The sequence below is a fragment of the Bos grunniens genome, chromosome 11 (assembly GCF_055505025.1).
Source record: "Bos grunniens cultivar Pamir isolate PY7600 chromosome 11, Bosgru_T2T1.0, whole genome shotgun sequence".
Classification (NCBI taxonomy): domain Eukaryota; kingdom Metazoa; phylum Chordata; class Mammalia; order Artiodactyla; family Bovidae; genus Bos; species Bos grunniens.
Window position 1 is genome coordinate 5,330,940 of NC_141175.1, and position 110,283 is coordinate 5,441,222.

General features: G+C 41.6%; 1 protein-coding gene across 14 annotated transcripts; it reads left to right on the forward strand.

Annotated features, from left to right (window-relative positions):
- Positions 1-10,151: 10,151 nt before the first annotated feature.
- SETX (senataxin) lies at positions 10,152-100,802 on the forward strand. 14 transcript variants are annotated; one of them, XM_086324411.1, is made up of 28 exons: positions 10,152-10,277; positions 11,091-11,207; positions 14,243-14,358; positions 14,742-17,891; positions 18,506-18,689; positions 33,021-33,231; positions 35,427-35,536; positions 45,913-46,132; positions 47,279-47,398; positions 49,566-49,737; positions 49,867-49,954; positions 50,422-54,567; positions 61,354-61,453; positions 64,887-65,060; positions 67,106-67,338; positions 68,342-68,509; positions 71,818-71,974; positions 74,486-74,587; positions 74,776-74,891; positions 77,549-77,635; positions 79,476-79,625; positions 80,592-80,699; positions 83,861-84,048; positions 84,648-84,740; positions 85,690-85,854; positions 88,809-88,907; positions 89,515-89,602; positions 97,419-100,802. In XM_086324411.1, the coding sequence occupies exons 5-28, from the start codon at positions 18,513-18,515 to the stop codon at positions 98,148-98,150; spliced, it is 8,004 nt and encodes a 2,667-aa protein (XP_086180537.1). In that variant the 5' UTR covers positions 10,152-10,277; positions 11,091-11,207; positions 14,243-14,358; positions 14,742-17,891; positions 18,506-18,512; the 3' UTR covers positions 98,151-100,802. The 14 variants fall into 14 exon arrangements, with proteins under 14 accessions (XP_086180537.1, XP_086180536.1, XP_086180540.1 ...); XM_086324410.1 differs by having other exon boundaries at positions 17,731-17,891; XM_086324414.1 differs by having other exon boundaries at positions 17,731-17,891; positions 77,564-77,635.
- Positions 100,803-110,283: the final 9,481 nt, after the last annotated feature.

The window sequence follows — 110,283 nt, forward strand, 5'->3', positions numbered from 1 at the left end:
TTGACATACTCCTTTTCCTATTTGGACCAGTCTGTCGTTCCATGTCCAGTTCTAACTGTTGTTTCCTGACCTGCATACAGGTTTCTCAAGAGACAGGTCAGGTGGTCTGGTATTCCCATCTCTTTCAGAATTTTCCACAGTTGATTGTGATCCACACAGTCAAAGGCTTTGGCATAGTCAATAAAGCAGAAATAGAGGTTTTTCTGGAACTCTCTTGCTTTTTCGATGATCCAGCGGATGTTGGCAATTTGATCTCTGGTTCCTCTGCCTTTTCTAAAACCAGCTTGAACATCAGGAAGTTCACGGTTCACGTATTGCTGAAGCCTGGCTTGGAGACTTTTGAGCATTACTTTACTAGTGTGTGAGATGAGTGCAATTGTGTGGTAGTTTGAGCATTCTTTGGCATTACCTTTCTTTGGGATTGGAATGAAAATTGACCTTTTCCAGTCCTGTGGCCACTGCTGAGTTTTCCAAATTTGCTGGCATATTGAGTGCAGCACTTTCACAGCATCATCTTTCAGGATTTGAAATAGCTCAACTGGAATTCCATCACCTCCACTAGCTTTGGTCAATAATGTGTTAATATCCAAAAGTCAACTGCTTTCCTATACACAACCAATGAAAACATGGAATTTGAATTATAAATACAACAGCATTTACATTGTTCTTCTTTAGTCACTAAGTTGTGTCCAACTCTTTTGTGACCCTGTGGACTCTAGCCCACCAGGCTCCTCTGTCCATGGGATTATCCAGGCAAGAATGCTGAAGTGCATTGCTATTTCCTTCTCCAGGGGGTCTCTGTGACCCAGGGATCGAACCTGTGTCACCTGTGTTGCAGGCGGATTCTTTACCACTGAGCCACCAGGGAAGCTCAGCATTTACATAAGCACCCCCCAAATGAAATGCTTACATATAAATCTAACAAAATATGTACAAGATTGATATGAATACAACTATAAAACTTTGACAAGAGCTACCAAAGAAAAACAAAATAAATGGAGAGACATTCCATTTTCATGGACAGGAAGACTCATAATATCAAGGTATCTGTTCTTCTCAACTTAAGCTGTGGAATCCAGCCACAAAATAATTTTCTGGCTATTGACAAACTGACTGTAAAGTTTATATGGAGAAGGAAAAGACCCAGAGTAGCCAACTCAATATTGAAGGTGAAGAACAAAGTCAGAAGACTTATGTTACCCAACTTCAAGACTATTATAAAACTATTCAAGACAGTGTGGTATTGGTGAAAGAATAGACAAGTAGATTTATGGAACAGAATATAGAGCCCAGTTGCAGATCCCCATACATGATCTGACCCCAGTCTACTGATCACTGATAAAGTCAAAATAATCTCTTCAGCAAATGGTGCTGGACAACTGGACAACCACATTCATTAAAGAAACAATGAAGATAGACACACACCTTATACCCTTAACAAAAAGGAACCAAAAATGGATCAGAGATATAAATGTAAAATGCCAGAACTCTAAGACTCCTGGTGATAACAGAGGAGAAAACGTAGATGACCTGGGGTGTGCCTATACTTTATAGATACAACACCAAAGTCAGGATCCATGGAGAAAATAATTGATAAGCTAGACTTTATTAAAATGTAGAAACTTGTGCTTTGTGAAAGATAATTTCAAGATAATCAGAAGAGAAGCTACAGACTTGGAACAAATATTTGCAAAATAGATACCTTACAAAGGACTGTTATCCAAAACATACAAAGAACTCATAACACTCAACATTAAGAAAACAAACAACCCAACAACCCAAAACATACAAAGAACACTTAAAACTTAACATTAAGAAAACAAACTACACTTCACTGATATAGATATATGGACTGTAAATTAGTATATGAAGAAATGCTCCATATCATATCATCAAAAAAATACAAATTAAAACAATAATGAGATGCTCTTATACACCTTTAAGAGTGGCCAAAATCTGGAACACTGACAGCACCAAATGGTACTGCTACTTTGGAAAACCATTTGGTGGTTTCTCATAAAACTAAATATACTTTTACTGTCGGATCCAGCAATGGTGCCCTAGATATTTATCTAAATGAATTGAAAACTTATATTTACGTAAAAACCTGCACATGGATGTCTACAGCAGCTTTATTCATAATTGCCTAAACTTGCAAGCAACCAAGATGCCCTTCAGTGGGTGAATGGATAACTAAACTTTGGTACATGCAGACAACAGAATATTAATTAGTGCTAAAAAGAAATTAAAGTGAAAGTTGCTGAGTTGTGTCTGACTCTTTGGAACCCTATGGACTATACAGTCCATGGAATTCTCCAGGCCAGAATACTGGAGTGGGTAGCCTTTCCTTTCTCCAGGGGCTCTTCCCAACCCAGGAATCAAACCGAGGTCTCCCACATTACAGGCGGATTCTTTACCAGCTGAGCCACAAGAGAAGCTCTCAAAGAAGAAATGAGCTATGAAGCCATGAAATGGTGCCAAGGACCCTGAAATACACATTATTAAGTGAAAGAAGCCAATCAGAAAAGGCTACATACTGTGTGACTCCAATGCTGAAGGCAAAACTATGGAGACAGTAAAAGAATGAGTGGTTGCCAGGGGTGAGATTAGGGAGGGATGAACAGGCAGTGCACAGAGGATTCTTAGGGCAGTGAAAGTGCTCTTGACATGGTAAGGACTGATACATGTCATTATGCTGCTCAGTCGCTTCAGTCATGTCCAACTCTGTGCGACCCCAGAGATGACAGCCCACCAGGCTCCCCCGTCCCTGGGATTCTCCAGGCAAGAACACTGGAGTGGGTTGCCATTTCCTTCTCCAATGCATGAAAGTGAAAAGTGAAAGTGAAGTCGCTCAGTCGTGTCTGACTCTTAGCGACCCCATGGACTGCAGCCTACCAGGCGACTCCGTCCATGGGATTTTCCAGGCAAGAATACTGGAGTGGGGTGCCATTGCCTTCTCCAACATGTCATTATACATTTGTCTAAATCCATAGAATGTACATATCAGGAGTGAATCCTAATGTAAACAATGGACTCCGGGTGTCATGACATGTCAACATAGGCTCATCACTTGTAACAAATGTACTACATACACTGAGGGGGGATGTTAATAATGGGGGATGCTATGCATATGAGGGAGGGTTATGCGTGTGTCCTTAGTCACTAACTCATGTCTGATGCTTTGCGACCCCATGGACTGTATAGCCCACCAGGCTCCTCTGTCCATGGGACTTCCCAGGCAAGAATACTGGAGTAGTGGATTGCCGTTTCCACCTCCAGGGAATCTTCCTGACCCAGGGATTGAACCTGTGTCTTCTGCATCCTCTGCACTGGCAGGTGGATTCTTTACCATTAGCCATCTGAGAAGCCCCATGGCGGGTAGGGCAGCAAGGGGATATTTCAGAAATCTCTGTACCTTCCTCTGAATTTTGCTGTGAACCTAAAACTGGTGAAAAAATAAAGTCCCTTTTCACCTTATGGTCAAAGGGCTCATGCAGTCAATTTGAAAGAAGATACACTCATTCCCAATCTTTAGGTGAAAAGACATTCTGCATCATTAGTTTTTAGGGAAATACAAATGAGGCACACCTTTAACCCACTGGTATGACTGAAATTTTAAAGATTCACAATAGGAATAGTATTCACAAGATTGTGGAATAAATGGGAATCTTATACTTTGCTTATAGTAATTTAATATGGTAAAATCACCTTGGAAAATGGATTGTAATTTCTCAATATTAAAGACACACCTACTCTGTAATCCAGCAATTTCTCCCCTGCATATTTATCCAAGTTAAATGGGCTTCCCAGATTGCTCAGTGGTAAAGTATCCACCCGCCAAGGCATGAAACATGGGTTTGATCCCTGGGTCAGGGAGATCCCCTGGAAAAGGAAATGGCAACCCACTCCAGTATTCTTGCCTGGGAAACCCCATAGACAGCGGAGGCTGGTGGGTTACAGTCCATGGGGTCACAAAGCAGCTGGATACAACTTAGTAATTAAAAAACAACCACAGAAATGAAAACATACGTCAACTTAAAGACTTCTACAGTAATGTTCATAACAGCTTTATTAATAATAATGGAAAACATGAAGCTATCCAATATCCATCATTAGATGACTAAAAACAACCAAATTGTGGTGTATTCACTGAATGACATCCTTCTTTGCAATAAAAATGAATTCCTGATACATGCAACATTTGGGAACAGCACACACTTCATGTTGAACAAAAGCAGATGGTTAAAAGAGTACATTACTCCATCAACAGAGTTCTAGAATAGTCTAAAATGAATCTATGGTGACAGATATGTTAATAGAAATTAAATCAATCATTGGGTGAATGGGAAGATTTACTGCCAAACTGAAACCATACTCACAGAAAACTAGTCAATCTAATCACACTAGGACCACAGCCTTGTCTAACTCAATGAAACTAAGCCATGCCCGTGGGGCAACCCAAGATGGGCGGGTCACGGTGGAGAGATCTGACAGAATGTGGTCCACCGGAGAAGGGAATGGCAAACCACTTCAGTATTCTTGCCTTGAGAACCCCATGAACAGTATGAAAAGGCAAAATGATAGGATACTGAAAGAGAAACTCCCCAGGTCAGTAGGTGCCCAATATGCTACTGGAGATCAGTGGAGAAATAACTCCAGAAAGAATGAAGGGATGGAGCCAAAGCAAAAGGCAAATTGGAAGAGGTCAAACAAGAGACGGCAAGAGTGAATGTCGACATTCTAGGAAACAGTGAACTGAAATGGACTGGAATGGGTGACTTTAACTCAGATGACCATTATATCTACTACTGCGGGCAGGAATCCCTCAGAAGAAATGGAGTGGCCATCGTGGTCAACAAAAGAGTCAGAAATGCAGTACTTGGATGCAATCTCAAAAACGACAGAATGATCTCTGTTCGTTTCCAAGGCAAACCATTCAATATCACAGTAATCCAAGTCTATGCCCCAACCAGTAACGCTGAAGAAGCTGAAGTTGAACGGTTCTATGAAGACCGACAAGACCTTTTAGAACTAACACCCAAAAAAGATGTCCTTTTCATTATAAGGGACTGGAATGCAAAAGTAGGAAGTCAAGAAACACCTGGAGTAACAGGCAAATTTGGCCTTGGAATATGGAATGAAGCAGGGCAAAGACTAATAGAGTTTTGCCAAGAAAATGCACTGGTCATAACAAACACCCTCTTCCAACAACACAAGAGAAGACTCTATACATGGACATCACCAGATGGTCAACACCGAAATCAGATTGATTGTATTCTTTGCAGCCAAAGATGGAGAAGCTCTATACAGTCAGCAAAAACAAGACCAGGAGCTGACTGTGGCTCAGACCATGAAGTCCTTATTGCCAAATTCAGACTTAAATTGAAGAAAGTAGGGAAAACCACTAGACCATTCAGGTATGACCTAAATCAAATCCCTTATGATTATACAGTGGAAGTGAGAAATAGATTTAAGGGCCTAGATATGATAGATAAGAGTGCGTGATGAACTATGGAATGAGGTTCGTGACATTGTACAGGAGAAAGGGATCAAAACCAATCCCATAGAAAAGAAATGCAAAAAAGCAAAATGGCTGTCTGGGGAGGCCTTACAAATAGCTGTGAAAAGAAGAGAAACGAATAGCAAAGGAGAAAAGGAAAGATATAAACATCTGAATGCAGAGTTCCAAAGAATAGCAAGAAGAGATAAGAAAGCCTTCTTCAGCGATCAATGCGAAGAAATAGAGGAAAACAACAGAATGGGAAAGACTAGGGATCTCTTCAAGAAAATCAGAGATACCAAAGGAACATTTCATGCAAAGATGAGCTCAATAAAGGACAGAAATGGTATGGACCTAACAGAAGCAGAAGATATTAAGAAGAGGTGGCAAGAATACACAGAAGAACTGTACTGAAAAAAGATCTTCATGACCCAGATAATCACGATGGTGTGATCACTGACCTAGAGCCAGATATCCTGGAATGTGAAGTCAAGTGGGCCTTAGAAAGCATCACTACGAACAAAGCTAGTGGAGGTGATGGAATTCCAGTTGAGCTATTCCAAATCCTGAAAGATGATGCTGTGAAAGCGCTGCACTCAATATGCCAGCAAATTTGGAAAACTCAGCAGTGGCCACAGGACTGGAAAAGCTCAGTTTTCATTCCAATCCCAAAGAAAGGCAATGCCAAGGAATGCTCAAACTACCGCACAATTGCACTCATCTCACACACTAGTAAGGTAATGCTCAAAAGTCTCCAAGCCAGGCTTCAGCAATACGTGAACCATGAACTTCCTGATGTTCAAGCTGGTTTTAGAAAAGGCAGAGGAACCAGAGATCAAATTGCCAACATCCGCTGGATCATCGAAAAAGCAAGAGAGTTCCAGAAAAACCTCTATTTCTGCTTTATTGACTATGCCAAAGCCTTTGACTGTGTGGATCACAATAAACTGTGGAAAATTCTGAAAGAGATGGGAATACCAGACCACCTGATCTGCCTCTTGAGAAATTTGTATGCAGGTCAGGAAGCAACAGTTAGAACTGGACATGGAACAACAGACTGGTTCCAAATAGGAAAAGGAGTTCGTCAAGGCTGTATATTGTCACCCTGCTTATTTAACTTCTATGCAGAGTACATCATGAGAAACGCTGGACTGGAAGAAACACAAACTGGAATCAAGATAGCCAGAAGAAATATCAATAACCTCAGATATGCAGATGACACTACCCTTATGGCAGAAAGTGAAGAGGAACTCAAAAGCCTCTTGATGAAAGTGAAAGCGTAGAGTGAAAAAGTTGGCTTAAAGCTCAACATTCAGAAAACGAAGATCATGGCATCTGGTCCCATCACTTCATGGGAAATAGATGGGGAAACAGTGGAAACAGTGTCAGAATTTATTTTTCTGGGCTCCAAAATCACTGCAGATAGTGACTGCAGCCATGAAATTAAAAGACACTTTAGTCCTTGGAAGGAAAGTTATGACCAACCTAGATAACATATTCAAAAGCAGAGACATTACTTTGCCAACAAAGGTTCCTCTAGTCAAGTCTATGGTTTTTCCTGTAGTCATGTATGGATGTGAGAGTTGGACTGTGAAGAAGGCTGAGTGCCGAAGAATTGATGCTTTTGAACTGTGGTGTTGGAGAAGACTCTTGAGAGTCCCTTGGACTGCAAGGAGATCCAACCAGTCCATCCTTAAGCAGATCAGCCCTGGGATTTCTTTGGAAGGAATGATGCTAAAGCTGAAACTCCAGTACTTTGGCCACCTCATGCGAAGAGTTGACTCATTGGAAAAGACTCTGATGCTGGGAGGGATTGGGGGCAGGAGGAGAAAGGGACGACAGAGGATGAGATGGCTGGATGGCATCACCGACTCGATGGACGTGAGTCTCAGTGAACTCCGGGAGTTGGTGATGCACAGGGAGGCCCGGCATGCTGCGATTCAAGGGGTCGCAAAGAGTCGGACACGACTGACTCAACTGAACTGAATGATGAAATCAATAGACATTATTATGACAGCTTAGTAATTCATTAAGAACAGATCAATTTCAAACAGAAATAATGAGTAACATGTTGTTACTGGATTGCTGTTAATCTAAACGATGGGTAATGAGTCAAATGATCAAACTGGAAAAAGTACTGAAATTTTGACATAAAATACCGACATATAAAACTCACAATACATATCTAAAAATGAGAAAACCTGTAACAACCTAGTAGTAGTAATGCGTTATCTGTTCCAAGTATTTAGTATCAATCATTACACCAGAAACTTTTATGTGCTCTAAATTTTTATAGATTGTATATGAAAAAAGGCTTGATAGAAAATTTTTAAACTTGTTAATCCTAAAAATTGCACATTATCAAATGAAATATTAACTTGAAACTTTTATAAACTCAATAACATTTTATCAGCCTTACTAGAAAAAGGACTGAATTATCTTTGTGTTCTCTGTGTAATAGGAGAAGGCAATGGCACCCCACTCCAGTTCTTTCGCCTAGAAAAATCCCATGTACTAAGGAGCCTGGTAGGCTGCAGTCCATGGGGTCGCTAGGAGTCGAACACGACTGAGGGACTTCACTTTCACTTTTCACTTTCATGCATTGGAGAAGGAAATGGCAATCCACTCCAGTGTTCTTGCCTGGAGAATCCCAGGGACAGAGGAACCTAGTGGGCTGCCGTCTATGGGGTCGCACAAAGTCGGATACAACTACTTCAACCTCATTGTTGAAGTTAAAGGGTACGAAGTCCAAATATACAACTTTTAGTGAATTGTTTGCAGCTTACATGTTTGTCTTTCAGAATTTTTATTATCTGTGGGTTTTGTCCATTTAAAAAGTCTGTAGTTTGTGGCATTCATTTCACATAAACATAAGACACACCCTTCAAGTTGTCTAGACTTTGGGCTCCAACTCCTGAACATAGCTTGGACCAATGGGTCTCTGAGTGTAAAAAGCAATTTTGTGGGAGAGCGCCTTCAGTCTAATTTTATAAAGTTTAAAAACATTCAAAACTTAATATAGTTACAGATTAAAGACAACCGGTAAACTGATAAGGAAATGGCCACAGTGGGCTCAGAGGCAGGATGACTTTTCGACTTTAGTGGGCGGTGGCACTTTTTGCCTTCATGGGCACTTTTCTCCTTAAAAATACCAAAAATCGTATTTTAGGACTGTGTTGGTATAAAGACAGATGGTAACTATTTATAGATTTTCCTCAACCTAAAATTTCACTTGTTTTCTGATTCTACAAGAAGTTAAAACGCTTTCGTGTGTCCCTAGCCCAAGCTACAATGTGTAATGGAGAAGCCCTTCTGCTCAGTGTTCATTGTAATATTCCGGTTCTTACACCACGGTGAGCAATTTTAGCATTTTATACAACCATCCTTTCATGGCTAGTTTAATAACGTATGTAATGCATCGTGCAAGGATACAAATGAAAATGGTTATCTCAGTCACATAGAAATTCAAGTGATTTTTACTATCTTGTTTCTCTCTTTTTAAAAAAGGTTTTTTTTCAATAGCCAGCTGGATCCCTATTTTTTAGAAGTACTAATTTTACTTTGGTCAACACGGTCCAAGTGACAAGAGGAAAACCGAGAAACGAGAATTAACGGTCACCGCCTTGGGCCGGGACGGTTAAAATTTCCATAACGGGCACCGGGCTTTCTGATAAGCCACGCCCCCTTCTGGAATGTTCACCAGCACCTTCCCCCCTACTTGACCCACTGCCCCTTCTCATTCTGCAGATAGAGTTCTCCGGGGTAGGGTCGTCGCTGGCCCCCTTCTCCGGACTGGATCCGCGTAGGCCTCTGCTTTGCTTCTCCGGACTGGGCCCGCCTCGGCCTCTGCTTTCCTTTAGAGCCTTGATCAGAACTAATAATTATTTTTTGTCACCTTCACAGCTAGTGGTGGCGCCTCGTCGTCGTCGTCGTCAGTCAGTAGTAGCATCAAGAAAGAAAAGGGTAGGCTTTCCAGGGGGCTGTACTGTTTTCCTCTGTATTATTTCTTCTCTTTGCAGTCTTTTTTTTTTTTTTTTACTAAGTATATATCAGTTTCCCACCAATTACGTGTTGTTTACACACTATCCTATTTTAGGTCTTAAATCTAAAGAGAAAAAAAAAATTGCTTCGCAACTCATAACAGGCTCTGCTGAAGCTCGTGAGGCGTCGAAGAGAGAAGAAACAGAACCGAACGGAAAAGACAGGAGGGTAGGCGTACAGGGGCCCCAGGGTGGGCCTGTCAGGCGCGGCTGCTGCTGGCACAAATCCTGGGCCAGACCGCGCGGTCAACGCTAGGCCGCAAGCTTGCCTCAGGGGCCTCTGCCCCTCCCCCGGCTCCTGCCCCTACCTCACTCCCCCCACCGTCCTGCCCTTGCCTCTGTCTCCGCCTCCCTCCCTCCCCCTCCTGCCCCTCCCTCCAGTCCCGCTCCGCAAGACACTCCTGATTGGCCAGGCCCTAGCCCGGAAGTGGCGCCACGCCGGGCTTCCCGGCCTCTTGGCTGAGCCCCGCCCCTCGGGGGGCATCAAAACAAGAGAGCGGCGGCTGGGGCGGGCCTGCGGCCGGCCGACGCCGCGCAGGGGGCGGGGCCTGGGCTCGCGGCGCTCGCTAGTTGGCTGACGGGGGCACTTGGGGTTGCGCGGCCGCGCTTCCGCCCTCGGCCGACTGCTGAGCCGAGGCATGGAGGCAGGTTAGCCCTCGGCGCGAGGCCGAGCAGGGTTGAGGAGAACGGCGGGCTGGACGCTGCAGGCCCGGCGGGCCCGAGTGCGCGCGCGGCTGGTGAGTGCCGGGCCGCGTGGAGTAACCGTCGCGGCGCGTGAGGCAGGGGCGGGTGGGGGAGGGGCGGCGCGAGCTTGGCCGCGTCCTTCGGCAGAGTTGAGGAGCGCGAAGCGGGAGCATCCCCGCCGAGTCCGCTGGACCGCCCTCCTGTGCCTCTCGCGCCCCGGGGCCTCGGGCATTGGGACCCCCGTCCTCTCCTTTCACGTCGTCTACACTGCGGTCCTGTGTGAGCGGTTCTGGTTCTGGGCACTGTGTAGTTTCGGTGGGACTGATTGAGGGGGGGGGTCTCGCTGTGGAAGGTCTCTGCTCTCTCGACGCCCCCTCCTTTCTCCTGATGGGGTCCGTGGCTTTGGAGAGAGTGCCACTTCCGCGTGGCCACCTGAGTCCTCCTGCCCCACCTGAAGGCGATGTATCGCTGACAGCCAGCCACAAGGGGCTTTGCCGCCTTCCCCATCTCCCAGGAGCGACAGTGTACCAAGACCGTGAAGGAACCGTCACGAGGCTCGAAGGATCGGTTTGCCATTTAAAGCGACAGAGATGAATTAGTTACTGACGGTCCTAGGACTGAACTCACATTTGCTGATTGGGGTTTTTTTTGACAAAGTGGCTCGCTGTCCCCTATGTGGGGACGAGGTCTCCCGTGAAACTACTTTCCCCTGTGGAGTCAGAATGGCAGTAGACCCACAGGCAAGTTGTCTATAATGTGAGTCCGAGCTTTTTCATCAAATGGTTACATTCCGCTCTGTAAGTATTGATGTGAAACTCAGATGAAAGTATATAAACAATTTCCTCAGTTTTGTTTTGCCTTTTCAGAAATGTTCTTTGTGGAGCCAGAGTCTGGGTGTATATGAATGCAGATCCTCACCCATTCCCAAATAAATCCAGGCATCTCAACTGAGAGGATCACTTCTCTGTAGGCCATCACCTCAGGTAATTTTTTTTTTTAAGATATATGTATTTTTGACTGTGCTGGGTGTTAGTTGCTGTGGGCATTCTCTAGTTGCGGTGTGTGGGCTTCTCATTGAGGTGGCTTCTCTTGTGGAGCATGGTTTCTAGGGCAGAATTCAGTAGTTGCCCCAGGGCATGTGGGATTTTCCTGGACCAGGGATGGAACCTATGGCTCCTGCATTGGCAAGGTGATTTTTTAACCACTGGACCACCAGGAACTACCCCAGGTAATTGTTAAATTAACATTTAAGGTATTTTTTTTCAGTCATTTAATATGTGCCCAGCACTGAAGTAAAGTATATACAAAACAGAACCTTGCCCCTTGAAAGACTCAAAATTTTTGAAGATGGAGCATGTATGTGGGAAACATCTGACAGTAAGCACCTCAGTCTGACAAGGTGAATGTAGTGATAGAAACTGTATAGAGTCCTGAGAGGACTAAGAAGAAAGTCAAAGAAACTGGCAAGGGAGGGGCTGAGTTAGACTACTAGCCCCCAGGCATGATGATGCTCAGAGATGAATTGCACATAGGTAGATCTCAAATCTGTCCTTTTATTGGACTCACTGCTGGAATTGTTTTAGATTGAACCTGAATTTTATCAGTGGTACCTCAACCATCTGCTTTTTTCTCCCAAGTTCCTTTGGTGAGTCATGTGTATTCAGGTTTAAGATCCAGGTAGAGGTCTGCCAGGTTCCTTTGGTGAGTCATGTGTATTCAGGTTTAAGATCCAGGAGAAGGCAGTGGCACCCCACTCCAGTACTCTTGCCTGGAAAATCCCATGGACGGAGGAGCCTGCTAGGCTGCAGTCCTTGGGGTCACTAGGAGTCAGACACGACTGAGCGACTTCACTTTCACTTTTCACTTGCATGCATTGGAGGAGGAAATGGCAACCCACTCCAGTGTTCTTGCCTGGAGAATCCCACGGACAGAGGAGCTTGGTGGGCTGCCGTCTATGGGGTCGCACAGAGTCGGACACAACTGAAGTGACTTAGCAGCAGAGGTCTGAAGGGTAGGTGTTAAAGGCAGAAGAGCTCCCATAAATGCAGGTACTGCCAAATACCAGGAGGCATTTTAGGAAGAGCAAATGATGGGGAAATGGCAATAGATGATGCTGAAGCCAGCTCTTGCAGGGACTGGTGTGGTGAGCTCAAAAGTTATTGCCCAGATGAAGAGGACTCATTTGTGCTTTCAAAGTCCAGTTTTTGGTTTGGCCTTTGGCGGCATTTTGGGGAAGAATTGATTTTGGATCAAACAAGCTCAGTTCAGTCGCTCAGTCATGTCTGACTTTTTGTGACCCCATGAACCGCAGCACGCAAGGCTTCCCTGTCTATCACCAACTCCTGGAGTCCACCCAAACCCATGTCCATCGAGTCGGTGATGCCATCCAACCATCTCATCCTCTGTTGTCCCCTTCTCCTGCCCTCAATCTTTCCCAGCATCAGGGTCTTTTCAAATGAGTCAGCTCTTCACATCAGGTGGCCAAAGTATTGGAATTTCAGCTTCAACATCAGTCCTTCCAATGAACACCCAGGACTGATCTCCTTTAGGATCAAACAAGAGGCAGATCATTTATGTTTTCTTAGGGAATCTAGGCAAATAGTGAAAATGTATTAAGGCAGTGGCAGTCTCACTGACTGTTAAGTGCAGATGTAATTAAGGTGGTAGACACTGTGGAACTTGTAGAGATGGATCTAAGGGAAGAGAGAATACAATTAACAGGTTACTGGTTTGAAAACTGCATGGTAATACCATGGATATAGAGAATACAGGACAGATCACAGATTTAAGGGAAGGACTTTGTTCTGTTCTGGTCCTGTTTACTCTGATGCACCAGTCAGGTGAGTAGAGATTTTTTATACAGTTGGATATTAAGTAGAGTCGGCCTTCCATATCTTTAGATTTCACATATGTGAGTACAGAGAGCCAGTTGTGTTCTTTGTGCTACACTGTTTTATGTGGGGAGTTGAGCATCTGCAGATTTTGGTATCCATGGTGGGGGTTTAGCTTCTAGAACTAGTTGCTTGTAAGTACTGAGGGACAGCTGTATATCTTTCTGGAATTTTAGGCTAGGCTATCATTATTGAGTAGCTGAAACATAGGTAAGCATTGCACTGAGTTTAAATACATTTTTAGTCTTTGGGAAGCTTCAGTATAAGTAGTAGTTAATGGGTTGAATTAAGTCACCTAGAAAGAGGATACTGAATGAAGAGGAGGATGGAACCCTGAGGACAAACCTTTGGACGTTTTGATATTAGGTGGGGGAAAAGGAACCAGGTGGTTCAGAGATTGGGTAGAGGAAGTGAAAGGAGAATTGTATCTTAGCTGTGGATTAAATGTTGGCATTTTCACGTTTTGGAGTCCAGTAAAGACCCAACTGGATTTGATATTACAGAGATTATTAGGGACTTTTGTGAAAACATTCAGTGAAATGTAAGATAGAACCCAGAGTGCAAAGGAACCAAATAAATTATTTTTTCAAGGGTTAGCTTGCTGGTGCTGAAACGTTCTCTATGGACTCGGTGCTTTCACTGCCGCAGGCTGGGTTCAGTCCCTTAGTTCAGTTTCGGGGAACTAAGATCCCACAAGCCACTTAGCCCAGCTGAGGGGGGAAGAATAAATGAAAGCAATTGCAAAGAAGTTTTTAATAATTAAATTAAATTAAAAATTTTTTTTAATTTTAAATAAAAAATTTTTAAAAATTAAATTAAATAATTAAATTCTAAGAAGTGGGACTTGGTGGTCCAGTGGTTAGGACTCTGGCTTCTAATGCAGGGGGCACTGATTTGATACCTGGTGGGGGAGCTAGGTTCCCACATGCTGTTTGGTGCAGCCAATAAATAAAAAATTCCAAGAACTTTTAGCTAGGAAGGGTAGAAGAAAGTGATTATTATGTGAAGTGTCTGGCCAGCTGTTACTGAGAAATGGTAGCCCTGGCTAAGTCAGTGGAAAGTAACAATTACATCTCTGTTGAAGCATCCTTTGTGATCGTCAAATCAGCTCTCTCTTTAATGCACAGGAGCAGCTCTGATTTCTGCAGCTTGAGGATTCCCTGGACACCTGCATTTGTGGTTCAGTAATGGTTCCCAGCAGTAAAAACGCTGATGAAATTAACAAAACTGCCTTCCAGAAGAAGTGAGTTGTGCACAAACTTGCAAGGTTCATGGCCATCTACCAGCAGTTTTCCCTTTAAAGAAAAATCACAATGTACTTACTTTACCCTGTTCACATATTTTGGGCTTAACTATCAGGCCAATGATGGTTTTGTTTTAAGGACATAACAACACCCATTTATGACCTTTTGAGAGGAGCTATGGAAACAGATGTTTCTGTTGTTGATGGGCTCTATAGCACTGTTCTGTGTTCTGAATTCCCTTCTTACCTGTTGTATGGCAGTAACTTCCAACTACTTTGAGAAAATTTATAGTTTTGCTTTCTGGAATGTGGAAGTAGGCTAGCTCTTTGAATGAGTTGAATAAAAATCAAACTCCATAACTCTTTTTTTTTTCCTTTGGCAGCACATGTGGGATCTTACATGTACCTCCTGCCTTGGAAGTGTGGAGTCTTAACCACTGGACTTCTGGGGAGGTCCTTCCATAATTTTCTTAATAGAAGGTTTCTTTTGCTGACTAACCCTTAATATTTATTGGAAGGACTGATGCTGAAGCTGAAGCTCCGGTATTTTGGCCACCTGATGCGAAGAGCCGACTCATTGGAAAAGACCCTGATGCTGGGAAAGATTGAAGGCAAAAGGAGAAGGGGGTGACAGAGGATGAGATGCTTAGATAGCATCACTGACTCGTGGACATGAGTCTGAGCAAACTCTGGGAGATAGTGAGGGACAGGGAAGACTGGCATGCTGCAGTCTGAAGGGTTGCAAAGAGTCGGACACGACTTAGTGACTGAACAACTGTTTAATAGTTAAAGTATACAGCATTTTATTTGTATTTCAGTACGTTCATTTCTTCAAAGTTTCAGTTGACTGCAGTCCATTACTTGTTCAAATCAAGGTTGAAGCAATTGATGTTTGAGAAATCTCCCCTAAGTTTTGTTTTCTGTTTCCACACCCTGTAGACAGTGAAACTTAATAAATTAGATTTCATTAACAGGAAAAACCCAGCTTGTGCAGACTTTCTGGTATTATAGTACTGTGTTTTAAGGTATAAGAAGTTCTTTGAAATCTATATCCTGCAGAGACACAGTGACATCGTGTCCATTATATTACTCTGTATTCCCTTGTTTGCAGCACCCTTAAAAATGTTATTGAATTAGAAGTAGTGTCAAGAAAGGGCAAGACTCTCCAGTCTAACTCACATATTTTTTGCTTTTCAGAGGAGGACTGTGTAATTCATGTTATCTTTTTGTTCTGCTTTTCAGGAAGCTCCTAAATTAGGACTTAGTGAAATTTTTTCTAAATCAGTTTTGATTTCTCTCTCTAAATCTCCTTTTAAAATATCCTTTTCTATATGTACTTTAATGTTGAAAGCTGCCCTGAATTCTTTTCAGAAGCATGAAAAAAAATGCAGTTAATATTTAATTAATTTAAAAATTCAGTTCACAAGGCATGCATGTTTTTGATTATCCAGAAGTTATAAGATTTGTCAAGATGTGATTGATCTCCCATTAGCAGAGTTTGTTTATTCTGAATTTTAGGGTGATATGCGTTTAAAAATTTCACACATTGAAGTTTGTCCCCAAATAAGCAGTGACTTGAATCATATTTCTTAACCTTTTGTTGTCCCTTCTCCCTCTCTGAAAGGAAGCTTTTCAGGCATTTCTGTCTTACGAATTTCCCATAGATTTTAATAGCACCAATATATTACATACCTCTTTATGTATATCTGTGCTTTATACATAAAAGAGTGGGACTTTTTTTGTGTCCACTAGTTTTCATCTCCTTGAGAATGTTGTCCCTCCTGATGAGAATGAATGGTTTAAGTTCATCCGGTGAGGAAATGAATTTCATTGGGTTTACAGATGGGTTTGTAACTTTCCCATTAGGCTGATACTGTACATTCATTAGATAGTTAAGATCAAGGTTTCAAGATCAAGTTTGTTGGGTAATTTCCTGGCCCAGTTTGCAATAAAACATAAAACATTTTCATAGTATAAAACAGTTGGTTTGATTTCCCTTGGGTGTGGTTTTCTTTTTTGTCGTCAAAGACAGCTCATAGCTGTTTGGATAATGCCTTGTCTGATGTTTTTCTTGGGGATGGACTGGGGCTGTGGTTTTGGGCAGCATATTGCAGAGTTGAAGTTCCTGCCTCATCACACTGTGTCAGGGGTTACCAACATGGCTTAGCACCGGTGATATTAACCTTGATGACTTGGTTAAAGTTTTGTTTGCCAGGCGTCTCCATGTTCATGCATTGGAGAAGGAAATGGCAACCCACTCCGGTGTTCTTGCCTGGAGAATCCCAGGGATGGCTGAGCCTGGCGGGCTGCTGTCTATGGGGTCGCACGCAGTTGAACACGACTGAAACGACTTAGCAGCAGTAGCAGCAGCCACTCTATGTGTGATTTTCACTTTTCATTGAAAGTGTTTCACCAAGTCCAGCCTTGACTCAAGATGAGATTAAGCTCTACTTCCTGAAATAGGGAGTATATTATTTGCAGTTCTTTTATAAGAAAAATTTGTCTCTTTCTCCACATTTGTTTATTCATTTGTATCAGTATGGATTCATGTATATTTGTACTGTGGCTTATAATCCAATAGTACACTATTTTGTTACTCAAAATTCTTTCAGCTTTGGCCACAGGGATCTCTTTCAAGTTGGTGGCTAATATGTCCCTTTGACATGTTCCCATCCATCTGTGTTTTGAGCACTTTATTTCTGTTGCTACAAGATGCCTCAGACTCACTTATATTTTCCCTGCCCCAGCCTTTTGTTTCAGTGCAAAACACGTGCTTTCTGTTTAGCCATAGTATACTGCTTACTGACAGTAAACTTTCTCTTTGCTTTTATATGCATTTAGTGGCATCTTAGCTTGCTTTTATTACACCTCATTAGAATTGGAGATCTCTTTGGATTTGGCTTCCATCCTGTTTGCTAATCCTCTGCTTCATGCCATCTGTAGTTCTGATAAACTTGACTCTGTTTTCCTTCAAGCCTTTGACATATTTGGTTCTTGGGATTTCCTCTTGTTTCCAGGTACCATCTTGCTACTTTGTTCTCTTTGAGACTGCTAGGATTTGGGAAATTAATTTTATCTTAACTCTTTTTACTTGAGTTTGGATGGTGGAGGCTCTGATGGTATTATACAATCCAAAATTGGAAACTATCAAAAACTCAGTAGTATGAAAATATGAAACTCAGTAGTAATAGGCTTGTAGCTGTTGTACTTGTAGCCATTATGGTTTATACTAAATTGATGAGCAGTGAGTTATGGGCAGCAATTTATACACACACATGTAAATTCATATATGTACTTTCTAACCAGTAGAAAAAATTCTTCTCTGTATGAAGTTTTGTTATTGGTGTGGAGTAATATTTATGGATTTTTTAGGTTTCCAGGAATTTCTGGAAGATGGCCTCAGAGAATGTGAAAGGTTTCCTGACCTTTTGACTTGACTCCAGTACATGACTTAGAACACTCCAACGTCTGTACTTTATTTATTTTTGGCTGTGCTTGGTCTCAGTTGCTGCATGGGCTTTTTTCTAGTTGTGGTGAGTAGGGGCTATTCTTCATTGCAGTGCTCAAGCTTCTCATCGTGATGTCTTCTCTTGTTGCAGAGTATGGGTTGTAGGGCACTCGGGCACAGTAGTTGTGGCTCCCAGGTTCTAGAGCACAGGCTCAATAGTTATGGTACACGGGCTTAGTTGCTCCAAGGCATGTGGAATTTTCTTGGACCAGGGATCGAACCTCTGTCTTCTGCATTGGCAGGTGGATTCTTCACCATTGAACCACCAGGGAAGCCCTCCAAAGTCTGTACTTTGAGAACATTGATAATTCTGTTTCTGTATATTTTCTATCAGTACTAAGTAGTTTGGAGCCTCCTTTATAGCACAGCTGTATGTCACTTTATGATGTTTGTTACTAACTGCTTTCATTGCATTATTTTTCATATGTCACAGATAAAAGTTTTTACAAGTAGTCTCAGATTGAGTTTAGCCAGGGATTGGTAAGCTGGCCAGCAGAATGTTCTGGATGTGATGGAGGCACATTTTAAGTTGAAGACAGGATCATCAGTAGGAAGTGTACCTATTCTCTACCAGAATAGTCCTAAAGTGTTATGTGATATTTTCTTTTAATCTTTCAATGTTTTCTTTTCTGGGTACAGGTGCAGAATGAGTACATGTTGTTGGTGTACCCCAGGTGGTACTTCCACCACTGACTTCCTACAACGCTATGCATCCAGGACCCACTCCAGTGAATTTCAGACAGCTGATGAAGACCTCTGCTACTGCTTGGAGTGTGTGGCTGAATACCACAAAGCAAGGGACGAATTGCCGTTCTTACATGAGGTAATTTATATGAGATGGGTGGTTTTTTCCTGAGCTTGATAACTAGAAAGGGGATACATTTGAACTGTATTGGAAGCATTCAAGGACCTTGACAGTATGATTTAAACTGTGAAGGTTAAAGTATTGCTAGTACCTAACTCATTACTTGTAGAGAGTGGGTGCTGAGTAATTGCTTATTAACTAATGGAATTGACACTTAAAGCAGAATTTTATAATTCTCCTTTTATAGTCATTTTATGTAAAGCAGTTTTATGAAATGTGTATGGGTTTTTTTTTGGTTCCATGCTTTTATGTCATTGTGTTTGACAGTGTTACAGGCAGGTGTTTGAATGGCCAATAGTTACTTTTTTTTCTTCTTTTCATTTAAAAAAAAATTTAAATTATTTCTTTTAATTGGAGGCTAATTACTTTACACTATTGTGGCTTTTGCTGTACATCGACATGAGTCAGCCATGGGTGTACATGTATCCCCCCATCCTGAACCCCCCTCCCATCATCCTTGCCACCCTATCCTTCTGGGTTGTCCCAGAGCACTGGCTTTGAGTGCCCGTTACACTGGTCATCTGTTTTACACATGGTAATATACATGTTTCAATGCTATTCTCTCAAATTGTCCCACCCTTGCCTTCTTCCACGTAGTCCAAAAGCCTGTTCTTTACATCTGTGTCTCTTGTGCTATCTTGCATATAGGGTCATTGTTATTGTCTTTTCTAAATTCCATATACATGCGTTGATATACTGTATTGGTGTTTCTCTTTCTGACTTACTTCACTCCGTGTAATAGGCTCCACTTACATCCACCTCATTAGAACTGACTCAAATGCGTTCTTTTTTATAGCTAAATAATATTCCATTGTGTATATGTACCAAAACTTCCTTATCCATTTGTCTGCAATGGACATCTAGGTCCCATGTCCTAGCTGTTGTCACTGCAGTGCTGCAGTGAACATTGGGATACATGTGTCTCTTTCCATTCTGGTTTCCTCAGTGTCTATCCCCAGCAGCGGGATTGCTGGGTCGTATGGCAGTTTTATTTCCATTTTTTTTAAGGAATTGCCACATGGTTCTCCATAGTGACTGTGCCAATTTGCATTCCCACCAACAGTGTAAGAGGGTTCCCTTTTTTCCACACACACTCCCATATTTATTGTTCGTAGACTTTGATGGCAGCCATTCTGACTGACGTGAGATGGTACCTCATTGTGGTTTTGCTTTGAATTTCTCTGATAGTGAGTGATGTTGAGCATCTTTTCATGTGTTTGTTACCCATCTGTATATCTTTGGAGAAATGTCTGTTTAGTTTTTTGGCCCACTTTTTGATTGGGCTGTTTAGTTTTCTGGTATTGAGCTGCATGAGCTGCTTATATGTTTTGGAGATTAATTCTTTGTCAGTTGTTTTGTTTGCTGTTCTTTTCTGCTATTCTGAAGGCTGCCTTTTCACCTTGCTTATAGCTTCCTTCATTGTGTAAAGCTTTTAGGTTTAATTAGGTCCCATTTGTTTATTTTTGTTTTTGTTTCCATTACTCTGGGAGGTGGAATCATAGAGGATCTTGCTGTGATTTATGTCAGACAGTGTTCTGTGTTTTCCTCTAAGAGTTTTATAGTTTTTGGTCTTACATTTATATCTTTAATCCATTTTTAGTTTATTTTTGTGTATGGTGTTAGAAAATGCACTAGTTTCAATCTTTTACAGATGGTTGGCCAGTTTTCCCAGCACCACTTGTTAAAGAGATTTATTTTTTCTCCATTGTATATTTTTGCCTCCTTTGTTGAAGATAAGGTGTCCATAGGTGTGTGGGTTTATCTCTGGGCTTTCTATTTTGTTCCATTGATGTATATTTCTGTGTCGGTACCATACTGTCTTGATGACTAGCTTTGTAGTATAGTCTGAAGTCAGGCAGGTTGATTCCTCTAGTTCCATTTTTCTTTTTCAAGATTGCTTTGGCTATTTAAGGTTTTTTGTATTTCCATACAAATTTTGAAATTATTTGTTCTAGTTCTTTGAAAAATACTGTTGGTAGCTTGATACGAATTGCATTGACTATAGATTGTTTTGGGTAGTATACTCATTTTCATTATATTGATTCTTCCAGTTCATGAACATGGTATATTCCTTCATCTATTTGTGTCATCTTTGATTTCTTTCATCAGTGTTTTATAGTTTTCTATATATAAGTCTTCTGATTGTTTAGGTAAATTTATTCCTAAGTATTTTATTCTTTTTGTTGCAATGGTGAATGGGATTGTTTCCTTAATTTCTCTTTCTGTTTTCTGATTGTTAGTTTATAGGAATGCAAGGGATTCTTGTGTATTAATTTTATATCCTGCACCTTTACTGTATTCATTTATTAGCTCTAGTAATTTTCTGGTTGTGTCTTTTGGGTTTTCTATATAGATGATCATGTCATCTGCAAACTGAGAGTTTTACCTCCTTTCCAATCTGGATTCCCTTTATTTCTTTTTCTTCTCTGATTAGTGTGGCTAGGACTTTGAAAACTATGTTGAATAGTAGTGGTGAGAGTGGGTGTTCTTGTCTTGTTCCTGATTTTAGAGGAAATGCTTTCAGTTTTTCACCATTGAGGATTATGTTTGCTGTGAGTTTGTCATATATGGCTTTTATGTTGAGGTATGTTCCTTCTATGCCTGCTTTCTGGAGAGTTTTTAAATCATTAATGGGCGTTGAATTTTTCAAAGGCTTTCTCTGCATCTGTTGAGATATACCATATGGTTTTTATCTTTCAATTTGTTAATATATGGTGTATCACATTGATTTGCAAATATTGAAGAATCCTTGCATCCCTGGGATAAACCCCCTTGGTCGTATGATCTTTTTAATATGTTGTTGGATTCTGTTTGCTAGAATTTTGTTGAGGACATTTGCATCTATGTTCATCAGCGATACTAGGCTGTAGTATTCTTTTTTTGTGGCATCTATGTCTGATTTTGATATTTGGGTGATGCCAAATTCGGATTTAAATTGAAGAAAGTAGGGAAAACCACTAGACCATTCAGGTATGACCTAAATCAAATCCCTTATGATTATACAGTGGAAGTGAGAAATAGATTTAAGGGACTAGATCTGATAGATAGAGTGCCTGATGAACTATGGACGGAGGTTCGTGACATTGTACAAGAGACAGGGATGAAGACCACCCCCATGGAAAAGAAATGCAAAAAAGCAAAATAGTTGTCTAAGGAGGCCTTCAAATACCTGTGAAAAGAAGAGAAGTGAAAAGCCAAGGAGAAAAGGAAAGATAAAAGCATCTGAATGCAGAGTTCCAAAGAATAACAAGGAGAGATAAGAAAGCCTTCCTCAGCGATCAGTGCAAAGAAATAGAGGAAAACAACAGAATGGGAAAGACTAGAGATCTCTGCAAGAAAATTAGAGATACCAAGGGAACATTTCATGCAAAGATGGGCTTGATAAAGGACAGAAATGGTATGGACCTAACAGAAGCAGAAGATATTAAGAAGAGGTGGCAGGAATACACAGAAGAACTGTACAAAAAAGATATTCACGACTAAGATACTCACGATGGTATGATCACTTACCTAGAGCCAGACATCCTGGAATGTGAAGTCAAGTGGGCCTTAGAAAGCATCACTACAAACAAAGCTAGTGGAGGTGATGGCATTCCAGTTGAGCTATTTCAAATCCTGAAAGATGATGCTGTGAAAGTGCTGCACTCAATATGCCAGCAAATTTGGAAAACTCAGCAGTGGCCACAGGACTGGAAAAGGTCAGTGTTCACTCCAATCCCAAAGAAAGGTAATGCCAAAGAATGCTCAAACTACCGCACAATTGCACTCATCTCACACGCTAGTAAAGTAATGCTCAAAATTCTCCAAGCCACGCTTCAGCAATATGTGAACTGTGAAATTCCAGATGTTCAAGCTGGTTTTAGAAAAGGCAGAGGAACCAAAGATCCAATTGCCAACATCCGCTGGATCATCGAAAAAGCAAGACAGTTGCAAAAAAACATCTATTTCTGCTTTATTGACTATGCCAAAGCCTTTGACTGGATCACAATAAACAGTGGAAAATTCTTCAAGAGATGGGAATACCAGACCACCTGACCTGCCTCTTGAGAAACCTATATGCAGGTCAGGAAGCAACAGTTAGAACTGGACATTGAACAACAGACTGGTTCCAAATAGGAAAGTACGTCAAGTATGTCAAGGCTGTGTATTGTCACCCTGCTTATTTAACTTACATGCAGAGTACATCATGAGAAATGCTGGGCTGGAAGAAGCACAAGCTGGAATCAAGATTTCTGGGAGAAATATCAATAACCTCAGATATGCAGATGACACCACCCTTATGGCAGAAAGTGAAGAGGAACTAAAGAGCCTCTTGATGAAAGTCAAAGAGGAGAGTGAAAAAGTTGGCTTAAAGCTCAACATTCAGAAAACGAAGATCATGGCATCTGGTCCCATCACTTCATGGGAAATAGATGGGGAAACAGTGGAAACAGTGTCAGACTTTCTTTTTTGGGCTTCAGAATCACTGCAGATGGTGATTGCAGCCATGAAATTAAAAGATGCTTACTCCTTGGAAGGAAAGTTATGACCAACCTAGATAGCATATTCAAAAGCAGAGACGTTACTTTGCCAACAAAGGTCCGTCTATGGGGTCGCTGAGAGTCGAACAGTACTGAGTGACTTGACTTTCACTTTTCACTTTAATGCATTGGAGAGGGAAATGGCAACCCACTCCAGTGTTCTTTCTTGCCTGGAGAATCCCAGGGACAGGGGAGCCTGGTGGGCTGCCGTCTATGGGGTTGCACAGAGTCGGACACGACTGAAGCCACTTAGCAGCAGCAGCAGTCAAGGCTATGGTTTTTCCTGTGGTCATGTATGGATGTGAGAGTTGGCCTGTGAAGAAAGCTGAGCACTGAAGAATTGATGCTTTTGAACTGTGGTGTTGGAGAAGACTCTTGAGAGTCCCTTGGGCTGCAAGAAGATCCAACCAGTCCATCCTAAAGGAGATCAGTCCTGGGTGTTCTTTGGAAGGAATGATGCTAAAGCTGAAACTCCAGTACTTTGGCCACCTCATGCAAAGAGTTGACTCATTGGAAAAGACTCTGATGCTGGGAGGGATTGGGGGCAGGAGGAAAAGGGGACAAAGAGGATGAGATGGCTGGACGGCATCACTGACTCAATGGACGTGAGTTTGAGTGAACTCCGGGAGTTGGTGATGGACAGGAAGGCCTGGCGTGCTGCAATTCATGGGGTCTCAAAGAGTTGGACACAAGTGAGCAACTGAACTAAACTGATAGAATGAGTTTGGGAGTTTACCTTCCTCTGCAATTTTCTGGAAGAGTTTGAATGGGATGGGTGTTAGCACTTCTCTAAATTTTTTCTAAAATTTACCTGTGAAGCCAGATTCTGCGCTTTGGTATGTTGGAAGATTTTTTATTACAGTTTTGATTTCTGTGCTTGTGATGGGTCTGTTAAAGCTTTTCTGTTTATTCCTGGTTCAGTTTTGGAAGGTTATACTTTTCTAATAATTTGTCCATTTCTTCCAAGTTGTCCATTTTTTTGGTATATAATTGCTTATAGTAGTCTTTGATCTTTTGTATTTCTGTGTTGTCTGTTGTGATTTCTCCACTTTCATTTCTAATTTTATTGATTTGATTCTTTTTTTTCCTTGGTGAGTCTGGCCAAAGATTTGTCTATTTTATTTATCTTCTCAAAAAACCAGCTTTTACTTTTGTTGAGTTTTGATATAGTCTCCTTTGTTCTTTTTCACTTTATCTCTGCTCTAATTTTCATGATTTCTTTCCTTCTACTAACTTCAGGATTCTTTTCACTTTTTCTAGTTGCTTTAGGTGTAAAGTTAGGTTGTTTATTTGATGTTTCTCTTGTTTCTTGAGGTAGGCTTGTGTTGCCATGAGCCTCCCTCTTAGCACTGCTTTTACTGAACCCCATAGATTTTGGAAAATTATTGTAAATTTTAGATTTAAATGAAGAAAGTAGGGAAAACCACTGGACCATTCATGTATGACCTAAATCAAATCCCTTGTGATTATACAGTGGAAGTGACAAATAGATTCAAGGGATTAGATCTGATAGAGTGCCTGAAGAACTATGGATGGAGGTTTGTAACATTGTACAGGAGGCAGTGATCAAGACCATCTCCAAGAAAAAGAAATGCAAAAAGGCAAAACGGTTGTCTGAGAAGGCCTTACAAGTATCTGTGAAAAGAGAAGCTAAAGGCAAAGGAGAAAGGAAAGATATACCCATTTGAATGCAGAGTTCAAAGAAGAACAAGGAGAGACAAGAGAGCCTTCCTCAGTGATCAGTGCAAAGAAATAGAGGAAAACAATAGAACCGGAAAGACTAGAGATCTCTTCAAGAAAATTAGAGTTCCAAGGGAACATTTCGTGCAAAGATGGGCACAATAAAGGATAGAAATGGAATGGACCCAGCAGAAGCAGAAGATATTGAATAGAGGTGGCAACAATATACAGAAGAACTATACAAAAAAGATCTTAATGGCTCAGATAACCACGATGGTGTAATCACTCACCTAGAGCCAGACATCCTGGAATGCAAAGTCAAGTGGGCCTTAGGAAGCCTCACTACAAACAAAGCTAGTGGAGGTGATGGAATTCCAGTTGAGCTGTCTCGAATTCTAAATGATGATGCTGTGAAAGTGCTGTACTCAATATCCCAGCAAATTTGGAAAACTCAGCAGTGGCCACAGAACAGGCAAAGGTCAGTTTTCATTCCAATCCCAAAGAAAGGCAGTGCCAAAAAATGTTCAAAGTACTGCATAGTTGCACTCATCTCACATTCTAGCAAAGTAATGCTCAAAATTCTCCAAGCCAGGCTTCAACAGTACATGAACCATGAACTTCCAGATGTTCAGGCTGGTTTTAGAAAAGGCAGAGTGCCAACATCCGCTGGATCATGGAAAAAGGAAGAGTTCCAGAAAAACATCTATTTATGCCTTATTGACTATGCCAAAGCCTTTGACTGTGGATCACACAAACTGGAAAATTCTTCGAGATGGAAATACCAGACCACCTCACCTGCCTCCTGAGAAATATGTGTGCAAATCAGAAAGCAACAGAAATGGACATGGAACAATAGGCTGGTTCCAAATTGGGAAAGGCATCAAGGCTGTATATTGTTACCCTTCTTACTTAACTTGCAGAGTACATTATGCGAAATGCCAGGCTGGATGAAGCACAAGCTGGAATCAAGGTTGCTGGGAGAAATATCAATAACCTCAGATATGCAGATGACACCACCCTTATTGCAGAAAGTGGAGAACTAAAGAGCATCTTGATGAAAGTGAAAGAGGAAAGTGAAAATGCTAGCTTAAAAGTCAAAATTCAGAAAACTAAGATCATGGCATCTAGTCCCATCATTTCATGGCAAATACATGGGGAAACAATGGAAACAGTGGGAAACTTGCTTTTTTGGGTTCCAGAATCACTGCAGATGGTGACTGTAGCCATGACATTAAAAGATGCTTGCTCTTTTGAAGAAAACCTATAACCAACCTAGACAGCGTATTAGAAAGCCAGAGACATTACTTTGCGAACAAGGGTCCACCTAGTCAAAGCGATGGTTTTCCAGTAGTCATATATGGATGTGAGACCATAAAGAAAGCTGAGTGCCAAAGGATTGATGCTTTTGAACTGTGGTGTTGAAGAGTCTTGAGAGTCCCTTGGACTTCAAGAAGATCCAACCAGTCCTTTTAAAGGAAATCAGTCCTGAATACTCACTGGATGGACTGATGCTGAAGCTCTTGTACTTTGGCCACCTGATGAGAAGAACAGACTCATTAGAAGAGACCCTGATGCTAGGAAAGATTGAAGGCTGGAGGAGAAGGTGATGACAGAGAATGAGATGTTTGGATGGCATCACTAACTCGATGGACATGAGTTTGAGCAAGCTCCGGGAGTTGGTGATGGATGATAGGGAGGCCTGGCGTTCTGCAGTCCATGGGGTCGCAGAGAGTCAGACACAACTGAGCAACTGAACTAATAGGTTTGGGATTGTCTTGTTTGCATTTGTTTCTATGCATATTTTGATTTCCTTTTTGATTTCTTTCTTGATCTGGTTATTCAGAAGCATGTTGTTCAGCCTCCATGTTTGTATTTTTAATAATTATTTTTTTCATCTAAGCATATTGTGATCAGGAAAGATGCTTGAAATGATTTCAATTTTTAAAAATTTCAGTTCAGTTCAGTCGCTCAGTCATGTCCGACTCTTTGCGACCCCATGAATTGCAGCACTCCAGGCCTCCCTGTCCATCACCAACTCCTGGAGTTCGCTCAAACTCACGTCCATTGAGTCGGTGATGCCATCCAGCCATCTCATCCTCTGTCATCCCCTTTTCCTCCTGCCCCCAATCCCTCTCAGCATCAGAGTCTTTTCCAGTGAGTCAACTCTTCACATGAGGTGGCCAAAGTACTGGAGTTTCAGCTTTAGCATCATTCCTTCCAAAGAACACCCAGGACTGATCTCTTTTAGGATGGACTGGTTGGATCTTCTTGCAGCCCAAGGGACTCTGAACAGTCTTCTCCAACACCACAGTTCAAAAGCATCAATTCTTTGGTGCTCAGCTTTCTTCATAGGCCAACTTTCACATCCATACATGACCACTGGAAAAACCATAGCCTTGATTAGATGGACCTTTGTTGGCAAAGTAATGTCTCTGCTTTTGAATATACTATCTAGGTTGGTCATAACTTTCCTTCCAAGGAGTAAGCATCTTTTAATTTCATGGCTGCAATCACCATCTGCAGTGATTTTGAAGCCCAAAAAAGAAAGTCTGACACTGTTTCCACTGTTTCCCCATCTATTTCCCATGAAGTGATGGGACCAGATTCCATGATCTTCGTTTTCTGAATGTTGAGCTTTAAGCCAACTTTTTCACTCTCCTCTTTGACTTTCATCAAGAGGCTCTTTAGTTCCTCTTCACTTTCTGCCATAAGGGTGGTGTCATCTGCATATCTGAGGTTATTGATATTTCTCCCAGAAATCTTGATTCCAGCTTGTGCTTCTTCCAGCCCAGCATTTCTCATGATGTACTCTGCATGTAAGTTAAATAAGCAGGGTGACAATACACAGCCTTGACATACTTGACGTACTTTCCTATTTGGAACCAGTCTGTTGTTCAATGTCCAGTTCTAACTGTTGCTTCCTGACCTGCATATAGGTTTCTCAAGAGGCAGGTCAGGTGGTCTGGTATTCCCATCTCTTGAAGAATTTTCCACTGTTTATTGTGATCCAGTCAAAGGCTTTGGCATAGTCAATAAAGCAGAAATAGATGTTTTTTTGCAACTGTCTTGCTTTTTCGATGATCCAGCGGATGTTGGCAATTGGATCTTTGGTTCCTCTGCCTTTTCTAAAATTTACCAAGGCTAAATTCATGGCCCAGGATGTGATCTGTCCTGGAGAATGTTCCATGTGCACTCGAGAAAAAGGTGAAATCCATTATTTTCGGATGAAATGCCCTATAGATATCAATTAGGTCTGACTGTCGATTGTATCATTTAAAGTTTGTGTTTCCTTGGTAATTTCCTGTTTTTATTGATCTATCCATAGGTATGAGTGAGGTATTAAAGCCCCCCACTGCTACTTTGTTACTATTAATTTCCCCTTTCATACTTGTTATCATTTGCCTTACATATTGAGGTGCTTCTATGTTGGGTGCATATATATTTATAATTGGTATATCATCTTCTTGGATTGACCCTTTGATCACTATATAGTATGTCCTTTTTTGTCTCTTAAGCTCATTTTATCTGATATGAGTATTCCTAGTCCTGCTTTCTTTTAGTCTCCATTTGCATGAAATGTCTTTTCCAGCCCTTCGCTTTCAGTATATATGTGTTCCTAGGTTTGAGGTGGGTCCCTTGTAGATAGCATATATAGGGGTTGTTTTTGCATCCATTCAGCCAGTCTCTGTGTTTTGGTTGGAGCATTTAACCCATTTACATTTAAGGTAATTATTAGTAAGTATGATCCTGTTACCATTTATTTTGTTGCTTTGGGTTTTTTTGTTTTTTTGTTTTTTAATCTTTTCTGTGTTTCCTGTCTAGAGAAGATCCTTTAGCATTTGTTGAAGAGCTGGTTGGTGGTGCAGAATTCTCTCAGCTTTTGCTTGTCTGTAAAGCTTTTGATTTTTCCTTCATATCTGAATGAAATCTTTGCTGGGTAGAGTAATCTTTCTTGTAGGTTTTTCTCTTTCATCACTTTAAGTATGTCCTGCCATTCCCTTCTGGCCTGAAGAGTTTCTGTTGAAAGATCATGTATTATCCTTATGGGGATCCCCTTGTGTGTTATTTGTTGCTTTTCCCTTGGCTGCTTTTAATATTTGCTCTTTGTGTTTGATCTTTGTTAGTTTGATTAACAAACTAACAAAGTTTTGGGTTGTTTTGCCTTGGGTTTATCCTGTTTGGTATTCTGGATTTCTTGGACTGGGTGGCTATTTCCTTCCCTATTTTAGGGAGGTTTTTGACTATTAAGTATTTTCTCATGGCCTTTCTATTTGTCTTCTTTTGGGACACCTATGATTCGAATATTGGGGCATTTAGCATTGTCCCAGAGGTCTCTGTGATTGTCCTTATTTCAATTCTTTTTTCCTCTCTGCTTCATTTATTTCCACCATTCTATCTTCCACCTCACTTATTCTCTCTTCTACCTCTGTTATCCTCCTGTTGGTTCCCTCCAGAGTGCTTTTAATCTCAGTTATTGCGTTGTTCATTACTGATTGACTCTTCTTTATTTCTTCTAGGTCCTTGTTAAACATTTCTTGCATCTTCTCAATCTTTGTCTCTAGTCTTATTTATCTGTAACTCCCATTTTGTTTTCAAGATTTTGGATCATCTTTACTGTCATTATTCTGAATTCTTTCTCAGGTAGACTGTCTCCTATTTTGTTTGATTTAGTGGGTTTTTATCATGTTCCTTTATCTGCTGAATATTTATCTACGTTTTCATTTTGTTTAGATTGCTGTGTTCGGGGTGCCCTTTCTGCCAGCTGGAAGTTCATGGTTCCTCTTAATTGTGGAGTTTGCTCCCTGTGGATGTGTTTGGACTAGTGGCTTGTCAAGGTTTCCTGGTTGAGGGAGCTTGTGTCTGTGTTCTGGTGGGTGGAGCTGGAGCTCTTCTCTCAGGAGTGCATTGAAGTGTCCAATAGTGAGTTTTGGGGTGCCTGTGGGTTCATCATGGCTTTGGGAAGCCCATCTTTTAATGTTGAGGGTTGTGTTCCTGTTTTGCTGGAGAATTAGTGTGGTTTGTCTTGCACTGAATCTTTTTGTCTTTTGGGTGGAGCTTGGTTTTAGTGTAGGTATGGAGAATTTTGCGTGAGCTCTTGTCTATTAAAGTTCCCTGGAGTCAGGGGTTCTCTGATGTTTTAAAGTTTTAGAGTTAAGCCTACTGACTCTGGCTTTTGGTCCTTTTCTTACAGTAACCTCAAGACTTCATACAGCATACAGCACAGAAGATTAAACCCTTAGGTTAATGGTGAAACAATTCTCCATGGCCAGGAACACCCAGAGAGATACACAGAGTTATATAGAGAAGAGAATAGGGAGGAGGGAGGTAGAGGTTACTAGGAGGAGAAAGGGGAGTCAAAAGGACAGAGAGCATTCTAGCCAGTAATCAAATCCCTTAGTGAAAATGGATACTGAAGATGAGATTCTTAAAGGTACAAAATTGATAACAAAAAGAAGCAAAGAGTAGAGGTAGAGGTTAGACTTTCAGAAATGCAATATAAAAAATATAAAACAAAATCACAAAAATTTTAAAAACATATATATGGAATTTGATTTTTTAAAAAAGCTTTTTTTTGGGGGGAGTGTTAATAGTAGGCTGTGAAAATGAAAGTTAAAGGAGTAAATAACTCAAAGTTTTAAAAAACTTAAAAAGTGGTAATAGAAAAAATATATCTAGGAATTTCTCTGGTGCTCTTGTGGGCATTGTGGGGTCAGTTCAGTGTCAGATAGTCCTTTGTTCTGGCTTGTACTTGTTCCCGAGGTCTACAGGTGCCTCAAATGCACTGTCTCAGTATTAAGTGCAGGGTTTTAGTTTGTTGCACCTGTCACTTCCAGAATGGTTCCTCTTCCTTTGTTTATTTTGGCTTCCTCTGTTCTCAAGTCTCTTCAGTGTCTAATTTCTGCTCTGACACAAGGGGTGAAGGTGGCCACTTATTCAGGCTCACTTGTTCAGATGTGTTGTGGGAGGGAGGGATACTGCAACAGATCTGCTGGCACGTGTCGGGCGTGCCTGCAGTGGATGGACCACCCTGGGTTTGCCACAGCCCGAGGCTCAGGCTCCAGGGTGCTCTGCAAGGGCTCTGTCCCAGGTGGGCCCTGCATCTTGTGCACGTTCCATGTCTCAGCTGCTCAGGTTCTTGGGCGCTCCATAAGGGCACAGACCCAGATGGGCTGTGCGTTTTGTACCCTTCCCAAGTCTGAGCAGCTCAGGTGACCAGGTGCTTGGTGAGCTCACTGTCTCAGGCGGGCCGTGCATCTTACTCACCTCCCCGGTCCTGGCTGCTTGGTTTCCTGGGTGTGCTACAAGAGCAGAGTCCCAGGTGTGCTGTGTGTCTCCCATGGAGAGCTGATCAGGCTGTGACACTCCTGGTAGATGTCAACCATCCAGGATCCCAGGAAGACGTGGTTAGCAGTTGGGAGCCTGCTCACAGTTTGGTGGAAGATGCGGACCCTGGGGCCAAGATTGAAGCAGCACTTTGCCTTCTGGCTCTGGCTGTTGGATGCCTCCCTTCGGCCTCCGGAGATGGAGGGCCGTATATGGCAGCTGGCTTGCTCTCCTTTGGTATTTGCTCAATCCTTTGTTCTGTGAGCCTGCCAGGGGTCACTATGCAGTGTTAGAGCCTTTTGCGGGAAAGGTGTTTTTTTATTTTTTTGTCTCTGACCATCCCATGGTTTGGGTAGCTATCTCATATGAGCTCCTCAGATTGTCTTCAGGACATTGGGTCCCGGACCTTACCCTAAGGACCAGTGATGCAGCCTGCGCCTCCCTGCGTAGTCCCCACTCACTGGTGGCAGACGCAAGCAAGCATCTGTGCCACTTTTCCATCTCCACTTAGAGTTGCAGTTAGGCACGTGTTCTGTGGATTTTTTTTTTTTCTTGGCCTTCCAGTTACGTTGCCCTTTGAGATTCCAAAACTCCCCACAGACAGGCATGTGAGAGGGTTTCCTACTGTGTGGAAACTTCTTCATGACTCCCTCCTCAGGACGGTCTCTGTGCTTAAATCTTTTGTCTCTGATTTGTCTTTTATATTTTGTCCTACCTCCTTTCAAAGAGGTTGGGCTGCCTTTCTGGATGCCTGATGTCCTCTACCAGCGTTCAGAAGTTGTTTTGTGGAAGTTGCTTAACGTTCCGATAATCTTCTGATAAATTTGTGGGGGAGTAAGTGGTCTCCCTGTCCTATTCCTCTACCTTGTTGGGACCACTCCTCTCTCTTTTCATTTTTTTAACGGGTAGGTGGTATAAGTCAGTGAAGTGAAAGTGTTACTTGCTCAGTCATCTCATGACTCTTTGGATCCCATTGAACATGTAGCAGCTTCTCTGTCTATGGAATTCTCTAGGCAGGAATACTGGAGTGGGTAACCCTTCCTTTCTCCAGGGAATCTTCCTGACCCAGGGACTGAACCTCCTGCATTGCAGGTGGATTCTTTACCACGTGAACTACCAGGGAAGCCCCCAAAATCATTAAGGAGAAGCATATTTTTTATTGATAGTAACCAAAATGAAATACAATTTTAAATGTGTGGCTTTGAATATTTAGTTTATTACATATATCTGATGGAAAATGAAACACAGACCATAGAGATACGTATAATACCACGAAGAGGAGAGGGGATGCTTACGAACCTACTGAGAGAACTTTGACATGTACAGAATTCTCTAGCTATTAACCTAAGTAGTGTCTTAATGCTAAAACTGATGTTTCGAGATAGTTACCTCTGGCTGGAACATGAAAGGGGAGTCACAAAAGGCCCAGCTTGTGCCTTAACAAAGAAGCTCCACCTTCTCCTTTCCAACAGAGTGTAGTTGACAGAGATATTGATGTATTTATAGCAAAACTCCACAAAAGCAATGTTTTAAACATCTCATACTCTGTGTGCTCATGTTCCTGTATCGTAAAAGCCACATAAAAGTTGCAAAGCTATGTTTAGTGACTGGTTTCTTTAAATAAATCTAATATGTGGTGTTAGTACTTCTTTAAACTTATGAATTTTTATACTCAGGAAAAAGCTTTCTAGAAGGATCACTGCATGCAGTATATTTTGTTGATAATAAGATACAGAGCACATGGTTCATTTTTCTTTTCCTGTAGGTTTTATGGGAATTAGAAACCTTACGTCTCATAAATCACTTTGAAAGATCCATGAAGGCAGAAATTGGAGATGATGATGAGTTATATATAGTAGACAACAACGGAGAGGCACAGCTGTTCGATTTCACTGGCCAAGACTTTGAAAATAAGCTTCGAGTTCCTCTTCTTGAAATACTGAAATATCCATATCTGCTTTTACATGAGCATGTCAGTGAGTATCTTGGGTGTTTTCACAGTTGTATCAGTTTTATTTTAAGAATCGTAAGAATTTTGGTTATCTGTACTGAAAAATCTGTTCCTTAAATGTATAATTAGGGTACTTGGTATTTTTTCCAAACATAGTAAAGTGAATTACACAGTGAATACCATATATATACCACATAGATGATTCTGCACTTGCTAACATGTAACTCTACTTGCTTTATCTGTCCATTTATTCATCTGTTCATTCAGTTAATTTTCATTCTTGGAATCTGCTTATAGCAGGGTTTCTCAGACCTGGCACTGTTGACATTTTGAACTGGATAATTCTTGGTGGGTGGGCCTGTAGGATGTTACAGGAACATCCCTGACCTCTCTCCACTAGATGTCAGTAGTGGCTTTCTCTCCCTTCTGCCCTGGTTGTGACCACCAAAAATGTCTCTAAAGTAAAAGTAAATGCCTCTCAGTCATGTCTGACTCTTTGCGACCGCATGGACTGTAGCCTACCAGGTTCCTCCGTCCATGGGATTCTCCAGGCAAGAACACTGGAGTGGGTTGCCATTTCCTTCTCCAATGCATGAAAGTGAAAAGTAAAAGTGAAGTCGCTCAGTTTGTCTACTTGAAAGTTATACAGTCGTGTCCAACTCCTAGCGACTCCATGGACTGCAGTCTACCAGGCTTCTCCGTCCATGGGATTTTCCAGGCAAGAGTACTGGAGTGGGGTGCCATTGCCTTCTCCGAAAAATGTCTCTAGATAGTGCCAAATGTCCCGTGGGAGTTGAGGGGTGGGGCCAGAGAGAGGCAAAATTGCCAGATTCAGAACCACTGGTCTATAGTAGTTTTTAGTAATTACTCTGACATAGCATATTATAACTGCCTAGGTTTTGGTCCTTTGTATTTGCATTTCTTAATACAAATCTCTTGAAGATATTTTTCTGATCTGTCAAATCTAACAAAACAACAGTACCTTTAGGTACCTACTACTGTATCTAGGCCATGTTCAGATTTTTCCAGTAGTTGCAGAATTTTTTTGGCAGGTTTATTTAAATTAGAGTGCAGTCAAGGACTTTGCATTGGTTGCATTTAGTTCATGTTTCTTACGTCTTTTAATCCAGAATCATTTACTCTTACATACACGCACACGTATTTTTTTTCATTTGCTGTAACTTTTGCTGAGACCAAGAGGTTTACCCTGTAGAATAATGCACTCACTAGATATTTTTATTGCTGTCTTGTCATGTTATTTAACTTCTTTCTCTATTCTATTTCAGTATACTGAAAAGTAGATCTAAAGATTTACTAGAGAAATCAGTTATTTCTAAATAAATTCAAAATAGATTTTTAAACTCTTTAATAAGCCACTTTTCAAGCATTTATTAAACAGTACCATATCTAGAAAAGTATATAAGCTTATTAGTTTTTCATAAATACACTTGTGTAGCTGGCATGCAGGTCAAGAAACAAAAAAAAAAACATCAACACCCCAGGAGTTGTTCTCCTACTTTTCCAGTCATTATTCCTCTTCCCCAAAGCTAACCACTGTCACTGTGATATTCTTTTGAGGCTTGATGAGTTGACTCATCTTATAGGATGCATGTGTAAGTCTGTTCAGTAAACTTCTGGAAGTAATGAAGAAATTTCCATAAAGCAGTGGGGTTAGGATAGTGCTGGCACAGATAGACTGATGGGAACAGTATAGAGAGTCGAGAAGAAACCAAGTATATTTGGGGAATTTAGTGTTTGATGATGATAGTATTTCAACCACTGGAGGAAATGGGGTACTTGGTAACTGAGAGTAGGACAAAATAGCCATTTGTGGATAAAGTTGATACCACTCTGATACAAAATGAAGTCCATGTGGGGTCAACATGTAGAATGCTAATGGAATTGGACTATAACCCTACTTCCAAGAAGATGCCCTCTGGAGATAATTATGCCCTGTGTGAAAGAAGATGTTTGTACTAATAAAGTCAGTCATTCATAGGAATATATTATGAATTACATGATGACTACCATATATATACCACAGTCTTTCAGAAGATTGAATACTGTTCCTACATTTACACCATTTTTTGCCTCAGTTTACAAAAAAGAAAAATGAGAAACTTCATTTACTTAGAGGGTAACCGAAGAAGCCAGATTTAGGGAATCTTGTTAAGTTGATAAGTTTTGTCTTACATTTACTGCTTTATTTTTTCTGTTTAGATGAATTATGTGTTGAAGCACTTTGCCGGATGGAACAAGCTAATTGCTCCTTTCAAGTTTTTGACAAACATCCAGGGATCTATTTATTTTTGGTTCATCCCAATGAAATGGTAAGTGTCAGTGACAGGCAGTAGAAGAGGATATCTTCTTTTGTACCAATAGATGACTAACTATAATAGAAGTTTTGGTGTGTACTTTGTGTAAAATATTTGCCAAAATTATTCTTTCGTTGTAAAATTACTGCAGTTAAGGAGAGAGTGCTTTAGTGGGGGTGGGGGGGTCAAAGAAGAAGAGATTTAAGAGAGTAAGGAATCCTTCTGACAGGTGATGCTCCAATTTAAAAGCCAAGGGAATGATTCAGACTTCTTTTAATATGTTGACCTGAGCTAATGAAGGACTGTTCTCTGTTGCTTTTCTTGCCAGCCTGCCCTACTCCAAGCACATGGAAATACCGCTTAAAACATTTAAGATTATTTTGTTAGTGAACGAGGTTTTTAAAAGGTGATGAGGTATGGGGAGGACAAGAAGATTAGTTCCTAGGTGCTGGACAGAAGGAGGAACAGAAGGAGGACAGTAAGAATCAGAGCAGTAGGTAGAACAGAAGCAGAGAGCAACTCCAGAGTTTTGGAACCTGACGTTGAGCTGATGGCTGGGGTTTGCAGATTTATCACATGTGATGAGGCAGCATGTGCTGTGGGTCTGTGCACATTGGCCTCTTGAGTTACAGTGTTAAAAGTTGTGCAGGGCAGCTCTGCTGATGGAGGGCCAGTAAAGAGCCTTTAAGTGGCAAAGAAAGAACATGTTAATGGTGTTTCAAGAAAAATGGTGATGAATTTCAGTCTCTTCTGTGCCAAACCCTAACAATGATAGAAAAAAAATTCAAAAACAGATGAATTTGAAAAGCTGTAAAATCACACAGTTCAATTCCTTTGAACCAGTAAGGGAGCACAAGCACAAAGTGATGAGTGGTGGAAACTTGTAGTCCTGGCTGGCAGTAGGTAGCAGGGGATTGAGTTTGTGCAGGATAACAGGAATTACAAGTGTACTCGCTGCTAGGGTAGACCCAGAGTCAAGGGCTCTGCTTAAATGAGATGGGGCCTTCCTTCCTGTGAAAGAAGATTGACAGAAAGTACCACCAGCGGCTGTCTAGGACTGGCTTTCTTAAAGCTGCAAACCAGTAGAAGAAGCTGGTCCAGCTGAACAACCAGGTCCTGGTTCTGCCATTGCAGGCTTCGGGACTGAGTCTGCAGGGCCAGGAGTGACTGGATTCTTCACTATAGGCTTATTTTAGAGGTGAGGAAACTGAGTCAGGAGACTTATCCACGGTTATACATTCTAGTTTGTGGTGACTGGGATTTGTGTACAGGCAACCTGACTCCATAAAGTAGCCTGTGGGAGAGGCCTCGGGTTGGGCGGTCATAGACCCAGGTGTGCATTCTGGGTGGATGATTCGCCAACTGTGGGACTTTGGGCAAGCCCCTCACCTACTGGGATTCCCTGGTGGCTCAGCTGGTAAAAAATCTGCCTGCAATGTGGGAGACTTGGGTTTGATCCCTGATTGGGGAAGATCCCCTGGAGAAGGGAATGGCAACCCACCCCAGTATTCTTGCTTGGAGAATTCCAGAGACAGAGGAGTCTGGTGGGCTGCTGTCCATGGGGATGCAAGGAGTTGAACACGACTGAACGACTAACACGCAACCTGACTCCAGAGTCCTTATTATGCCTTTATTTTTTTAAAATTTTATTTGGAAATAATTTAAAATACAGAAAATTCTCAGGAATAAAAAAGGTAGCAAACAGACTGTATACTCTTTATCCATATTCACCAGGTATTAACATTTCACTCTTTGCTCTGTCTTTTGCTTTCAGTTAACTACAAAACTTTTTTGTTCTCTGAACTATTTGAGAGTAGGTTGCATATATCATGACTGTTTGCCTTTTAAGACTTTATTGTATATTTCATAAGAATAATTGTATTATCATAATATTATAAACTTCAGTGAACAGTGAATTTAATGTTGATACAGTAAGGTCTATTTTCCAGTTGTGTCAGGTAATCCATTGTACTTAGTAGCATTTTCCGCCATACTCTGAGATTATTTTGGTTAGCTTTCTGTGATTGTGGCTTTTCATTCTGGAATCTGATGGATTGTAATTCTTGTTTCTTCTGTCTGCCCTCTGATGGAAGAGGATAAGAGGTTTGTGCAAGCTTCCTGTTGGGAGGGATTGGCTGGACTGGCTGTGGGGAAAACTGCTCTGAGGGGTGGGACCATGCAGAGTAAATCTTTAATCCAATTGTCTGCTGATGGGTGGGGCTGTGCTCCCTCCCTGTTAATTGCTTGCCCTGAGGCAACCCAATCATGGAGTCTGTAGGCTCTATAGTGAGGCTATGGGCTCTATGGCAGGGCTATTGGCATTCTGCCTCCAAGAGGATTTAGGCCAAGGTGTGCCTCCCAGGTCTGCTGCTCCCAGTGCCCCTGCCTCTGCCAACCCATGCCTTCACTGGAGACCCTCAGACATGCAAGGCAGGTCTGGCTCAATCTCTTGTGGGGGTCACTGCTCCTTTCCCCTGGGTCCTGGTACACACAGCGTTTTTCTTGTGCTCTTCAAGAGTTCTGTTTCCCCCAAGTCCTTGCCGAATGCCAAGGTTGGGATGTCTGATGTGGGGCCTAGAACCTTTGCAGCAGTGAGAGAATTTTTTTGGTATTAATTGTTCTCCGGTTTGTGGGTTGCCACCTGGTGAGATTGGGATTTGATTTTAATGTGTCTGCAGCCCTCCTACCATATCCTTGCAGCTTCTCCTTTGTCCTAGAAGTTCCTATAAGACCTTCTAGAACTAACACCCAAAAAAGATAACCTTTTCATCATAGGGGACTGGAATGGAAAAGTAGGAAGTCACGAAATACCTGGACTAACAGGCAAGTTTGGTCTTGGAGTACAAAATGAAGCAGGGCAAAGGCTAGAGTTTGGCCAAGAGAACACACTGGTCATAGCAAACAGCATCTTTTAACATCACAAGAAACTACTCTACACGTGGGCATCACCAGATGGTCACTACCAAAATCATATTGATTATAAACATGTCAGCAAATTTGGAAAACTCAACAGTGGCCACAGGACTGGAAAAGCTCAGTTTTCATTCCAATCCCAAAGAAAGGTAATGCCAAAGAATGCTCAAACTACCGCACAATTGCACTCATCTCACACACTAGTAAAGTAATGCTCAAAATTCTTCAAACCAGGCTTCAGCAATACATGAACCGTGAACTTCCAGATGTTCAAGCTGGTTTTAGAAAAGGCAGAGGAACCAGACATCAAATTGCCAACATCTACTGGATCATCGAAAAAGCAAGAGAGTTCCAGAAAAACATCTATTTTTGCTTTATTGACTATGCCAAAGCCTTTGACTGTGTGGATCACAAGGAAAATTCTGAAAGAGATAGGAATACCAGACCACCTGACCTGCCTCTTGAGAAACGTACATGCAGGTCAGGAAGCAACAGTTAGAACTGGACATGGAACAACAGACTGGTTCCAAATAGGAAAAGAAGTACATGAAGGCTGTATATTGTCACCCTGCTTATATAACTTCTATGCAGAGTACATCATGAGAAACGCTGGGCTGGAGGAAGCACAAGCTAGAATCAAGATTGCCGGGAGAAATATCATTAACCTCCGATATGTAGATGACACCAACCTTATGGCAGAAAGTGAAGAAGAACTAAAGAGCCTCTTGATGAAAGTGAAAGAGGAGAGTGAAAAAGTTGGCTTAAAGTTCAACATTCAGAAAACGAAGATCATGGCATCTGGTCCCATCACTTCATGGCAAATAGATGGGGAAACAGTGTCAGACTTTATTTTGGGGGGCTCCAAAATCACTGCAGATGGTGATTGCAGCCATGAAATTAAAAGACGCTTGCTACTTGGAAGGAAAGTTATGACCAACCTAGACAGCATATTCAAAAACAGAGCATTATTTTGCCAACAAAGATCCATCTAGTCAAGGCTATGGTTTTCCTAGTAGTCGTATATGGATGTGAGAGTTGGAGTATAAAGAAAGCTGAGCACTGAGGAATTGATGCTTTTGAACTGTGGTGTTGGAGAAGACTCTTGAGAGTCCCTTGGACTGCAAGGAGATCCAACCAGTCCATCCTAAAGGACATCAGTCCTGGGTGTTCATTGGAGGGACTGATTTTGAAGCTGAAACTCCAGTACTTTGGCCACCTCATATGGAGAGCTGACTCATTTGAAAAGACCCTGATGCTGGGTAAAGTTTGAGAGCAGGAGGAGAAGGGGATGACAGAATGAGATGGTTGGATGGCATTACTAACACAATGAACATGGGTTTGGGTGGACTCCAGGAGTTGGTGATAGACAGGGAGGCCTGGCGTCCTGTGGTGCATGTGGTCACAAAGAGTCGGACACGACTGAGCGACTGAACTGAACTGATATATATTCCTTGCTGCCGAAGATGGAGAAGCTCTTTACAATCAGCAAAAACAAGACCTGGAGTTACTGTGGCTTAGATCATGACTCCTTATTCCAAAACTCAGGCTTAAATTGAAGAAAGTGGGGGAAACCACTTGGCCATTCAGATATAGTGGTTATGATGATACAGTAGAGGTGATGAATAGATTCAAGGGATTAGATCTGGTAGACTGAAAAACTATGGAAGAAGGTTTGTAACATTGTGTAGGAAGTAGTGACTAAAACCATCCTAAAGAAAAATGCAAGAAGGCAAAGTGGTTTTCCAGGGAGGCCTTTACAAATAGCTGAGAAAAGAGGTGAAAGGCAAAGGAGAAAAGGAAGGATAAACCCAGCTGAATGCAGAGTTTCAGAGAACATTCAGGAGATAAAGTCTTAAGTGAAAAGTGCAAGGAAATAGAGAAAAACAATAGAATGGGAAAGACTAGAGATCTTCAAGAAAATTGGAGATACCAAGGGAAAATTTGATGCAAGGATGGGCACAATAAAGGACAAAAACAGCAAGGACCTAACAGAAGCAGAAGAGATTAAGAAGAGGTGGCAAGAATATACAGAAGAACTATACAAAAAGGTCTTAATGAACCAGATAACCACGATGGTGTGATCACTCACTTAGAGCTAGACATCCTGGAGTATGAAATCAAGTGGGCTTTAGGAGGCATCACTATAAACAAAGCTAGTGAAGGTGATGGAATTCCAGCTGAACTATTTAAAATTGTAAAAGATGATTCTGTAAAAGTGCTGTACTGAATACGTCAGCAAATTTGGAAAACTCAGCAGTAGCCACAGAACTGGGAAAGGTCACTTGTTCATTGCAGTGCCAAAGAAGGGCAATGCCAAAGAATGTTCAAACTACTGTACAATTGAGCTTATTTCATATGTTAGCATGGTAAAGCTCAAAATGCTTCAAGTTAGGCTTCAGCAGTATGTGAACTTGAGAACTTCCAGGTAGATGAACAATCTGGTTTAGAAAAGGCAGAAACCAGAGGTCAAATTGCCAACTCAAAACATATACTACTGCTTCATTGACTACACTAAAGCCTTTGTGTGGATCACAACAAACTGGAAAATTCTTAAAACGGATGGGAATACTAGACCACCTTAATTGTCTTGTGAGAAACCTGTATGCAAGTCAAGAAACAGCAGTAGAACTGGACATGAAACAACAGACTGGTTCAAAATTGGGAAAGGAGTACATCAAGGCTGATATTATCACTCTGCTTATCTAACTTATATTCAGAGTACCTCATGCAAAATGCTGAGCTGGATGAATCAGAAACTGGAATTAAGGTTTCCTGAAGAAATATCAACAGCCTCAGATGTGCAGATGATACCGATCTAGTGGCAGAAAGCAAAGAGGCACTAAGAGCCTCTTGATGAAAGAGGAGAGTGCAAAAGCTGGCTCAAAACTCAGCATTCAGAAAACTAAGATCATGGCACCTGGTCTCATCACTTCATGGCAATTAGATGGAGGAAAATGTGGAAACAGTGACAGATTTCATTTTCTTAGACTCTAAAATGACTGTGGATGGTGACTGCAGCCATCAAATTAAAAGACACTTACCCCTTGCAAGAAAAGCTATAACAATCCTAGATAATGTTTTAAGAAGCAGAGACATCACTTTGCTGACAAAAGTCCGTACAATCAAAGCTATATTTTTCCAGTGTCATACGGGTGTGAATGTTAGACCATAAAGGCTGAGCACAGAAGAGTTGCTGCTTTCGAATTGTGCTGGAGAAGACTCTTGAGAGTCCCTTGGACAGCAAAGAGATCAAACCAGTCAGTCCTACAGGAAATCAGCCCTAAATATTTATTGGAAGGAGTGATGCTGAAACTGAAGCTTCAGTACTTTGGCCACCTGATACGAAGAGCCGACTGACTCATTGGAAAAGACCCTGATGCTGCAAAAGATTGAGGGCAGGAGAAGAGGGCAACAGAGAATGAGATGGTTGGATAGCATCATTGAGTCAGTAGACATGAGTTTGTGCAAACTCTGCAAGATAGTGAAGGACAGGGAAACCTGACATGCTGCAGTCCATGGGGTTGCAGAGTTGGACATTACTTAGTGACTGAACAACAGCATGGTGCATTAATCTCCTTTGATTTGGAACATTTCCTCAGCCTTGTGCTTTTTTGGCTGCTCTGGTCCAAAATCACTGCAGATGGTGATTGCAGCCATGAAATTAAAAGATGCTTACTCCTTGGAAGGAAAGTTATGACCAACCTAGATAGCATATTGAAAAGCAGAAGATATTACTTGGCCAACAAAGGTCCGTCTACTCAGTTCAGTTCAGTCGCTCAGTCATGTCTGACTCTTTGTGACCCCATGAATCACAGCACGCCAGGCCTCCCTGTCCATCACTAACTCCCGGAGTTCACTCAGACTCACGTCCATCGAGTCAGTGATGCCATCCAGCCATCTCATCCTGTCGGATATCCCCTTCTCCTGCCCCCAAATCCCTCCCAGCATCAGAGTCTTTTCCAATGAGTCGGCTCTTCACATGAGATGGCTCAAGTACTGGAGTTTCAGCCTTAGCATCATTCCTTCCAAATAAATCCCAGGGCTGATCTCCTTTAGAATGGACTGGTTGGATTTCCTTGCAGTCCAAGGGACTCTCAAGAATCTTCTCCAACACCACAGTTCAAAAGCATCAATTCTTCGGTACTCAGCTTTCTTCACAGTCCAACTCTCACATCCATACATGACCACTGGAAAAACCATAGCCTTGATTAGACAGACCTTTGTTGGCAAAGTAATGTCTCTGCTTTTGAATATGCTGTCTGCGTTGGTCCTAACTTTCCTTCCAAGGAGTAACTGTCTTTTTCATGGCTGCAGCCACCATCTGCAGTGATTTTGGAGCCCAAAAAGATAAAATGTGACATTGTTTCCACTGTTTCCCCATCTATTTTCCATGAAGTGATGGGACCAGATGCCATGATCTTCGTTTTCTGAATGTTGAGCTTTAAGCCAATTTTTTCACTCTCCCCTTTGACTTTCATCAAGAGGCTCTTTAGTTCCTCTTCCCTTTCTGCCATAGGGTGATGTCATCTGCATATCTGAGGTTATTGATATTTCTCCTGGCAATCTTGATTCCAGCTTATGCTTCTTCCAGTCCAGCGTTTCTCATGATGTACTCTGCATTGAAGTTAAATAAGCAGGGTGACAATATGCAGCCTTGACGTACTCCTTTTCCTTTTGGAACCAGTCTGTTGTTCCATGTCCAGTTCTAACTTGCTTCCTGACCTGCATGTAGGTTTCTCAAGAGGCAGATCAGGTGGTCTGGTATTCCCATCTCTTTCAGAATTTTCCACAGTTTATTGTGATCCACACAGTCAAAGGCTTTGGCATAGTCAATAAAGCAGAAATAGATGTTTTCTGAAACTCTCTTGCTTTTTCGATGATCCAGCGGATGTTGGCAATTTGATGTCTGGTTCCTCTGCCTTTTCTAAAACCAGCTTGAACATCTGGAAGTTCACGGTTCACGTACTCTTGAAGTCTGGCTTGGAGAATTTTGAGCGTTACTTTACTAGCGTGTGAGATGAGTGCAATTGTGCGGTAGTTTGAGCATTCTTTGGCATTACCTTTCTTTGGGATTGGAATGAAAACTGACCTTTTCCAGTCCTGTGGCCATTGCTGAGTTTTCCAAATTTGCTGGGATATTGAGTACAGCACTTTCACAGACTCATCTTTCAGGATTTGAAATAGCTCATTTGGAATTCCATCACCTCCACTAGCTTTGTTTGTAGTGATGCTTTCTAAGGCCCACTTGACTTCACATTCTAGGATGTCTGGCTCTAGGTGAGTGATCACACCATCGTGATTATCTGGGTCATGAAGATCTTTTTTGTACAGTTCTTCTGTGTATTCCTGCTACCTCTTCATAATCTGCTTCTGTTAGGTCTATAGCATTTCTGTCCTTTATCGAGCCCATCTTTGCATGAAATGTTTCCTTGGTATCTCTAATTTTCTTGAAGAGATCTCTAGTCTTTCCCATTCTGTTGTTTTCCTCTATTTCTTTGCATTGATCTTTGAGGAAGCCTTTCTTATCTCTTCTTGCTATTCTTTGGAACTCTGCATTCAGATGCTTATATCTTTCCTTTTCTCCTTTGCTGTTCGCTTCTCTTCTTTTCACAGCTATTTGTAAAGCCTCCCCAGACAGCCATTTTGCTTTTTTGCATTTCTTTTGCATGGGCGATAAGTATTGATAAAAATGTATTTCATGGAGTTAACACATATATATGCGTATGTGACATTTCACATATGCATAAACATATCAACATTTCACAAAATAATTTTACAATGAAGGATGCAGACGGTTTTATTTAGTTTTTAAGGTTGGTTATGGTCACTAAATTTGTATCTCAGAAGAATTTTAAAATCACTTTCCTATGCCATATTGCCATGTAGAGGTGACCTTTGATTTGTTCTCTTTGCATTGTTTCTTTCCTTTTTTAAACTTTATAATACGGAACATTATAAACATACAGAAGTAGATAATCAGAGCATTTAATCCATAAAATGTTAGTATGTGTCTCTAAAAGGTAAGGGTTTTAAAAAATATATCAACATACCAATAATAGTTACTTAATATCATGTTTCTAGTTAGTGTTTAAGTGAATGGAAATGGTTATCCTAAATGCTTTACTGGAGTTTGTTCAAATCAGGATTAAATACAGTTCACACATTGCATTACAATTTGACCCTTGAACAACATGTGTTTGAACTCTGAATTCACTTACATGCACATTGTTTTTAATGCATGGACTTGCCAGGTGGCTCATTAGTAAAGACCTGCCAAGCAGGAGGCATGGGTTTGATCTTTGGAACCAGAAGATCCCTGGAGGAGGAAATGGCAACCCACTTCAGTATCCTTGCCTAGGAAATCCCATGGATAGAGGAGACTGGCAGGCTACAATCCATGGGGTCACAAAAGGGTTGAACATGACTGAGTGACTCAGAAATAACAGTTTGCTGCTGCTGCTGCTAAGTCACTTCAGTCGTGTCCGACTCTGCAACCCCAGAGACGGCAGCCCAACAGGCTCCCCCGTCCCTGGGATTCTCCAGGCAAGAATACTGGAGTGGGTTGCCATTTCCTTCTCCAATGCATGAAAGTGAAAAGTGAAAGGGAAGTCGCTCAGTCGTGTCTGACTCCTAGCAACCCCATGGACTGCAGCCCACCAGGCTCCTCCGTCTGTGGGATTTTCCAGGCAAGAGTACTGGAGTGGAGTGCCATTGCCTTCTCCGCAGTAACAGTTTAGTAATATGCCGAGGTTAGTTGAATCCATGATGCAGAATCTTGGATATGGAAGGGCTGGTGACTAAGTTATATTCGAATTATATTGGTATATTCAACGGTGCAGAAAGCCGGTGCTCTAACCCCTGTGTGTTGTTCAGAATTTGATTATAATTAGTGTCTTGTGTTTTTTTTTCAGTCATCACCTTTTGGTTTAAAATGTCTTTGAAAATCATGTTTTTGCTGAAGTACTTTATTCTGTATGATGGTTTTTTCTTCCTCCAGTTTTATAGAGATATAATGGACATACAGCACTGTACAGTTTTAAGGTGTACAGCATGGTGATTTTTTTAAGATTTTGACATATAATTGGTATATCTTGTGTCTTTTAAAACCTGTAGAGAATTCCTCGCAGAAGGCAATGGCACCCCACTCCAGTACTCTTGCCTGGAAAATCCCATGGACGGCGGAGCCTGGTGGGCTGCAGTCCATGGGGTCGCTAAGAGTCGGATACAACTGAGTGACTTCACTTTAACTTTTCACTTTCATGCATTGGAGAAGGAAATGGCAACCCACTCCAGCATTCTTGCCTGGAGAATCCCAGGGACCGGGGAGCCTGGTGGGCTGCCATCTATGGGGTTGCACAGAGTCGGACATGACTGAAATGACTTAGCAGCAGCAGCAGAGAATTCCTATTTTAAACAGATTCTTGCTGTATATAGACAGTTGTTCACTGAATGAAGTAATGAATGTGTTGTGCTTTTAGGTTCGGCGTTGGGCTATCCTGACTGCAAGAAACTTGGGGAAAGTGGATAGAGATGATTACTATGACTTACAGGAGGTTTTGACTTGCCTTTTTAAAGTTATTGAGTTGGGACTTTTAGAAAACCCAGACATTTATACTTCTTCTGTCCTTGAGAAGGGTAAACTGGTTCTTCTGCCTTCACACATGTATGATACTGCCAACTACAAAAACTATTGGTTAGGTGAGTATTGTTGCTATACAAATAACAATTAGTATTTTGCAGTAGTGTTTTTTTTTTTAAAGCCTACAATAATCTGGCACTTTTATTTATTTTTTATTTGGCAGATAATTGCTTTATATTGTGTTAGTTTTTGCCATACATCAACATGATCCAGTAGTTCTTAACGATTATCCAGCAAAAGTCATCTCATTTGGTAATCTGATCAGAATTGCTAAATAATAGATTTCATAGTTTACAGTTCTTGTTCTGTCATTAAACTGACCATTACAACATCTCTTTTTAAATATCATAGAAATCATCTGTGTAACAAGTATCTTTTGAAGTATGGCAAGTAGATCTTTTATTTAAGGCATTATTAGATGTAACAAAATATTAGCATAACAGCTGACTTTAATAGAATTTGATCTGTTGAAAAAAGGAGGTTTAATACTTCTTTTCCTATCTGTAAAATATTTCCTGGCAGAAAGAGATTAACTTTGGCTTTCAACAAATTCTATATTGAACTTAAAATAGTTCAGTCCTATTCATTGATTTAGAGTCTTAGTCATGTGTATATTTGGCAGTGATGGGTACTTGAAATATGATGATCTTAAAACTTATGGGATCTTCAATTATATGAGATTAAATTGTGTGTAGTTATTTTGGAAATTGCTTTTTAACAAAGTTCATAGTATTTTCCCTTTTATTCATTCTAAAGTCGGAGAAGGCAAGGGCACCCCACTCCAGTACTCTTGCTTGGAAAATCCCATGGATGGAGGAGCCTGTTAGGCTGCAATCCATGGGGTCGCTAAGAGTCGGACATGACTGAGTGACTTCACTTTCACTTTTCACTTTCATGCATTGGAGAAGGACATGGCAGCCCACTCCAGTGTTCTTGCCTGGAGAATCCCAGGGATGGGGGAATCTGGTGGGCTGCCATCTGTGGGGTCGCACAGAGTCGGATGTGACTGAAGTGACTTGGCATCAGTCTAAAGTTCTGTTCTTGGGAGCAGTTGTATGTGAATGTCTCAGACTTTAGTGTCTGAGGCACTGGATTATGTTTTGCTTCATCTTACTGCCATGTTATTATTCTGCCAACTAAACCAGAAAAGACTTTAGAACAGTGTTAATGTAATCAGTTCAACCAAACTATATGTGGTCTTACAGGTATCTGTATGCTGCTGACCATTCTTGAAGAGCAAGCCATGGATTCACTGTTGTTGGGCTCAGATAAACAGAATGATTTTATGCAGTCAATACTTCACACCATGGAGAGGCAATCAAATGGTAATAAACTTTATTTGCTGAATTTTGTGATGGTGGTGCACTTTAAAATTACTAGAGTCACTAAGAATTTGGATGTATGATATGGAGGAAGAAAATAAACACTTTATGGTTTTTGTCACAGATTCAGAATGTTAAATTGGAAAGGATCTTTAGAATTTAACCTTATTTTCATAAGAGACTGAAGCCCAGAGGTGTTAACTTACTTTCTCACGTTGCAGTACTCAATCAGTAGTAGAATGAAGACTAGACTAGAACCTAAAGGAGATGAATCTCTAATAATGTGATAGTAAATTTATGCAGAAAGCTTCTGCTGTCCCACTAACTCACTTTTGCTTGGTTTTTCATTTCACTTCAGTTTTATGGTTACACTGTCCAACACAGTGACTGGCAGCCAAATGTGATTGTTTAAATTTATACTAATGAAACTTAAAAATTGAGGTTTTCAGTCCCATTAGCTATAACTTCAAGAGCTCAGTGGCCACATGTGCCTGGCTGCTACCATATTAAACTGGGCAGACAGTGAGCCATTTCTATCATCACAAAAAGTTCCCTTGGACAGTGCTGCTCAGATAGCCTAATAAATAGGGTCTAAAATTGTATTTGTTAGTAGAGGCCAGCTTGGTTTTATCATGGTTTTTTCAGGCTTATCAGTGAGAGTCTGTACTAGTGTTTCTAATCTTAACCTTTTTTATGAAGGAATGAATCATCAAAGACCAAGCATGCCAAATCCTGTGAAAATACAATTTTTTACCCACTTTCACTTCTCTTTAGGCAACTTCGGTATAGATACAAATTCTTTTGTGGAGAAGTTTAAAAGAAATACGTAACTGTTACTGTTTCTTTGATCACATGTGTTTTCTTGTGAGATTATTTCTGATCAAGGTTATTACTAAATTCACTTACCAGAATTTACTAAGTAATTTGTTCATTTCTTTCCCAGTGCTTTGCACGTGCATTTCTGTTTTCTCTGTTAATCCAGCTCCCCTAACATGCTTCAGAATGAGTCACCTCTTTATGAAACTTTCTGTAATTGTCTTTACCTTACTGATGACTTCGTATTTGAGAGTTTGCTAGACAAAAGATAGCTGCAGTGTAGGATAAAAAAAATATATGAGAGGTTCTACACAAATGACCATGATTTTTTTTTTTTTTTAAGTAGAGTCTAAGAGCCCTGAAGGAAATAAAGCAGAAAGTTCTTGGGTTGTCAGAGATTGTGTGAGTGAGACCACTTACTCCAAAGAGTACTGTGGAAGGTTAAATGACTGAGAGTGTTTACTCCAAGGGGAGGTATTTGAGCTGAAATACAAGGAAGGATAGGAAACTTTTTTTTTTTTTGATTGGTGGTACTAATAGTGAAGCTGTTCTAGTTCTTACTTGGGAAAAGCCAGCGATTCTTTTTTTTTTTTTGCTATAGATAGTGTATCTTTATTTTACTATGGAAAAATAAATCTGAGAAGAATAGAGTAAGATCTTACAAGTGCTTGAGTGAGAACTTTGATTTTCCTTAGAAAACAGTGAGGAACAGTTTAAGGTCTATGAGTGGGTCAGTGTTTTGCCACTGCACATAGAGAAGTAAGAAACGACTGGATGCCAGAGGATGGGAGTAGTGGGCATTCCTGCCGGTTGGATGGAATGGAAATAACAAGGCCACATTGAGACAGGGGTGGATGAAAAGAGTGCATCTCTGCTTGTCCAGTGCCTCAGGGATTCAGTCTCGTGCACCAGCCAGATGACACACACAATTCAGGATTTCTTGTATCACGGACTTTGTTTAGATCTGGAGATACCAAGTTTTTCTTACTTCTCCCTTCCTCACTTCTGCTATTTATTGAAGGATGAGAATATAAAGGTCTGGAAGAAGCAGAGTAGGAAAGATTCTTAAAAGTGTGGCAAACAGGGTAAGAAAGTTGAATTTATCTATCTAGACTATCTCTGTTTGTTCCACGTGAAAAAATTTCTTAACCAAGGTGTATTGCTTTTTAAAAAATGCAAACACTACTTAAATATTTACCAGCTTTCTAAGACCTGTGGTTGGCAGGGCTTAAATTACTTCCTGCTTTGCTTTCACTTTTGTTGCTACCCAGGTAAAGGGTGCTTAATTCTCAATATATTTTAGTACTTTTTTCTAATTGTTTTTTAATTTGGCAATTACTCCATTATGTTTCAGATAATAGTGTGGATCCTTTCTGGCCAGCATTACACTGTTTCATGGTGATTCTGGATCGCCTTGGATCTAAGGTCTGGGGTCAACTTATTGATCCTATTGAAGCATTTCAAACCATTATTAACAACGTGAGCTACAATAGAGAGATCCAGAACATACGGAACAGCTCTATGAGGTTTGTTCAGTTCCTGTGTCAGGATTTCAAACAGTCTGCATAAGGAAGTCTATTAATTGACATGATTTTTTTCTTCTTTTTTTTCCCACTTTAGTTTAGTAATTTCTGTTTATTCTTAATATTTTTAAGGACCAAGTTAGAACCGGAGTCATATTTGGATGATATGGTGACTTGCAGCCAGATTGTATACAATTATAATCCTGAAAAGACCAAAAAGGTATAAAGCATTTTCAGAGTTCAGATGATACTCTATTGCCTTTATATTGTATAGACAGTGCAGCGATCAGTTGCAGTGCTGATTTTATGGTATATAGCTATTCTGAATCAACTGTTGCATAAAATTTTTCTGATTGAACAGTAGTGCCTGGGGAAAAATGGGCACACTTTGCAATTTTTAAGTATGGTTAGGAAGGGTGGAATGTTTATGGCATGGGGGAGATAAATCATGTGACTGGAAATCAGAACCAGCTGATGGAAAGAATTTCACAGTGCACGGAGGTTTTGTAAATTTAACCTTTTCATGAAATTTTAGCCTCAAAATTGAACTGTTTTCAATTTCTTGGCGGTCCGTATGTGTGCACCAAAACAGGAAAATTGAGCATATATTTTCTTGTTTACAACTGTGTGTCAAGCAACCATGAATGGTGCTTGTTTATCTGAACGTCTGTATCTCTTTCATTTTAGGATTCAGGGTGGAGATCAGCCATTTGCCCTGATTATTGTCCTAACATGTATGAAGAAATGGAAACATTAGCTAACGTGCTCCAGTCAGACATTGGTCAGGACATGCGTGTTCATAACAGCACATTTCTGTGGTTCATCCCTTTCGTGCAATCCCTCATGGACCTGAAGGATCTGGGTGTGGCTTACATAGTGGAGGTTATTCACCATCTGTACTCTGAAGTCAAAGATGTTCTCAACCAGACAGACGCTGTGTGTGACAAAGTCACTGAGTTTTTCCTTCTGATTTTGGTGTCCGTGATTGAACTGCATAGAAATAAAAAATGTCTACATTTGCTGTGGGTTAGTTCCCAGCAGTGGGTGGAGGCTGTGGTGAAGTGTGCCAAGCTCCCAACCACAGCGTTTGCACGGAGTTCTGAGAAGTCATCTGGAAACTGTTCCAAAGGCACAGCAATGATATCATCCCTGTCACTGCATTCAATGCCCTCCAACTCTGTGCAGCTGGCTTGTGTGCAGCTGATTAGAAGTCTCCTGAAAGAAGGCTATCAGCTTGGGCAGCAGACTCTCTGTAAGCGGTTCTGGGATAAGCTCAACTTATTCCTGCGAGGGAATTTATCTTTAGGTTGGCAGTTGACTAGTCAGGAAACCCATGAGCTACAAACTTGTTTAAAGCAAATTATTAGGAACATAAAATTTAAAGTACCTCAGTGTAGCACTTTTGTGGATCTGAATCCTGCATGTAAGACGCCTCCTGCATCTTATAAAGAAGAAAGTGAACAAATAGGGAAGAAGTCTGAAAAAGATGTGCACTGTCTAGAAAATTCCAGCCCAACATCTTCTAAAGAACCAATGAAAGCTGATGCATATCAAGTGCAAGAGAGTATTTTGAGCAGAGCAAACAATGCCATAGAAGAGAGTAAAGAGCCATATTATATAAAAGATTTGAAACTAGAAGGCCACCTCTCAGCTGAGTCATGTTTGAAACTGAGTAGTAAAAACCTTGCCTGTGAAAGAGTTCAAAATCAAGTTAAAATAAGTACAGGGAAATACAAGTCTGTAAAAGAGAATTCCTCATGTACCCCACAGAATGGTACTTTAAGAAATGGTCCAGAAAAAGTATTTGACAGAGGAATAATAATATCAAGGCGCTTATTGACTGTTTCTAGCACGGATTCTCTGGAAAAAGTGTCTGCCTCCGATGAGGACTTCTCGTTAAAGGAAGATGGTCTTGGCAAAAGCTCAAAAGCAAAATCTAAGACACATAAAGATGGAGTCTGTGCTAAGTTGTCACATGTAATAAAAAAGCAACGCAGGAGAAGTATCAGTTTAGAGGAAAACCTGACTGTATCTAGCATTGAGGGTTTCTATTCAAAGAAAGATATAGGAGGTCAGAAAGGAGGTGGAAACATATGCAGTCCTTCTTTAGTCCCTAATGGTATTCTGGATGATAAAAATGGAGAACAAAAATCTCAAAGCTGTTTACTGCTGAAAAAGAAAGAAGTAAAGAAAGAAAAGTTAGATCTTTTCTCTACCCCTGAAAACAGTTGTCAAATACAGGAATGTCATGTTGATAGCAAAGATTTGGTCTCACTCACAGAAATGACCAATATCTGTATGACGAATGCATCTCCCTTTAAAGAGCCTGTGACTGGACATGAATTGAGAGATAGGAAAATTAGTAGGAGCACTGATCAGTTTTCTTCTAATTTAAGAGAACAGGACCTTAGCAGCAGTCCCCAGCCTGACACCTTAACAGATTCTCAGGTAGATAGAGACCTCCACAAATTATCTTTAATAGCTCAAGCCAGTGTTACTAAGTTCCCATCAGGTTCAACTGAAAAAAGTTTATCCCAAATACAAAGAAAAGTAAAAGATGAGAAAAGATGTTTCACGGCAAACCAAAATATCAGGGAAACCTGCTGTGGACAGGTTATTATTATTTCAGATTCCGATGACGATGAAGATGAGGAAAGAATTCTGGGTTTGAAGAAACAAATGAGAGAGGTCAAAGCATGCATTGAGAAAGAATGTCCAGAGCAACATACTTCAATAGCTAACACAAATGTGGAACAGAAGGTATTAATAAAGGAAGAAAATCCAGTGTCCCTTTTGGAGTTTGAGGAATCTGATTCTCAGTTTTTTGAGTTTGAGACTCCATGTGAAGTGTTTTCAGTTTGGCATGATCAGAAACCAGACAAGAATTCAGCTCAAGAGAATGAAAAAAATCCATGCTCGACTCATGTGGGTGATAGTGCAAATGATTTGGGTTATGAGACAGATTATGTACCTGAAGAGGTCATTAAAAAAGTAGCAGAGAACTTTGAAGAGCGCACAAAACCACGTAGTAGTAGTACTTCTGTTGAGGAATTTTGTGAAATTGAAGTAAAAAAACCCAAGAGAAGACGGTATGAAAAACCTATAGCTGAAGATCCTCTAAGGCCTTCTTCATCTTCTGTTAAAAATGAGGACCAGTCTGATATTCTTAACAAGGGAAATCTGAGTAAAAATGATTTTAAAGGTGTAGACGCAAGATCTACAGTTCCCAGTTCAAGTGTTCAGAGAAACACTGTGGTTTCCCCAAAGAAGTCTCTTCCAAAGCCTCGCATGTATTCCAAACCTGTCAGGAAAGTTCCAGTGGTTAAAGCTTCTAAGAAATCCCATTCAGATACCAAGAAAGGGCAGAGTAAAAGCTCCCATTACATAAGTTGTAGAACAACTCCTGCTATTGTGCCGCCAAAGAAATTTCGCCAGTGTCCCGAACCAACTTCAACGGTTGAGAAACTTGGCCTGAAAAAGGCTCCTCGTAGGGCATTTGAATTGTCCCAGCGATCTTTAGAGTGTATAGTTCAGCTACGTGACCATGGCAAAACTGTTGGAGTAGTGGATACCCGGAAAAAGACGAAGTTAATTTCTCCTCAGACTCTGTCTGTCAGAAATAATAAGAAACTGCTGACGAGTCAAGACCTTCAGTTGCAAAGGCAGATGAGATCCAAATCACAACAAAACAGACAACGTTTTGATTGTCGAAGTACAGATACAACACGAGCAGGGCCACGTGCTGCACAGAGCTCTGCTGTGCCAGAATCAAGTAAGTCAGATTACAGTCATGGAGGAGCCGAGGTGACTGCTAACAATAAGGGAAAACAGTTACTAACATGTCAGTCTTCTGAAACAGAACCCGTGAAAGCAAACCAGTGTAATCCTGTCATAGTAAATGGAAGAATAGCAACAAATGAAGTCATTGTTCCTACCTCAGAGGACCTATTAGACAGAGGTGACTTAACAGTTCATCATTTAGAGGTGGCGACTTTGAAAGAGGGAGAGCCTCAATTCAGCAGTGACATAGAGGAAGATGATATATTCTTAACACAGCGTGACCCTGAAGACATGGATTTATGTTCACAAATCGAGAGAGAGAATGATAAACTCATTGAAGTCATTCATGGAAAAGATACAGTGCAGGGAGAGGAAGAATGTGTGAGTCAGCCTCAGTTGGAATCTTTGAGTAGCACAAAATGTAAGTACAAAGATTGTGTTGAAACTCTGAAAAACCCAGGTGAGTACTGCTCAAAACACTCAAAAACTAAAGCCACAGATGAAGATGTATTCCGTAAACCTGGCTTGCCTCTGTCTGCATCAAAACGTTCGAGACCTTCCACGACCAAGGTTTTTAGTTCAAGCAGTACTTCACGGATTGCTGGTCTCTCCAAGTCTTTGGAAAGTACCGCAGCCCTCCCATCATCTCTGAAAAATAAGTCAAGTGGGGCACAGTCTGTTCTTAAAGGACCACAGCCACCCCTTACGGTGTCTCTGAAGCCAGTGGCTGAAGTGAAAGGTCTGTGCAATGTTTTCCCTGCTCAGACTCCAAATAACTCCAACAGGCAAGTTTTGAGAGTTCCATTTGGGGAAAGCAGACCTTTTTTGACTTCCTCTCCAGTAAACATTCTCACGTCATCACAGTCCATCTCTGATACTTTTGTAAAAGAGGTCTTGAAATGGAGATACGAGATGTTTGTGAACTTTGATCAGTGTGGGCCCCCGTCGAGTCTGTGTCAGTCCATCGAAAGACGGGTGCCTATCAGGTTTCAAGACTGTGGAGATTATTTTAATGTGTTTTTCCCTTTGATGGTCCTGAATACTTTTGAAACAGTAAGTATGTATTTTAATCATATACATCTAGATTTTGAAATTGCCTTTCTTTACCATGCTAGGAGAACAGCTAAAATATAACTTGTAAATGTCATGTTGAACAGACGTTGTGCCAGACACTGTTCTAGATGCTGGTCATACAGAGGAAATACCAATACTTTCCTAATCTCTGCCCTTCTGGAACTTATGGACACAGTCCAGGGGTGGCAAAGGAGGAAATGTTTTTTAGTGCAAAAGAAAGGGAAGACTTCTCAGAGGAGATAGTCTCCCATCTGCATTTAATTATGTTTAAAAAAATTTTTTTTTAATTGGAGGATAATTTACAATATTGTGTTAGTTTCTGCCATACATCAACATAAATCTGCCATAAGTATACATATGTCCCCTCCCTCTTGAACCACCCACCCCATCCCACCCCCTCTAGGTGTCACAGAACACTGGATTGAGCTCCCTGAATCATACAGCAAATTCCCCCTGGCTGTTTTACATATGGTAATGTATATGTCTCAGTTCAATTCGTCCATCCCTCTCTTAGCCCCACTGTGTGTCCACAGCTCTCTTTATGTTTGTGTCTGCAGTACTGCCCTGCCAATAGGTTCATCAGTACCATTTTTCTAGATTCCATATGTATGCATTAATATTCAGTATTTGTTTTTCTGACTTACTTCACTCTGTATTCCAGGCTCCAAGTTCATCCACCTGATTAGAACTGACTCAAATGCATTTCTTTTTATGGCTGAGTAATATTCCATTGTATATGTACCATAACTTCTTTATTCATTTATCTGTCAGTGGACATCTAGGTTGCTTCCATGTCCTAGCTATTGTAAATAGTGCTGCAATGAACCATGGGGTACGTGGGTCTTTTTCAGTTATGGTTTCCTCAGGGTATATGCCCAGTAGTGGGATTGTTGGGTCATGTGGTAGTTTTATTCCTAGTTCTTTAAGGAATCTCCATACTGTTTTCTGTAGCGGCTATATCAATTTACGTTCCCACCAACAGTGCAAGAGGGTTCACTTTTCTCCACACCCTCTCCAGCATTTATTATTTGTGGATTTTTTGATAATAGCCATTCTGATCAATGTGAGGTGATAGCTCATTGTAGTTTTGGTTTGCATTTCTCTAATAACAAGCAGAGGATGAGATGGCTGGATGGCATCACTGACTCGATGGACATGAGTCTGGGTGAACTCTGGGAGTTGGTGATGGACAGGGAGGCCTGGCGTGCTGCGATTCATGGGGTCGCAAAGAGTCAGACACGACTGAGCGACTGAACTGAATAACAAGCATTGTCGAGCATATATTCATGTGTTTATTAGCCACCTGTATGTCCTCTTTGGAGAAATGTCTGTTTAGGTCTTTTCTCCCACTGTTTGATGGGGTTGTTTTTGTGCTGTTGAGCTGCGTGAGCTGCTTGTACATTTTAGAGATTAATCCTTTGTCAGTTGTTTCATTTGCAGTTATTTTCTCCCATTTTGAGGGTTTGCTTCTTCATTTTGTTTATAGTTTCCTTTGCTATGCAAAACTTTTAAGTTTAACCTAGGTCCCACTTATTTTTGTTTTTATTTTCATTACTCTTGGAGGTGGGTCAAAGAGGATCTTGCTGTGATGTATGTCAAAGAGTGTTTCTCTGAGAGTTTTATAATTTCCTCTTAAGAGTTTTATATACATAGGTATACCTGTGGCTGATTCATGTTGATTTTTACCCCGTCGTCTTAATCTCTTCTGCTTCTGTTAGGTCCTTGCTATTTCTGTCCTTTACTGGGCCCACGTTTGCATGAAATGTTCCCTTGGCATCTCCAGTTTTCTTGACGAGATCCCTAGTCTTTCCCATTCTGTTTCATTTTGCATTGTTCATTTAAGAAGGCCTTCTTATCTCTCCTTGCAATTCTTTGAAACTCTGAATTCAATTGAGTATGTCTTTCCCTTTCTCCCTTGCCTTTTGCTTCTCTTCTTTTCTCAGCTACTTGTAAAGCGTTCTCAGACAACTTGCGTTCTTGCATTTCTTTTTCTTTGGGATGGTTTTGGTCATTGCCTCCTGTACAGCGTTACGAACCTTTGTCCATAGTTTTTCAGGCATTCAGTCTACCAGATCTAATCCCTTGAGTCTATTCATTGTCACCGCTGTGTAATCATAAGGGATTTGATTTAGGTCATACTTAAATGGCCTAGTGGTTTCCTACTTTCTTCAATTTAAGCCTGAGTTTTGCAATAAGAAGCTCATGATCTGAGCCACAGTCAGCTCCAGGTCTTGTTTTTACTGACTGTATAGAGCTTCTCCATCTTTGGCTACAAAGAACATAATCAGTCTGATTTCATATTGACCATCTTGTGAGATGTCTTCATCCATGTGTAGAGTTGTCTACATACATGTGTAGAGTTGTCTCTTGTGTTGTTGGAAAAGAGTGTTTGCTGTGACCAGTATGTTCTCTTGACACAACTGTGTTATCCTTGCCCTGCTTCATTTTGTACTCCAAGGCCAAACTTGACTGTTATTCTGGGTATCTCTGGACTTCCTACTTTTGCATTCCAATCCCCTGTAATGAAAAGGACATCTTTCTTTCTTGTTATTTCTAGAAGGTGTTGAAGGTCTTCATAGAACTGGTCAGCTTCTTCGACGTCAGTGATTGGGTCATAGACTTGAATTACTATGATGTTGAACGGTTTGCCTTGGAAATGAACTGAGATCATTTTGTCATTTTTGAGATTGCACCCAAGTATTGCATTTCAGACTCTTTTGTTGACTGTGAGGGCTATTCCATTTCTTCTTAGGGATTCTTGCCCACAGTAGTAGATAAAATGGTCATCTGAATTAAATTCTCCCATTCCCATTCATTTTAGTTCACTGATTCCTAAGATATTGATGTTCACTCTTGCCATCTCATGCTTGACCACGTCCAATTTACCTTGATTCATGGACTTAACATTCCAGGTTCCTACGCAGTATTGCTCTTTACAGCATCAGACTTGACTTTCACCACTAGACACACCCACAGCTGAGCATTGTTTCCACTTAGACCTAGCCTCTTCTTTCTTTCTGGAGCTATTAGTAATTGCCCTTTGCTCTTCCCCAGTAGCACATTGAACACCTTCCAGCCTGGGGAGCTCATCTTCATTTATCATATTTTTTTGTCTTTTCATATGGAAATCAGCCCTGGGTGTTCACTGGAAGGACTGATGCTGACGCTGAAACTCCAATATTTTGGCCACCTGATGCGAAGGGCTGACTTATTTGAAAAGACTGTGACGTTGGGAAAGATTGAAGGCAGGAGGAGAAGGGGACGGCAGAGGATGAGATGGTTAGATGGCATCACCGACTCAATGGATATGAGTTTGGGTAAATTCTGGGAGTTGGTGACGGACCAGGGAGGCCTGGCATGCTTCAGGGCATGGGATCACAAAGAGTCGGACACGACTGAGCGACTGAACTGAACTGAACTGTCCATGGGGTTTTCAAGGCAAGAATACTGGAGTGTGTTGCCATTTCCTTCTCCAGTGGACCATGGTTTGTCAGAACTCTTGACTCAGACCTGTCTCTCTTGGGTGGCCCTGCACAGCATGTCTAATGGCTTCATTTAGTTACATAAGCTCCTTTACCACAACAAGGCTGTGATCCATGAAGAGGCCAATAATGTTGTCTGCCAGAGGTTCACATAAAAAGAGCTATTAATAGAAATGTTAATGATGAAAGGATTTGTTGTTCAGTCGCTTAGTCACATCCAACTCGTTGCAACCCCATGATAGCATGCCAGGCTTCCCTGTCCTTCACTATCTCCCAGAGTTTGCTCAGATTCATGTCCATTGAGTCAATGCCATCCAACATCTCATCCTCATCCCCCTTCTCCTCCTGCCCTCAGTCTTTCCCAACATCAGTGTCTTTTCTGGTGAGTCAGCTCTTCACATCAGCTGGCCAGAGTATTGGAGCTTTAGCTTCAGCATGTTAACTGTACATGCTCCTATTTTCTATTTGTTACCCTTGTTGTTTATTCCTGTTTTTATTGTCCCTGCTCTTGTGGTTTTAATTGAGCACTTTATATAATTTTATTGTCTCTCTATCCTTAGAATATCAACAAAATTTTTTTTAGTGATTGCCTTAGAGCTTGTAGTATATATTTACAACCAAGTCTGTGTTCAGATAACACTTCATGGATAGTGTGTCTGCCTTACAATAACAAAATATTCCTGATTTTTCCTTGGCATCCAATGTATCACTGCTGTCATTTGTTTCACATACACGTAGGCCTACGTTAACAAACACACACATACATAAGCATCCATAGTTTAATACGTTGTTGCTATTATTTTGAATAAGCTATTATCTGTTAGATGAATTAAAAATAAGAAACAAAAGTTTTAATTTTGCTTCACGTATTCATTCTCTGATGGTCTTCCTTTGTTTATGTAGATTTGAGTTCTGACCTATATAATTTTCCTTCTCTTTGAATATCTTTTAACTTTTCTTACAAGATAGGTGCAGTGGTGACAAATGCCCTCAAATTTTGTGTGAGAAGATCTTTATTTCTCCTTCACTTTTAAAGGATAATTTTGCAGGATTCCGAATTCTAGGTTGGTAGGGTTGTTTTTGTCTCAGTCATCTTAAATGTTTCACTCGCTTGCATTTGTCTGAAGAGAAGTGGGATGTAGTTCTTAATCCTCTCTGCTATAGAGAGGGGGTTTTTCCCCTCACTGGCTTCTTTAAAGATTTCTTTCTATCTTTAATATTTCAAATTCCTAAAATGTGAATATGATATGATATGTTTCCTAAAGATGTAGTTTCTGGCATTTATTCTGCTTGGTCTCTGAGCTTCCTGGATCTGTCATTTGGGGTCTGATATTAATTTTGGAAAACTGAGTCGTCATTGTCTCAAGTACTGCTTCTTCCCCACCCTCCCTCCGCCTCATATCCCCATTATGTGTATGCTGCAGCTTTTGGCATTGTGGCACAGTTCTTGGATATTCTGGGGTGTGGCTTTTTTCCTCATTTTCTTTGTTTTTCAGCTTTGGTAGTTTCTGTTGCTGCATCCTAAATCTCAGAGATTCTTTCCTCAGCAGTGTCCATTGTTCTAATGAGCCCAGCAGAGGCATCCTTCATTTCTGTTAGTGTTTTAGCCTTTCCTTTGGGATCTTTTTCAGAATTGACATCTCATTCATTACTTTATCCACCTATTAGTTCATGGGCTACTTTTTCCTTTAAAGTTAGTATATAAATTAATATTATTTTTGAAAAATTGTTGGTCTGACAGTTCCAATATTCCTGCTATATATGACTAATTTTGATGCTTGTTCAGTCTCTTCAAACTGTGTGTTTTTGTGTTTGAGAATGCAGTTATTTTTTGTTGTAAGGTGGATTTGATATACTAAATAAAAAGAACAGCAGTAAATAGACATTTAGTAAATAGCACTGAGCTATGGGGGAAGGGAGAGCATGCCATAGTCCTGTAATAAGCTTTCAGTCTTTTTTATTTTTTGGCTGTGCTGAGTCTTCGTTGCTGCTCGGGCTTTTCTCTAGTTGTGGCGAGTGGGGGCTGCTCTCTAGCTGTGGTGCAGGGACTTCTCATTGCAGTGGCTTCTCTTATTGCAGAGCACAAGTTCTAGGGTGTGTTGCCATTCCTGGGCTCTAGAGCACAGGTTCAGTAGTTGTGGTGCAAGCACTAAGTTGCTCCCTGTCATATGGGATCTTCCTGGATCAGGGATCTAACCTATGTCTCCTGCATTGGCAGCAGGATTTTTTTTTTTTACCACTAAGCTACCAGGGAAGCCCAGGTGTCAGTCTTTTAGTGAGCCTTTGCCTCTGGCTTTCACACTCATTCATCTTGGTTTCTCCCTGCCTCCTCAGGTGAGACAGGATGACCAGAATGGGTTGGAGTAGGTTTTCTTCCCCCAAGTAGGTTAGGCTCTGATAAAAGCCTAGCAAGTTTCAGTTCAGTTCAGTTGCTTAGTTGTCTCCGACTCTGACCCCCATGGACTGCAGCACACCAGGCTCCCCTGGCCATCATCAACTCCTGGAGCTTGCTCAGACTGATGTCCATCGGGTTGGTGATGCCATCCAGCCATCTCACCCGTTGTCATCCAGCAAGTTTAGCTCTGGTAAAATAGTTTTTGTATAGATCAAAGCCGTGTTAAGAAGGTTAGAATGGAGGTGGGAGGGAGGCTGAAGAAGGAAGGGATATATATTTAATAGATGAATCAGGTGGTTATACAGCAGAAATCACCACAACATTGTAAAGCAATTATCCTCCAGTGAAAAATTATTTTAAAAGGTCAGAATACTCTGATGTATTTTAAAATGGTTCTAAAATTCCTAATCCTCAACACTGCTATATCCACTCCCCCTCTCCCACCAAAGGACACAGGGAATTTTCTCCTACATTTACTGTGGGGGCCTATTAGAGCTCCTAGATGTGAAACTCAGCAGACTGTTGGATATCCCTTATGACTGGGTCGCCTTGGAGTTTTTAAGCATTCAGAGTTGTTTATACTGAGCCTCCAACAGTTTGTCAAATCCAGTTCAGGTTTTCTTCCTGGCCATGGAGGTTTCTGCTTAAGGGTTTCTGCTCTGGTAAGTCTTGATTGTCTGTATCCACCTTTTTGTCTCTTTATACTTGTTAGGATGGACTGGTGATTTTTAAGTTCCATACATGCCAAGCTGGAAACCAGAAGTCCTAAGTTAATATTTACTATTTCTGTCACCTGGGATTTCTAGGTTCTGGATTTTGTTGTTGCTTACTTTGGAAAAATTTTCAGATGTCTTTGCTTTCTCAATTTGCTTTTTTTGCTTTGCTAAGGTGGCACAGGAATGGATCAGCTCTCCAAACAAAGAGAAATTCCATCAGTTACATTTACGAAAATTTCCTGGTGATTATAAAAAATACTGGGAGTTTGTGGGTAAGTTCTTTCTTAAGTAACTTGCACTGTGTCATGTAATAATTGGAGAGATTTCTTTTGAGGGAACAGGATAATTGTTTGAAACCTCTTATAGGTTTCCTAAGTTGAATCTTATGTAGAATATGTTTAAAGTCTTACTTAATGAGGATAATTAGTAGTGCATATATTACTGCTAGACTTGCTCCTCATCTGTGTGAAGTGTGGGGAGGTGGTGAGGGGGGTTGGGTTATTTACCTATTTTGTGACTTTTTTTATTTACTTAATTCAGCAAATATTTATTGACTGTGTACTGCCTGATAGTGTGTGATTCTAGATGCCAGATATGTAGCTGGGATGAGAACATAAAATTCTGCCTTCACGAAGCTTACATTTGACTTATTTTCATTTAATCTGTTGTAAATGTCTTTTCAGTATTTGTAATTATTCTGTTGTTAGCATGTTCCATAGTTCTATTTAACCAGTTTCTAGTTAGATGTGTGTATTGTTTATGATTTTTCACTATTACACTGAATAAATCCTTTTGCCTGGATCACAGTGTATGCATTTTAAGACTTGATTCATATTGCCTCTGTCTACCAAAAAGAATTCCATTGTCACGTCTAACATAAGAACAGAAGAATGTGTCTCTCCTCATTTGCTAGTTTAAACTTTTCCCGTTTTACATGGGAATTGTATCTCATTTGAGGTTATACATTTTGTCTCCAAATCTTTAGTGGTCTTTTATATTCTTGGGGGTAGAAAGGGTCACATAATTGTCTCTGCATACCATGTGTCATTTTTCTGTTAGGGAGTTTGTTTTCTTCTTATTTGTGTGCATTTGTTGTAACTTTTTTTTTAGTTTCATTATTTGTGTTCAGGTTCACATTTGGTTTTTGAGGCAGTTTTTATCTTCTTACGTTCATAAACGTTACTGTTCAAATTTTGGTTTTAGAAATTAAATAGTTTCATGTTTTCTTGTAATTTTATATTTCTTTTTAATATTTAAGTAACTGATTTATCTGCCATTTATCTTTATGATAGAATCACATAGTCTTTCCTCTTGTTTCTGACTTCTTTCATTTAACATGTGTGTAATTCATCAATTTTGTGTATATTTTCAGTACTTGTTTTAATTGCTGTAGTATTATTTCAGTGTATAACTACATCACAGTTTTACCGTTGATGGAGATTGTTATTTTATTTTTTGGTCAAGCCATGTGGCTTGTCCTAACCACTGGACCACCAGGGAATTTCCATTAATGGGCATTTTTTCCATCAGTTTTGGTCTGAAGGTCTTCTTTTGTATCAGGAGTCCACAAGCCCAATCCCAGGTTCAGAGATTCACTAGGACAACTCACAGGAATTATATTCATGCTCATGGCTGTGACTTCTTATTGTGAAAGGATACAAAATAAAATTAGCAAATGGGACTAAGCACATGGGAGAAGTCTAAAGCAGACCAGGAGCAACCTTCAAGAGTCCTTTCCCAGTGGAGTCACACAACAGGCACTTAATTGTCCCACTAGTCAGGTGTGACAATACATGTGACATGTTACCTACCAGGGAAACTGAGGGACTCAGTGCCTGCAACACCCTCTGCCCATTCCAGATTCGTAACTTTCCAGAAGCAAAATGGGTGTTTGACATAAACCATAGAGAAAGAATTTGGCAAACAGGTTAGATGCAGTGCACCATTGTCATCAGTGAATGAGAACTGTCTGGAAATCCAAGTTCTTAGATGCCAATGGGGGGGGGGGCAACTTGTAAGCTTTCTAAGGACAGAAGAAGCCTCAGGCCTGCTATGTTAATAACTCTTCTACGCATAGCATTTTATGAATAATGCCACTGTGGTCATTCATGTGTCTCTAGTGTCATGTGAGGGCATTTTTGTAGTCTTGTCTCCTGAAATGAGTTGTATGAGTTCAACTGAAGTAGATAATGCCAAGCCAGTTTATACAGAAATTATGCACCCCCATCAGTGTATGGAAGTCACATTGTTCCATGTTTATACCAACACATTTGTATCGATTGTGCTATTAATTTAACCTGTTACTGTGTGCGTACTAATGGCCATTTGTGGTTTTATTTTGCTATCAATGAACTTGAGCCCCTTTTTATATATTTAGTAGATGCTTAAGTAACCTCTTTGGGGAAGCCAAAAGACTTGTTCATTTTCTGTTGTCTTTCTCTTACTGATTTGTAACGAGTTCTTTGTATAATTTGGATATAAACCGTTCTCCCACTTTAGCTTGCATTATGACTCTCATAGAGATGTCTTTAAAATTCTTGTTTAGAATTTATTTTTAGCATAACAAATGCATTTGTGTATTTTTTTATGGAATGCTCTATGACTCATTGAAGAAACCTTTCCCTTCTGCACGTCATAAATATATTATCTTAACATCTAGAACTGGTGCCAGCAAATAACAGCTTGCACATCTACCCCATATCTTGTTTTCATATTGCCCTAGAGTAGTTTTTGTATATTTTTAAAAGGTTTTGAAAAAAAGATGGTAATGATGAATATGTAGCAGATTCCATATGTGGCCTGCAAAGAAAAATCTGGCTCTTTACAGAAAGTTTACCAATCCCTTTTCTAGAGGCTTCACTGTTTTGTCAACCTGGAATCGATTTTGTGCGTGAGTAAGATGTAGGGGCCATGTTTCATTTTTTTCCCCTAATGGAGATGTAATTATCCCACTACTGTTAATTGAAAAGACTATCCTTTCTTCATGGTCTGTAGTGCCATGTTTGCCATAAATCTAGTGGCTATTTAATGCACTGATATTTTCTGGACGCCTTTCTCTATTGGATCATTTGCCTACCTCAGTGCCCGTGTCACATTGCTTGATTAGTTAAGCTTTAGAATAAGTTTTAGTAAACAAGTCCTCTTAGCTTGTTTTGCCTTATGAGTACATCGGCTATTCTTGTCCCTTTGCATTCCTGTGTAAGTTTTAGAGGAAAAAAAATGTTGAAGTTTGTTGAAAATTGGCAAAGTTGGTACTAAACTTTTTAATTAGAGCGTGCTGTTTTCCCAGCCCCATTTATTTTACTGCTGTCCTTTCCCCTTGTTTGAAATGCCACCAGTAGGCTCAGAATGCTTCTATGTACTTGGATATTTGTTTCCAGGTTTTCTCTGAGGATTTTGAAAGTAGAGCACAAAAGTGGGAATTTTTTGATTAAAAACTAAGGTAAGTTTCAAGGAAAGGAAATTTATTAGCTCCTTTTGAATATTATGACTTCATCTATTTTGGTGTTGTAGCAGTAAATTTTTAAGAAAAACTTTATAATACTCTGTGATCAATATTTGAAAATGCCCACTGGCTTAGACCATCATTTTTGAAGTGTGTATGCTACTTGCTTGAACTCTTAGTACAAGGGTTTAATATCCTTTAGTTAATCTTATGTATATTTATTCTGTTAGAATAAATGCTGACTTCTTACTGTTTTACAGTTTATCTTGAGGAATGTGAGCTAGCTAAACAGCTTCATCCAAGGGAAAATGATTTGGTGTTTTTGGTTCCTGAAAGACTCAATGAGGAGAAGAAAGATTTAGAGTGGAGTCACCTGGAGGATGCCTGTGAATATTATTGTGGCTATGTTCATAAATTCCGCCGTACTTCAGTCAGTGAGTACCTAGTGAGACTCTGTAGAGAAGTCTGTCAGAAACTGGTCTTCTCATTTCCTTCTAAATTAGGCTTTACCAGCCATATATTTGCTGTACATTTAGCTGATGTACATTTATCAGACTTGTGTTTGTGAGGCTGATGATTTATTTACCTTTCCAAGACCTCTTTTAGATTTTCTAGACTCAGCTGGAAAAGGCCCAGTATTTCTTGCTTTAGACTTCAGATTTAAAAGTGTTCTTTTGTAATGTCTTCTTTTCCTTCTAGTAAATTTCTTCATCTGTCAGTGTTTGTTATAAAACATAATTTGCAAGCCATCTGTTTGTTAAATCACATTCCAGCTTTGGTTTTCTGGCTAATTATTAATGAGCAGACCAAAGATGTAACTAACTGTAAGGCACCTTGAGGGCTTTACTGTTTCTGTCACTTTCCTCCACTGTGTTGTAGGGGCTTCTCTCCCTAAGGGAGCATAACAGAAATAATGTTAGCTTGAATTTAAGGAGTACCAACTATGTGCCACACAGTGTGCCCTGTCCTTCCTGTGCACATTTACTATCTTTTCCCAGAGCCCTGCAAAGCAGAATTAGTTGTTCCCTGCTTATTGGGATATCAGAGGTCAGGATGTGGAATAATTTACCCAAGGTCACCCTTAGTATTAAATGGTAGGTTCAGAATTGAAACCTAATTTTATTTGACTGAGAAGTCCACATTCTTTATATAAGCCAAGCTGCCCTTTTGACATTGCTGCTTTTTTTAGTTTCTCTTATGTGAAGAGAATATGATTTCATTATTCCTTCACCTTTTTGCGTTACATCTTATAAACAGCAACAAAGCTGTTGGAGTTGAGCAGTGTGCCGTGTCGTAACTGATATGCTGTGTTTACTCTCGTGTGAGCACAGCTCAGCTCTTCATGTAGGATGCATGTAGAAGAGGAGCTGTGGGGATACATAGCTTTGTCTGTGCTTTTGACTCTGACAGGTGGCTACATTTGCCAGAGTTCTGTTTCAAAGGTGGCCTCCTTCCCTGAGCTCTTCATGTATCTAATACTCTGCCATCCCATCTCTGTTTGGAGATCATTAGGCATTTAAAATCTACTCCAAAAAGAAACACTTGATTTACTGCCTGATGTGCTGTTGCTTCAGCTTTTCCCATCATAGGATGCAGTACCTCCATTCTCCCAGTTACTCAGCCCCAGACCTCAGAGTCATGCTGGAGTCTTTCTCTCCCTCACAGGCTCCAACCAATTCATCAGGAAGTCCTGTTACTGGCCCATCCTTTGCAGTATATCCTCCATCCTGGCCCCACCTCTCCCACTATATCCTGGCCCACAGGACCATTCACTTTCACCTGGATTCATCTGGATTAAGTGGTCTTTTTGCTTTTCCCATTATAGTGTATTCTTCATTCACCATAAGTGATTCTTTTAATGTGGGCGTTAGAGCAGGTCCCTTCCCTACACAGAGCTGTCCTGTAGCCCTTGACCTGACTCAGAGTCATTACTGCAGAGCCCTGTGAAGAGTAGCCACCAGTAGTTTCTCAGGCTTCGAGCTCGCTTCCTCCCAGCACACCAGCCTTCTCTCTGTTCCTCAATAATCCAGATACCCTGCTGCCTTTGCGGTTGCTGATTCCCTGCCTATAACATAATTTTCCAGTTATCAACATGGCTTCATTGTATTAAGACCATGCCCAAATGTCATCTTATCAGGAAGGTCTTCCCTGACTCTCTTGTCTGCATAACACTCCCTTACATCCCTCTTCACTTCCTCATCCCCCTCCTCTGCATTCTTCATGCTACTTACCATCACCTGGCATGTTTGTTTGATTACCTGCCGCCGCCTCCTAAAAAATAAGCCTCCTGAGGATAGGAATGTTGCCTGGTTTGTAGGAGCCATTCAGTAGATAAATAGTAATTTACCTTCACTGAGTAAATTATTTGAATGATGTGTAGAAAACAAGTTATAAAACACTTTGTTCTGAATAACCTTTTTAACTGGACACTTTGCATTCACTGGTAACCGAGATTGCTTTTTCTCTATCTTGGTAACAGTGCATAATGGGAAATTTGAGTGTTCGGTTTCCATCCAGACTCAAGATAATTTACCAGTCAATTTAAATGAACTCGTGAAATGCTTTGTAATCAGCTCTCTGGTGACTACACAAAGGAAGTTGAAAGCCATGTCTTTGCTGAGTGGTCGGAACCAACTGGCCAGAGCCATTCTGAATCCAAACCCCATGGACTTCTGTACAAAAGATTTACCAACTGCAACATCTGAGAGAATTGTGAGTGATGACCATTTGATACAGGGAAAGTCAGAACATTTCATGTCACAACGTTAAAGCATCATGTTCTTTTGTCCACAGCAAAGACTTATTAGTCACAGTGTATGCCCAGTGAAATTTTTAGTGCCTAGTTTTCTTTAATGTTGTAAAGTGTGTCTTTGTGTTAGCTTACCTCAGGAAGAAGGTAGAGTGCAATAAGGAGTTGAAAATATGCTTGAAGAACAACATTAAAATATTAGGTGAACGTCCTACTTTTTAGGTGGTTAAAATGCAGGAGTAAGTAGGAATAGGTTTAATGGAATGAATTTTGCATTTGAATGACCAGTGGAGCTTTTGGTACTGTTGCCGGTTTGAAGACAAAGTTATTGTATTGTGTGAATGGATATTTCTCATTATAAAATTCTGTATAAGTTCCAGGAAATTAACACAGAGACAGGTGAAGGGAAAGAATTGTTATTTGAACCCCTTCCTTGTGTTCGGGCTTCCATGTGTTTTCTCATTCAATTCTCACCTTCTAAGGGATCCGAGATTTATATAAAAATCGGTGGAGGCTGAAGTCCGGAGAGGTGAGTTTGGAAACACAGCTTGAGAGTGAAACTGAGGTGTAGACTCAGCTGAAGCAAGATCCTCTCCACTCCGTCACTTGTGTTAGGAAAGAAAGTCTTGGAATGCTTTTACTGTCTAGGGAGAGAATTGACTAAAATGGGAAGAATCAGAGAAGAAATAAAAAGAAGAGTGCAAAAACAGTTCACGATCTTTATAAGAATCACAAATAAAAATATTGTTTTATTTATAGACGGACTGAAGCCTGTAGATACTTGTAAGTGACTCTTTCCAGTAGTGAATGCGCTTCTTAGATTAAAGGTCATTTTGGAGTCTTGCCTGATCATAAAGCTTCTGTCTGATGGAGGACAGGAGCAGTTTACACAGATTTTTCCACTGTCTAGCTTTCCTGGGCAACCACAGGAAGAAAAAGTCATTCTCACTAATGTCTTTCATATAGGTTGCCTACTTAAAAGATTTCAATGAAGACCAGAAGAAAGCGATAGAAACTGCATGTGCCATGGTGAAACACTCCCCATCAGTTGCCAAGATCTGTCTGATTCATGGACCACCTGGAACAGGAAAATCAAAAACCATTGTTGGCATCCTGTACCGCCTGCTGACAGAGGTAAAGTGTTTGTGAGGGCAGCAGCATTCTTAATTGAATATATCATTTCACATCACTAGATTTAACTAACGTGTGATTAAGTACTAAAGTGCCTTTTGATACTGTGTAGAACCGTATCGGATAAAGGGTTAGCAGAGATGGAGAAGGTTATAAGAAATAAAAAGGCAGAAAATACTGTTTTGTGTGCAATCACTCCTGAGGGCTAGAATGGTGGTCTCCTGGCTTTGTTAGTGGCCATAGCTGATACCAGGAGACCATCCTGGATTTATCTATCCCTGGGCTGCATTTTGGTTGGATTGGGTATTGAATAAAATCAGTGGATAATAAGGTAAGGCTCAGAAAAGTTAACGATAAAATTTTATGACTGAGTAATTTTTTTAAACTTTTTATTTTGTATTGGGATGGAGCTGTTCACAGTAAGTTTTTAGTATCAGTGTAAGATGCAAGAGTGAACGTTGACATTCTAGGAATCAGCAAACTAAAATGGACTGGAATGGATGAATTTAACTCAGATGACCATTATATCTACTACTGTGGGCAGGAATCCCTTAGAAGAAATGGAGTAGCCCTCATGGTCAACAGGAGTCCAAAATGCAGTACTTGGATGCAGTCTCAAAAATGACAGAATGATCTCTGTTCGTTTCCAAGGCAAACCATTCAATATCACAGTAATCCAAGTCTATGCCCCAACCAATAACGCTGAAGAAGCTGAAGTTGAATGGTTCTATGGAGACCTGCAAGACCTTTTAGAACTAACACCCAAAAAAGATGTCCTTTTCATTATAGGTGACTGGAATGCAAAAGTAGGAAGTCAAGAAACACCTAAAGTAACAGGCAAATTTGGCCTTGGAGTACGGAATGAAGCAGGGCAAAGGCTAAAAGAGTTTTGCCAAGAGAACGCACTGCTCATAGCAAACACCCTCTTCCAATGACACAAGAGAAGACTCTACACATGGACATCACCAGGTGGTCAACAACGAAATCAGGTTGATTATATTCTTTGCAGCCAAAGATGGAGAAGCTCTATACAGTCAGCAAAAAACAAGACCAGAAGCTCACTGTGGCTCAGACCATGAAGTCCTTATTGCCAAATTCAGACTTAAATTGAAGAAAGTAGGGAAAATCACTAGACCATTCAGGTATGACCTAAATCAAATTCCTTATAAATATACAGTGGAATTGAGAAATAGATTTAAGGGACTAGATCTGATAGGCACAGTGCCTGATGAACTATGGATGGAGGTTTGTGACATTGTACAAGAGACAGGGTTCAAGACCATCCCCATGGAAAAGAAATGCAAAAAAGCAAAATGGCTGTCTGGGGAGGCCTTACAAATAGCTGTGAAAAGAAGAGAAGCGAAAAGCAAAGGAGAAAAGGAAAGATAAGCATCTGAATGCAGAGTTCCAAAGAATAGCAAGGAGAGATAAGAAAGCCTTCCTCAGCGATCAATGCAAAGAAATAGAGGAAAACAACAGAATGGGAAAGACTAGGGATCTCTTCAAGAAAATTAGAGATACCAAGGGAACATTTCATGCAAAGATGGGCTCTATAAAGGACAGAAATGGTATGGACCTAACAGAAGCAGAAGATATTAAGAAGAGGTGGCAAGAATACACAGAAGAACTGTACAAAAAAGATCTTCATGACCCAGATAATCACTATGGTGTGATCACTGACCTAGAGCCAGACATCCTGGAATGTGAAGTCAAGTGGGCCTTAGAAAGCATCACTACGAACAAAGCTAGTGGAGGTGATGGAATTCCAGTGGAGCTATTCCAAATCCTGAAAGATGATGCTGTGAAAGTGCTACACTCAATATGCCAGCAAATTTGGAAAACAGCAGTGGCCACAAGACTGGAAAAGGTCAGTGTTCACTCCAATCCCAAAGAAAGGCAATGCCAAAGAATGCTCAAACTACCGCACAATTACATCATCTCATACGCTAGTAAAGTAATGCTCAAAATTCTCCAAGCCAGGCTTCAGCAATACGTGAACTGTGAACTTCCAGATGTTCAAGCTGGTTTTAGAAAAGGCAGAGGAACCAGAGATCAAATTGCCAACATCTGCTGGATCATGGAAAAAGGAAGAGTTCCAGAAAAACCTCTATTTCTGCTTTATTGACTATGCCAAAGCCTTTGTCTGAATCACAATAAACTGTGGAAAATTCTTCAAGAGATGGCAATACCAGACCACCTGACCTGCCTCTTGAGAAATCTATATGCAGGTCAGGAAGCAACAGTTAGAACTGGACATGGAGCAACAGACTGGTTCCAAATAGGAAAAGGAGTACGTCAAGGCTGTATATCGTCACCCTGCTTATTTAACTTCTATGCAGAGTACATCATGAGAAACGCTGGGCTGGAAGAAGCACAAGCTGGAATCAAGATTGCCGGAAGAAATATCAATCACCTCAGATATGCAGATGACACCATCCTTATGGCAGAAAGGGAAGAGGAACTAAAAAGCCTCTTGATGAAAGTGAAAGTGGAGAGTGAAAAAGTTGGCTTAAAGCTCAACATTCAGAAAATAAAGATCATGGCATCCGGTCCCATCACTTCATGGGAAATAGAAGGGGAAACAGTGGAAACAGTGTCAGACTTTATATTTTGGGGCCCCAAAATCACTGCAGATGGTGATTGCAGCCATGAAATTAAGACGCTTACTCCTTGGAAGGAAAGTTACGACCAACCTGGATAGCATATTGAAAAGCAGAGACATTACTTTGCCAACAAAGGTCCGTCTAATCAAGGGTATGGTTTTTCCAGCGGTCATGTATGGATGTGAGAGTTGGACTGTGAAGAAGGCTGAGCACTGAAGAATTGATGCTTTTGAACTGTGGTGTTGGAGAAGACTCTTGAGAGTCCCTTGGACTGCAAGGAGATCCAACCAGTCCATTCTGAAGGAGATCAGCCCTGGGAATTCTTTGGAAGGAATGATGCTAAAGCTGAAACTCCAGTACTTTGGCCACCTCATGCGAAGAGCTGACTCATTGGAAAACACTGATGCTGGGAGGGATTGGGGGCAGGAGGAGAAGGGGATAACAGAGGATTAGATGGCTGGATGGCATCACCGACTTGATGGGCATGAGTCTGAGTGAACTCTGGGAGTTGGTGACGGACAGGGAGGCCTGATGTGCTGTGATACATGGGGCGCAGAGTCATACATGAATGAGCGACTGAACTGAAATGAAGATGCAGGTGCTTTTTATTTTTATTATAGGAACTTTTGAATATATGTGAAAGTAGGAAAGAACTATAACATTGTGTAATAGAACTCATCAGGACTTTTTGTTTGATGCAAATTGCAGAACCAGAGGAGGGGGTATTCAGATGAAAACTCCAACGCCAAAATCAAGCAAAACCGTGTCCTCGTATGTGCTCCTTCCAATGCAGCTGTTGATGAACTTATGAAAAAAATTATCCTTGAATTCAAAGAAAAGTGTAAAGACAAGAAGAATCCTATGGGTATGATATTTATGTAGGCTTTTAATTTGTTTTCAGTGTTTAGTGTGGGGAGCTTTGAATGACAAAAAGTGAGCCAGTTCTGGCTTATTGACATCTCCCGAATTTCGTTCATGTGGCCTTCCAGGACAGTGCTTCTCTCACAGTGTGGCTTGTGACCAGTCACTGGATTGTGAAATCAGTTTAGGGAGATCAGAACCAGCATACTTATATAAGATAGAACAGAACAGAGGGAAACAGAAAAGATTAGAGCATAGTTAATGAGCGGGGTAAGTAGTATTCTGTGAAACCTATTTTACTGGTGAAGTGTGAGTGTACTGCTTTCAGTACAATGTAAAGTGTGCCTCATAAAAGCGCTGGTCTAGCGTCAGCAGCAGCAGCAGCAGCAGCGTGTATACACCTAGAAGTGAAAATGCTGGGTTGAAGGATTTGTGCATCTTCTAGATAGTGCCAGATCCTTCTAGAAAGTGGTTGTGTCAGATCCCACACTGAGAACAGTGCCCAGACAGTGGGCAGGGTGCTGTTTTCACTTTCCTTTTCCTGAGGAGGGGTAATAAGCACTTTTTCAGGTGTCCATTGACAACACGACAAGGCTGGATGAAGGTGGGACAAATGCCGGGTCTAGGTTTTAACTTTTTTGGTTAGAAAATGACATCTCTGTCGGTAAAGAGAGCTTTTTTCCTTATTTTTCAGTACTTTTTTTTTTTTTTCCAATGCATCTGATATATATGTTTGTGGGATTTGGTTTATACCCTTTATTGGGTTAAAGAAGTCCGTTTTTCATTAGCTTTTTTTTATGAATGGGTGCTGAATTTTATACAGACATTTATTTGCAATGTTTTGTGTAAGTGATTATCTGTTCCTTGAAAGTTAATCTGTTTTTAGTATTGTTTTGGTGTTTGTTGTTCTCTTTTTACTTTTTGGTCTGTTTTTTGACAGATGGATAAGTTTTTGTCTGCTGAATGTCTTTAATTGTTGATTTATTCAAGTTTTCTGCATTTGAGTGACTTTTGCTAATTTTTAAATCCTTGTGTTTTGTTGTATGTGAATTAAAAAACCCAATACCTCAGCACCTGGACAGTGATGGGCTCTCATCCTTCTCCCTCCAGGGAAGCCACAGCAGCTCAGGGGCTTTCATATCTGGTTTTCACCTTTCTCTGTTTTTCGCCCCTAGGAATTTCTTTTACATCCTTCTGAGCTCACTCTGCAATTTAAAGGATTCTGTTTTAATTTCTGAAGTATTTTGAGGTGCTTAGAGTGGGTATAAATCTCATCACCTTTCTGGCAGATAATCAACTTAGCAGTTTTGAAACTTTCAAGTAAATGTTGGCCAGAGAAGATGGCTTCAAATTTAGAAGAAGGAGCTGAACTAGGAATACAGATACATGTAGACAACTGTATAATAAATTGTTAATTTATTCATTCAGCACGTTTATTGTATTTACTGTGTGCCAGCTGCTGTTCTAGGCAATGACCAAAACAAAACCTGATTCTCTGGGGCTTGGGATTCAGGGAAAGGAGACAGCAAGCAAGTCACATGACATGTTAGGTTGGGATAGGTGCTAATAAATACTGCTTGGTTGATGTTATTTAGTTCAGTGAAGCAGTGGGAGATTTTTAGACTAAATAATACCTGAGTGTACTAACCTAGAATTAAAAATGTGGTTAGTAAACCAGTTCAAATGATGCTGACAGTTTTTGAAATTACCAGAATTTCCAGCACCTTCTGTCCCTTAGATCCTGAGGTGGCATTGTGATGTGGAGCAGAGTTTCAGAATCTTGGTTCTGAGTATTCTACAGAAAAGGATTTGATTGGTGGTCCCAAAAGATTTCATTTGGGGAATTCAGACATGTATTAAAAGATAAACATCTTCATTTTTGAAATATCCTGAGGTTAAGAAATCTGTTTATTTTTAACTCAGCCATTTTCCAAACGAATTTTTCCATGGATTGTTGAATAGAACATAGTTTGAGGAACAGTAGTGTAATAGAATCTCATCTCTGCTATATACTATTTGTGCAACCCCAGGCAATGGCACCCCACTCCAGTACTCTTGCCTGGAAAATCCCATGGACGGAGGGGCCTGGAGGGCTGTAGTCCTTGGGGTTGCTAGGAGTCGGACACGACTGAGCGACTTCTTTATTTTTTCACTTTCATGCATTGGAGAAGGAAATGGCAACGCACTCCCGTGTTCTTCCCTGGAGAATCCCAGGGACGGGGGAGCCTGGTGGGCTGCCGTCTATGGGGTCACACAGAGTCGGACGACTGAAGCGACTTAGCAGCAGTAGCAGTAGCTTTTATTAGGCGGAAATAAGTCCTTGTCTTTTAGGGGTTTTTATAAAGCTTTATCTAAAAGGATATATGTGGAGCCTTTAGCACAGTTCCAGATGTCTGGTTGATTAATAGTTCATGCTAGCTCCCTTCTCTGATTGTTAATATTTTGCTAAAAAACAGTTATTATGTACAGAGATTGTCAGTGTTCTTACTAATCTCTGTGTGACTTTTATCAACAGGAAACTGTGGAGATATAAATTTAGTACGTCTAGGTCCAGAAAAGTCTATTAATAATGAGGTCCTGAAATTCAGTTTGGACAGTCAAGTTAACCACAGAATGAGTAAGTATGCAATAAAGGTATATACTAATTTATTTTTTTCTTGTTGTATAGTTGGCTTGGGCATTAAAGGTAATTTGGAGACCCTAGAAATAGTCTGATTTTGAAAGCTAGTTTTCCTTCTCATTGTGTGTGAATATGTATATATTTGTTAGAATGAGAAATTCTTTGTCTTTTTATTTTCTTTAAAGAAAAAGACTTACCGTCTCATGTTCAGGAGATGCACAAAAGAAAGGAATTTCTTGATCGTCAACTTGATGAACTTTCCCGCCAGCGTGCTTTATGCCGAGGTGGAAGGGAATCGCAGGTATCTAAACATTTCTTGATCAGTGTTTATAACAGCTCATAGATAAACTAGTTGAGTATTTGATGCTGTTCTTTTGTTGTGAAATAGTATATAATTTGTGTAAAAGATGTATACAAAAATGGTATCTTTACATTAGGAGTTAAACGTGTTTTTTAAAGGACCAGATAGTAAATATTTTAGACTTTACAGGCCTATGTAGAGTCTCTTTTAGCCATTCAACTCTGCTGTTGTAGCCTGAAGACAGCAGCAGTTGGTAACAGGTAAATGATGTGCCAAGGGTTGGCCTGCTAGGCAGACAGGAAGAGCCAACCTACAATACCTTGGACAGATCTGCATCTTAAATACAGTATTAAGAATTTATCAGACTTCCCTGGTGGTCCAGTGGTTAAGAATCTGAGCTTTCCACTGCAGAGGGTACAGGTTCAATCCCTGGCTGAGGAACTAAGATCCCACATACTTCACTGTGTGGTCAAAAAAAGAGAATTTATCTAATTCAGTTCAGTTGCTCAGTCGTGTCCGACTCTGCGACCCCATGAATCGCAGCTCGCCAGGCCTCCCTGTCCATCACCAACTCCTGGAGTTCACCCAAACTCATGTCCATCGAGTCGGTAATGCCATCCAGCCATCTCATCCTCTGTCATCCCCTTCTCCTCCTGCCCCCAATCCCTCCCAGCATCGGAGTCTTTTCCAGTGAGTCAACTCTTCGCATGAGGTGGCCAAAGTACTGGAGTTTCAGCTTTAGCGTCAGTCCTTCCAAAGAACACCCAGGGCTGATCTCCTTCAGAATGGACTGGTTGGATCTCCTTGCAGTCCAAGGGACTCTCAAGAGTCTTCTCCAACACCACAATTCAAAAGCATCAATTCTTCGGTGTTCAGCTTTCTTCACAGTCCAACTCTCACATCCATAAATGACCACTGGAAAAACCATAGCCTTGACTAGACAGACCTTTGTTGGCAAAGTAATGTCTCTGCTTTTCAATATGCTGTCTAGGTTGGTCATAACTTTTCTTCCAAGGAGTAAGCGTCTTAATTTCATGGCTGCAGTCACCATCTGCAGTGATTTTGGAGCCCCCCAAAATAAAGTCTGACACTGTTTCCACTGTTTCTCCATCTATTTCCCATGAAGTGATGGGACCAGATGCCGTGATCTTCGTTTTCTGAATGTTGAGCTTTAAGCCAACTTTTTCACTCTCCACTTTCACTTTCATCAAGAGGCTTTTTAGTTCCTCTTCCCTTTCTGCCATAAGGGTGGTGTCATCTGCATATCTGAGGTGATTGATATTTCTCCTGGCAATCTTGATTCCAGCTTGTGCTTCTTCCAGCCCAGCATTTCTCATGATGTACTCTGCATAGAAGTTAAATAAGCAGGGTGACGATATACAGCCTTGACGTACTCCTTTTCCTATTTGGAACCAGTCTGTTGTTCCATGTCCAGTTGTAACTGTTGCTTCCTGACCTGCATATAGGTTTCTCAAGAGGCAGGTCAGGTGGTCTGGTATTGCCATCTCTTGAAGAATTTTCCACAGTTTAATCTGATTCACGCAGTCAAAGGCTTTGGCATAGTCAATAAAGCAGAAATAGAGGTTTTTCTGGAACTCTTCCTTTTTCAATGATCCAGCGGATGTTGGCAATTTGATCTCTGGTTCCTCTGCCTTTTCTAAAACCAGCTTGAACATCTGGAAGTTCACGGTTCATGTATTGCTGAAGCCTGGCTTGGAGAATTTTGAGCATTACTTTACTAGCGTGTGAGATGAGTGCAGTTATGCGGTAGTTTGAGCATTCTTTGGCATTGCCTTTCTTTGGGATTGGAGTGAACACTGACCTTTTCCAGTCTTGTGGCCACTGCTGAGTTTTCCAAATGTGCTGGCATATTGAGTGCAGCACTTTCACAGCATCGTCTTTCAGGATTTGGAATAGCTCCACTGGAATTCCATCACCTCCACTAGCTTTGTTCGTAGTGATGCTTTCTAAGGCCCACTTGACTTCACATTCCAGGATGTCTGGCTAATTAACACCTACTGAATGGAATGTGGAGTGTTAGTTGTTGGGTTGCTGGGTAATGAGCTGAGGTTTAAAAACAGACCACAGGAGAAGTTGCAATAGATTTATTACTCACAGGTCCTGGAGGAGGTACATAGCATACCTTGAGGGGCCACGCAGGAGGTCCATGCAGAGTGCAGACAGAGGCAGGCCCTGGGCCACATATCTCTATCAGGGTCCATGGTTGGAGTGTTTTGACATATCCAGACTAGGCTGAATTGGGCAGTTTGAATGGAAAGAGCAGGGTTTTGGTAAGTTTCTTGGAGGGTTTTATTTCAAGGTCACGTATAAGGCATACAGGTGCTGGAACGAAACAGCATCGACAAGAGCGATCATTTGCTGGTGACTCTCTGGGTGCTATATAAGACATTTGCAAGAGTGAGGGGCGAGTGTCAGTTTGAAGTCACGGCAGGCACCTTGCCAAACACAATGGATGTCAGGGCAGCAGTGCCCTGGAGTAGCTTAGCTCAACTCTGATACACAGTAGTATAGAGAGACTGGTAGGGGAAACACACTGGGCGAATCAGTTTTTCATTGGTAAAGTACTGGCTCTTCTTTTTGAAATGTGAGGCAGTTCATTGGAAAGCGTTTTAAAATGCTTAGTTTAATGATAGCAGTCTAATTTTTTCCAGAGGCAAGAATTAGATGGAAAAATTGCCAGAGTTTCAAAAGAAAGGCAGGAGCTTGCTTCTAAAATTAAAGAGGTAAGTAGTTCATCTGTAGCATTTTCCTGGCATTTCTTTTTTTAAATTATGAAATAGTTCATTCAGACAGCCTATGGTCTTTTCTTAGTTACATTTAAAATCTGAGAATTCCCGGTGGTCCAGTGATTAGGACTCTGCACGTCCATGCAGAGGATGTGAATCCAATCCCTTTTTCAGGGAACTCAGATCCCTCAAGCTGCATGTGTGGTCACAATGTATATAAATCAATAAAATTTTTTTATAATGAAAAATTAATATCAAGCATATACAAAAATAGAGAAAATGGTGTAACTGCTTGTACATTTATAGTTTTTTCTGAAACTCAGTGTTCTACTCTCCCACCCAGAAATTTATGGTAATTGTCATATGAATAATTAATGAAACTAAATTTGTAGGGTTTTCCTGTATTAAAAATAAAGAAGAAAGAAAATTACATGTCTGAATTCAGGTAGACCAACAGTGACTGGGATGTGGCACAAGAAAAGTGCCTTTTTTCCCTCAATTTTTAGCTGAAAGCATAAGCTCTTTTTACTTGTTTTTGATCACAAAAATTCTTTTATAGCATGTATAACTTTTCCCCCAGTATTCTTTGGATATAAAAATATCAACTCAAGTTTAGATGAGTCGAAGCTAGAATGGCCAGCATAGAGCCCTAATGAAATGAACTGGGGGTAAGGGAGAGAGGGTACTATGAACTGGTAATGGCATTTGTATTTTTGAGCTGAGATTTTTGTCTTGAATATATTTTTGACTTCTGTGTGGCTAAATGAATATAGTTCAATTTAATGCATATTTCCACTAGCAGTTTATTTCAATTAAAAATTATGTGCTGCTGCTGCTAAGTCGCTTCAGTCGTGTCCGACACTGTGCGACCCCATAGATGGCAGCCCACCAGGCTCCCCTGTCCCTGGGATTCTCCAGGCAAGAACAGTAGAGTGGGTTGCCATTTCCTTCTCCAATAAAAATTATGTGGAAAGCTATTAAAGTTTAAACTCAGCCCAAAATTAATCTTTCCATATTTCAGGATGAAGTCTTTGTTTACTGGTGTTACGGTTTTTTGCCACTGATCACATTGTTCTGTGGGTTGTTAAATTAATTGCACTTGCAGTTTGACCATGATGCTGGCTGTATGGAGAGGGATATGGCAGTTAGCATATGAGCACTGGAGGGAGGGCCACAGCTGCCACCACCTTCTCACAGACCTGCCTCCAAGAGTGCAGGTTTGAGTCTGTCATATGCTCAGCTCCAGCTTTTCAGGAGCAGAAATAGACTAACTGAATCTCTGATGAGACTCAGGCTCCATCTCAGTTTATTCCATTATATAGACGTGGACCAAGGTGGTCGTTAGTTCTGTGGGAGTAGAGTGCTTATGAGTTTCACAGGTGTTTTTGTTGGTACTGGTTCTTATAAAAGAAGGAATAAGGTTACATGCTAAAACTAACAGAAAAGGGTATGTTCAGGCTTAGTTTTGTTCCTGGTTTTACTCAGATAATTGCTTCACAGTTCAGTAGAATTATTTAGTCTTTCTTATTCTGATACCTTCCCACATACATCAGGCTATAAGAATTTTAAGTTTACTTTGACCAAATTAAACCCTGAATAAATTTTTCTTAACGTGCTGAAATCACGTTCCGAGATTAGACTCCCCTGCAGACTGTCCTCTCTGATGGCTTCTGAGTACCTTGAGTGCTGCTGTTTCCTAGATTGCAGGTTCCCACCTGACATTTACTGAACATTTTTCTGCCACATAAGTGGCAAGTGTGTTACAGTGCAAAGAGGCCTATCATAGTGAAGAAGTTTTTAGATACAAGTGAACATTGATGAACTTTTATTCTCTTAGGTTCAAGGACGCCCACAGAAGACACAGAGCATCATCATCTTAGAGTCACACATCATTTGCTGCACGCTGAGCACGAGTGGTGGCTTGCTGCTCGAGGCTGCTTTCCGTGGGCAAGGAGGCGTCCCCTTCAGCTGTGTCATCGTTGATGAGGTCAGTGAGCAGTTGGCCATATAGCTCTTGCCTAGTGCTGTGAGGAGGAAGTCCTAGGTGAAGAGTGGCTGCCAAGATGTTGACATAGTGGCCTTTTTGCATCTGATTTTGATCTGCTCTTAAACCTGTATATTCCTGTATGTTGAAATATGCTGCTAATAAACCACCATGATGAAAACTGCTTTTCTAGTATTGGAATTATAGTCTTAGGTATTCCTGATCTTAACAAAATCCATCCCAAGGATTGTCTAGCTCCTGCTTAGAATATCTCTGGTTACCTTTTGAAGCATTTTTAATATAATTGGATAGCTCTGAGCACCATATTTTCAGCTTTTCATCCTAATTCCTAGTTCATTCATTGAGCAAGTATTTATTGGTTACCCACTGTTTGCTAGAATCTAGAGCCAGAAGACAGAAAGAGATGGAAAATGAAGGATAAAGAACCCGTTCAGGAGATCCGAGATCCAGTATTCACCAAAATGAAGGAATAGAAAAGATGATGAAATAGTTGAAGGAAATATTGCCAAATTGAAGTGAAGCTTGAGGGTTGCAAATGTGAAGTGGCCTCCTGAGGAGGAGAGCGGGCGGGTGGGTGGGGCACGCCGAAACACAACCCTGTTGGGCACACGTCCAGCGGGAACAGACAGACCGACCGGGGACAGGACTTGGCCCTTGCAGTTTATGGCTGCTTCCCAAGTGATAGTGGCACCTGAAAGATGGCTGACTTCCACAATGTATGTGTGTTGGAGCAGGGGGGTTGTTTTGGGTTTTTTTCCCCCTCCAAGCATTTAGAATGTTCTTATTGTTTTCTAATCAAAGAAAATCTTTATTTTTGATATTTGGTGCAGAAGGAGAAGGTGTACGTTTTTGAATGGCTAAGACTTTCATTATGAATTACACTGTATATGGATAAAAAGTAACAGAGAAAACTGTGACTGTATCTCCGTTCTATACTTTCTTACCAAGGCTGGACAGTCTTGTGAAGTTGAAACTCTTACTCCGCTCATCCATCGTTGCAACAAGCTTGTCCTCGTAGGAGACCCTAAGCAGCTCCCTCCCACAGTCATTTCCGTGGTATGTTTTTTCACATTCATGTTGCTGTAAAGTGGAAGGGGTCTTTTGGTTTTTTGTTTTGTGGGGTGGGCATCCTCCTTGGATCATCATCTCTTACTTGCAGGGAGAAATAGGGAATGGCTGAGGAAAGAGAACAGCCACTGTTTAGAGCCTTCATAGTAAAGTCTCCAAAAATATTCTTTGTTCATAATGAGCTTGTGTGTGTGTGACAGGAGCATGTAGGTGTCAAAAGACCAGAAGTTGAAGAACAGAATGTCCCATGCGCAATGGGCTGTCCCTCTGAGAAAGGCAGTGTGCAGGTCTTCTAAGGGACGATTTGTTTTCATAACATAGCCACCAAACCCATGATAAAAACTCTAAAGGCAAGGGAAAGGATCCCAACCTCGTAATTTATATTTATGTATATGCAAATTTTGAGGAAACCAGTAAGATAAATTATTCTTACAGTAATGTGTACAGTATTAGGATTCCGTATCCTATAATGTTCCTCACACGCTCTGAAAGGGAAGGTGGAAGGAAAGAGACTGGGCTCCGCTTGTGGGAAGATGAGCAAGCAGCACGGTTGTGTCCCCTTCCCTGTTGTGTGAACACTCACTAGAACTGCTCCTGGAAGTGCATGGCACAGTCAGGATCCGGATGTTTTGGGTAATCTTGCACAGGTCTCCACCTAGGTTTTGAAACTGAATAACATTGGAGCATTTTACTGATACAGAGAGTGTGCGTGCAGAGTAGTGGCTGCATGAACAGTCCCAGAGAACAGACCATTTTCACAGCATTTCTGTTTAGTTATGTTCTGTTTGGTTATGTAATGAAAGCGTGTTGCTGTTTTTTGTTGTTACTGTTCTTTGACTTTGGGATCATCAACATGATCGTGCAGTTCTTTGATATCTGAGCACTTGTGCGTGACCATGTGAAGGGGTAGGCTAGGAGTACCCCTGACCTGGAGTTAAGACCTTGTCCGTGGGGAAGAGCTGCTGCACCAGGGTTCGTGGGGAGTTAGGAGGAGCCAGCTCCGCACTGCGTTATGTGACTAATACAGCGTTTCAGGGATTGACTGATGACTTCTCGAAGGGCCTTAGCATGCAGTTAGCGAAAGGGGGTTGTTGATAGTCCTCAGCTTTACTGCCTTCTTTGGTAATTGATTAAGAACAGCAGAAATGAGAAGAAGAATATTTGGGCTTTTCTTATTATAAAAATAATACAGGCTTATTGAGAAATTTTCAGAAAATGATTATAAAGTTAATTTTCTCAACATGCCTTTCTGACCCCCTATTTCTAGGAATAATTACTGTGAATAGTGCAGTGGATAATTTGAACAGTTTGTGGTCATGGATGTGCAAAGTTGCCTTTTCTCCAGTCTCTGTTTATTGAATGCTAGCCTAATTCAGGCACTGTTTTAAGTTCTAGGATTATGACAGTGTTGAAAACTGACAAAAATCTCTGCCCTTACAAAGCTGACATTCTAGTGGGTAACAGACAATAAGTTACCAAATTCAGAAGGTTGGGTAGTTACAGGGAATGTATGCATTTGGTGTGCCAGCTTTGACCTTGTAAAGGTGGCAGAATCAGTCTGTGTCACACTGCCTTTTTTCCAGTCAATAAATAAATCAGGAATGTACATTCATGTCAAAACATGAAAATCTCTGTCATTTGGTAGGACGGACCTGGTTTTTTTTTTTTTTTTCTGTAAGTAAATGTGCTACCTCCTATAAATCCATTTTCTTTTTTCCTAGAGTGAAGTAAATGAGTTTTTTTGTTAGCTTGAATAGATAAACTTTTGAGGTATAGATGATAATGCCAAATGTCCACTAAGAATATTTATTCTATTTAATTACACAGACCTATTTAAAATTGCATATTTATATAATCACTTGCATAAATAATACAAATAGGAAGTAATGTCTTCTTTCTCCACTCTGATAGTTTGTGAAACAGGTTTATTAAAACTTTGCATATACATCTTCAGTGCTCATTTCTGCAACATACTCAAAGTTTCCACTATTCTTTCTCAATTTTGACATGGTGCTAACATTGAAACGTATATCCTAAGTATATCCCAACTGTGATTACATGAAGACACTTTTCTTCATTTGTCAATTACCTCTGTTTCAGGTTTCAGGTTTGTTGTAACCCTTTTTTGGATTTATGAAATCAACTTAGTTTGTCTGTCTCCTCCATTAGAATGTTAAGTTCTGTGACACTCGATGTTATTCACCTTAGACTCTCAGCACCCGAAGCTTTAGACGCTAAGTGCATATTGCCTGGATGGATGGATGAAGAAATTGGTCTTTAAGAGGCTGGTTTACAATGACATTCATTTTTTCAAGCTGTGGGAGCGCAGCCCAGAAATAATGGTTAATATCTGTGTTAAAATTCTTTGCTGCTTTTCTCATCCGTTCTTTCAGGTGACCTCTGTTAGCACCAAAATAGCGATGGTTGTGATCATTCACAAGATCACATCATTCATCAACAGTATGTGGGATTTCTAAATAAGGAGAATATGCCTCAGCTTTTGTAGTCACGCTCCGTGGCTTTTCAAAGGTGGAAGTCAGAAACATCTTCTTTCTCTGAATCTTTGGTTGTTGGTAATGCCATGTGCATTTTATTTATTTATTTTTTCAGCTTTTTTATTTTTTATTATAACATGGAACTACTCTTAAAAGCTTCTAAGTGAAAATATATCTTTTAAATTATATTTTAAAATGAAGCCAAAGTTTCTTTTTAATCAATGACACTGTAGCTTTGATGAAATACATGTAAGAATATCTAGCTCTGCTGCTATGCAGTTCTACAAAATTACAAAAACTCTTATTTTTTAGAATTAAATAAAGAAAACAATTTATAACTACTGTCTGTCTTCCACGTACATGATCTCATGTAATATTCACAATACTTCTAGTATCATTATGAAAGTGAAAGTGTTAGTCCCTCAGTCATGTCCAACTCTTTGCAACCCATGGACTGTAGCCCATCAGGCTCCTCTATCCATGGGAATCTCCAGGCAGGAATACTGGAGTGGGTTGCCATTTCCTTCTCCAAGCCATGTGCATTTTAGATGTACGTTTGCTGTGTACATTGTAGAGCTCAGTAATTGTTTTTATAATAGTGGGAAAAGTACAGATGAGTCGTTAGAAATTATTGCTTTGTCTTCCCCCTTTCAGAAGGCACAGGACTACGGCTATGACCAGTCGATGATGGCCCGCTTCCACAAGCTCCTGGAGGAGAGTGTGGAGCACAACATGATTGGCAGGCTGCCCGTCTTACAGCTCACCATCCAGTACAGGATGCACCCGGACATATGCCTCTTTCCTTCTAGTTATATTTATGATGGAATCTTGAGAACAAATAGGTGGGTTCTTCTCATTGCATGTTAGCTTGTTTTATTTGTAGGTTTGGCTGCTTAGGAAGAATAGCTCTTTTACAGTGCTCTTAAGTCTTGTTATTAAAAACATAAAGGTTTAATAATTTAAATTATAAAAGTCATGTTGATTGTAGCAAATGCAGATAAATGAAAAGGGGGATAAAACCAACCCCCCTATTTATACTACCCAGAAATAATCACTAGTAACATTTTAGTATATTTACTTCCAGTCCTTGTACTATGCACATCTTTTTTTTTTTTTTTTTCCTTTTTCTCTTTTGGGAAAAAAGAATCATACCATGCTTTACCTACTATTTTATACTTTGCTTTTTTCATGTACTGTATTAGTAATTTTCCAGTCATAATTGTTATATTTAAATACATAGATTATTCTCCCTAGCACTAGAATAGAAATAAAATTCACTTTCTTTTAGTGTATTGAAATTTTATTTTTTTAAAGACAAGTCCTTCTTGTCCCCTTTTCCCTAGCTCTCTCCCTGCCACATACACACAGAAAAATGGTAGTAATAATTTTAAAAAATGTTTCTGACTTGACTTGTGTTCTAAATGCTGCTGCTCTTTTATAGAGGGACAGAGACCAGTCGGTGCTCATCTGACTGGCCATTTCAACCCTACCTCGTGTTTGATGTTGGAGATGGCTTAGAAAGACGGGATAATGAGTATGTTCTCTTATACTTCAGTCTTCACTGATGGTGTCAGAATTTTTATATTGTTTTTGTTTATATTTAAGTTCAAAATACGTTTCATACAAATCTCTCTGCCTAGTGCCAGGGCACAATCATTTTCTTTTAGCTGGATTGATAAATTCATCTTTTTAATCATAAAATTACTGATATCTTTATGTATTTCAGTCTTTCAGTTTTTCTTTCTTAATTGTATTAGTCGGGATTATATTACCTAACATGTGATAAGCACTTAAGTAGATCCATGCTGAACTCACTGCTGTTGCTGCTAAGTCAGTTGTGAGTAAAATAGACGTGGCCCCAGTGCAAGGCTATTGTGGTCTAACACGAGGCAGACATTAACCAGGCCATTACTGTGGTGATTGATTATTCCAGTTGGGTAAAATATTGGGAAGGAGAAATACAAACACAGTTGAATTAAGGTGTGAGGCAGAGGGTGGACGATACTTTGAGCATGTTGGATTGTGTGAATCGATCGGGTGGTCTGTGAATGCTAGTGCATGATCCACTTGGCCTGTGGTGGGGAATGAGAAAAGTGATACATCTGAAGCTCTTTTCTCAGTGTTGGGAAGATAATAAATCTGTAATAGGAGCTCTTCATTAGTCATGTCTTCATTATTATAAATACCTTTGTTCTCACTGTGGCTATCCCTGTTTTAACAAATGAAGAAGCTGGTGTCTAAACTTATTTGACTCCAAGCTCTTTTCTGTCATACAGCTTCATGTTTCACTGGGCAGTTATTCTGTTTATTCATATGTACAGTGTTAATAATGGTCATTATAACAGCCTCTTTGAATCACTTCTGACTGAATAAAGATAAAGCCTCCCAATCTACCCTTTACTGTAATAGAAACAAAGTGGAACTTAACAATTGGACTGCTATTAGTTTTGATGTCTTGTATTTTTTTTTTTCATCTTATTTAGCTCATATGTAAATGTTCAAGAGATAAAACTGGTAATGGAACTAATTAAACTTATTAAAGACAAACGAAAGGATGTTACTTTCCGAAACATTGGCATAATAACCCATTACAAGGCTCAGAAGACAATGATTCAGAAGGATTTGGACAAAGAGTTTGATAGAAAAGGGTGAGGCATCTGTATTTTTATGGCTCTTTCCAGTTTCTCTGTTGAATTAAAAAGAAGAAAGAGGGGATGGAAGGAGAGAAGAAAATGAAACTTAACCCCCGGGGCAGGGTCATAGACCCTGGTAACATAGAACAAGGAGACCAGGACACTGGCTCCACAGACTTGTGCTGAGAAGGGAGTGAGGTTACACTTGTAGCACCTGTAGACGGAGTGCCTGCTGCCTTTTCGAAGGTCTTCACCATTACACTTGACAGTGGAATTGACTGAGAAACTCTCCAGACCTTTCCATTTAGTTGGATGACTTGTTAATCTAAATTCTAATTGTAGCAAGATATACATAGTCACATTTTCACTTAGAAAAAATTATTTAAACCTTTTAATGCCTTCATGTATAGGGTGAAGATCGTGTCTTTGTCTCCTTTTACCTCAACAGTAAAATTAAAAATTAAATATTGGAAATCCAGTAACTCCGTAGTTTCTGCACCTCGAAACACACAAACTACCAAAATTGACACTAGGGAAAAACCAGAAACATTGGATAGATCTATTAAATGTAAACAGATTGAGTTAGTAATCAAACACTTACCAACAGAGAACAAAGCCAGGACCAGGCTTCTCTGGTAAATTTATCAAACATTAAGATTTAACACCAGTCTTTTTGCAAATGCTTTCGAAAAATAGAAGGGAAGACTACTCATTTTATGGGGCCACTATTATCTTGATACCAGAGCCATGGAGACATCACCAGAAAAGAGAACTACAGACTAATATATCCTTTATGAATGTGGATGCAAAAATTCTCAACAAAATAATGGCAGCTGAACGCAGTAGCATATTAAAAAGATTATAGACCAGGATCAAGTGGAATTTATCTCAGGAATGCAAGGTTGGTTCAATATATGATAGTCAGTCAGTGTTCTGTACCATAATTAAAGGGAAACCCCACGTGGCTGTGATCATCTGAATAGATTTCATTTATTTGAGTGAAAGCATTTTAGTGCAACAACAACCTTTCATGATAAAAATACTCAACAAATTTAGGAATAGAGGGGAACTTCCTTAGGCTAATAAAAGATATCTATGAAAAACCCATAGCTCAAAAACCATACTTGATGGTAAGATGAAAACTTTCCCTATATGATCAGGAAGGATAGGATGTCTGCTCTCACTGCTTTTGTGCAGCATTGTATTAGAAATTCTGTGCAGAGCAGTTAAGTAAGAAAAGGAAATGCAATATTTGTGCAAACTGCTAGTCCTTATAAACAAGTTCAGCAGAGTTGTAGGATACAAGATCAGTATGCAGAAATCAGTTGTATTCAGCAGCCACGAGAAATCTGAAAAAAATTGTTTTAAATTCCATTTACGGTAGCATCATAAAGAACAAAATACTTAGGAATAAATATAACCAAAGAAATAAAAGCTCCTACACTAAGTACAAAAAGTTGTTGAAAGACATTGAAGAACTCCAAAATAAGTGGAGATAGTCCATGTTCATGGATTGGAAGACTTACTAAGATGGCACCTTTCCCCACGCTGATCTACAGGTTCGTTATCTCCATCAAAATTAAAACTACAGTTTTGGAAAAGCTTACTGCAAAGTTCATGTGGAAGTGTAAGGTACTTTGCAAACAACTTGACAGAACAGTGTTCGGGGGCTCACACTTTTTCAAAATTTACTACAAAACTGTCAACATTGTGGTACTGTCATCCGGGTAGACATATAGACTAATAGAAGTGAGATTCCACAAATAAATCCTTACGTTTGTGCCCAGTTGATTTTTCAAGAAGGGTGCCAAGACCATTCAGTGCAGAAAGAACAGTTTTTTCAACAAATGGTGCTGGAATTAGTATAAGGTATCCTCCTGCACAGAGTGAATATTGCCCCGTGTCACACTGTATATAGTAATTAACTCGAATTAGAGCCCTGAGTCTTCAGAGACAAAATTATAAAATGTGTAAGGAAACAAAAGTAAATTCATATGATCTCAGATTAGGCAACAGTCTTAGGTGTGATATCCAAGCACAAGTAACCAGAGGAAAATTAAATTGGTCTTCATAAAAATGAAAAGCCTTTGTTTCAGACAACACTATCAAAGAGTGAAAAGATAAACCACAGAATGGGAGAAAGTACTTGCAAATTATTCATCTGATGAGTTATATCCAGAATATAAAGAACTCATACAACTTGATAATAAAATGACAGTCTTATTTTGTTGAAAAATGTGAATAGCATTTTTCAAAAAATAAAAATTCAACAGGCACACTGAAAGGCATTCCACATCATATATCATTAGGGAAATGCAAATCAGAACTACAATTAGATAACCAAACCATTTCATATCCACCACGATGACAGTCATTGAAAAAACAGGCATTAACAAATTTTGGCAAGGATGTGGAGAAATTGAAACAATACATTGCTGGTGAGAAGACAGAATGGTAAACCATTGTGGAAAAGTTTGGCAGTTCCTCATAAAACTTAGTTACCACATGACCAGCAGTTTCATTCCTGGATACATACCTGCTTTGGGGAAATGTTCACAGGAAAGTTTGTACAGGAATGTTCATAGCAACATTATTCATGATAGTTAGAAAGCAAAGACAACGCAAACTTCGAAAAATTGTATATGGATAAATTGTGTATTTGTACAAGCAACCATGCAGTTGTAGAAGGAATGAAGTAGTGGGATATTTTGTGACACATGTGAACCTTGGAAAACATTGTGCTAAGTGAAAGAAACCTGACACAGAAGGTCACATGCTCTGTAACTTCATTTACATGTGAGCTATGTCCCATGTAGAAAAGTCCATAAAGATAGAACATAGATGAGTGGTTGCCAGGGCCTGGCGGGGAGGAAATTAAGAGACTGATGGCTAATGGGCACAGGGCTTCTCCACTGGGAATAGACATGCTTTAATAACTGTTTTTCAGTAAATATGTTTCTCTTTAATAGGGCAGCAGAAGTCGATACCGTGGATGCCTTCCAGGGGCGTCAGAAAGACTGTGTTATTGTTACATGCGTCAGAGCAAATGCCACACAAGGCTCAATTGGGTGGGTAACTGTCATCCTTGAGTTTTTGCTTTGTTTATAATCCAGAAGTAGGTCTATTTTTAATCACTCTTAAGAGAGTACCATTGTTTGCTCAATTATATAAAAAATTACATAACATCATGAAGTTTTTTTTTAAGTTATGTAGTTGGTCCACTGTTAGGTCTGCTTTTCTTGGTTCCTTGTGTCCATGTCACAGAGTGAATCTTTTTTCACTTGAGAAAATTAGATGATTGAATCCAATATATTTTGCAGGGGCATGTTCCTCTCCACAGTATGTGTCATAATTGATCTACTGTCATATTTTTAGGATGTTTTAAGACTTAAAAATCACAGCATTAAAATTTCTAATATCTAAGTCACGATAGGAAATAGGTGCATCACTTTGAAGGAAAGCTCCAGACATCGTTTGTTTATTGTTTTTGATGAGAATTGCCCTATGCCAGGTCCCCTGTGTTGAGAGAAGGGGTGCAAAAGCATTGTGATTTTAAAGCAGAAGGAGCCAAGAAAAGCTGTCAGAAATATCGCCTGTGTCTCACATACACTGATACATGGCCTAGTCATTCCATACAAAGAAGTAACTTTTTTTTTTTCTTCTTCTATTGCTTAGATTTCTGGCAAGTTTGCAGAGATTGAATGTCACCATCACACGAGCCAAGTACAGCCTCTTCATCCTCGGACACTTGAGAACCCTAGTGGTAGGTACATTCTAGAGGATCAGGGATCTCAAAAGGTTGCCCCTTATTACTCATACTGGGTTGAGGTTTTGTTTTTATCTTTCATCAAAATGGAAATGATTTCGAGGTCACAAACAATAGAGTTCCTCTTACCCCTCACCCCCACCTTGTTAGTCCCCCAGCAGCTTCTTCATGGGAGCTTTTAGGCACCCAGACTGTTCTTATCTTAGCCCAGGACCCAAGTAATCACAGTGTGCTCTCAAGATGACCTTTAAGAAATTTTTTCTACATCGTGGGATTGGTCAGCCCTTAGTAAACTTAGTTAATGTGGTCTCAGCTCAGCCTGATGCCAGAGAGAGTGGGAGTTTGCAGGTGTGTGTATGGATCTTCACTTCTGTCCTGACACTTTGAGCCGCACCACTTGCTGCTTCCCTTGAGAGATGAGTGCCATCAGAGTCCTCTGTCAGAGCAGATGCTCCTCCAGAAGGGTCAGGTTCCTCTTGTGGTCCACAGACAGTATAGCGTAGTTGGATGAACCACAGCTGGATAAACGTGTATTTGCTGCTTTGTCTCATTTAGGGGTAATAACTCAGTTTCTCTAATTTTAACAGTCTTTGGTTTATCTTAGCAGAAGTGCTAACTTAGTTCAGTTCAGTCGCTCAGTCGTGTCCAACTTTTGTGCCACCCCATGGACTGCAGCACGCCAGGCCTCCCTGTCCATCACCAACTCCTGGAGCTTACTCAAACTCATGTCCATGGAGTCGGTGATGCCATCCAACCATCTCATCCTCTGTCGTCCCCTTCTCCTCCCGCCTTCAATCTTTCCCAGCATCAGGGTCTTTTCAAATGTCAGCTCTCTGCATCAGGTGGTCAAAGTATTGAAGTTTTAGTTTCAGCATCAGTCCTTCCAATGAACACTTGGACTGATCTCCTTTAGGATTTGACTGGTTGGATCTTCTTGCAGTCCAAGAGACTCTTAAGAGTCTTCTCCAACACCACAGTTCAAAAGCATCAACTCTTCAGCACTCAGGTTTCTTTATAGTCCAACTCTCACACCTATACATGACTACTGGAAAAACCATAGCCTTGACTAGATGGACCTTTGTTAGTAAAATAATGTCTCTGCTTTTTAATATGTTGTCTAGGTGGGTCATAACTTTCCTGACAACTTGGTGAAGTGAAGCGAAAGTTGCTTAGTCATATCTGCCTCTTTGCAACTCCGTGGACTGCACCGTCCATGAAATTCTCTAGGCAAGAATACTGGAGTGGGTACCCGTTCCCTTCTCCAGGTGCTCTTCCCAACCCAGGGCTTGAACCCAGGCCTCCCGCATTACAGGTGGATTCTGCACCAGCTGAGCCCCAAGGGAAGCCAACTTAGTATTTCCCCCTATTTTGTCTAGTTCCACCAGAGGGCGTTCAAATACAATCTCCTCCTTCAGCTCTTCCCTAGGTCTGTGGTCTGCAGCTTTCGTTGTTTGGTACCTCCTTGAAATAATTTTTAAAAGCTGCATATCCTCCATTTTAAGTTGATACTGAGAATCTTTTATCAGAAGGATTGATAAAGGTTTTGTTTATAATATGTTGTAAATACTGACATTTTAAAATAAGGCTAATAAAAATAAATCTATTATGTCACTCTTTTAAGTGTATCCAGTGGGGTAGAGACCATTGTTATTCTTTCTGCTGTTTAAAATTGAATTGTCATCTGTACTGTTCAGGATATAATTCAGTGGGTATAATGAATATGTTTTCATAATTAAAAGGCTGTTAATATGACTTTTAGGCTTTTCTGCCACAAAAAAAGTTTACAATATAAATTGAACTTTTAAGGAGTTGTTTTTCATAACTGTTTGGGAAAACTGTGAAAATTGTACTTTTTTGGTAACTTCCTATTGTTCAGTCACTAAGTCATGTCTGACTCTTTGTAACCCAATGAACTGTAGCACCCAAGGCTTCCCTGTCCTTCACTGTCTCTGGGACTTTGCTCAAACTCATGTCCATTGAGTCAGTGACGCCATCTAACCCATTTCATCCTCTGCCGCCCCCTCTCCTCTTGCCCTCAATCTTTCCCAGCATCAGGGTCTTTTCTAATGAGTCGGATCTTTTCCAAGGAGTTGGCTCTTCACATCAAGTGGTCAAAATATTGGAGCTTCAGCCTCAGCATCAGTCCTTCCAGTGAATATTCGGGTTGATTTCCTTTAGGATTGACTGGTTGGATCTCCTTGCAGTCCAAGGGACTCTCAAGCGTCTTCTCCACACCACAGTTCAAAAGCATCAATTCTTTGGTGCATCAGTTCTTCTTTATGGTCCAACTCTCACATCTGTACATGACTACTGGAAAAACCAGAGCTTTGAGTGTACAGACCTCTGTTGGCAAAGTGTTGTCTCTGCTTTTTAATATGCTATCCAGGTTTGTCATACCTTTTTCCTTCCAAGGTGCAAGCATCTTTTAATTTCATGGCTGTAGTCACTGTCTGCAGTGATTTTGGAACCCAAGAAAATAACATCTGTCACTGTTTCTACTTTTTCCCCATCTGTTTGCCATGAAGTGGTAGAACTGGATGCCATGATCTTAGTATTTTGAATGTTAAATTTTAACCCAGCCTTTTCACTCTCCGGGCTTCTCTCATCGCTCAGCTGGTAAAGAATCTGCCTGCAATGCAGGAGACCCCAGTTCAATTCCTCGGTCAGAAAGATCCCCTGGAGAAGGGATAGGCTACCCACTCCAATATTCTTGGGCTTCCTTTGTGGCTCAGCTGGTAAAGAATCTGCCTGCAATTCGGGAGACCTGGGTTTGATCCCTGGGTTGGGAAGATCCCCTGAAGAAGGGAAAGGCCACCCACTCCAATATTCTGGCCTGGAGAATTCCATGGACTATACAGTCCATGGGGTTGCAGAGTTGGACATGACTGAGCAACTTTCACTTTTCACTGTCTTCTTTCACCCTCCTCAAGAGGCTCTTTCTGCCATTAGAGTGATATCATCTGCATATCTGAGGCTGTTGATATTTCTCCTGCCAGTCTTGATTCCAGCTTGTGAGTCATCCAGCCGGACATTTCACATGATATACTCTCCATATAAGTTATATAAGCAGGGTACAGTATACAGCCTTAATGCACTCCTTTCTGAATTTTGAGCCAGTCTCTTGTTCCATGTCTGGTTCTAACTGTTGCTTCTTGCCCTGCATATAGGTTTCTCAGGAGACAGGTAAGGTGGTCTGCTATTCCCATCTCTATTTACCATAGTTTGTTGTGATCCACACAGTTAAAGGCTTTAGCAAATCTATAGTGAATCGTTCAGTTCAGTTGCTCAGTTGTGTCCGACTCTTTGCGACTCCATGAATCGCAGCACGCCAGGCCTCCCTGTCCATCACCAACTCCCAGAGTTCACTCAGACTCACGTCCATCGAGTCAGTGATGCCATCCAGCCATCTCATCCTCTGTCGTCCCCTTCTCCTCCTGCCTCCAACCCCTCCCAGCATCAGAGTCTTTTCCAATGAATCAACTCTTCGCATGAGGTGGCCAAAGTACTGGAGTTTCAGCTTTAGCATCATTCCTTCCAAAGAAATCCCAGGGCTGATCTCCTTCAGAATGGACTGGTTGGATCTCCTTGCAGTCCAAGGGACTCTCAAGAGTCTTCTCCAACACTACAGTTCAAAAGCATCAATTCTTCGGCACTCAGCTTTCTTCACAGTCCAACTCTCACATCCATACATGACCACTGGAAAAACCATAGCCTTGACTAGACGAACCTTTGTTGGCAAAGTAATGTCTCTGCTTTTCAATATGCTGTCTAGGTTGGTCATAACTTTCCTTCCAAGGAGTAAGCGTCTTTTAATTTCATGGCTGCAGTCACCATCTGCAGTGATTTTGGAGCCCAGAAAAATAAACTCTGACACTGTTTCCATTGTTTCCCCATCTATTTCCCATGAAGTGATGGGACCAGATGCCGTGATCTTCGTTTTCTGAATGTTGAGCTTTAAGCCAACTTTTTCACTCTCCTCTTTCACCTTCATCAAGAGGCTTTTGAGTTCCTCTTCACTTTCTGCCATAAGGGTGGTGTCATCTGCATATCTGAGGTTATTGATATTTCTCCCAGCAATCTTGATTCCAGCTTGTGCTTCTTCCAGCCCAGCGTTTCTCATGATGTACTCTGCATAGAAGTTAAATAAGCAGGGTGACGATATACAGCCTTGACGTACTCCTTTTCCTATTTGGAACCAGTCTGTTGTTCCATGTCCAGTTGTAACTGTTGCTTCCTGACCTGCATATAGGTTTCTCAAGAGGCAGGTCAGGTGGTCTGGTATTGCCATCTCTTGAAGAATTTTCCACAGTTTATTGTGATCCACACAGTCAAAGGCTTTGGCATTGTCAATAAAGCAGAAATAGATGTTTTTTCTGGAACTGTCTTGCTTTTTCCATGATCCAGCAGATGTTGGCAATTTGATCTCTGGTTCCTCTGCCTTTTCTAAAACCAGCTTGAACATCTGGAAGTTCACGGTTCATGTATTGCTGAAGCCTGGCTTGGAGAATTTTGAGCATTACTTTATTAGCGTGTGAGATGAGTGCAATTGTGTAATAGTTTGAGCATTCTTTGGCATTGCCTTTTTTTGGGATTGGAATGAACACTGACTTTTTCCAGTCCTGTGGCCACTGCTGAGTTTTCCAAATGTGCTGGCATATTGAGTGCAGCACTTTCACCGCATCATCTTTCAGGATTTGAAATAGCTCCACTGGAATTCCATCACCTCCACTAGCTTTGTTCGTAGTGATGCTTCCTAAGGCTCACTTAACTTCACATTCCAGGATGTCTGGCTCTAGGTGAGTGATCACACCATCATGATTATCTTGGGTCGTGAAGATCTTTTTTGTACAGTTCTCCTGTGTATTCTTGCCACCTCTTCTTAATATCTTCTGCTTCTGTTAGGTCCATACCATTTCTGTCCTTTATCGAGCCTATCTTTGCATGAAATGTTCCCTTGGTATCTCTAATTTTCTTGAAGAGATCTCTAGTCTTTCCCATTCTGTTGTTTTCCTCTATTTCTTTGCATTGATCAGTGAGGAAGGCTTTCTTATCTCTTCTTGCTGTTCTTTGGAACTCTGCATTCTGATGCTTATATCTTTCCTTTTCTCCTTTGCTTTTCGCTGCTTTTCTTTTCACAGGTATTTGAAGGCCTCCTTAGACAGCCATTTTGCTTTTTTGCATTTCTTTTCCATGGGGATGGTCTTGATCCCTGTCTCCTGTACAATGTCACGAATCTCCGTCCATAGTTCATCAGGCACTCTATCAGATCTAGGCCCTTAAATCTATTTCTCACTTCCACTGTAAAATCATAAGGGATTTGATTTAGGTCATATCTAAGTGGTCTAGTGGTTTTCCCTACTTTCTTCAATTTCAGTCTGAATTTGGCAATAAGGAGTTCATGATCTGAGCCACAGTCAGCTTCTGGTCTTGTTTTTGCCGACTGTATAGAGCTTCTTCATCTTTGGCTGCAAAGAATATAATCAGTCTGATTTCGGTGTTGACCATCTGGTGACGTCCATGTGTAGAGTCTTCACTCTCAGTGAATTCACTCGGAGTGAATCTATAGTTACTTCACAATAAAGGTGGTTTTTTAACTTTTTCTTTTGTACTGGAGGGCAGCCGATTTAACAGGCAATGTGGTGATAGTGTCAGGTGAACAGCAAAGGGACCCAGCCATTCATATACATGTAAATTAAGATTTTTGTAAAAGTTCTTTTTCCTGTGACCATAAGGATCAAAGTGTTTAACAATTGATATCTTATCAGTTGAAGAACATATTTACAGTGATTATTTTTATACAGTTAAATTCTGATCATATTCAAACCTGAAAAGTCAATGTTTGCAGAGCTGTGTGTCTTAGGTGCTTGGATTACCGAAGCCTTCGTGGGCACCCCTGTGTTCACCGCAGGTGATTGTACCTGCCCCAGCAGCTTGCTCTGCAGTCAGCCTGGGGACGGGTGAGAATGTGGTGGTGACTGGGAAGGGTGGAGTGGAAGGGCAGGAAAGCCCCAGGAGGGGACGTGGGAAAGCTGAAGTTTGAAAGCTAAAGTTTGGAAATAGATTCCCAGAGAACGCCCCCACATCCCTCCCCCACCAAGGGCATCTCCGTGAGCCCCCAGAGTCACACACATGCAAATTTGCAGAGCGCTGCTGTCCCACTCTGGGAAGCTAGAGAAACTCAGAAGAAAAGCTCCCAGTCTGACTTTTGGACTTTCTCGTCTAGTTTACGGGTTTCTTCCTGGGCTTCTCCCCTGCCCCCTTTTTGGTTTTCAGCCCAGTTCCCCTTATGGGAGTGGAGTGCGGACTCATAGCGCTCCCTCAGACCTGTTCATGTGACCTAGGGCTTGGGTTAGAGACCATGTTTAGGTGCCTCAGACTCAGTAAACCCACAGCAAGGCCACCTGCTTTCCAGGTTGGAGTGCTGGCACTTTGTCATATAAGAGGTCTGTGGGAAGGTTTCAGGCAAGAGCCAGGACTTGTTCTTTTTAAAAATGGTTTGACCAAAAGGCAAGAGCTTGTAGTCACCCAGCTGTGAATTTCTCCAGGATCGCACACCCTGCAGTCAAAAATGATGAAATGTGGAAACAGAGTGCGTTTCAAAGTCATTTAAATAAAATAACCATTCATGTCTTCAAGTTGAGGGAGCAGACTCATAGAGGTCAAGTGACTTGAGCATGGTCACACAGCAAATAAATACTACGGCTTCCCTGGTGGCCCAGCTGGTAAAGATTCTGCCTGGAATGTGGGAGACTTGGGTTTGATCCCTGGGTTGGGAAGATCCCCTGGAGAAGGAAATGTCTACCCACTCCAGTATTCTGGCCTGGAGAATTCCGTGGACTGTATATGTATAGTCCATGGGATCGCAGAGAGTCTGACACGGCTGAGCAACTTTCACTAACTCTATACCCCCAGCCACCTATAGTACAGGAGCCCACAGGAGGGTTGTTGCTCAGTCACTAAGTTGTATATGGCTCTTTGGTAGCCATCCTTTTTCTTCTCTTTCCTTTGTCAAAAAGTCTTCATCGTTTTTCCCTGCACTATACTCTCTCTTCTAAGGAAGCCCAAGTTTTGATGCTTGTAAATAAGCAGTTTATTCCCTCTCTTCCTTTTAGAGGAAGAGAGGAGAGATGCATGAGTTGGATTTTCTTTCACCTTCTTTAGATGTGCTTTTCATAACTTAAAGCTCTTCTAGAAGAGATAGAAAGTTTCATGATATCTTTAGAATAGTATCTCAGTGAATTAAGATGGTTCAGCCTGATGGAGTTTGGGAAGCCTTTGGGAATTTGGTGACAGCTATGGACCTGTTTGTAGAACAGTCAACATGCACTCAAAAGTTAGAGCTTGCTGAAACTGAGCCTTCCTGCCGTCTTCCCGGAGGCAAGCAGCATCAGAGGAAATTCAGTGGGATGACGCAGCCCTCCTACAACTGCGTCATCCAGGACACTAACCCCAGTCACGTGTGGTAGCAGAGAGCTTGAAATGTGGCTGGTGCGACTGAGGAAGTGAACTTCTAATTAACAAATTCAGATGGCTGCACAAGGCTCCTGACAGCAGACAGAATTGCATGACAGCTAATTCACCCACATGGCTTGAGTAACAGTGACAGAAGGGCAGAAGTCTTTCTTAGAGCTGTGCTGAGTGCTGTTTTGTAGCAGCGTGTTTTATCGTTCTGTATGCATCTTATTTTTTCTTTTGGCTTTGTCAAGTAATGGATTCTTGAGAATCCGTTCATGAGGGTATACTTAAACTATTTGTTCCCAAGCACGTGAGTGTTTTTTGGGGATGTAATTTTCTTCCTTCTCTTTGTCTCAAGGAAAATAGACATTGGTATCACCTGATTCAAGATGCACAGAAACGTGGCGCCATTATTAAGACTTGTGACAAGAACTACAGACACGATGCAATGAAGATCCTGAAGCTCAAACCATTGCTTCAAAGGAGCCTTACTCACCCTCCTGCTGTCGCTCCAGAGGCATCCAGACCCCAGGGTGGCCTACCCAGCAGCAAGCAAGATGGTGAACTCAGCAAGACATCTTTTGCTTCTTCCCTATACCACTCACCCTCTGACTCCAAAGAAGCCACAGTCACTGAGGCTGCAAAGGATCCTGAAAGGCCACCCAATCAGGACTGGCTTCGGGACCCAAGACTGCTGCGGAGGATGGGCTTGGCCTTGGATGCCCAAGGAATAAGCCTCAGGGAGCCGCAGCCCTTGAGCCCCCAGCATTCCGGAGCAGCGCCTCCTTTGGGCGCCCCAGGCTGCCCTGGGAGTCCCCAGGAGCCAGGCACCATCAGGCAGCAGGGAGTCACCCTGAACAACCACACGCCTCACATGCAGTGTGACTCTCCAGTTGCTAGTACTGACACTTCCACAAGCAAAAAGAAGTGTGACCAGGAAGAGGGGGTGCTCAGCCACAGGAGAGAAACTAGGTCCTTGAGTGTAGGGGATCAGGAGTGGTGGGCTAGCTCCCACGCAAAGAGGAACTCAGACTGGGATGAGAGGGTCCTGGAGGAGGACAGCTGCTCAAAGAAGAGACGGGTTTTATAGTACGGCCGAACAGCAGAGGCTGTCAGCCACGACCATTGCTGCAGACCTCTGATGACTGACTAACAGGCTTGTCCAGATACGACTGCTTTTTTCCTTATAGGAGTTTGTTGTTGGAAAACAAAACGTATTATAATACATGGGCCTCTTGGTCCTTTCGGTCAGTTGCAGAAGCTTTCAGAGGACATTTGTGCATCAGTAATTATGTCTTTGAAGTAGGAGGCTTGCAGTGTTGATCTCTCGTTCTTGTAGAAAAGGAGGTCAGCCTGGAGAGGTTGTAGAAGTTGGAATGTATATTTGTATAGCAAATAACAAAATCCTTTTAAAATTTAATCTGGTAGATGGCTTTTCTTTCCCCTGCTTAAAATGTTAATCATTTTCAATAGAACAAACCTTATATTAAAAAAAAAAATGTGAGGAGGGCAGGTCCTTTAAACCATTGTTATGACAAAACAGATGTTTAACAGCCCAGGTAGTCTGGCAAGGAGCTGAGTTTAATGCTGCTGAGTCAGAGGTCTCTAGTTCTATTTTTTAAAAGCAGCTAGAGTCTTCTGGGGAGAAGGCAATGGCACCCCACTCCAGTACTGTTGCCCGGAAAATCCCATGGATGGAGGAGCCTGGTGGGCTGCAGTCCATGGGGTCGGTAAGAGTCAGACACGACTGAGTGACTTCACTTTCACTTTCCACTTTCATGCATTGGAGAAGGAAATGGCAACCCACTCCAGAGTTCTTGCCTGGAGAATCCCAGGGACAGAGAAGCCTGATAGGCTGCAGTCCATGGGATCGCACAGAGTCGCACACGACTGAAGCGACTTGGCGGCGGCAGCAGCAGCAGAGTCTTCTGGGGGAAACTTGGGAAGCAGAAAGTTCAGTTAGTTAAGTTGCACTGATGACCTTTGTAGACCAGGCACCCTGACACAGGATAGTGCATTTCTGTGATGAGTTCATCTTCTAGTAGTGAGCACATAGTTCTCCAGCTTAAATTCTCATTCTTCTTGAATTAGGAGAATATGAAAGTATAGTTCTTGACATGTCATTCAGATGCCCCCAGTGTATTATGAGTTTTCTGCAACTCATGGGTTAGAAATCCAGCGGTTGCCAAGTGCAAGATCAGTGCCGAGGTGGCTTGTGTGAAAGCGTGCATTTCTTGGGTTGAGCCAGAAAACTGGGTGTTCACCATCTTCCCAAGGGGTTCCTGGGGACTTGAGACAATATTTTAGACAGGAAAGAGACGGCCTTTAAAAAGAGCAGGCTGGAAGAGCAGCACGGATACTTGGGATTTCAGAACCAAGGAAAGAGTTGACAGATTTCCTCTTGTGTCTGGAGACCATTGTCACTGATGCAGATGCAGCGCTGTTGCGGGACATCTGGTTAGAGGGCTTGTGCTTCTGTGAAAGCAAGTGGCTGTAGTGGGTGGAGGTCTGGAGACTTGGGCGTGGGCAGGGCTGCCTGATTGCAAAGCCTGGCTTTCCCTGCACACAGTGGTGCTGAGGTCTCACAGACACAAGCGTGTGTTAACAGTCGACCTGCGTTTGAACCCGTGGTTGGTTGTGTACACCGTGCAGCACCCCAGCTACTCGGGGGTAGAGAGCACATCCCTGAGTGTGAACGTGCACCCTCTGAAGTGTCTCTGCTCTTCTGCTTTTTAAGCAGAAAGGGCTTTGTGTTCGTCAGAAATTGTCCTGAAGCAGGTTATTAAGAGCTTTAAAAGAGCGTTTGGTTGCCAAAGGTTTAAACACTCTACTTCTCTGTTCCCCTTGTCCCTCTCACTGCTATCTAGACCTCTGCTGATGGGCGTGGATATTCCCTGTCACCTGGGGAGCATGCGCTCTGTCCCCAGAGTCAGCCCCTGCTCCCCCGTCACGGAGGTGGGCCGAGCCCTACTTGGGGCCAGGGCTTTGTAAGCTTCCTGCCTGGCCTTTGGCAAGAAAGCTCTTTGTTGCTGTGTTTATTTTCCTCCTGTCTTGGTAGAATGCTTGATTTAGCAGACAGTTGTAGTGATCACGGTTTAGAGAGTCTAGAAGGTGTTAGCTTATAGAAGAGGTGTGATGGACACTGCTGGGCCAGGAGCTTTCCCCATGCTGCTCACACAACATGAATTTAAGGCAGGGTCTGTTGCCTGTTCCCACATGTCATGCCCACCTTTTGGTTCACCACTCACCTAGTCTGGGAATGCAAGAAGTAGCACATCAGAACACCTAACGAGCACGTGTGTCCTGACAGTCCCTCCCAGCAGAAGTGGTCATACCGGACATTGCATTGGAAACGCACCGTGGTTCCAGTTGGCGTACTTTATGTATCTGCACAAAGCACTTCATGTGTACCGTGTGGCCTTTCTTGATGTAGCTGTCACAGCAGTGTTGTTGATGGGCGGTTAATCTGCAGGTGAAAAATAATAGCTGTTTGTTTTGTCCTTGCCATGGCGTTATAAGAAAGTGCCCTGTCTTCTTTCAGTCTTAATTCTTTCAACATGAAAATATTCTACTTAAAATCTTATTTTGTTTCTTTGTATATGATTTGCCTTGAAATTACTGTGGACAGTTTATTTAGTTCTGTTTTCATGTATTATCAGGAGCAGATTTGATAAGTACATGTGAATAACCTCCTGTAAATGAGTTTTATAACAAAATTGTACTAAACTATTTTCTAAAGTCAGTTGTGCAGATTTATAGTTTTCTTTGCTGTAGTTTTCTTTCTATGCCCTGAATTCCTAGCCAGGATTTGGCAAACAATAGCCCTGTTGTCTCTGTTAAGATCTGAATATTGAGGAAATGGCAGAATTAAAAGCAGAAACAAGAAAGCTGACGCATGTTAGGAGTTATTGAATGGAGATTCAAGGGACTTCCAGGTAACTCGCTTAGTCTGCCATTGGATTGATGTTTTCATCCAGTCTGCACCCACGGTGCTCCTAGCTTCTCACCTCTTCTTGGAATCTTATCCACAAGGTAGTGAGTGAGGTACGTGTGGCCAACTGTGGTGTCAGTTACCCGTTGAGATTTGGTCCAGAAACACACGCTTACCTCCAGGCTGAGCTTGGGAGAGCAGAGCAGATGAACAAGGACCCACAGAAGGAGCTGCGGGAGCCCCAATGGCGGGGCTGGAGGCAGATGGCCAGGCCGGGGGTAAGCGCTGGTGGTTACAAAGGAGAGCACGTTCTCCAAAAGCAGTGGCTTCAGGAAGGACAGTTGGACATGCTGAGCTCCACCAGGATGTGGGCCCCGCCAGCCTCCCTGGGCCTCCCACTCATCCGGGATGGAGGCACCCACCACCCGTGAGGGTAAAGGGACGACCTCGAGGGGAGTCCTGGGGCAAGGTGAAGTTGCTAGGAGACCTGATGAGAGGCGGGCGCTCTGTGATGGCCGTTTTATCCATGCAGTTGGTTCCTGCAGCAGCTGCCATGGGGGTTTTTAAAATCTCTCCTGACCAATACAACTGGCTTTCACCATTTATTGTTTGAGGAATAAATAATTCAAAAAGGAAACTAAAATTTAGCTTCAATTTAAAGTAGAATTTACAGCGTTGCACAGTACCATGAAGGCAGTTTCTGTACACAAAGGATCCCTCAGTAACTCTTAAAGGACTTGAGTTATTGTCACCCTGTGCTACTGGACAGGAGGTGTTTGCCAAGTCACACTGCGTAAGCGGTGTCCACAGGTGGACGGTGCCCTGACCCACGGGAACTCCGACCCACGGGAGCTGTCTCTGTGTTCCTTCCTCCCTCCAGCTTGGGCCAGCTCTGCTTGTGGCCGCTGTAGCCTTTGTTCTCAAGCAATGTTGCAAATCGAATTGTTGGTACTTTTCAGCCTGGGAGGTGTACCTGGGAGTCACCCAGAGAACTTTAAAAATTCCCTCTCCTGGGCTGTCCCCTAGAATTGCTAATTCCTTGTGTCTGGGAGAAAGTACTTGCTGCCTTTAAAAAAAAAAAAAAGCTTAAAAGTTGAACTCACTGCAAGGTGATTGCAATGAGCGGCCAGCCTTGAGGCCTGGCTCCTCGCGTCAGCCCTGGGGCCCATCAGGGTCCAGTCTGTCTTCTTCAGTATTTCGTCCCCTACAGGGGCTCTGGAGGGGGTGCGGCCCACCCCCAGAAGCCATCTGGGCAGGCATCCTTTTGTTGAGATTCCCAAGGGCACCGCAGTGGGACTGGGGAAGGAGAGCCAGGAACAGCTCAGTCAGGGGTTGGGGGGTCCTGATGCCATAGAGAGCAGGAGTTAGAAGCCTGCCTATGGAGTCTAGGAAGGGCCAAGTGAGCCTGCGTCAGGTTTGAGCAGGAGTGCCCACTGAGCTAGCCATGGAGGGGCCTGAGCAGGGAGTAGTTGGTCACGGAAAACGAGGCAGGGGGTCTGCCTTAGCTCTGCTCTCGGCTGTGGACAGCTCCTGAGGGCCTTCTGTGGGTTTTGCTTTCTCCGCCTGAAAATGATGGTCGGGGTGTTAGTTCTTTTTCACCATAAAGTTTTAAAATTCCAAGTCCCAAACGCTGGCGTCCAGGAGAAGAGGATGAAGAGCACAGTGCGAAATTCCCTGGTGGTCCAGCGGCCAAGGGGTCTCCTGATTCTCAGAGCTCCTGCAGCTCCACATTCAGAGACCCCCACTGCCCCCATCTCAGATACTGACCCAGAATCACCCCAACACAGCTGGGCAGGGAGCCCGCCGATGGCACCCGCCTTTGCCCACATCTTGGTGGAGAATGTCCTCAAAGATTCTACTTACGTTTATAGTTCCTTGGGTTTCATGACAACGTCGTCGTTCAGTTGCTCAGGCGTGTCCGACTGTGACCCCATGGACTGCAGCACGCCAGGCTTCCCTGTCCTGCACCTTCTCCCGGAGCTTGCCCAGACTCACGTCCATTGAGTTGGTGATGTCGTCAACCATCTCGTCCTCTGTCATCCCCTTCTCATTAGATGATTAAAGCAACAAGTGAACCTAAAACTAACTTTCTTAGGTCCCCTATACAGATCGCGTTGTCTACCCCTGCACTGTAACAGATCTGCTCAACAGAGCTAACCCTCTGGGGGAAGCAGCAAGAGAAAAGAGATTTCAAAAATAACAGCAGGGGCTCCCCACACATGTCACTCCTCAGGCCCCCAGGACATCGTGTCCAGGCTCCTCTGGGCGCAGGGGTGGGTTTTCTCTGAGGTTGGGGCCTCTCTCCTGGTCCTCCAGAAAGTGGCAGAGCATTGCCAGCACGTCCCTAGCCACATGCGCCCCTGGTATCTGTGAGTGACTAAGATGGTTGACTCTGATCTTTTTATACTCTACTGCCATAAAAATGCAGTTTTATAAGCTGCCCTTACAAATCTGTTGAGTTTTTTTTTTAATTAAATTTTTTAAAGAAAGAATTGAGAAATTTTACTTAAGGCAAATTTGAGGATAACCACCCAGGAAGAGCATCTCAGAAAGCTCTGAGAACTGTTCCCTGATTTTCTTTTTAAACCGTCAAATGCCACCTCTTCTAACAGTATTTAAACCAATCTAGTAAATCTAATCAAACTTGGTGAGTCTAAAGTTCTTTTAAAAAGCCCATTTAATAAAACAGTCTTAAACTTTTCCATTTAATCCTAAACTGAGCGATTCAGTAGGTTTCAAGTTGAAATAACTAATCTGATGAAAATGCCAAATTTTCTTAAAAACCCTTGAGCCATCAAATACACTCTAAATAACAAACATAATTTGATATAAAAGCATTAGCATGGTTTCAATTTACTACATTATCTTGTTTAATTTTCAGTCTTTCCAAAGTTAGAATGCAGCCGAGATGGGATGGTTTTATCTTCCCGAGTGACTTCAGTTTGGCATCCCAAGCAAGTTGGGCTGCAGAGCAGCTAAAGTCGTCACCCAGGCGATGCTGTATGTCCACAGTGGTGGTCAGACCACTGATTGGCACAGACCTGGCGCTCAAAGTTCTTGTGAAATAAACTGTACGTCAGAGCGTATATGAGGGTAATGGAAAACGAAAGACATAATCAACACCTGTGTACCACTGCCCCATCACAGAAAGCAGGACACGGCTGACGCCTGGAAGGTCACTCCAGGCTTCTTCCAGACATCCTCCTGCCTCCCCTTTCACCTAGTTGTAAACATCATCCCGAATTCTGTAGTTTGCATAAAGTTTTGTCAGTTCAGTTCAGTCGCTCAGTCGTGTCCAACTCTGCGACCCCATGGACCTCCCTGTCCATCACCAACTCCCGGAGCTTGCTCAAACTCATGTCCATTGAGTCAGTGATGCCATCCAACCATCTCATCCTCTGTCGTCCCCTTCTCCTCCTGCCTTCAATCTTTCCCAGCATCAGGGTCTTTTCAGATGAGTCAGTTTTTCGCATCAGGTGGCCAAAGTATTGGAGTTTCAGTTTCAGCATCAGTCCTTCCAATGAATTTGCAGGATTGATTTCCTTTAGGATGGACTGGTTGGATTTCCTTGCAGTCCAAGGGACTCTCAAGAGTCTTCTCCAACACCACAGTTCAAAAGCATCAATTCTTCGGTGCTCAGCTTTCTTCACAGTCCAACTCTCACATCCATACATGACCACTGGAAAAACCGTAGCTTTGACTAGACAGACCTTTGTTGGTAAAGGAATGTCTCTGCTTTTTAGTATGCTGTCTAGGTTGGTCATAACTTTCCTTCCAAGGAGTAAGCATCTTTTAATTTCATGGCTGCAGTCACCATCTGCAGTGATATTGGAGCCCCCCAAAAATAAAGTCTGTCACTGTTTCCCCATCTGTTTGCCATGAAGTGATGGGACCACCCATGCCATAATCTTAGTTTTCTGAATGTTGAGCTTTAAGCCAACTTTTTCACTCTCCTCTTTCACTTTCATCAAGAGGCTCTTGAGTTCTTTGCTTTCGGTCATAACGGTGGTGTCATCTGCATATCTGAGGTTATTGATATTTCTCCTGGCAATCTTGATTCCAGCTTGTGCTTCTTCCAGCCCAGCGTTTCTCATGATGTACTCTGCATAGAAGTTGAATAAACAGGGTGACAATATACAGCCTTGACGTACTTGATGTACTTTCCTATTTGGAACCAGTCTGTTGCTCCATGTCCAGTTCTAACTGTTGCTTCCTGACCTGTATACAGGTTTCTCAACAGGCAGGTCAGGTGGTCTGGTATTGCCATCTCTTGAAGAATTTTCCACAGTTTATTGTGATCCACACAGTCAAAGGCTTTGGCATAGTCAATAAAGTAGAAATAGATGTTTTTCTGGAACTCTCTTGCTTTTTCGATGATCCAGTAGATGTTGGCAATTTGATGTCTGGTTCCTCTGCCTTTTCTAAAACCAGCTTGAACATCTGGAAGTTCACGGTTCACATACTGTTGAAGCCTGGCTTGGAGACTTTTGAGCATTACTTTACTAGCGTGTGAGATGAGTGCAATTGTGCGGTAGTTTGAGCATTCTTTGGCATTGCCTTTCTTCGGGATTGGAATGAAAATTGACCTTTTCCAGTCCTGAGGCCACTGCTGAGTCTTCCAAATTTGCTGACATATAGAGTGCAGCACTTTAACAGCAACATCTTTTAGGATTTGGAATAGCTCAACTGGAATTCCATCACCTCCATTAGCTTTGTTCGTAGTGATGCTTCCTAAGACTCACTTAACATTCCAGGATGTCTGGCTCTAGGTGAGTGATCACACCATTGTGATTATCTGAGTCGTGAAGATCTTTTTTGTACAGTTCTTCTGTGTATTCTTGCCACCTCTTCTTAATATCTTCTGCTTCTGTTAGGTCCATGCCATTTCTGTCCTTTGTTGAGCCCATCTTTGCATGAAATGTTCCCTTGGTATCTAATTTTCTTGAAGAGATCTCTATTCTTTTCCATTGTATTGTTTTCCTCTATTTCTTTGCATTGATCACTGAGGAAGACTTTCTTATCTCTCCTTGTTGTTCTTTGGAACTTTGCATTCAGATGGGTATATCTTTCCTTTTCTCCTTTGCCTTTCGCTTCTCTTCTTTTCACAGCTATTTGTAAGGCCTTCTCAGCCATTTTGCTTTTTTGCATTTCTTTTCTATGGGGATGGTCTTGATCCCTGTCCCCTGTACAATGTTACGAACCTCCGTCCATAGTTCATCAGGCACTATGTCTATCAGATCTAATCCCTTGAATCTATTTCTCACTTCCATTGTCTAATAATAAGGGATTTGATTTAGGTCAGTCTAGTGGTTTTCCCTACTTACTTCAATTTAAGTCTGAATTTGGCAATAAGGAGTTCATGATCTGAGCCACAGTCAGCTCCTGGTCTTGTTTTGGCTGACTGTATAGAGCTTCTCCATCTTTGGCTGCAAAGAATATAATCAATCTGATTTCGGTGTTGACCATCTGTTGATGTCCATGTGTAGAGTCTTGTGTTGTTGGAAGAGGGTGTTTGCTATGAGCAGTGTGTTCTCTTGGCAAAACTATTTTAGCCTTTGCCCTGCTTCATGCTGTATTCCAAGGCCAAATTTGCCTGTTACTCCAGGTTATCTCTTGACTTCCTACTTTTGCATTGCAGTCCCCTATAATGAAAAGGACATCTTTTTTGGGTGTTAGTTCTAGAAGGTCTTACAGGTCTTCCTAGAACCGTTCAACTTCGGCTTCTTCAGCATTACTGGTCGGGGCATAGACTTGGATTACTGTGATATTGAATGGTTTGCCTTGGAAACGAACAGAGATCATTCTGTCATTTTTGAGATTGCATCCAAGTACTGCATTTTGGACTCTTGTTGACGATGATGGCTACTCCATTTCTTCTAAGGGATTCTTGCCCACAGTAGGAGATATAATGGTCATCTGAGTTGTATTCACCCTTTCCTGTCTGTTTTGGTTCACTGATTCCTAAAATGTCAGTGTTCACTCTTAACATCTCCTGTTTGACCACTTCCAATTTATCTTGATTCATGGACTTAATATTCCAGGTTCCTATGCAGTACTGCTCTTTACAGCATCGGACTTTATTTCCATCACCAGTCACCTCCACAACTGGTTGTTGTTTTTGCTTTGGCTCCGTCTCTTCATTCTTTCTGGTTATTTCTCCACTCTTCTCCAGTAGCATATTGGGCACCTACTGACCTGGGGAGTTCATCTTTCAGTGTCCTATCTTTTTGCCTTTTCATGCTGTTCATGGGGTTCTCGAGGCAAGAATACTGAAGTGGTTTGCCATTCCCTTCTCTAGTGGACCATGTTCTGTCAGACCTCTCCACCATGACCCGTCCGTCTTGCCTACCCGGCATGGCTCCTAGTTTCATTGAGTTAGACAAGGCTGTGGTCCATGTGATCAGATTGGTTAGTTTTCTGTGATTGTGGTTTTCAGTCTGTCTGCTCCCTAATGGAGAAGGATAAGAGGCTTACAGAAGCTTCCTGATGGGAGAGACTGACTGAGGGGGAAACTGGGTCTTGTCCTGATGGGCAGGGGCATGCTCAGTAAATCTTTAGTCCAATTTTCTGTTGATGGGCAGGGCTGTGTTCCCTCCCTGTTGTTTGACCTGAGGCCAAACTATGGTGGAGGTGATGAAGATAATGGCACCTCCTTCAGCAGGTCCCGTGCATGCACTGCTGCACTCAGTGCCCCCGACCCTGCAGCAGGCCACCACCAACCACGCCTCCCCCGGACACTCCCGGACAAGTCTGGGGCACTCTCTTGTGGGGTCACGGCTCCTTTCTCCTGGGTACTGGTGCACCAGGTTCTGTTTGTGCCCTCCCAGAGCCTGTTTCCCAATCCTGGGTAAGTTCTGATGGCTCTGTGGTGAGGTTAATGGCGACCACCTCCAAGAGGGCTTATGCCATACCCAGGTCTGCTGCACCCAGAGCCCCTGCCCGTGTGGCAGGCCACTGCTGACCCGGATCTCCTCAGGAGACACTCAAACACAGTTCTGTCTCAGTCTCTGTGGGGTTTCTGGGTCCTCGTAGGCACAAGGTTTGTTTGGGCCCTCTGAGTGTCTATGGCGGGTATGGTGTTTGATTCTAAATGCGATTTTGCCCCTCCTGTTGTCTTGCTGGGGCTTCTCCTTGGCCCTTAGACGTGGGGTATTTCCTCAAAGTCGCTGCAGCTCCACGCAGCTGCCACTCCAGCGCATATACCCCAAAATTATATTCACTCAATTTTGTACTTGATGTGATATATACAATGGATATCCTGTGACTGAATTTTCTCCTCCTCGTCCTTATATTTCTGAGATAGCTATAGCGGTTGTCCACTCTTTTGGGTGGAGGATAGTATTCTGTTTTAGGAACATGCCAGAGTCTGTCCATTCCATTCTGATGCACACACAGGAGCCTTCCCAGGCAGAACTCAGACCTGTGTCATGCAGGGACACAGGACTGGAAGGCCCTCCAGGATGCCTGACCGTGGGTGCTTCTGGCTTGAGGCTGTGACAGAGCTCCAAACAACAGCATGGTCAGGTGCTCCTATCCCGGCAACTGAGTGGTGAGGACAACCTGCCAGGTGGGGGCCTGGTTGGAATCCTGCCCTTGGCCTGCACCCAAATCCCCTCATCCCACCAGTAACTCCCTAATGACAGGAGCCAGCCTGTGTGGGTTCCATTCTTTGCAACTGAAATGCCTCGACTAGAATACCCCTTACCTAGCAGTCTACCCTCGGGTAGTTACGGGGTCTAGAGACCAACGCATCCTGCAGTCCTAGCATCGTCATTAACTCCTCGACATGGCCTTACGGCTAACATGAGGGGATGGTTAATGACAGCACCTCTTTGGGGCAGAAGGACAGACCCCAGTAGAAATAGATCCTGGCAGAAGAAAGATGTCCACGATCTCGCGGGAAGGTGAGGGTTACAGTTTTGCTCTATGTGTGTGCATATATGTGACAGCACACCCACGTGGCAGGCTTTGGCGGGGGGAAAGAGGGAAGAAATGGACAACAACAGCGGATACTGGTCCCTTATTTGGGCCAGCACTGCACTTCTGTGGCCCTCACAATAGCCCTCTGATATAGGTGCTGGGTTTTGCTGTTGTTTGGTTTGGTTTGGTTTTCGCCCTGTGGTGCAGCTGGTGGGATCTTAGTTCCCCAACCAGGGGTTGAACCCACACCCTCGCAGAGAAAGCCCAAAGTTCTAGCACCTGGACCACCAGGTGCTGGTTTTCACATCCCCATTTCACAGATAAGGATACTGAAGCAGAGAGGGATTGAGTAACTTGCCCAAGTTCATCCAGGTAGTAGAGGACAGCTTCGAACCCACGTGGTGGGACTTGAGAGCCCCACAGTGCCATCCCTTCTGCCTCTGAAAACACGCCCCTCCCTGCCCCCTGCCCTCCACTCAAGGAAGGAAACGTGGGCCCTGGATCAGCCATGAAATGTACAGACGCATGGGTGGGCCAGTGGGTGGGGAAGAGGGCCATTGGCAGGGTCAAAAAGTAAAAGGGTGGACATTTTGCATATCCTTTTTAAAAAAATAATGTATTTGGCTGAGCCAGGTCTTAGTTGCAGCATTCGGGATCTTTAGTTGAAGCCTGTGGGATCTAGTTCCCTGACGAGGGATTGAACCCTGGTCCCCTTGCATTGGGAGCTCAGAGTCTTAACCACTGGACTGCCAGGGAAGTCCCACGTGGGTCCTATGAGCTTTCAAATCATCTTTTCAACTTAAATCGCCCAGTTGACTTTTGATGCCGTGCCCAAACTCTCCGACCAAGATACTTGTGGAGGCTCAGTGTTCTCAGCTGTAAAATGGCTCTGTTCCCAGATACTTGTGGAGCCTCAGTGTTCTCAGCTGTAAAATGGCTCTGTTCCCAGAGTCCACTTCTCAGCTTCATCTCAGGGGTCCTTGATAGAAGGTATATACAGCCTCAGCCTCAGCACAGGACTTAGCACGGTCTTAACAAACGCTGGGCAGACTGTGTGGGGGCGGGGAGTGTTTTATGAAAAGGTACTGGACATGCACATCAGAAAATATTAACAGTTATTAGCTTTGGATGGAAGATTGTGGGTGATTTTAATTTAAAAATTCTTATTATCTAGCGTTTCTGTTTTTTTCTAACTTCCTGAAGTTGTAATTTGTGTTTTATAAGAAAACAAAAACAAGTCAAGCTTATCCTCCCTGGATTTTTACCCTTTGCTCATCTGGCCTGAGATGTGCAGGGGTCCTTAGGGACTGGGGGAGACTGGCCTAGCTGGAGGTGCTGTGCTGGGGCAGGGGTTGTGGGCATGGGAGGAGCC

What these genes read in the sequence shown, in the direction of transcription:
- SETX (XM_086324408.1), top strand. Translation starts at nt 14,303, where the DNA reads ATGGTTCCCAGCAGTAAAAACGCTGATGAAATTAACAAAACTGCCTTC. An exon ending in AAAACTGCCTTCCAGAAGAA is followed by an intron (nt 14,359 to 18,505) that starts GTGAGTTGTGCA and finishes TTCTGGGTACAG; the next exon opens with GTGCAGAATGAGTACATGTT. An exon ending in GCTTTTACATGAGCATGTCA is followed by an intron (nt 33,232 to 35,426) that starts GTGAGTATCTTG and finishes TTTTCTGTTTAG; the next exon opens with ATGAATTATGTGTTGAAGCA.